Source organism: Phyllobates terribilis, unplaced genomic scaffold (genome assembly GCF_046119375.1).
Source record: "Phyllobates terribilis strain yellow unplaced genomic scaffold, ASM4611937v1 Scaffold_4__5_contigs__length_816908805, whole genome shotgun sequence".
Taxonomy (NCBI): Eukaryota; Metazoa; Chordata; class Amphibia; order Anura; family Dendrobatidae; genus Phyllobates; species Phyllobates terribilis.
In genome coordinates this window covers 234,550,531-234,694,709 of record NW_027362764.1, presented here as the reverse complement: position 1 = coordinate 234,694,709, position 144,179 = coordinate 234,550,531, and the positions used below count along the sequence as shown (strand labels likewise).

The 144,179-nt window shown below is 42.8% G+C and overlaps 3 protein-coding genes across 8 annotated transcripts; 1 reads left to right on the top strand and 2 right to left on the bottom strand.

The window, feature by feature from the left end:
• Positions 1–3,423: 3,423 nt before the first annotated feature.
• TMEM42 (transmembrane protein 42) lies at positions 3,424–14,404 on the bottom strand. 2 transcript variants are annotated; one of them, XM_073678154.1, is made up of 3 exons: positions 14,213–14,404; positions 8,295–8,488; positions 3,424–4,172 (listed from the first exon to the last, which is right to left on the bottom strand). In XM_073678154.1, the coding sequence occupies exons 1-3, from the start codon at positions 14,354–14,356 to the stop codon at positions 4,025–4,027; spliced, it is 486 nt and encodes a 161-aa protein (XP_073534255.1). In that variant the 5' UTR covers positions 14,357–14,404; the 3' UTR covers positions 3,424–4,024. The 2 variants fall into 2 exon arrangements, with proteins under 2 accessions (XP_073534255.1, XP_073534257.1); XM_073678156.1 differs by having other exon boundaries at positions 8,342–8,488.
• Positions 14,405–37,516: 23,112 nt separating this feature from the next.
• Positions 37,517–129,356, bottom strand: KIF15 (kinesin family member 15). Of its 2 annotated transcripts, none has more exons than XM_073678149.1 (35): positions 129,204–129,356; positions 125,832–125,865; positions 113,049–113,235; positions 110,327–110,403; positions 107,755–107,792; positions 106,685–106,782; positions 106,260–106,439; positions 103,495–103,704; positions 101,505–101,630; positions 101,205–101,327; positions 84,094–84,217; positions 70,595–70,683; positions 68,526–68,735; positions 67,487–67,664; positions 66,526–66,664; positions 65,608–65,749; positions 64,412–64,612; positions 63,555–63,662; positions 61,110–61,215; positions 60,709–60,874; positions 58,973–59,123; positions 57,979–58,064; positions 57,818–57,896; positions 57,634–57,720; positions 51,774–51,878; positions 51,463–51,585; positions 51,174–51,320; positions 46,583–46,672; positions 46,156–46,293; positions 43,600–43,709; positions 42,773–42,843; positions 41,646–41,685; positions 40,662–40,827; positions 39,395–39,526; positions 37,517–38,990 (listed from the first exon to the last, which is right to left on the bottom strand). In XM_073678149.1, the coding sequence occupies exons 1-35, from the start codon at positions 129,220–129,222 to the stop codon at positions 38,928–38,930; spliced, it is 4,143 nt and encodes a 1,380-aa protein (XP_073534250.1). In that variant the 5' UTR covers positions 129,223–129,356; the 3' UTR covers positions 37,517–38,927. The 2 variants fall into 2 exon arrangements, with proteins under 2 accessions (XP_073534250.1, XP_073534249.1); XM_073678148.1 differs by having other exon boundaries at positions 41,646–41,683; positions 42,768–42,843; positions 129,204–129,351.
• Positions 129,357–129,364: 8 nt separating this feature from the next.
• On the top strand, positions 129,365–143,408 carry KIAA1143 (KIAA1143 ortholog). 4 transcript variants are annotated; one of them, XM_073678151.1, is made up of 4 exons: positions 129,365–129,496; positions 130,820–130,944; positions 135,610–135,751; positions 141,457–142,194. In XM_073678151.1, the coding sequence occupies exons 2-4, from the start codon at positions 130,837–130,839 to the stop codon at positions 141,660–141,662; spliced, it is 456 nt and encodes a 151-aa protein (XP_073534252.1). In that variant the 5' UTR covers positions 129,365–129,496; positions 130,820–130,836; the 3' UTR covers positions 141,663–142,194. The 4 variants fall into 4 exon arrangements, with proteins under 4 accessions (XP_073534252.1, XP_073534251.1, XP_073534254.1 ...); XM_073678150.1 differs by having other exon boundaries at positions 129,376–129,521; positions 141,457–142,186; XM_073678153.1 differs by having other exon boundaries at positions 129,395–129,521; positions 130,835–130,944; positions 141,457–143,408.
• Positions 143,409–144,179: the final 771 nt, after the last annotated feature.

Below are 144,179 nucleotides of genomic sequence, written 5' to 3'. Positions count from 1 at the left end.
TACCACAGCATCTTGCAGCGGCATGCTATTCCATCCGGTTTGCGTTTAGTTGGACCATCATTTATTTTTCAACAGGACAATAACCCCAAACACACCTCCAGGCTGTGTAAGGGCTATTTGACCAAGAAGGAGAGTGATGGGGTGCTACGCCAGATGACCTGACCTCCACAGTCATCAGACCTGAACCCAATCGAGATGGTTTGGGGTGAGCTGGACTGCAGAGTGAAGGCAAAAGGGCCAACAAGTGCTAAGCATCTCTGGGAACTCCTTCAAGATTGTTGGAAGACCATTTCCGGTGACAACCTCTTGAAGCTCATCAAGAGAATGCCAAGAGTGTGCAAAGCAGTCATCAAAGCAAAAGGTGGCGACTTTGAAGAACCTAGAATATAAGACATATTTTCAGTTGTTTCACACTTTTTTGCTAAGTACATAATTCCACATGTGTTAATTCATCGTTTTCATGCCTTCAGTGTGAATGTACAATTTTCGTAGTCATGAAAATACAGAAAAATCATTAAATGAGAAGGTGTGTCCAAACTTTTGGTCTGTACTGTATATAGATTCAAATTTGACATTACAGACGCCAACTCTTGGATGGAAAAGAGATCTGGATCTTCACCCTCAACACTACAATTTGATATGGTTAAAAGAAAGTCAAATGTCCATCAAGTTTAACTGAGGAACTTGAGTATTTAAAGAGATTTTCCAACGAACAAAGTAAATTTTAATTAATAGATCTTGAAACAATAATAATTTTCACAATTGGATGTGTTACTAAAAAAATATTCCTGTGCTGAGATAATCTTATAAATGTGTCCCTGCTGTGTACTGTGTAATGGCTGTCTGGCCGTGCAGGAACATGGTCTGATCATACCACAGCTCCTGGTCAGGGGGGTGGGTGGGGGAAAGAGTATACAGACATTACAGCATGGGATCGCAAATTATTCTTTTTGTGAGGTAAAACATTTCTCTGCCTGTTTTTAAGCAATGTTTTACCTCAAATAAAGAATAATCTGCGATCCTGTGCTGTAATGTCTATATACTCTTGCTTCCTCCTCTGCCCAGGAGCTGTGGTATGATCAGACCATATTCCTGTACGGTCAGACACAGCCATTACACAGTACACAGCAGGGGCGCATTTATAAATCTCAGCACAGGAACATTTTATTATTCAAAGATCTTGAAATAATTGAAATGTTGATTAAAATTAACTTTGTTCATGGAAAACCCCTTTAAGGGAGAATTCATCAACTAATCTGTTCTAAAAGGACAGATTATTCCCTACTGATCTCAAGTGTTGATCACCCGAATTAACATTCTTGACAAGAATTTTATACTTTTTTTGTTCTTGTTATAAAGCATCTAAGCTATATTTCAAACCTTCAACATTTCCCACTATGAACAGCTCTTCAGGTAAGCTGTTCGAGAAATTAAGAGTTAAGAAGGCCCGTCTCCTCTGACTGTTTCACCTTTTTTTTTTTTACTCTAGACAAAGGGAGTGGCCGACCCTTGCTTACATTGGCATCACCCCTGATGAAGCATATTGTGTGAAACACGCGTCGATACGGCTGGGCACTAGGAATCCCCCTTTACCTTGGTTGGTACCATGCTGTTACATTGTTTAAATTAAATTGTATTTTGGGTGCTTTTATCTTCAGTGTGTGATCCTAGTCACTTTATATATGTTGGATTACTATCTTCATTTATGCTTATTGATTATAGTTGGCACCACTATATTTATACCTTATTATTATCACTGGTATTCACCTTTGACCACTGCACCTTCTTTATCTATATACACTTCATTTATTTACTCATCATTACTTCATGAATGACCATCTGCATTATGCTATTATTTGGGTCCTCCAACTGTCCTGCCCATTTTTTCTTTTGTCTGGTTCTTAACCTTGTATGGATTCTTTGTACTGCACTTTTTATATGTATTTATATATTTCCTCAATAAAGCTGTTTACTTTTGCATTTATATATGAATTTTTACATTTGTTGCCAAAAACTATAGCAGAGAATCCCATTGTTTTTTTGAAAATATGCTTAGTAATAATATATATGTCTAGTATACTTAACCCCTTACTTACCGGGGACGTATTAGTACGCATATTTGCGTACCCCCCGTTCAGTGAGGGCTGCTGCGCTGAGCCCTCACTGAACGGAGCACATGTCAGCTGATTCTTACAGCTGACATGTGCCCGCAACAGCCGCGGGTGGAATCGCGATCCACCCGCGGCTGTTAACCAGTTAAATGCTGCTGTCAATCTCCGACAGCAGCATTTAACGCGCGCTTCCGGGTAGCGCGTCATAAGCCCCGCCCACCGGCGACCCCGTCACGTGATCGTGGGTCGCCGATGGGCGTGCATGACAACCCAGGGTCTGCAGCAGACGCCTGTGGTTGTCATGATCTTGTCGCTATGAGCGCCACCTAGTGGTCGGCGCTCATAGCACAGGACCATTTCTGCTGCATGCAGGGGACCTGCTCGTCCCCTGTATGTAGCAGAGGCGATCGGATGGTTGCTGCTTCTAGTCTCCTATGGAGACTATAGAAGCATGCAAAAAGTAAAAAAAAAAAGTTTAAAAATATTAAAAAAAATAAAAAAATATAAAAGTTTAAATCACCCCCCTTTCGCCCCATTCAAAATAAAATATATATAAAAAAAAACCCCACATACACATATTTGGTATCGCCGCGTTCAGAATCGCCCGATCTATCAATATAAAAAAAGAATTATTCCGATCGGTAAACGGCGTAGCGAGAAAAAAATTCTAAACGCCAGAATTATGTTTTTTGGTCGCCGCAAAATTGCAATAAAATGCAATAACGGGCGATCAAAACATCGGATCTACCCCAAATGTTATCAATAAAAACGTCAGCCTGGCACGCAAAAAATAAGCCATCAACCAGCCCCAGATCTCGAAAAATGGAGACGCTACGGGTCTTAGAAAATGGCGCTATTTTTTTATTTTTTTTTTTTTACCAAATTTTGGAATTTTTTTTCACCACTTAAATATAAAAGAACCTATACATGTTTGGTGTCTATGAACTCGTAATGACCTGTAGAATAAGAAGGGCAGGTCAGTTTTAGCATTCAGTGAACATGGTAAAAAAAATAAATAAAAAACAACTGTGGTATTGCACTTTTTTTGCAATTTTACCGCACTTGGAATTTTTTTCCCGTTTTCCCGTACAGGATATGATAAAACTAGTAATGGCGTTGAAAGGTACAACTCGTCCCGCAAAAAATAAGCCCTCACATGGCCATATTGACCAAAAAATAAAAACGCTATGGCTCTGGGAACAAGGGGAGCAAAAACGAAAATGCAAAAACGAAAAATGCTCCGGGGCTTAAGGGGTTAATGTGTGTAAAATTATTAGGTAAGATCTTTGTAGAAACAGAAAAAAAAAAAAAATGGTAAAAAATTAACTTTACTTCCATAAAAGAAACATACCAGATACAGAAACAGGTCACATACAGAAAATATAGTAATTGCTGGAAGAAGTTATGGTCCAGTTTTGCCTCTACTCCTATAAAATTAAGTCTGTCCATTTGATTTCTGACAAAGGTAAACCTCTCTACTGAACGGAAGGGGAATAATAAACAGCAGGAGAAGAGAGGATGTGTGATTAAATGGCTCTAACCAAATTTATAATAATGATAAAAAATACAGTGCAGACCATGAATAAAAATGTAGTAGCAGTCTATAGCTTAAATCACTGCAATAATTTCAGGGACATCAATGTCCATTTAAAGCCAACTGTGAAATACAGCACATATTTTAGTGTTTTTTAGCAGAGATTCTTTCGCAGTAGGCCGGTTTCACACATCTGTGAAATACGGGCCATGCTCGTATAGACATATATGAGGCAGTTAGTTCAGATATAGAGACTTATTGGTCAAGTGGGGTCTCCTGATCAGAGCGCAGTTCACGTTTCACAGATGGCCTTAGAGCAATGTATGGAAAATAACGGTTTTGGTAGTCCATGGTAATAGATAACACTAGTTTCAGATGTCTATTGTAAGTTAGCTCTCCTTTTTTGTTGTATCTTCTGTCTGTGAAGAAGACGTGTGAAGTAAAACCAATCCACAGAGTGTAATAGAAATTCCGACCCACCACAGCATGGCACGCGATTCTCCAAACAGAACTTTGCCAAGGACAGCCTGTTGAAAAGATTATATAGATATTTATCAATAATTCACAAGACAATAAAAATCCCAAACGTCGATGACCTTTCTAATAAACAGATTATTACAATGAATTGTCTAAGGACTTCTATACCTTCTTGGTATCAGGAACTGATCATAAAGGGAGGGAAAAAATATACAAAAAGATCTGTTGTTTTTTTAACCCCCTCCACATGCTTATTATTTCTGAATAATTATATTGGCAGTACTGTTCCTGTGCAGTAGTTATGTCCATATACCGTATATACTCGGGTATAAGTCGAGTTTTTAGCACACCTTTTGTTCTGAAAAATCCCCCCTCGGCTTAAACTTGGGTATATACCCGAGTATATAGCAATTGAGTTGGTGGATAGTGGGGGGGGTGTGTGCGGCGGCGGAAGAGCGGGCACACGCGGTAGCCGCTGCTGCTGCAGCTACCTCGTGTGCCCGCTGCTAAAGGGAAATTTAGTAGCGGGCACGGTGGGGCGCTGAGCCGCGGCTCCTGACAGTGCCCGCTACTAAAGAGAATGCATACCGTGACTCCATGCGCTGCTCAGATGCCGACGGGACACCGCAGAGCTGGAGCAGAGGGGAGGAAGGAAGGTGAATATTAGTGTTTATTTTTTTTGTGTGTGCAGTTATTGGGGCCATGCACCCCAGGACTGAAGGGTGTGAGGGGGCCATGCACCCCAGGACTGAAGGGTGTGAGGGATGAGGGGGCCATGCATACCAGGATGGAGAAATTTACCAGTATCTGCTGCATTTCCCACACTAGGCTTATACTCGAGTCAATAAGTTTTCCCAGTCTTTTGTGGTAAAATTAGGTACCTCGGCTTATACTCGAGTATATACGGTAGCTTAAATGATGGCTTCGCCATTTGAAGCCATGCTAGAATTGGGTTCCTGGACTTCACTAAGCTGTACTTGCCTCAGATTCATCTGCCCACTGCAAGACTGAGTGAAGGAGATTCATTATATGAGATACCAATCTTTATGCATGATAGGATTGAAAATCTGGATTTCAATACATGGAGCGGGTGAAATAAGTATTGAACACGTCACCGATTTTCTAAGTAAATATATTTCTAAAGGTGCTATTGACATGAAATTCTCACCAGATGTCAGTGACAACTCATCCAATCAACACAGGCAAAGAAATCAAACAATAGATGTCCATAAATTAAGTTATGTGTAATAATGATAAATCACACAGGGAAAGAAATATATTTACGTAGAAAATTGGTGATGCATTCAATACTTATTTCACCTGCAGTATGATTCTTTGTTGCTCAATAAGATAAGCACTGCCTAAAAGTCCCTGGTAGCCAGTGAATGTTTGTGTGTTGATGGAGGGGATACGCCTTTGGCTAACAGTTATACTTCCTGTATCTTTCAGTTTATACAGAGGCGTATCTAGAAGGGGGGGCAGCCAGGGCATGTGCCCCGGGCGCAGCCAGCATGGGGGCGCAGTCGGGCTGCCTACTATGGCGGTCCGATGTGTCACCCCCGGCGGTTGCGTTCTGCTGACCCCCGGACTGAGAGTCGGCAGTTCTCCGAGCAGGGTGTCGCGAGCACAATTGAAGCTCTAACGATCAGAGCGTCGCCAGCAGCATGATCAGGTCATGTGATCACGCTGCTGACGTCACTCACCGGCGCTACAGCTGCATAGGCGCACATTGGTGGAAAGTGCTCTGTGCTTCATAGCTGAAGACACCGAAGATGGAATGGAGGTGAAGATTCATTGTGGGTGATGATTTACTATAGGAGGGGTGATTTATGGTATGGCTGGGGGGGTGATTTATGGTATGGCTGGGGGTGATTTACTATGGAGGGGAAGGGTGGAGATTTACACTATGGCTGGGCGGTGATTTACTATGGGGGGAGATTTATGGTATGGCTGGGGGTGATGATTTACTATGGGGGTGATTTATGGTATGGCTGGAAGGAGATTTACTATGGGGGGGTGATTTATGGTATGGCTGGAAGGAGATTTACTATGGGGGGGTGATTTATGGTATGGCTAGGGGGTGATTTATGGTATGGCTAGGGGGTGATTTATGCTATGGGGAGTGATTAATGGTATGGCTAGGGGGTGATTTATGCTATGGGGAGTGATTAATGGTATGGCTAGGGGGTGGTTTATTATGGGGGGGGGTGATTTATGGAATGGCTGGAGGGAGATTTATTATATTGCTCGGGTGAGATTTATTGTATGGATGGGGGAGATTTATTATATTGCTCGGGTGAGATTTATTGTATGGATGGGGGAGATTTATTATATTGCTCGGGTGAGATTTATTGTATGGCTGGGGGAGATTTATTATATTGCTCGGGTGAGATTTATTGTATGGCTGGGGAAGATTTATTATATTGCTGGGGAAAATTTATTATATTGCTGGGGAAGATTTATTATATTGCTGGGGAAGATTTATTATATTGCTGGGGAAGATTTATTATATTGCTGGGGAAGATTTATTATATTGCTGGGGAAGATTTATTATATTGCTGGGGAAGATTTATTATATTGCTGGGGGGGGGGATTTAGTGTGGGGGAGATTTTTTGTGTGGGTGATTGGTGCAGACACAGAATGGGGATAATGGGTGCGTACGGACACAGTATGGGGAGCGAGGGTGATGTGATGTGTGCAGACACAGTATGGAGAATTGGGGGTGTGTGAGGGTAAGTATACGAGGAGACAGTATGGTTAGCAGGAATGTGAGAGAGAAGACAGAATGAGGAGGAGGGGAGGGGGAAATAATGGGGTGGGAGAAAAGTGCGAGTGGGCACAGAATAGAGACTGAATAGTGTTGGGGGTGTAGCATGGGGGGACAGTGTAAGGGCACAGCCAGGCAGGGACAGTAGGCCAAGGAGGGGTGAGTGTGAAGGGCATATACTATAAGAGGGACAGTGTGGGGGTCATATTTTTGTACAGGGAATATAGTGAGGGGCAATTATTTATTCAGGGGCTCAGCGTAGGGCAGATATTTTTATTCAGGAGCATTATAATGACACGGCTATCTTTAAGGGTATCGTGTGGGGATGTGCTGCAGAGACGAGGTGTGTATGAGAAAAGTCATCATGACGTCTGGACAAGAAGAAGAAGAAAGAACGACTCCAGAGACATTGTCATCTATCAGGTACCTGGATGTAAATGTTATTTGTGATACTAATTCTCATATTTTTATTTATGTTAGTGGTTGTTTAAGTTTGTGATGAGTCTGCAGTCATTCTATGTGGCCGCAGGCTTCTGCATTCTCACAGTGCTCACTGCATGCTGTCAGCGATTTGCATACATGCGTTCACATGCTTACTAGAAATGCGTGGCCTGACTCAGTGACAATGAATTGAGCGAGGCCAGACACGTCTAGTCAGAATGTGGCCAGAAGTATACAAATCACATACTTTTGCAAGGCAGAATCCTAAAAGTGTGCAGTGCATGCGCTGTGAGAATTCAGATGGCTGTGGTCACAGAGTGACTGCAGACTTTCATCTCAAACCTGGACAAGCCCTTTAATTATAAAATGAAGCCCTGTAGCAAATCCTAACAGCGTGTTATATCCTCACTGTCAGGATTCAGCTCTGCTTGCAGGTTCCATCAGTTATCACATGGATACCTCACTCACATGCGATTTTCATACTTACAGTCACGTAACAACGAGCTTCTCTTTCTGCTTCTCTCAGTTTTTCACTGAACATTGAGAATTAGGCAGAGCAGCTCGTCGGCACGTGACTAAGTGTGCAAATCGCATATGTGCTGGGGGGAATGGAGGTGGAGGGGGGCAAACTGAACTCTTGCCCTGGGTGCCAGAAAAGCCTAGATACACCTCTGCTTTATAACATTTTTAAGGTATTAAAATGTGACTATTCAAATGACATGTCAGGTTAGGTTGTGGCCACACATCATTATGATCACAAATGTTACCCAGACACTTGAGACTAATGATAGTGAATGGGATTGCACAAAAATCCAGCAGAACTAGATTTGCACTGAATGTCAAGCAGCGGCACCTTGCGAGTTGCAATGTGACCATATTTCCTAACATTATTTGCAATCTAGTAGCACAACACTGCGATCTTAGGTTGCACAACGACAAGTTCCTATGTAGCCCTAGCCTTACCGTTTAACGTGAGCAGTATCTACATTTGTGAGTACAGAAATACCCACCGAAGACACAAAATTTGAGGCGGTGGTTGTCACAGTGGCAGCAGCTGAGGATGAAGAATATCTTAAAGCTTTGGCAAAGAAGGTCCACATGGCAGCATTAAACGCAAACACCAGTCCGGCACAGCCCAGGCGGAGGATGAAGTGGACCTAAAACCACCACAGACATAGAAAAAAGTTAATTCTGTGTTTCATGTCGCCACAAAGTATACAACATGGTGAAAATGTGATTCATAAGGAAAATTAAAATTAGATTTCATGTGCCATCACCCTTCCTACGCAATACTGCCTGCGGTAGCCATGTGCCTTTGCCCGCTAAAAGAAAACGCGAGGTTACTAGTAGGAGCCAAAGACAGTAGTGTGGTGGAAATGTACGGATCCAGAAGTTGAGAATGTGTATTTTTTTATTTTAGGACCACCATTGGCTCTCTTGAAATAAAAAAATATAGCGGACAAACCCTCAAAGCAGTTACTAACATATAAAAAGCATCAGTATGACATGTTCAGAAGCTGCGGAAACTAAGGAAGGCTGAGAGAGGTGACCGAGGCACTCGGTATGTGAGGAAAGAGTTGTCTACAGACTCATGTACCAGATGTTGCATTAATAACCTGTGCAACCTACTTTACAAGTCACATGGATATTACTATACATGAGACTTCTGTCATGCTAGGTATGGGAAGGACCCAGCGTACGACGGCGGGAAAAGGGGTGGGGGGGGGGGGAGCCCAGCAACTAGGGAAAGGGAAAGTGGAGACCCCTAGTCAAATCGAACAACATCCTGACTCCCCTATCGTCCGTAAATAGGTTCCGTACCTATCGCCGAGCAGGATACAATAGCCCTGGCAGTCCCTAGAACTAGGCCCTAGGAAGGGAGGGGGTGGTGAGTACTAGTCAGCCCCACTGCAACTAAAGACAAACAAGGGAAACAGACAAGGGGATAAACTTAGCTTTGAGAAGACACCAGAAACATCACGACTACAATCCACAAAGGAACTCCAAGAAGAATCTAGCCGACTGCTAGAGCTCCAGACTTGAACAGAGGAATTTACTCTATCACCAGTGACTCTCTGGAGAAACTGAGGGTATTTAAAGATCTAGCAAGGGTGTGTTAATTAGCAGCAGAAGGTGGAGATCATCGCTGGGTCCTGGAAAGGGACAGATGATGAAAGGATCAAGAAGGTGTCTGCAAGGCCAAGCGCAGTGACTTTCTACTGCCTGCCGGATCCAGAATGACTGTCTGTCAAATCTGATACACCTATGACAACTTCTCCTGCTCCTGTTGTACTGTGGCTAATAATTGGCCACAGAGGGTTCATAAATTTAAGCAGCACAGGACCACTGAGGCCAATAAGTGGCTGCAATGGTCATGTGATGGTGATGTCACACTTCTAGGCCCTCCAAGAACAAAAATGTGCAGGATAGTAAGTATGGTCCTACATGGACCCTCATAGAAACTGCTGTATAAAACACTGCTGTGAGGGAAATACAGATCTTGGCCAAACACAGTGATTCAGGGGATCAGGCAGCAGGGGGATATCCACAACAGCCCAAATTATGTGTGACATGGTGTAAGGGCATATGCCAGGTTAGAATCATAGTCAACTATACCAGTTTGCAGTCTTCATCTGCAGCCACTTCCTTTTCTGGGGGAATGGGGAGCGGGGGGGGGGGGGGGGGCACCAGCTGGCATAAGCAGTCCTCAGCATCAATTGTAGAAGATGATACAGATAAATGTTCATATTTAAATGGAGCCAGTAATAAGGAGATTGCATTGCACTGCATTCTCATACAAGGCCATATGGGTCTTTTGCTCATTGTTTTCTGCCCTGTGTGACTAATGAGTTCAACTCCCAGACCTCTACATATAGTTATTCCATGTATTCTCTAAATAAATTGGGGGAAACCCTTAAAGAGGTTGGGTTGTCCACTCCTTAATTTATTCTTAAATTGTGCCCCAAGAGTATAAAAAAACAAAACAAACAACAAAAAAAAACAGTGTACTTATGCACTGATCCCCTCAGCTCCTACATCCTGCTGCTCAGGTCTCCTGCCGGGGGGGGGGGGGGGGATATCACAATACCACACAAGCAATGTTCACATATGCACCAGAATATTAGTTTTCCAGTTTCAGTATATAGAAAGGAAAATAACAAAAGTGACAGATCCATCAGATGACAGATATGACATACCAATCCTCATGACTATAAGGGGTCTGTGGGGTTTCCATTAGGATGTCAGTCATTTTGACCTGCTGTTCTTTTTATGTCCTGCCAAAATGAGGGAATCTGCAGAAAAGGATCCTAATGGAACATGCAATGCAGATGTGAGCGGAGTCCTACAAGAGATATCTTACGAATATCATTTTTTATTTGGGGGATGTCTTCAGATTGCAAATTGAGTCTGTTTAAAAGAAAATCAAGCTTATTCAAGTACGTGCGTGCGCGCGCTTCCATGGTATTTCCGGTCAGAGCTCCGCACACTGTTTAATAAATTGGATGGGTCCGCTGTAAAAACAACAAAAGTGTCACAATATTTATACAGTGCCTACAAGTAGTATTCAACCCCCTGCAGATTTAGCTGGTTGACACATGCGGAATTAACTTGGCATTGTGACATTTGTACTGTAGATCAGCCTGGAAGTGGGAAATGCACTGCAGCAAATTTTTTTTTTTTTTTTTTAAAAACGTTAAAAGTTAATTCAGAGTGTCATTTATTATTCAACCCCTCAAACCACAAGAATTCTGTTTGGTCCCCCTAAAGTATTAAGAAGTAGTTCAGGCACCAAGAATAATGAGCTTCACATGTGTGGATTAAAGATTTCTTTTGCCAGCCTTTTCTGACTATTTAAGACCCTCCCCAAACTTGTGAACAGCACTCAGACATGGTCAACATGGGAAAGACAAAGGAGCATTCCAAGGCCATCAGAGATAAGATCGTGGAGGGTCACAAGGCTGGCAAGGGGTACAAAACCCTTTCCAAGGAGTTGGGCCTACCTGTCTCCACTGTTGGGAGCATCATCCGTAAGTGGAAGGCTTATGGAACTACTGTTAGCCTTCCACGGTCAGGACAGCCTTTGAAAGTGTCCTCCCGTGCCGAGGCCAGGCTTGTCCGAAGAGTCAAGGCTAACCCAAGGACAACAAGGAAGGAGCTCCGGGAAGATTTCATGGCAGTGGGGACATTGGTTTCAGTCAATACCATAAGTAACGTACTCCACCGCAATGGTCTCCGTTCCAGACGAGCCCGTAAGGTACCTTTACTTTCAAAGCGTCATGTCAAGGCTCGTCTACAGTTTGCTCATGATCACTTGGAGGACTCTGAGACAGACTGGTTCAAGGTTCTATGGTCTGATGAGACCAAGATCGAGATCTTTGGTACCAACCACACACGTGACGTTTGGAGACTGGATGGCACTGCATACGACCTCAAGAATACCATCCCTACAGTCAAGTATGGTGGTGGCAGCATCATGCTGTGGGGCTGTTTCTCTGCCAAGGGGCCTGGCCATCTGGTCCGCATCCATGGGAAGATGGATAGCACGGACTACCTGGAGATTTTGGCCAAGAACCTCCGCTCCTCCATCAAGGATCTTAAGATGGGTCGTAATTTCATCTTCCAACAAGACAACGACCCAAAGCACACAGCCAAGAAAACCAAGGCCTGGTTCAATAGGGAAAAAGTCAAGGTGTTGGAGTGGCCTAGTCAGTCTCCTGACCTTAACCCAATTGAAAACTTGTGGAAGGAGCTCAAGAATAAAGTCCACATGAGACACCCAAAGAACCTAGATAACTTGGAGAAGATCTGCATGGAGGAGTGGGCCAAGATAACTCCACAGACCTGTGCCGGCCTGATCAGGTCTTATAAAAGACGATTATTAGCTGTAATTGCAAACAAGGGTTATTCCACAAAATATTAAACATAGGGGTTGTATAATAATTGACCCACACTTTTATGTTTAAAATTTAATAAAATTCAACTAAGCAACATAACTTTTTGGTTTGTAAGATTTATGCTTCTGTTCATAAAACCTACTCTCGTTTGCAGTTTGAAGGCTCTAACTTATTTGCATCTTATCAAACCAGCTAAATCTGCAGGGGGTTGAATACTACTTGTAGGCACTGTAGAGACATTTCAAGAATATTTATCTTGGAAAACTGGTGTAGACTGCTTGATGAATCGCTGTTTATTTCTTGCGCCTGTCTAAAAAGATGGAACCTTTCAGAAAAATAAATAAATAAATTTGAGCCCAGTCTGCGTGATAGTATTCCATAGCTCCATTCAGGATTCTGCTTCTCAGAGATTCAGACAAAGACACGGATACAATGCAGAAATGCAATGTGAACAGGATCAAACAGTGACGAGAGCAGATTTTGCCCCAATAACCCCTGGCACGCCAACCTGTGCTGTCTGGTGAGCTCAAAGGAGGGTTATAGCCAGCAATATGGTACTGTGCCATATCATAAAAATAGAGGGTTGAGGGCAAATGGCGGCACAGTCATCCGGGCACACCCAGGCGACGCCCCATGGTGGCACAGTCATCCGGGCACACCCAGGCGACGCCCTATTGTGGCACAGTCATCCGGGCACACCCAGGCGACGCCCCATGGTGGCACAGTCATCCGGGCACACCCAGGCGACGCCCCATGGTGGCACAGTCATCTGGGCACACCCAGGCGACGCCCCATGGTGGCACAGTCATCTGGGCACACCCAGGCGACGCCCCATGGCGGCACAGTCATCTGGGCACACCCAGGCGACGCCCCATGGCGGCACAGTCATCCGGGCACACCCAGGCAACGCCCTATTGTGGCACAGTCATCCGGGCACACCGAGGCCCTATTGTGGCACAGTCATCCGGGCACACCCAGGCGACGCCCTATGGCAGCACAGTCATCCGGGCACACCCAGGCAACGCCCTATTGTGGCACAGTCATCCGGGCACACCCAGGCAACGCCCTATTGTGGCACAGTCATCCGGGCACACCCAGGCAACGCCCCATGGTGGCACAGTCATCTGGGCACACCCAGGCGACGCCCCATGGCAGCACAGTCATCCGGGCACACCCAGGCGACGCCCCATGGCGGCACAGTCATCCGGGCACACCCAGGCAACGCCCTATTGTGGCACAGTCATCCGGGCACACCGAGGCCCTATTGTGGCACAGTCATCCGGGCACACCCAGGCGACGCCCTATGGCAGCACAGTCATCCGGGCACACCCAGGCAACGCCCTATTGTGGCACAGTCATCCGGGCACACCCAGGCAACGCCCTATTGTGGCACAGTCATCCGGGCACACCCAGGCAACGCCCCATGGCGGCACAGTCATCCGGGCACACCCAGGCGACGCCCCATGGCGGCACAGTCATCCGGGCACACCCAGGCGACGCCCCATGGCGGCACAGTCATCCGGGCACACCCAGGCGACGCCCTATGGCAGCACAGTCATCCGGGCACACCCAGGCGACGCCCCATGGCGGCACAGTCATCCGGGCACACCCAGGCGATGCCCTATGGCGGCACAGTCATCCGGGCACACCCAGGCGACGCCCTATGGCGGCACAGTCATCCGGGCACACCTAGGGGAGCCCGGATTATATAAAGTCTGTTGTCCCAGAGCTCTGGAAGAAAATAAACAGGATTTCATGAAATAGATAATTTTGGGGCAATATTATTATAAACTACATTTCAATAACTTTATTTATGAGAACAAGACTACGGCGCTTAGAGGATGGTCAGTATTAACTCTTTACAACCGGTCACACATATAACTACTTAGACTGAGTGTATCAGCACTTCATACACAGGAATAGATGTAGATTTGCTGGCAGTACACGAATTCTCCACGCAGAACACGCCAGCAGGCGGCCACTCACCCACTCGCAGATTTCTGCCCGCTCCCCTGCTGCAACTTCACACACGTTCTTCATATAATCCGCACCCAGGGCAAATTTAGCGGAGGAGGCTGACAGCGCCCCCAAGAGCCCGGCCGCCGCGCAGCAGCCCCAGGTGGACAACATTGAATAGCTCGGAACTTACTTCCTGTTTTACCATGTGACCGAGTGAGGTCGCATGACGTAGGCACTGGAGACGGGTCGGCCATGTTATGTAAGGGCAGGCCGCCCACAGTCTGTCAGATTTCTTGTGTAATAGGCAGAAAATCTCTACTTTGGTTTGGTCATAAATGTATAATATTATAAATTGATTTAATAGGGCTTAGTTTTAATAAAACCTGCCAACAAGTTAAAACAAACTCAGGTCATAATCATGTTGATGGATTTTTTTATATATATAATGCAGTGTGACAGAGCAATTTGCAGTACTGATTTCAGTCATTGTCCCATAGTTGTCCCTAGAATCTACAGTGCACTCATAAGATTATGTGCGTGCAGGTTTCTGAGGCGTATGTTGGAGCAGGCGCGGTGCATGAAAAATGCCTAAAAGTGGCCGACTCTTAGTATTCATTTTTTTTTATAAAGCACTTTGCTGTTCATATTGTCATACAGGAAAATTAAAATCCATAAAGACATCTCCAGAGAGGGGATATATCACCCTCACTTTGAACATATGGGATTAATTATAGCCAGGGAAGAGAAAAGCTAATTATAACTGGGGAAGTGGGAGATGACACTTCAACCTCCACTGAAGTAGGGACCTCTTGTAATGAACAGGTAATGACAACAGGAGATTTGTTCTGAGAGTCAGACACTAAGGGCTCATACTAATCTGTGTATAAATTAGACGAGTTTAATCCGATAAAAAAAAAATGGATTGCACTCTGACTAATGTTATTCATTGATTTAGTGCTCATCTGCGATTTTTTTCTCAGCTGGAATCTGGATGAGAAAATAAAACAGCAGCATGCAGCAAGTGGGCACGTATATCGGACGAGACTCACCAATGTAAGTCAATGGGTGCGAGAAAAAAAAAGGACGGCATATGGGCCATCTGTATGCCGCACAATTTTTACGGATATATTAGCATTCTAAACAGAACGCTGGAAATGGTAATGTTAATGAATGTAGAATAATAGCTGCAGAGAAAAATAACGCATTGCATACGTATGTCATATGGATGCTATGTGAGAAAAATTGCATTGTAGTAGCATGACATGACACTCGCATATTGGGGTTTTGCATCAATTCGATATTTATGAGAGATATATTTCCAGCGTCGAATAGGACGAAAATAATGCATTCACTCACATCACCGTAAGGCTAATCTAACCCCTCCAACTTAAAGGGGTTGTCCACTACTTTATATGATTCCCCAATGTACTCCCCCAAGGCCCATAAGTGTTTCTCTAAATACCTCGTGGTGCCTATTCTGCCTGTGAGCGGTGCTATGACTGGCCTCTCACAGGCATCACTTGACCCCCGGCTGCAGCCGGCTCTGACATCCGCTGACGTCACAAATCCAGGCTGCAGCCGAGGGTCCCTCTTCCGCTTTCCACCAGTGGCTGCTGGGTTGTGGGTGGGGTTACCCTGCGCATCACACCCTCTCCTCATTCACTGGGAAAACACGCAGTGGATGCTGGGTGTGATGCATGGGGTAACCCCGCCCACAGCCCAGAGTCCACTGCTGGGAGCGCGTCACTGATGTCACTCCTCACTTGACGTAACATCAGTGATGGGTCACGTAATGCCTCTGAGCGGCCAGCAATAGCGCCGTTCAGAGGCAGAAAAGGTATCGCAAGGTATTTATTTACAAAAACAATTCTGGGCCCCGGGGGGATACATTGGGGGGTTCATATAAAGTAGTGGACAAAGTAGTGGACAACTTCTTTAATATTGGTCCGATGGATGATGCTATCCTTGCCATGTTTCATCTCTATACAAAGGTAAAATTGCAATAGGAAATATGATGACAATAACTGCCACCTGGGACCTCCAGGAGTCAAGGTATCCTGAAAGTTAGGGATCTCATAACAGTGTTAGGCTGTGTGCCCACTATGCGTTTTTTAAGCGTTTCCGCAGTGGCAATTCCGCTGCAGAAACGCTTAAAAAACGCTTGGTAGAAAGTCTGCCATGTTTCCCAATGATAATCCGCATGTGTTTTTCACATGCTGCGAAATTTCCGCTGCAGATTATCATTGAGGAAAAATCCGCAGCACTACCAATTATTTTGCGTAAATGCGGAGTTTTCGTCGCCATTGACTTGCATTGGAACGCATGGAATCCGCATCACTACATCTGCAGATGCGGATTCCATGCGTTTCAATGTGCGGATGGTACCCGGGTTTGGAGAAGAGAAGAGAAGACTCTCCTCTGGACCCGGGTACCATAGAACCAGTAAAAAAAAGAATAAAATAAAAAATAAACATTATACTTACCTTCTGATGGCACCCGGTGTCCTTGGTGATGCATCTCGGCTTGCCGGCAGCTCGCGATGGTCTGAAAAGGACCCGCCATGACGTCATTTAGTCATGCAACGGGTCACGCGACCGCTGACGTCGGCAGGTCCTTTAGTCTACCGCGAGCTGCCGGCAAGCCAGGTCGCATCGGATAAAGACTCCGGGGGCCATCAGAAGGTAAGTATATATTTATTTTTTATTTTTTACCATTCTTTTGGTTACACTATATAAATCCATGCCGGTTGCATGGATTTATATAGTGTGACCAAGTTGTCAAGCACTTTCCAAGTGATGCTAAAATCGCTTGGAAAGCGCTTGTCAACCCGCATGCGGAAATGCATGTGAAGAACGCTTCACATCCGCTTGTCCCTGGCAGGAAAAAAGCATGTACAATCCGCATGCGTTTTTTCTGCCAGGGAGATGCAGAAAGGCTCAGGAAAAATCCGGAGCATTTCTGCATCGTGGGCACATATCCTAAAAGACGTAGCACATCCCATGACATCACATGAGCTCACCGAGCTAATGTGAATTTGGGTTTGGTCATTTGTCAGTCCTAGAAGGTACAGTTTGCTATGGGTTCTGTCCGTTTTCCAAAGTAGTACCTCCCTCCGCTAAGCTCTGATCCATTTCCGTGACATCAGGTTTAGTCATTTTCTTTTGTTATTAATGTTATTTTATGTAATTGTTTATACTGTATTTTTTTATTCCCATTTTGTATAATCTTTGTGTATTTTTTTATAAACACTGCCTACCTTTCTGGATTAAATATATAAAATTTAATATCTCTGTTCCTCTTGCTCTGTAAACCGCACCCCTGGAGCCATACACTACCTGTAACGGGTGTCCAATCGGCCTGTATAAATGATTGGTGTTGGTGGCAGCTGTAGTTCTTTTTGTTATTGTGGAGTTGGTAGTGACCGTACCGGGTTGTGTATATATATATATATATACAGTGCCTACAAGTAGTATTCAACCCCCTGCAGATTTAGCTGGTTGACACATGCGGAATTAACTTGGCATTGTGACATTTGTACTGTAGATCAGCCTGGAAGTGGGAAATGCACTGCAGCAAATTTTTTTTTTTTTTTTTTTTAAAAACGTTAAAAGTTAATTCAGAGTGTCATTTATTATTCAACCCCTCAAACCACAAGAATTCTGTTTGGTCCCCCTAAAGTATTAAGAAGTAGTTCAGGCACCAAGAATAATGAGCTTCACATGTGTGGATTAAAGATCTCTTTTGCCAGCCTTTTCTGACTATTTAAGACCCTCCCCAAACTTGTGAACAGCACTCAGACATGGTCAACATGGGAAAGACAAAGGAGCATTCCAAGGCCATCAGAGACAAGATCGTGGAGGGTCACAAGGCTGGCAAGGGGTACAAAACCCTTTCCAAGGAGTTGGGCCTACCTGTCTCCACTGTTGGGAGCATCATCCGTAAGTGGAAGGCTTATGGAACTACTGTTAGCCTTCCACGGCCAGGACAGCCTTTGAAAGTGTCCTCCCGTGCCGAGGCCAGGCTTGTCCGAAGAGTCAAGGCTAACCCAAGGACAACAAGGAAGGAGCTCCGGGAAGATCTCATGGCAGTGGGGACATTGGTTTCAGTCAATACCATAAGTAACGTACTCCACCGCAATGGTCTCCGTTCCAGACGAGCCCGTAAGGTACCTTTACTTTCAAAGCGTCATGTCAAGGCTCGTCTACAGTTTGCTCATGATCACTTGGAGGACTCTGAGACAGACTGGTTCAAGGTTCTATGGTCTGATGAGACCAAGATCGAGATCTTTGGTGCCAACCACACACGTGACGTTTGGAGACTGGATGGCACTGCATACGACCCCAAGAATACCATCCCTACAGTCAAGCATGGTGGTGGCAGCATCATGCTGTGGGGCTGTTTCTCTGCCAAGGGGCCTAGCCATCTGGTCCGTATCCATGGGAAGATGGATAGCACGGCCTACCTGGAGATTTTGGCCAAGAACCTGCGCTCCTCCATCAAGGATCTTAAGATGGGTCGTAATTTCATCTTCCAACAAGACAACGACCCAAAGCACACAGCCAAGAAAACCAAGGCCTGGTTCAAGAGGGAAAAAGTCAAGGTGTTGGAGTGGCCTAGTCAGTCTCCTGACCTTAACCCAATTGAAAACTTGTGGAAGGAGCTCAAGAATAAAGTCCACATGAGACACCCAAAGAACCTAGATAACTTGGAGAAGATCTGCATGGAGGAGTGGGCCAAGATAACTCCACAGACCTGTGCCGGCCTGATCAGGTCTTATAAAAGACGATTATTAGCTGTAATTGCAAACAAGGGTTATTCCACAAAATATTAAACATAGGGGTTGAATAATAATTGACCCACACTTTTATGTTTAAAATTTAATAAAATTCAACTGAGCAACATAACTTTTTGGTTTGTAAGATTTATGCTTCTGTTCATAAAACCTACTCTCGTTTGCAGTTTGAAGGCTCTAACTTATTTGCATCTTATCAAACCAGCTAAATCTGCAGGGGGTTGAATACTACTTGTAGGCACTGTACACATATATATATATGTACAATATATTCCATATATACCATATGCTAACTGTGAGTTCCCCAATAACCTGCCTAGTAGTTTAAGCAGCCACGTCCATCATTCATCAGTCAATTGTCTAATTGTCCTGATGATTGGAGACAGCGGAGTTGCGTTCCTCTAAGAAACTGGTGACAGTGGTGGGATCTGTTCGAACCCCCCAGCTGTTATTTTGGACACATATGTCCAGTGTTTTAAGCGTTTTATTTTTCTTTTCAGGTTTTGAAAATCTCCTGGTGGGAAAAAAAAGTAAGTGTATGTCCCATTTTTGAAGCAGATCCTGATAGAATTTAAATTATGCACCGTTCAATCCAAAGGCTGCTAAAATCACTTCACAGAAAAATTTCCAAAACGCTTCAGGAAGTGAAATATTCTTTCAAAAACTCCCAGAAGAAGGAGCGTTTCCTGAAGTAGTTTCCATTAGAAGCGAACAAAAAAAAAATTAATGTGCACATACCCGAAGGACACATCCTTTTATGTGGATTTTGCCCCAAAAAGTTCCATAAAAAAATTAACATAATGCACAGCAATGTAAAAAACAACATTGCTGTGCACGTTTAATCTCTTGTTACGATGCACTTACAATGGGCATGCATGCATCAGAACTTGAGTACAGAGCCGTTGTAGAAGGTGGTCTGGTTTGATGCCTTTCATCTTCCTTTACATCATGTGGATAACTGGGTTCTTGGGCATAGCTGGGGTAGAGATGGCACTATGATGCTGTATGGTAAACGTGCAAACCAGTAATGCCTGGACGATACTCTGGGCAATGTTCGGCTGGAAACCTTTGGTCTAGACATCTATCTGAATGATACTTTGACACGAAAAAGTGGACCCCACAGTTTGTTATCCACTTTCTTATGAGGAAGGAGATACCCCACATATAGTCAAAGTTCTGTTTGGACAAACTACAGGGCTCGGAACGGGAAGAGCAATACTTGAATTTTGGAACACAAATTTGGCTGAAAAGGAAAGTGAGTGCTACTTGAGACTTCTTGTAGAAGACGAAGCTGTTATAGGTATCAATCTAAAATTAGGTTGATTGCTACCTTTTATACCATATACGGTTGAAGCACCTGGTCTGACAAGTCAATACCTCCCATAAATTTATTATAATCTGTGATACAGACCAGTTTTTCCTTGTCCCTGGTGGCGCCCCTGTCTCTGACCGTCATAGTGGTGTCTGCATGTAGACGTTTTTCCTGTCATTCCATTTCACTTCTAGAAGTTGGTCACTTGCCAATGATAATGACGCCCCCTTCTCCAAACCTCTGGACATCAACTGCGATGGAAAACTTGCTAATTTTTTTCTGACTGTCCCACAGGCCCCTGTATTTGCAATGTGGAGGGATTTCTATAGGGGGATACTGGTGTATAAGTTGTTGGTGTTCCCGTGGTATCTTTGGTGTAGAAATGGTGTTGTAGCACCCTGAGGATTCGGCTGCTACAGGAGTATTGCACCTCAACCCAGAGGTGTGATATTCCACTCCCGGGTAAGGATGGAGTGTGGATCTGAGCTCGGTAGGCTGCATGCACTACACACATCCCATTTCCGAGGAACAGGCCGACGGTACTCCCACTTAGAAATGTGCAGGTACGACCGAGTCTGTTCCTGGCTGGAGTGGGAGGGGGGTGGAACATCCCAAGTAGTGTAGGGGCAGATAGGGGGAGCAGCCTGGGTAAAGATAGGAGCTCATTGGGTGCTGGTCACCTGAGCTCACACATAGAGGGTGTATATAAGGTGGGCACCAACTAAGATCAGGGTCAGATGCAGAGGATCAGATGCAGAGAGTCAGTCAGATGCAGAGAACAAGTCAGTTGGAGACAGCAAGACAGCTGCAGAGGAGCAGACAGCAAGCAGAGAGGAAGTCAGCCTGCAGCAAGGGAGAAGAGAGACCCTGAGTGAGAGAGGAGCAGAGAAGGAGTACCCAGAGGGGAGAACAGAGAGGACCCAAGAACCCAAATTAAAGCACCGGGTGAGGAGTCGGCACAGGGTACCGGAACCCAAGCTGGTGGGGGCAGAAAACACACCCTAGCCAGAGACCGGAGGCCGTGGGCAGCATCTGCCACGGCCACCCATCACATCCACCCCGAAGGCACACCACATGAAGGGTCAGGGAACCTAAGGCCAAGGGTGTCCCAACAGAAGGCCCGAGGGAGCTGGACCTAGGTGGATCACTGGTGGGGACGGCCAGAGAACGGGACAGAAGGAGAGCTCAGGGCCACGCTCCGGACTTGTTTGGGGGTTGGCTGGATCCAGGACCTGGTGGACGCAGCACGGCTCGGGTGGTCACTCGGAGCTGGAGTGACCAGTACAACATCTGCAGTAAGTAAACACCCTTAACTGCACTACCCGACTCTGTCTTCATTGCCGTCTGCACTGCACCACCACAACCCCCATCCTCTGCGCCTGTCCCCTCTGAGGCTATACCCCTCCCGTTGGGGGTTATCCCACCAAGCTGCGCACCCACCATCAGCCTCAGCGGACCCTGCAGCGGCGGCCACAGTGACCGCATCACAACGGGTGGCGTAGTCGACACAAAAGAACTCTTAATAACATCTGTAGGACTGCCACATAACACAGAGCTTGACGCCCTGGGCACGGGCCGGGTCACAGCCGCTCGGAGACTACAAACCCCCCCCATCTGATCCGGTGCCGGGTATTCCCCTCAAAAAGGAATATGTCCCAGGGGGCGCGTCAACTTTGGCGTAGTCGGCAGGATTACGTGCCCGCAACACCCGGGTACTGCGTGCCTGAAGAAAAGTGCAAGTTTACCTCAGAAAGAAGTCTCCCGCCGGTTCCGGAGGGTCCACGCCATCGGACTCCATCACCAGTCGTTTCCCGCCGATTGTCCGCCATTTCCAACTTGTTCCCGCCATCTGCAGAGTTTCCCGCCACTGGGCGACGCTTCCCGCCAAAACCGCAGATTTCCCGCCTTGGAAGAGCAGCGGACGCCATTATGGGCGTGCCAAAGGAGGGCAAGAGGCCACCTCCCATCGTGGGCCGGGACAGAAAATGGCGCCAAAAGTGGAAACCGCCCCCACCAACAGAGACTGTGATGCTGGAGGTGTCTGTCAGCGTGAAAGAACTACCCCTGGAGCTGACAGTCACCGAGTTGCCCCGAGACCGCCCTCGAAGTGGGAGGAGACGAAAGAAAAGAACGAAGATGGGTGCCGCCTGGAGCAGTCTGGAGCGAGCGCACCCGGAGACAAGAAGTCTGGAGAGGGGTAGCAGAAAAGCTCACCCGGAGATGTCCAGAGAGCAGAGCAGCACCGGCCCGCTGGCCAGGAGCCTGCTGGAAGAAGAGCAGAGCAGCACCGACCCGTTGGTCAGGAGCCTGCTGGACACCACGACCCCACTAGGCCTAGTGGAGGTCCTTGCACAGCTCCCCCGAGACCGGGAGTGTGCGCAGACTGCCCTGGAGGGCCTCGCACGGAGGATGGCCCGGGTACAGCGCGAGATATTGGCGGAATGGAGCCGGGAGATGGCCCAGCAAGCTGAAACCAAGACGCAAGCTGAAACCAAGACCCGGAGCACGCCAGCCGAGATGAGGAAGGAGACCGCCTCTGAGGATGGCGCGGGAGGACCCAAGGCCGGAGACGGCGCCGAGAAGGGAGCCGAACGCATGGAGGCAGGTAAAGGGGACGCCTATACCCCAAGCCGTGACACCGCTTACCTGCCCCAGCTCCCCGTCGCAGAGCCCGAAAGTCCCCCTGCTGTGCCCGAAAACGCCATGTCACCGACGCAGACTAGGCCCCAACCGGAAGCCGCCGCCGCGACCCCTGTGACGTCACGCGCCTCGACCCGGGGCGTGACAAAGCAGGAAATACCACCAGCCTGGTCGCAAGGCCTAGTACCCCCGGGCGCCGAATCACCAACAGCGCCCCCTACCTCCGCGGAGCCTCCGGCCTGGCCGCAAGGCCAGGTAGCCCAGGGCGCCGCCGTCCTAACGGTGCCCTTCACCTTCCAGGTGCCCCAGGCCTGGCCGCAAGGCCTGGGCAACCCGGGCGCCACCACCACCGCGCCCGCACCCGTAAAACCAAGGGTGCCGCGTCTGGGAGAGGACTTGTTTGCCCAGCACACGTGGCCGGACGGGCAGCCTTTCATCTGGCCCCAGAAGTATTACGAACTGGAGCACCAGAGGAGGGTTGGGGCCATGTGTGCACCCCTGATTCCGGCTCCGAAGCCCGTAATAAGGATCTCGCCCCCGCTAGCGGAAGCACAGTTTGAGTGGGACCCCACCGGAGAAGATCTAATGGGGTTCACTCAGGAAACTAGGGCAGCTGCAGCAGAGCGTGCGGAGTGCTGCCGCCAACAGCTCGAGGAGTTTGCGAGGGAGCGGAGAGAGAGGCGGGTCCGGGAACAACAGGCCCAAATAAGGAGCGCCGAGCAAAAGAGCCGGACCAGGAGGGACCCCCGTGCAGCGCACAGTCCCCGTACCACCGGGACTGTAATCAAGTTCAACCAGCAGCATGGGTGGGGCTTCATTCGAGACAACAACACCCCCGGCGACGTCTTTGTCACGCGCAGAGACGTGGAGTCCCATCTGCCGGAGGGGCACAGAGGTCGTGACCTCTACATCGGAGATGAGGTCACCTTTACCCGGCACAAGTGTGCCAAAGGACCTTACGCCCTCCACGTACACCGCCTGACGGAGGAGGAGTTGCGGTGCGAGGAGGAGGAGCAAGAGGACCCGAACGGGTCTGAAGTAACAACCAGCTATAAGCAAAGAGCAGGAGGAAGACGCCGTTGAGTGCGGCAGAGCAAGTGATGTAAATAGTTACCCGACCGGGTACCAAAGAAACTGTTGATACATATATATATAGTCCCTGTTGGGACCAGCAAGAGTGAACTGTTTACCCGTTAACCCCTTAATCCCACAGGCTGAGGACTGTGAGCAGCCATTCCCTTCCCTCTACCTGGCCGAGGACTGAGAGCGGCCACTACCCCTGTAAATAGTTGCGCGTCCTAAAGCGCCCCCTACCGGTTTTATAGGAAAACCAGTTTTTCTAAGAGACTGTCGCACTTTTCCCGGACACACGTTGCACAGTGTCCGGAGGAGGAACCTGAAACAAGAGACGACGAGAAAGTTTTATCTGCTAAGATATGTTATTTATATATGTTTTATATGAAAAAAAAAAAAAAATTGTATGTTTGGTGTTTTTGTCTTTACAGCCCGAGGACGTGCTGTGATTTACCAGGGGGGAATGTAGCACCCTGAGGATTCGGCTGCTACAGGAGTATTGCACCTCAACCCAGAGGTGTGATATTCCACTCCCGGGTAAGGATGGAGTGTGGATCTGAGCTCGGTAGGCTGCATGCACTACACACATCCCATTTCCGAGGAACAGGCCGACGGTACTCCCACTTAGAAATGTGCAGGTACGACCGAGTCTGTTCCTGGCTGGAGTGGGAGGGGGGTGGAACATCCCAAGTAGTGTAGGGGCAGATAGGGGGAGCAGCCTGGGTAAAGATAGGAGCTCATTGGGTGCTGGTCACCTGAGCTCACACATAGAGGGTGTATATAAGGTGGGCACCAACTAAGATCAGGGTCAGATGCAGAGGATCAGATGCAGAGAGTCAGTCAGATGCAGAGAACAAGTCAGTTGGAGACAGCAAGACAGCTGCAGAGGAGCAGACAGCAAGCAGAGAGGAAGTCAGCCTGCAGCAAGGGAGAAGAGAGACCCTGAGTGAGAGAGGAGCAGAGAAGGAGTACCCAGAGGGGAGAACAGAGAGGACCCAAGAACCCAAATTAAAGCACCGGGTGAGGAGTCGGCACAGGGTACCGGAACCCAAGCTGGTGGGGGCAGAAAACACACCCTAGCCAGAGACCGGAGGCCGTGGGCAGCATCTGCCACGGCCACCCATCACATCCACCCCGAAGGCACACCACATGAAGGGTCAGGGAACCTAAGGCCAAGGGTGTCCCAACAGAAGGCCCGAGGGAGCTGGACCTAGGTGGATCACTGGTGGGGACGGCCAGAGAACGGGACAGAAGGAGAGCTCAGGGCCACGCTCCGGACTTGTTTGGGGGTTGGCTGGATCCAGGACCTGGTGGACGCAGCACGGCTCGGGTGGTCACTCGGAGCTGGAGTGACCAGTACAACATCTGCAGTAAGTAAACACCCTTAACTGCACTACCCGACTCTGTCTTCATTGCCGTCTGCACTGCACCACCACAACCCCCATCCTCTGCGCCTGTCCCCTCTGAGGCTATACCCCTCCCGTTGGGGGTTATCCCACCAAGCTGCGCACCCACCATCAGCCTCAGCGGACCCTGCAGCGGCGGCCACAGTGACCGCATCACAACGGGTGGCGTAGTCGACACAAAAGAACTCTTAATAACATCTGTAGGACTGCCACATAACACAGAGCTTGACGCCCTGGGCACGGGCCGGGTCACAGCCGCTCGGAGACTACAAACCCCCCCCCCATCTGATCCGGTGCCGGGTATTCCCCTCAAAAAGGAATATGTCCCAGGGGGCGCGTCAGTGTCATTAGCTCCCAATTTTATCCCGGATGCCAATTGTGTGGAGGCAGTTTGGTGCATTTATTTGGTGGTCCCTGGGAACATTTGTGGAGATCCATGAAGGGGAATGAAAGGCAGTATTTTTTGGGGAAATGTATTATCGGAATACCACAGCGTAGAGGGGCACTGTGCTATTTGGGCTTGTTGCCAACATTTCAGCTGTGACGACTGATTCCGCTACCATCGGGCTGTGGGATCCCGTGGAGAGAGAGGGATCGTCACTGTCTGAAAACTGTTCTGTTTCAGAAGCAGATTCTGTATCAGTCCCAGAACTGCCAGAGTAAAAGTTCTGCGAGCCATCATTATATTTTATCCCTGCCTAACAAAAAAAAAAGCCTAAATCTAATCTAACACTAGTAACCCTAAACCTTTTTTTTATTTTATTATTATTTTTTAAGAACTTTTGATAAAATCCTAACCCCAACAGCAAAGAATGAAAGAAATATAAATCATTAAAAAAATAAAATTAATCTGACTAGGGCAATGGCAAGGGGGTGGTGGAGGTGGGGGGAATGATCAAGAGGTTGATCAGGAGCTTGGGGAAGGATTTATTGGAATTGATCTAGAAATTGGATTTTTGTTTATTCACTGATAGGACAGCACTTGAGCATAGTGTATTTCTCTTCTCTCCCAGAACAATTACAAGGGGGTGCACAGCGAGGCACGGTCCAAGTGCTGCCATATTTACCAAATATTGGTGTTTTGAACAAATGTTGCCAGGTAGCAGATCTTGGTGGATGCACGGCGCATATTCCCGACATTTTGCTTCGTGATGAGGAAAAGAAGGGCCGGGTGATGGCGTCACCGGTACGGAGGTACCGAGGTGGGGCTCGGGGGGCACCATTTCTCTATCCTCTGACATTACATGATGTCAGGGGAGAGAGAAATGATTTTTAATTCTGATTGCACTTTTATTTTTACATGATCGGGGACTGTAAAAACCAGTTCCGATAGTGTTCTCCAGGGTCTCAGATGCCCCCGGTAGCTGAAACCCTGGAGATTTTCTGGGGAGTCGCTAGACACTTATTCCAGATTGCCATTTTAAAACGGCGCCTAAGGGAATAAGTCGCCTAGGCGGCTGCAGTTTTTATGCGTATTGGCAGTTGTTAAGGGGTTAAAGGATCAGCTGCCTATGCCAAAATACCACAGGACACCTTCAGTAATTCTATTTTGTGGCATCTACAACACACTGGGTGGAAGCCATTTTGGGGTCACGACAGGGATCTAAAATATTGGGCCAGTGGTTTTAATGGTATAACTAATCGGCTTCATTCAGTTTTATTCAAGTGACAGTTCAGTATATTTTTTATTTTTGCAACAATATAACCAGTGACAGCGCATTAAAGTCCCATTCTGTTTTTTTTGTTTTGTTTTTTTATTTCACCACCAGTTGGGTGTCAGTAATGCATGTTCTGTGTATGTATAGTATAATACTTACCGATCACTGCCTTCTGCTGTTTCCAGAACCGCTCTGGCCCCTCTCCCCCATCTTGTGACCACAGCTCTGATGGGATGGAAATCACTGACAACTGTTACATTAAGAGACAGAGTCCATGTACAGTACAGACCAAAAGTTTGGACACACCTTCTCATTTAAAGATTTTTCTGCATTTTCATGACTATGAAAATTGTACATTCACACTGAAGGCATCAAAACTATGAATTAACACATGTGGAATTATATACTTAACAAAAAAGTGTGAAACAACTGAAAATATGTCTTATATTCTAGGTTCTTCAAAGTAGCCACCTTTTGCTCTGATGACTGCTTTGCACACTCTTGGCATTCTCTTGATGAGCTTCAAGAGGTAGTCACCGGAAATGGTTTTCACTTCACAGGTGTGCCTTGTCAGGTTTAATAAGTGGGATTTCTTGCCTTATAAATGGGGTTGGGACCATCAGTTGTGTTGTGCAGAAGTCAGGTGGATACACAGCTGATATTCCACTGAATAGACTGTTAGAATTTGTATTATGGCAAGAAAAAAGCAGCTAAGTAAAGAAAAACGAGTGGCCATCATTACTTTAAGAAATGAAGGTCAGTCAGTGCGAAAAATTGGAAAAACTTTGAAAGTGTCCCCAAGTGCAGTTGCAAAAACCATCAAGCGCTACAAAGAAACTGGCTCACATGAGGACCGCCCCAGGAAAGGAAGACCAAGAGTCACTTCTGCTTCTGAGGATAAGTTTATCCGAGTCACCAGCCTCAGAAATCGCAGGTTAACAGCAGCTCAGATTAGAGACCAGGTCAATGCCACACAGAGTTCTAGCAGCAGACACATCTCTACAACAATTGTTAAGAGGAGACTTTGTGCAGCAGTCCTTCATGGTAAAATAGCTGCTAGGAAATCACTGCTAAGGACAGGCAACAAGCAGAAGAGACTTGTTTGGGCTAAAGAACACAAGGAATGGACATTAGACCAGTGGAAATCTGTGCTTTGGTCTGATGAGTCCAAATATGAGATCTTTGGTCCCAACCACCGTGTCTTTGTGCGACGCAGAAAAGGTGAACGGATGGACTCTACATGCCTGGTTCCGACCGTGAAGCATGGAGGAGGAGGTGTGATGGTGTGGGGGTGCTTTGCTGGTGACACTGTTGGGAGTTCATTCAAAATTGAAGGCATACTGAACCAGCATGGCTACCACAGCATCTTGCAGCAGCATGCTATTCCATCCGGTTTGCGTTTAGTTGGACCATAATTTATTTTTCAACAGGACAATGACCTCAAACACACCTCCAGGCTGTGTAAGGGCTATTTGACCAAGAAGGAAAGTGATGGGGTGCTACGCCAGATGACCTGGCCTCCACAGTCACCAGACCTGAACCCAATCGAGAAAAAGGGCCAACAAGTGCTAAGCATCTCTGGGAACTCCTTCAAGATTGTTGGAAGACCATTTCCGGTGACTACCTCTTGAAGCTCATCAAGAGAATGCCAAGAGTGTGCAAAGCAGTCATCAAAGCTAAAGGTGGCTACTTTGAAGAACCTAGAATATAAGACATATTTTCAGTTGTTTCACACTTTTTTGTAAAGTATATAATTCCACATGTGTTAATTCATAGTTTTGATGCCTTCAGTGTGAATGTACAATTTTCATAGTCATGAAAATGCAGAAAAATCTTGAAATGAGAAAGTGTGTCCAAACTTTTGGTCTGTACTGTATGAGAGACTCGTTCTAAATCTCATAAATCTGCATTAAGAAATGACTTCCGGTCCGCACAGCAAACACTGGAGTGAGCTGGCAGGTCATACCTGCATTCAAGCAATGCAGAAGAGGACAGGAGCAGCGTTGAAAATGGCAGAAGATGGCGACCGGTAAGTATTTTACTACCCACAGAGAACATGCATTACTGATATCTAATTAATGGTGCAATAAAAAAACACTACAGGCGTGGCACTCCTTCTTTTCTGAGCCTTGCACTGTGCCTGAAAAGTAGCTTCCAACCATATATTATTTATTTTTATAGCCCCATTTATTCCATGGTGCTTTACATGTGAAAAAGGGGTATACATACAAAAACAATTACAATAATCTTGAACAAAACATGACGGCGACTGGTGCAGGAGGAGCGAGGACCCTGTCCGCGAGGGCTCACAATCTACAAGGGATAGATGAGGATACAGAAGGTAAGGGTAGAGCTGGTCGTGCAGCGGTATGGCGGAGCGAGGGTTATTGCAGGTTGTACGCTTGTCGGAAGAGGTAGGTCTTCAGGTTCCTTTTGAAAGTTTCCACAGTAGGCGAGAGTCTGATATATTGGGGTAGAGAGTTCCAGAGTAGGGGGGCTGCACGGGAGAAATCTTGTATGCGATTGTGGGAAGAGGAGACAAGAGGGGAGTAGAGAAGGAGATCTTGTGAGGATCGGAGGTTGTGTGCAGGTAAGTACTGGCAGACTAGGTCACAGATGTATGGAGGAGACAGGTTGTGGATGGCTTTGTTAGGGTTTTGAACTGGAGTCTCTGGGCAATGGGGAGCAAGTGAAGAGATTGACAAGAGAGGAGAGGCTGGTGAATAGCGTGGGGACAGGTGGATTAGTCGGGCAACAGAGTTTAGGTTAGATTGGGGGGGTGCGAGCGTGTTGGAAGGGAGGCCACAGAGCAGGAGGTTGCAATAGTCGAGGCGGGAGATGAGGGCGTGCACTAGTGTTTTTGCAGATTCGTGGTTGAGTAATGTGTGGATCTGGGAGATATTTTTGAGTTGGAGTCAGCAGGAAGTGGAAAGGGCTTGGATATGTGGTTTGAAGGAGAGATATGGGATATTGGCGCACTCACGAGAAATTGCTTAACGATGACTGTCTTTTTTCTTCTTTTAGCCTCTCTGGAAATTAAAAAAGTTTGTGGAAAAAATGTAATATTTCATTTTCATGACTCAATGTTATAAAATTTCGCTAAACACCTGTTGGATTAAAATGCTCACCATACGCCCAGATGAAGTCCCTGAGAGGTGTACTTTCCAAAATGGGGTCACACTTGTGGGAGGTTTCTGCTGTTTTGGCAGCTCTCTAAATGCAACATGGCATCCACAATCTGTTCCAGTCAAATTTACACTCCAAAAATCAACAAACATTCCTTCTCTTCTGAACACATGTCATGTGCCCAAACAAGTTTTCTACCACACATGGGGTATTCATGTACTCAGGAGAGATTGCACAACAAACTTTGGTGTCCACTTTCTTTTTACCCTTGTGAAAATGAAAAAATTGGGGCTAAAGTGAAATTTTAGTAAAAAAAATATATATATTTTTCTATTTCTTTCAATTTGCATTAATTCCTGTGACGCACCTAAAGGGTTAATCTTCCTGAATGTAGTTTTGAATACGTGGAGGGGTGCAATCTTTAAAATGGGGTCTTGTTTGTGTGTTTTATGGTCCCTACAAATATTGGTTTTGAAAATTTCACTGAAAAAATAAAATTGCGGCTAAACTTTTAACCCTTCTCACATCCTAACAGGAAAAAAATAGAATTAGACTTACCTGTAATTTGGTTTCTAACAACCCACCACGACAGCACACCGGAGGACGTAACCCCACCCTAATAGGGACAGGAAACTTGAGGAGGTTAAATAGCCCCTCCCACATTCTCCCTCCAGTGTTATTATAAAGGACAGCAAGAGTATGAAGCTTTAAATTATATTTTATTCTCACTGATATGATAATGTAAAAATAATAAGCAAAAGGGAGGGAATTACCTGTGCGGTCTTGTTAGAAACCGAATTACCGGCAAGTCTAATTCTATTTTCTCTAATAACCCCCCCCACGACAGCAAACCAAAGGTATACCAAAGATATATCTAGGGAGGGACAATAGCCTGAAGGACCTTCCTTCCAAAGGCTAAATCTTTAAAGGACATTAGGTCCAATTGGTAGTGTTTGGAGACAGTATGGACTGAGGACCAGATGGCGGCTCTGCAAATCTGCTTGATGGTGGCGCTGGCTTTCTCAGCCCAGGAGACAGAAACTGATCTTGTAGAGTGAGCTTTGAGCTTCTCTGGAGGTGAAAGATCTTGGATTAGGTAAGCTTCAATTATTGCTTTTTTAATCCAGTTTGCGATTGTGGATTTGCCCGCCTTCCTTCCCTTATTTTGACCTTCAGAGTGGACAAATAGATTCTTACCTCTTCTCCCTTTCTATGTTTCCTGAATATAATGCAGGACTATCCTTCTGACATCCAGAGTGTGGAACTCTTTTTCTCTCTTATTCGCCAGATTATCGCAGAAGGATGGGAGAATTATATCCTGGAACCTATGGAAGTCTGATACTACTTTCGGCAGGAAAGTCGGGTCTATGCGAAAGATGAGACGGCCTTCCAGGATTTTCAGATAAGGTTCATTGACTGAGAGGGCTTGAAGTTCGTCCACCCTTCTGGCAGTGGTTATAGCTACCAGGAAGGCAGTCTTCCAGGCAAGTCTGTCTGGTCTTAAGGTAGATAAGGGTTCAAAGGGTGGAAGAGTTAATCCTTTAAGAAAGATGTTAAGGTCCCAAGGGGGGACTAAATTCATCACCCTAGGGTGGATGTGGGTGGCTGCCGTCATGAATCTCTTCACCCATTTATGATCAGCCAAGCTCTGGTCGAAGTAGGACCTTAATGCTGCTACCTGTACTTTCAGGGTACTAGGTTTAAGGCCCTTGTCTAGACCTTCCTGTAAGAAATCTAGTATCTGAGCTATATTTGCCTTATGAGGGTCTAGATGAGCAGATGCGCACCATGAAATAAATGTCTTCCATATCTTGTGATGTATGGAGTTTGTCACTGGCTTTCTGCTCTTCTGGAGGGTCCTGATGACTCTGTCAGAAAGACCCCTGGCTTTTAGTATCGAGAACTCAGTAGCCAAGCTGCTAGATGTAGTCTTCCTGGGTCCGGATGAAAGACTGGCCCCTGAAGGAGAAGATCCCTGATGAGAGAAAGGATTAGGGGACCGTCTATGCTTAGGTTGGTCAAAATGCTGAACCAGCTTCTCTTGGGCCAAAGGGGAGCTACAAAGATCACTCTGGTACCCTCGGCTCTTATTTTCTGCAGGGTTCTCGGCAGGATTGGTAGAGGTGGGAAGGCATATGCCAACTTGAAATTCCACCGGTGGGCGAATGCGTCTACCCCTATGCAGGGATTGCTTGAATCCAGGGAGAAAAACTGTGGTACCTTTGCATTTTGATGTCCTGCAAAGAGCTCTACCAACGGACGGCCCCATCTCTCGATTAAGAACCGGGAGACTTCTGAATTTAGGCTCCATTCTCCAGGATGAATCTTTGTCCTGCTGAGAAAATAGGCCTGGATGTTGATCGAGCCCTTGATATGAAGAGCCGAGAGGGACAAGAGGTGTTCTTTGGCCCAGGAAAATATTCTTTTTAAGATTAATTTTAAGTCCTCGTTTCTTGTACTCCCCTGGTTACGAAGGTGGGCTACCATGGTCATGTTGTCTGAGAGAATCTTTATATGGAAATTTTGTATAAGAAATTCTGCCGCTTTGAGGACTTCTTCTACGGCCTTCAACTCTCTGAAGTTGGATGATTGTTGACCTATTTCTCTGGACCAGACACCTTGGAACAGCTCCTGGGAGACCATTGCTCCCCATCCTTTCCCGCTGGCATCGACCTTTATTGTAATCAATGGGTCCTGGATCCATGGAACTCCTCTGCTGATTTTTTTTGTGTTGAGCCACCACAATAGGGAGGACTTGACTTGTGGCGAAATAGGAATTCTTCTGTCTAGGGACTGAGGAGATCCGTCCCAATTTGCCAGAATGTGAGTCTGAAGTATTCTGGTGTGTGCTTGAGCCCAAGCCACCATTTGAATGCATGACATCATGAATCCGAGAATTGACATGGCATTCCTTAGCGATACTATTTTCTTGCTTCGTAGCATGCTCACCTTTGACTTCACCATGATTTGTTTCTGTTTGGACAAAAAGGATGGTTGGCTGTGCGAGTCCAACAGCACCTCCAGGAATGTCTTTGTCCTGGAGGGAATCCTATCCGATTTTTTGAGGTTTATCAACCAGGGCTGTGGAGTCGGTAAGCCAAACCTCCTACTCTGACTCCTCAATTTCCATGCCACCAACTCAGACTCCAACTCCACGACTCACTCATACATGGCTCATTGTTTATGTGATAAATTTACTGTAGCACAGATTAATCTCAGCTAAAAGTCTAGACCCTTAGATGAGGAATAGGACAGACATTTATAGGACATTTCATAACTTTCCCAAGTTCTTATGAAAAAATATTCCCCACAAATTGCATTGAACTACTGTACCCAATTTATTATATATTTTAGGAGTCGGTCCATTTTATACTGACTCCACGACTCAGACTCCACAGCCCTGTTAGCAACCCGCCCAGGGATGAGAGAATTTGGGTGTTCAAGCGTACGTGTTCCTGGAGTAGTGGAACTGAGGAGGCAATTAGCAGAAGGTCGTCGAGGTAAGGTATTATGCAAATATCTTGATTCCTGATATATGCCATGATTTCTGCCATGATTTTTGTAAAGATCCGTGGGGCCAACGATATTCCAAATGGAAGAACGTTGAACTGATAGTGTATTATTTGTTCTCCTTGGGCCATCGCGAATCTTAGGAACTTCCGATAAGTTGGATGAATCGGAACATGGTAGTAAGCGTCTGGGAGGTCAATCGTAGCCATGACATGGTCTTGTCCTATCAGAGGAACTGTTGATTTGATCGACTCCATCTTCAACCTTCTGTAAGGTATATGTAGATTCAGGGGTTTCAGATTGATTATAGTCCGATGGGCACCCCGTTTCTTTTTTTTATCATGAAGAGTCTGGAGGAGTCTCCTCTGCCTTTCTCTTCTGATGGAACTAGAGAGATCACCTCTGAAGATAGGTCTATTAGACCGGATATCAAGGAGGCTTGTAACCCTGGAGAGGAGAGTCGTGTTGTCTTCACTCCTTGTGGGGAATAGGAGGAGAGTTCTATTTTCACCCCTGACTCTACCGACCTTAGAATCCATGGGTTCGAGCAGATCTTTCGCCACTGAGGAAGAAAGCTCGAAATACGGCCCCCGACTTTTTTGCCGTCATGGTTTGTTTTGACGCTGGCTCTGGGAGAGAAAAAGATTTCTGCCCCGTTCTCCTTTTGGGTAACTCCACCCACCTGGCTTACCTTTCCCCTTGTATTGGGGAGTTTGATCCTGGGAAGGTCGAAAGGGCCTCTTCTTCGGGCCTCCTGGCTTGGGAAGGGATTTCTTTTTATCCGATGCTTTCTCGAGTAGGTCGTCTAGGGCCGGTCCAAACATATACTGTACTTCCCTTTAAAGGAAATGAAGCATAGTTTCATCTTTGGCGTGACGTCTCCACTCCAGGATTTCAAACACAGGGCGCGTCTTACTGAATTAGATAGCCCTGATGATTTTGCTGCCCCTCCTTACAGACTCTGCGGAGGCATCCGCCAGGAGACCTGTGACTTTCTGGAGGAGTGGTAATGATGCCAGGAAATCCTCTCTGGGGGTACCCGAGGCCACGTGTTCTTACAGCTGACTTAGCCACCGAGACATCGATCGGGCAACACATGTGGAGACAGCGTTCATGTTCAATATAGTTGCTGAGGTTTCCCATGATTTCCTCAACAGCCCTTCCATCTTGCGTTCCAATGGGTCTGTTAGTTAGGAGGAATCTTCAAATGGCAACGTGGTTTTCTTTGCCACCCGTGCAATCTGGATGTCGACCTTCGAGATCTCTGACCAGCATTCAATTGTTTCGTAATCCACCAGAAATCTATCTTTTAGATCCGCAGGGGTATTCAGCCTTTTCTCCGGGGAATCCCATTCCTCTAACACTAGATCTCGAATATTTTTGTGGATAGGAAAGACTAGCTTCTTCCTAGAGCGCAGGCCTCCAAACATCTCCTCTTGTACTTTGTGGGGAACCTTATCTTCCTTAACCTCCATTGTCTTCCTTACTGACATTGGAAGAAATATTATTTCTCAGCAGATAGTATGGAAGAACTTCTTATGTGTCTTGTCAGTACCTGTACTCAGCTCGCCTTCTTCTGGAGGCTCTTATGGAATAGAAGTGTAGTCCAGGGGATGCTCATCTTCTTCCTCTACCAGGCTGAGTTTCCTTTTCTTCGCAGCTGGGGGAAGTGGGTGCCGCTTGGCTAGGTGATGGTGTAGGCTGGGAAAATGAGGCTAAGGAGGACTTGATCTCCTGGCATACTATCCCTTTTATTTCTTCCATCAAGGAAGGCTGGTCGTTCCTGATGATTTTCTCAGTACATGGTTTCTTATGGGAGGAAGATAATCTTTTGGTACAAATCTGACATCTACGGGATGTTTTGGATTGGTCTTCAGACGCAGGTTCCTTGTCCCCCTAAAATAGAGAAGGATAGGGCTATAATATCTACTACTTACGTTCTGAGGATGGACAACCAGTGCCATACTTACAGGGACCGCAGATGCAGAGCGGGAAGATTCTAATCACTCCATAGTAGACATAATCTGTCCTACCTTAGGTGTGTTCCTCATCCAGGGCTCCTTTATGGGTGACCAGATGTAGCGCCCTCCCTCCAATTGGAGGGGCTCCTCTGCCTTGGTGTCCTGGTGTAGGATTTCCCTTATTCACCGGTGGTCATCTGCCGCCATTTTCTCCGTAGTCCTTAATGCGTTCCAGCGTGGAATGCAACTCTGCGGGAAGTGACGTCATCATCCACCGCTCGGCGTCACTTCCAGCGCCGAAAATATGCGAGCTCCAAACACGCGGGATTCCGCAGAGCAGTGCTACAGAGCTGCATGGAGAGAGGGGAGGAGGATAGCAGACCTTGCCCGGAGGCGCGGACTGCAGGGGGGGGGGGGGGGGGAGCGGTCCCCGAGTCCAAAGGAGACGGGAGCAGCGCTTCAGGGGTGAGGTAGGTCTACTCGGTCCCCCACTGCCCAGCTTGTCATTTTCTATTCCCCCCGGTGTCTGTGCCGGCCAGCACACCAGGGATGAACCTCTTCATCCCTGATAGGGACAGGAAAAACACTGGAGGGAGGATGTGGGAGGGGTTATTTAACCTCTTCAAGTTTCCTGTCCCTATTAGGGTGGGGTTACATCCTTCGGTGTGCTGCCGTGGGGGGTTGTTAGAGAAAATACAATTTCAAGAATGATGTAGATATGAAATGTGATCAATGTTATTTTGTTTAACCATTTAGAGTGATGTAACTATCTGGATTAATGGCATAAAAATTCAATATTCAAAAATGTACAAGTTTTCTAAATTTGATAAAGTTTTGATATTTTCATAAACACAAGTTATATCCTAAATTTATTACTACCATGAAGTACAGTTTGTCATGAAAAAAAGAATCTCAGAATCAGTGGGATCCGTTGAAGTGTTCCACAGTTATTACCTCTGACACTGGTCAGAAATGAAAAATTTGGCCTAGTCAGGAAGGTGAAAACAGGCTTCAGTGGGGAGGGGTTAAGACTCTATGCCGAGCAATATGTCATCATTGTTCAAGTGAAGGGCTCCATCAGAATACAGTTTTCGGGGATTTCGACAGAGCCATTAACTTGAATTGAGCCGATGGAGTCACTATGAATGCTGTCTGGCCTCCCTACTGGCAATTTTGGTCTTTTTCAGAAATTCACAAAAATGATGTTAACCACGTCTATGTGTATTTCTGAAAAATACAAGTACTGCAGGTGGGAGTCCAGACAGTGTCCACAGCGACTCCATCTGCTCAATTCAAGTGAACAGCTCCATCAAGGCTCTGTAAGAATTCCTGTCGGAGTACACATTTTTTGGGATTCTAATGGAAACCCTGATGTAGAGCACTGTATAAGTGTGAACCTAGCCTTAGACCTGCCTGTTTCTCTCACTTTGTAAAAAAATACAGTCATCACCTCCTAACAATGTGATCATGTGAGGCAGTTTGCACTTTTAAGATTGCAATTCAGTTACAGGATATTCAATGTTTGCGCCAACCCATGTTCTGCAAAGTTTTAGAACACTTTTTTTTTCTCTTGAATGCCATCATCTAAGAGAATCCACACTGTCATCTACTAGGACACATCTGAAGCCTGTGCCGTTCATGACTTCCGTATATTCTATGGTGCATTCTCAGGAGCCCATGATACAACAAACATTTGCTGGCATGGCGTGTGCACATTTCCAAAAATGTTTTACTGAAAAATGCAGTGTGAATTGAGCAAATATACCTAAGATTTGCCATTCATTACAGAAAGATGATGCAAACCATGTTGGTGATGCAAACTTACATGTTGGAATCAATTCCGACAAAGAACAAAGTTTAAGAGTCCAATTTTATTTGTCATACAGGATTATAATTTTATCATGAGAAAATCCCATTGATTTATTATTTAAATGATGATAATTATATCTTAAACCCAAAATGTAATTAATTGTCCCGACCCCCTCAAAAATGTGATCTCTCAAAAAAACAAACAAAAAAAAAAAATGTATAAACATTTATATTCTACAGAGAAGACGACACACAATACATATTTACATTTCTACATTGTATCAGATAGAGCTGCCATGTTTAATCTTGGGGTGGGGGAGGAGATGTAGGTTAATATTTCATTTACATGTAGAGTAATACTAATCTGCTATTCAAAATAATAAGTATTTTCAAACTTTCCATAATGGAACAAAGACACCTTTAAAGAACATATTTTATACCTCTTAATAACTGAAGAGTCTTTAGTCCTTATGTTGCAGTGTAACACATGCATGATGTTGCAGGTTTCTACTAATTAGAAGAGGTGCCAGGGATACTGCAGATTGTGGGAGGTTTGCACAGCTTTGGTCTGCGAGCCATGAACTAACAGCGTGGCCGCTGGCCCATTGTCCTATGAATCCTTTTTTTTCGCTCAACTCTAGTAGGAGATTTACTTAAAGAGGTTCTCAAAGTTTTCTTCACAGGCTTGCTCTATCTAAAAATAAGAAAATGTGTCTTAAATAGGGATTGGCGGACTGGTGAAAGTTTGGGTTCTGGAACCTGACCCGAACTTTTGAGAAAGTTCGGGTACCAGAACAGTACCCAAACTTCCACCAGAACCCGAACCGCATTGAAAATAATGGCGACCCGAACTTGTAAGAGAAGAAAAAAAAAATCTCTCTCTCCTTATACCAAACTTCAGGAGGAAGTCCAGGTTCAGCGTTCAGACACAAACAGTGATTGTCTGGTATGAACATTTCCTTTTGGGTTCGCCCATCTCTAGTCTTAAACGCAGTCGCTTCAGCGCTGCTTCGAGTCTTTGTTGATGTGATAACTACAACATGTAACAGCTGCAGTCAATCACTGAGCTCAGCATTCTTGTGCCATCTGCACTGGCATGACTCCAGAGTCCATTGAGTGGCTACAGATGTCACATGCTGTGTCCACAATGACTGAGGTCAGTGGCATCACTGGAGGAGCAAAGGGGTAGGTAAGGGTCATTGTCTTATTTTTAGAGCGACATGACTGTGGAGTAAGAAAATGAAACCTGGAAAAACAATTGAAATGTTCCATTAAGCTTAGAATGTTTGAGTTTGTACAATCCAATTCTAAATGACGTTACACAATTATAAAAACATTGATATAATTTTCATCTGGTCGAAAGCAGAGCAGGACCATTTAATGCTGAACTACAGGACCGGCCTGGTGATTGTAGAGGAAGATGTGCTCCTGTTCACCTTCTAAAATATCTCCTTTCAAGAATTGTCTGTACTGTGTTCTTTGAATTTAAGATTTTCTGTTTGTAGACGGTTTACTTCCTAAAAAAAAGAAAAATAATAAACATGTAAATAAAATTATTATTCTGTTTCATTTTTCACCAATTTTGTGATGGCTGATCTATGCATCATGGTCCGTACTCCTGCCATGCTTCACATGTGTGAAATCGGCCTAAAGCTCGTGACAGTTTCCTTTAATCAGGGTCACTAAACTAATTACTTTTCTGGGGAGGGCAGTATAACACAAGTTTTGCTGCATCATTTATATAAAAAGTCCATGGTGATTCTTTTCTCAGCAATGGAATAGCCAATTGCAGCCAGGAAGAAACTTGTCTATTACTACCCTATCCTGCAATGTAACTAGTTTAGTAACCCTAAATCTCCTGACTAGAACCTCATGGTTTGAGATTTTTGCCATTTTAGTTGTGGACTTCAATACTTCATACCTCCACAAGTTTGTTGTTCTCCTTCTTAAGCTTCACAAGATACTGGATTTTCTGTTGTGGATTCTGGTGTCCAAGGAGTTTCCCATTTTCTTCTACTAGGGATGCAATCTGCTTCCTCAATAATTCTGACTCCTGCTCAAAAGCAATTTTCAGAAATGTATAAAATAGAACATATTTTTAGAATACACAAAAAAATGCAGAATTTCATAAGTATGCAGAGATACATTTCTAGTAAAAAGACTATATCTACAATATATATACAAAATATAACAATATTATCAAAAAGTATCCTAATGTGGTGAAATAGATACCCCCCCCCCCCCCAAAAAGACCCCAATTTGAATTGGCCTGCACACTTAACAAAAGGCAGCAGGAAATGTGAATAATGATCCAAGAGTAGGGAAAATAAGTATTTGATACACTGCCAATTTTGCACGTTTTCCCAGCTACAAAGAATGGAGAGGTCTGTAATTTTTATCGTAGATACACTTCAACTGAGTATTAACACAGTATTAACTTATTTATTTTAATCTGTTTGTGGCTCTTCTTACTCAAGAAAGTAGTGGACGGCCGCATACAGATGACACTAAATATGAAAAGATGCCCATAACTGTCCCCAATTACTGTGGAAAGGATGCAAAATTTCTAGTAAAAATCAGATCCTAGCTTCCAGGTTGCAGGATCCCGGCATACTGAGTGTGATCCTACAACCAAGCACAGCCACACTCATTGTCAAAGTGCAAGATCTCACACTTTAAACTAAAACATCGCTGTTGCATAATTTACAAAGCAGTTACCAATCCATAACATAATTACAGCCATCAGTGATTGGTAGCTACTTTGAAAATAATGCAACAGCACTGTTTTAGTTATAGTTAAAAACAAAAGATCACCCAATTACACGCAAGATCTCGAGCTTTTGACAGTGGGGGCTGCTGTGCAGGGTTGTGGGATCCCATTCAGCATGCCAGAATCTCATCCACCGGATGTTCGGACACGACTTTTCCTAGCATGTAGGATTCTCCACATTGTAAATAGGCACTGTTATAGGCGTTTTTCGTTTTAAAAAATGACATTTAATAAAATTTTATGTCGACGGCTAACCACTGTCTTCTTAAATAAAAAGGGCAGCCGCAGACAGATCAGGCCTCTCAAGTTTTTTCTCCTTGTGAATACATTTTGTATCGTTTTCTGTGACTACCTGTTCTCATAAATGCCTGGAACTTCTACTATATATGTAACACTACAAATTATTCTTGTCAATTACCTGTAACTTCTTCTCAGTCTCCTCATTTTTTGCTTCTAATAGTGAACGGATTTCTTCTTTCTCCTGGAAGGCTTTCAGCTCTAAAGCTCGTGTCCGCTCTATCTCCTTGTTCATCTCGGTCATGGACTGCTCTTTTCTTCTCAACATAGTCCTTACCTCTTCTAACCTACAAACAGCAGAAGCAGAAATATATACTTGTTCAGAAGGGCTATGAAACCAAACAGCTGCCAGTATAACATGCAACATTATGCTTCGGATAAATAACTTACATTTTTTATTTTCATGTCATAGAAGGAGTTAACCTGACTTCGACCATCGGATCTTAAAAAATGTGGTTACTAAATTCTGTTACACATCCACACTTTTTACTTGAGAGTTAAATTGTTAAAAAAAAAACAAAAAAAAAAAACAGATCTATTCTTCACATGCGTCTTTTTCCTATTTACACCTATTACCTACACACAAAGCTCCACTCACATCAGTAAACCTCCATCAAGGGATTTGTACAACGCTACTTTTTATTTATTTATTATATAGCACCATTAATTCCACAGCGCCTTACAGACAACATCTGTTCCTATTGAGGCTCACAATCTAAATTCCCTATCAGTATGTTGTTGGAGTGTGCGAGGAAACCCACAGAGCCATGGGGAGAACATACAAACTCCTTGCAGATGTTGTCCTTGGTGGGATTTGAACCCCGCGCTGCAAAGCAACAGTGCTAATTACCGAGCCACCGTGCTGCTCCTAACAGGGAGTATAGTGCAGCTTGCAATGCTATTACTGCCGTAAAATAATGTCAGAATGCCCTATACACTCATCATCAAGTAGGTGAGTTGATGATTTCTTTTCCTGTGTGGATTGGATGGGTTGTTACTGTCATCTGGTGAGAATTTCATGTCAATAGTACCTTTAGAAATATATACAGCATATATATTCTACCCCCCCCCCCCCCCAAAGAATAAGGACGATCATCTAACTCACTCATTCTGCACCTTCAGAAGTTGCTCAACAGTTTTGCCCTATTGAAAGTAAATGATTAGATTACAAAAAATGTGAAAACACAAAGAGAACGCAATCATTTATATCAAATGAACACACAGGCAGATGTAAGGATGATCTGAAAAATTAACTTGTGACTCTCATTCACTTCAATGGGAATTAATATAAACAGTATAGTGCAGCTGGTCTGGTTGTTTCCCAAGTCCAGACCACTTGTACCCAGTGCATAGACACACATATACCCGTCTCAGTTAAAAACATGAGAGGGGAATAACCTTTTAAACAGGGCTTGTCACTTGTAATGAATGTGTAATTGTTTTATCTGGTATAGCATGCGGCTGTTCATTTCCTGTACCTTCTTGTACCTGCGATATGGCTCCCTCTTTCCTATATTTAAGTCTAGACATGTTAGCTAATTGGTTGTGGTCGTCCACTCTTCTCTTCGGAAGTCTTCATGAAAAGGACAGCGCCATGACTTACATACAGGGAAGAAGGGAACGGAGAGGTTCAGGAACAAAAAAATGTACGATTTATGAGAACAGCCGCATTTAGACCAGGTAAAAATAACACATTTATGGCAAAAGACCGTACTTTTTTCTTGCCTCTCTGCAGCCATAACGTCTCGCTTCTTTAATATAACACAGTGTATGAGGCTTTGTTTCATGTAAGAGAATTGTACTAGTTTTAGCATTTTTTGGGAGTTCATATAAATGACAGTGTAATTTATTTCCTTTTTTGCAACATAAATTTTGATAAAATATTTTGAGAATTGTTTTCTTTCGCAATACTGCACAAGTTTCACACCAAATAACCTGACGACTCCTTGAGATTATGATGGTCAAGTGGATACCCAATGTGTGCAGTTTTTTTCTTTAATAAGTAACCTCTAAAATGTGTTTTATATTAAATGACATTTTATTAAAAATGTTTTTAGACTTTGTTTCAGACTAGAGACCTGCACCACAAGCCATAAGTAAGGAGCAGGTGGTCAGTAACCGGGTAATGTCTTGAAAAGTAGATTAGAAAATTGCATAACTTTTTTTTTCTTTTTTTCAAATAAATGATTGAGCTAATATACACGAATAGTAAAGACATACTAAATACCTTCTCCATTCGTTCAGAAACTTCCTTTTCAATCTCTTTCTTAAGGTCTATCATGTCAGATTTTTTATCTTCATTACTAGGGATCAGGGAGGGAAAAAAAGACGTTTTAGGATTTTATCATTAATTAATAATGGACATTAAAGGAACTCTGTCAGCACAGAATGACTGTTCAAACCAAGTACAGGCGCTCGGTGCTTCACTTCAGGGCCAATCATTTATATACACCGTCCCACTTGCTTGCTTTCCATCTATCTCCGCCCTTTTCGGATCTATGAAGCAGGAGCGGTCAATCAAATAAGGGGGAGAATGTAGATAGAGGGACAACAAGCAGGTGGTACGGGGTATATAAATGATTGATCATGCCACGTTGAACCGAGCGTCTGTACTTGGTTTGAACAGTCATTCCTTGCTGACAGAGTCACTTTAAAGGGAGAAAATATTTTCTGTATGTATGCATATTTTCTGTAGAGAAAAATGAATAATTAAACTTTCCCACCCTACACTGTAATGTGAGCAAGTCATTCTCATAAACCACTGTAATACTATGGCACTGTGATGGTGCGGGCTTTGGTCCAGCTGTCACTTGCTAGTGCTTGCTGAGCTATATAGCTTACATTGTGCTGTAATGAATGGGACAGAAGAAAATAAGTAAAAAAATATGAAGAAAAAATAAGTTTAATTTTTAATCGTGTAAAATTAGTAAAACCTAAAAAAAACCCCCAGAAAATAAAAATAGTATCACAATTTGAACAAAATACACAACTCCAGCACACAGAAAATTAACATGTCAATCCAGTATTCCAGCCACAAACATAGGTAAAGAAGTACTTACACAATAGTGTCTCGTCTCTTGCTATTCTCCAGTTGAAGCTGTAAATCCTTGCATTGTCCCTGCAGATTCTGGATTTCAAGACGCAAATTTTCTGTTTCGCACAATTGAGTCTGTAAGAGGAATAAGAAGATACAGACGGTAACACTACAGTTAAAGGAGTTGTTCACCTTATTCATATGTCAGTGATTTGTTTCATAGTTGCAGCAATTGACCCATTTTTTTTTTCAGCAGTGTACTGTTTTGATTTTCTGTTTGTCATTTGTTTTTCGAATTCGCAACAGAAAAGAAAAAAAAATATAGCTAAATTGCATGAAAGCTTCTAGCAACCATCCAGTGAAAAAAGTACAGCATACAATTGCCATCCATTTTTCACTGACCAATGCACTTGCAGAACAGCCGAACGTTTAGATCAGCAAAAATAAAACTAACATGTGAATAGCCCACAATATAAAATAGCCCACAATATAAAAGTGTCAATGTGCTGTCCGTGGGAAAACCCTGAATCCTTATTACTAGTGATGAGCGCAAATGTTCGTTACTCCAGTTTTGACTAGGGTACTCGGGTATGCACCGAGTATTGCGACATGTTCGAGTCCCCGGGGCCGCATGTTTCGCAGGTGATAGCCACAAACATGTAGGGACCGCCTGACAAACATGGGCAATTTCGCAATACCCACATGTTTTGTGGCTGCGAAACATGCGGCCTCGGAGACTCGAACATGTCACTCAAGCCCCCGCGATATTCTGTGCATACCCGAGCACCCTCGGCAAACTCATGTAACGAGCACTTATTACCACTACTTATTACTACTACTTATTACCTTAACAGGTGTGTTGGGAACATGATTTTGTGGAACTTATCTAGGTTTCCCATACACAGAGGCCTTGATTCATCAAAGATTTTACTCCAGGATTCTGGCATTAAAAGCTTTGAGAAGAAAAAAAAAAAAAAAAAAAAAACACACGCAAAATTTTTGTGCAACTCAGCTGTACAAAAATCTTGCCGCTTTTGGCTTTTTCAGTTTTGCCCAGCTCCACCAAAATGAGCGGAACTGTGGAGGAGTCACACCACAGCTGGTCTAATCCATGACTAGCTATGGCCTATTTTTATGCCAGAAATCTTACTAAAGTCCCAGACTTGAGTAAGAATAGTGACAAGGTGCAACTAACCTGTCAGACCCCTCCTGATTCATTAAGAGGCATGTGCCTCTTAATGGATCATGATCGTCTGACTTCAGCATGCCACTTAATCAAGGCTGTCTTGAACATCGCCAATCTTGATGAATTGGGGCCAGCGAGTTTCAATTGGAGTAGACTGATGGACATGTTTGGCCACTTGCTCCTTTATAAATCATACTGTGGACAGGAGAAGCTGATCAGTCTGTAAGGAAGATTATACTAATAAGGGAAGGAGGAGAACCCATCATACTTATCAGGGCTGTGGAGTCGGAGTTGGTGTCCGTTTTGGTTTAGTTGGAGTCGGTATAAAATGGACCAACTCAGATTCCTAAAATATATAAAAAGATTTAGATTTGAGAGTCCTCAGTAGTTGATACCTTTTAATGGCCAACTGAAAAGATGGTAACAAGTTGCAAGCTGTCGAGACTACTCAGGTCTCTTCATCAGGCTAGTAAAACACAAAATCTGAAGAGTCACATATTTATACACAATAGGACAGTTCTGGCTGTAAATATTTTTGAAGTTCATAGATAAGGCGTGTGAAAGTTTCATTGTCCTGTGACTGAGGGTCTGGTCTAGGGCTGTGATGACCCCGCAGTTTTGAGGACCACATTCCTTGAAAGAAAAAAGAATAAATCTACCTGTGGCTAAGCATTTTTGTTTCCCTGATCACAGACATTAAATTATTGATATTAAAAAGTAATTTCAAATCTCAGAGTCAGAAAAGTTTGGGAATACAAACTCATGGTAACCTTTGACACCTTCAGAGCAGGAATGAATGTGTCGCATGGATTTATGTCGTTCTACATCAACTAAGGAATGTGGTCCTCAGAACTGCGGGGTCATCACAACCCTGGACCAGACTTCAGCCACAGGACAATAAAACTTTCACACTCCTCATCTATGAACTGCTAAAATATTTACAGCCAGAACTGTTTAACTCTCTCCCATAGTAATAGCTCTGCTTTACATCACCTGCCTCATCTATTGCATTATTTCTGTGTCCTATTGAGTAAAAATATGCGACTCTTCAAATTTTGTGTTATACTATGCCTGATGAAGAGGCCTGAGCAGTCTCGAAAGCTTGCAACTTGTTACCATCTTTTCAGTTAGCCATTAAAAGGTATCAACCTCTGAGGACTCTCAAATCTAAATATTTTTCTATCTACTGGCTAACACGGTACAAAAATATATATTTTCCCTATATTAAAATATATAATAAATTGGGTACAGGCTGTGGAGTCGGGAGTCAGGGAAATTGAGGAGTTGGAGGTTTGGCTTACAGACTCCACAGCCCTGGTCTTATAAGTTAAAAAGTTAAAAGGGGTTGTCATGTTCAGGATATGATCTTGTGCTTCTTACATATAAGTGACGTACCTTAAGTCTGATGATTTCTTCATTCCTGGTCATTCGCTCCTCGTTTAGTTCGGTTACAAGTTCTTCTAATATTGAATTTTTATTTGAAAGATGTGTCAGCTCAGATTCAAATGGAGTTCCCAAAGGAGTTTTTGGGGTCTACAGAGAAAAAAAAGACATGTTAGGGAGATTTATCAATGTGTCTTAAGTATAAAAGAATAAAACAATGAAAAATGTTAAGAGGGTCCTTAAAATGGTCAATTCAAGAATGTCCCAAGAGATGATATAATGTAAAAGGGGCGATCAACTGTAAATATATGAATTCTATAATAAGCAGAAGGGTAAAATCATCAGAAGTACGTGATTTATTAAAACGTTTAATTTGTGTATCAATCCTTTAATATCCAATAATTAAAAAACACAAATCTTTGTAATGTCTAAAAACTACCTTAGGAAGCATGGCAGGAGGGCTCTTGTAGCTGTTGGGGGGCTTCATTTCATCATCCACAGTCTTTACCATTTCATTATCTTGCTTTAACTTAAAATAGCAAAATATTAAGAAACAAATGATAATCATTTCTTAGGGCGTTTTCTCATCCTCGCCAATATTTTCATTTTAACCCTGTATTTTGTTAGTTGAGAATAGGAAACCACCATCCATGTAACCGATCGCTACAGCTGTAGACACTTATTCATCCCACCATTGCAAATTAGATTTATTAGCAAAATTTACAAACTTTCTGCTGTTTGTGATAAAGCAGTGGAACAAGAAGAATGTAAGCAGCCCAATACAAGTACCGGTAATCTAACAATTGGATTCAGCATAAGATGTCACTTTTAATTCCTCTCTGAACGGGCCTTTTTCTGTGCGGATTTTTTTGACTCCCACTCTTGCAAAAGCTGTAACTAGCTTTGCTGCAAATCTTACTCTAGTCCCTGCTGGAGTAAGATTTGTGGTGTAGCGAATAGCGCCGCTAGTCATGAATTTGACGAGCGGCGGTCGCCATGCGCCGCAACTGCCTCAGCTTTGCCCTCTTTGGCAAAGCTGGCTGAAAATAGCAAAACACCAAAAGTCGCTAAATTTTAGAGTAGCTTCGAGTTGCGCCAAAACTTTTCAAAGGTTTTTACACCAGAATTCTGGTGTAAAAGCTTTGATATATCGGCCCCACTGTATTCTGTTTTTATAATGTAAAGTGACCTGGCAATACCAAACTTGTAAAGATTTTTTATTTATTGGGGTTGTCCACACCTTAGGAAATTTTCAGCCACTCACTGCTGCATGTTAAGTCCTAACAGTGTCTAATGTACACACCTCTAGGATTAATGGCTACTGCAATCTCGGAATGATTCCACCCCCTTCATGTCAAGCACCCTTTTGGGTGTAATGACCGCCTCCAAATGTGGTGCATAGCCAAAGACAAGCCTTTTGCAGCATTCCTGAAGACTCTTTGCTCATTCCTGGTCTGTAATGGCCTTCACTTCTTCCCTGAAATTGCGTGCTGAAAAGGCCTTCTACAAATCCCATCAAAGGTTTTCTATGGTTCAAGTCAAGTGACTGATAGCCATTCCAGAATCTTCAAGGACTTGTAAGGGGAATTTAAAGGATTTTGATTGCAACTAAAGTTGCAAACTTAATGTAAGGAACTTAATCACATAGCCACTTAAAAATATTAAGTCCACAGTAAGGGTTTTGATCACTTTTCCATTAATTCGGATTTGTTTGCAGTTATAAGCAAAGCCAGCAAAAATGAAGTTTTTTTTTGATCACAGAAAAAAAATCATTGCTGTCATACATTGAAAGGATATGGACATCTTCAGAAGGCATTTTTTTTTCCTTTACGTATTTTTGGTTAAATTTTTTATTTTATTTTTTGCAATTAGTATTAATTAAAAACCTAGCACGATTTACCTTCTACAGCATCTGTGTTACACTTTCTATTGCTGGCTGCAGATTAAGAAGCCGAGATTATAACATTTATTTCTCTATTCTCCCACTCCTTGTAGGACTACATTGACACATTTGTTTTTTTCATCTATGTGTGGTCCACTTTTAAAACAGAGTTAAAGAGGTTTTATTGATGGTCTATCGTCTGAATAGGCCATCAATATCTGTTTGGAGGGGGTGCAACACCGGGGACCGTGGTCGATTAGCTATTATCAGAAACAGCTGGAAATTCTAGAATGATGCCGAAATACAGCAGCTCCGTCATTTCTATAGTGACCGTGTACTGCACAACCACACCCATACATATAGAAATAACCATTCTAGAAATCAGAGAGCTGCTATGTGTCGGCAGCATTCAAGAACTTCCAGAAGCTGGTAACCCACAATATTTGATTGGTGGGGGTGAGCCAATCAAATACTGATGACCCATCCTAAGGAAACACCATCAATAAAAAGTAGTGGCCAAACGCTTTAAAATGGAACCATTCATACAATTTTTTTTTTTTTTTTTAACAGACCAGTGTGTCCGTTAAACTCAGTGCATGCCATACAATCTCAGTTTTAGTGGCTCAGAGTCGGCCATTTAAGTCAACAGGAGTTTGTTTTTAACTGATCCACTGCCAAGTGTCAATGGAAAAAAAATTGGTCAGACCGTTTTCCTCCGTCAGTTGTAAAAAAAAAACAAACAGATATTAAGGCAAAATAGATCATTCATGGGAGAAGAGTGGAGTATTTATGATGGCTATGAAAAGTAAAACAGATGTGAATGTAGCCTTAGAGATGTCAGCAGTAAGGGGGGGGGGGGGGATCTACACGCCAAATCTGAGTGGGTAAAAAAGGGAGGAAAGCATCCAAGATATCAGGAAAGGGCAGATCTCACAGGCTATAGGTAGCAGGATAAGAACACACAAAGGAGTTTGCAGAGAGAATAGTTAGAAATCACTTAGGCATTGTACAGTACAAGTGTAAAAATAGAATAAAGCCTATATAGCAGACTGTAGGGGAATTCACATACTCCTCAGCATCAGAGTGGTCAGCCCAATGGAAAAGGTACACTCTGTAGTGCTACACTAGCATGTAAACATCAAATTTGAATTGCATTACTGCCTTAGATAATAGTAAAAAATGAAGATACTTAGCACATAATTTGGCCAATTCATTCAAGCCCAGCAGCCAACGACAAGGAGACATCAGCTTCCTGGGGACCTATCCTAATGTGATAGGTCTCTAGCAAACGGAGATCACTTTGTCGTTGGCTGCTGACCATGCATAAATTGGCCAAATGTGCTAAGTATCTTAATTTTTTCCTATTATCTAGAGCAGTAATACAATTCAAATTTCATATATTTCATGTTTACATCCTATAGCACTACAGAGTGCAACTCTATTTGTTAGTTATATATGGAGATGGCTACTCTTCGTTTGCACCTGTACACACCAGTTTTTGGTTTGGAGATGCTGGTGAGTTTTGTTACCAACGGAAAAGGTATCCCTTATGAATGGCGCTATGCTGATACATGATGGTTATTATAAGCAGTGTCCTAGAGATACAAAGACCTCAAATTCAGCATATATGATTGGGAAGAATTTATCCACATGAGAAAAGTCTTAAAGAGATCTTCTGTCAGCAGGATTTCATGCTCCCAGCTATTTATATACACATGTAGCTATAGCAAAGACAAGTCCAGCAATACCTTTAGCTAACCAGTCCCTTCCTCCATTACTAAGAAATGTATTTGAATCAATATACAAATGAAGCTAAGCGATATCAGCATGTGGAAGCTCTTCTTCAGCCTGTCAGCTCGGCTTTATTTCTTGCCCAGTGCTGCCTTCTCCAGCTTGCCTCATCGCTCCTTTGCTTGACTCCACATAGCAAAAGAGTCAAGCAGAAGGCAGCGTTGGGCGGGGAAGAGTCAGAGAATGGAGAAGTGCGTATACATGTCGAAAGCACTTCAGCCTCATTTTCATATCAATTCAAATGTCGATTTCTTGGTAACAGGAACGGATTGTCTAGTTAAATGTATTGCTAAACTTGTATCTTCAAGAGCTACATGTGCATATGAATAATTTGGGGGGTGTGGGAGGGTGAAATCCTGCCGACAGCTTCCCTACAACTACTCCTGAACTTCCCATAGACTTGAAACATCGGGGCAGTCCACACTTATTCCTGCAATGATGTTCTAAAACGTCAATGCAGTGTAAGCAGCTAACATTAGATGGTGTAGCAATTGGGAAGAGAAGTTGGCCACCACACAGCAAGACTTTGCAGAGAAAAGATAAGCATGGTTTATTACCATATTTACCTTCTTAATCTCTGTTTACACAGCGCTGAATCAGTGCTTGTGTATACAGGTTAGGAAGTACTGACAGTGCTTCCTCCTCTGGACCCAATGAACATGTGATCACTGGGTGTAGGGAAGGAACAGGAGCTGATGGTCCTAAGAAACCTAGAAATCTCTGCTAGGCACCCCCTTCTCTATAAAGACCTTATTCAAGGCACAGTGTATAAAATAAATTAATAAAAAGAAAAAAAAAATATTTAAAAAACATACACTGACAGTCTTAATTGCTGCTTCTAGTCCCACCTCCATTGAAAAAAAATATGTTTGTTATATATAATGGATTTTATATGGAAAGTGGAACGCAATTTAAAATGTATTTTAGCAGTTCCTTGTAATTGTAAAAAATAAATAAAAAAAATGCGAAAAACAATTTTCTTTTCATCTTTACATTTCACCCGATATAATAAAAAAGGAACATTAAAATTACATAAAAATTAAGCCCTATGGGTTGCAAAAAAAGAGGCAAAATTTATTTGAATATCTGAACAAGAAAAAAATTATAGAGATGTTAAAAGGACACGTACGATAAAACCCAAAAATGTGCATGGTCAGGAAAGGGGGACAATAACTCGGTCATAAACTCGATAAACAAAGAGCAAGTTGTAAACAAATCAAGGGGTCTGAAATGAATGAAGGAATGACGTTAGCAGGCTTAAATTTATCTGGAGGTAACCAGGTGCTTAAAAAACCTTGTGTCCATAATTTTTGAAAAGCTCATAGCCACATTATTCTACCTGCATTCAACTATTTACCTGGTTAATTAATTCTGTAATTATCTGTTCCTTTTTGAGCAATTCTTCATTTTGGTCTTTAAGCAAAGCCTCTTGCTTGTTAAAGTCCTCGGTTAACTTGCCAAGCTGTTCAGTTGCATGAATCAATTCATCGCATATAAGCTCCCTCTGTTGTTTAGAAGAAAGCCATGAATTTATCATTACACACATAATTCTAATACAAAGCTCCTCAGCTCAGTGTGCATGCAAAGAGCATCAGAAGCAAGTGGATCGTTTTACAATGGAAGATCTATAAACACAGATGACTTACCTCAATGCTATCAGCAGACTTCTTCCTTTCCAAATTTTCCTTCAGCTCCTCAATTTCTTTTTCTAGCTTCTCTAAAACAGCTTTGCTTTCTTCTTTAGCAGATAATGCAGAACTGTATTTGCTCTAAACAACACATTTCTTAGTTATTTACACAGATCAAAAAGGGTAAGGCTCAAAAAAGACAATAGTTTTTCTTGGACTGAATTACCCCCTTTTCCAGCAATGTGGCAAAAGCCACAACCATCAGCAGGACAGATCCTACTAAACCCAACCAAAAACAGTGTGGTTATAAAGAAAAACGGAGCACATACATTTAGGTCTTCCAGCTCTTGTGTAAGAACATCTATTGACTCCTGATTGTGCATTATTGTTGTTCTCAGTCCATGAATTTGGTTCATAAGATCCGTCATTATTTCCTTGTAGCAAAATAGAAAAATAGTTTTTTTTAGATCCGCTTATGTATGAGACATCAAATCACATGATATACAAAATAATCCAGGACATTATTGTGAGTGTGTACAATGTTGAAATGGCCTAGTAGAGCTGATAATATTGACCCATATGTGACACAAACCCATAACTTACTATACATTGACATTGCAAATGGATTCTTACATCAGAATTTTGTCTAAGCAAGAGTCAGGCTCATGAATGCATGTATATATATTATACATACATACATACATACATACATACACAACCCATCCAATCCCCACAGGCGAATAAAGCCATAGATGTCCATAAATTAAGGTGTAATGAGAAATGACAAAAGAGTATTCAATGCAGAAAAGATTCCAGCACTCCAAAATCAAAGAAAATCTTGAATATTATTTAGTACAATCCAGAAACTCCAAAGCTGAGCATATAATTATGATGTTTCGGTCAATCAGACCTTTCTCAAATATGAGCTACGCATAAAACAAAAGGAGGAAAAATAGGCATGAATAGATACATATCAGGTGAAACATGTATAAAATCACACGTAGTAAAATACAAGATGAAAACAAAGCCACATCGAACAAAGTTATAGATTAGGCAGTCAAAGTCCCAAGATTGTGGTGCAGATTTTAACAAAAAGATGGTGAATCGGTATATACAGGCAAAAACATATATTTATAGGAGCATCATACCTTATACCCTGTTTATAAGAGTGTTACAAGAGAAAAAAAAATATAGTGGCAGATTCTTTTCTGCATATATTACGGAGTTGGACCCTGAGACGGATTCTGGAGTGCCGTACTTCTCTGTACTCTCTATATTATATATATATATATATACACACACATATATATATACATACATATATACATACATATATATACATACATACATATATATATACATATATACATACATACATATATATATACATATACATACATACATATATATATACATATACATACATACATATATATATACATATACATACATATATATATATATACATATATATATACATATACATACATATATATATATATACATATACATACATATATATATACATATACATACATACATATATATACATACATACATATATATATATATATACATACATATATATATATACATACATATACATACACATACATACATACATACATACATACATATATATATATATATATATATATATATTACATACACACAGTAAAGACCAAAAGTTTGGACACGCCTCATTTAAAGATTTTTCTGTATTTTCATCACTATGAAAATTGTACATTCACACTGAAGGCATCAAAACTATGAATTAACACATGTGAAATTATTTACTTAACAAAAACGTGTGAAACAACTGAAAATGTGTCTTATATTCTAGGTTCTTAAAAGTAGCTACCTTTTGCTTTGATGACTGCTTTGCACACTCTTGGCATTCTCTTTATGAGCTTCAAGAGGTAGTCACCGGAAATGGTCTTCCAACAATCTTGAAGGAGTTCCCAGAGATGCTTAGCACTTGTTGGCCCTTTTGCCTTCACTCTGCGGTCCAGCTCACCCCAAACCATCTCGATTGGGTTCAGGTCTGGTGACTGTGGAGGCCAGGTCATCTGGCGTAGCACCCCATCACTCTCCTTCTGGATCAAATAGCCCTTACACAGCCTGGAGGTGTGTTTGGGGTCATTGTCCTGTTGAAAAATAAATGATGGTCCAACCAAACACAAACCGGATGGAATAGCATGACGCTGCAAGATGCTGTGGTAGCCATGCTGGTTCAGTATGCCTTCAATTTTGAATAAATGACCCAACAGTGTCATCAGCAAAGCACCCCCACACCATCACACCTCCTCCTCCATGCTTCACGGTGGGAACCAGGCATGTAGAGTCCATCCGTTCACCTTTTCTGCGTCGCAAAAAGACAAGGTGGTTGGAACCAAAGATCTCAAATTTGGACTCCTTAGACCAAAGCACAGATTTCCACTGGTCTAATGTCCATTCCTTGTGTTCTTTAGCCCAAACAAGTCTCTTCTGCTTGTTGCCTGTCCTTAGCAGTGGTTTCCTAGCAGCTATTTTACCATGAAGGCCTGCTGCACAAAGTCTCTTCTTAACAGTTGTTGAAGAGATGTGTCTGCTGCTAGAACTCTGTGTGGCATTGACCTGGTCTCTAATCTGAGCTGCTGTTAACCTGCGATTTCTGAGGCTGGTGACTCGGATAAACTTATCCTCAGAAGCAGAGGTGACTCTTGGTCTTCCTTTCCTGGGGCGGTCCTCATGTCAGCCAGTTTCTTTGTAGCGCTTGATGGTTTTTGCAACTGCACTTGGGGACACTTTCAAAGTTTGCCCAATTTTTCGGACTGACTGACCTTCATTTCTTAAAGTAATGATGGCCACTCGATTTTCTTTACTTAGTTGCTTTTTTCTTGCTATAATACAAATTCTAACAGTCTATTCAGTAGGACTATCAGCTGTGTATCCACCTGAATTCTGCACAACACAACTGATGGTCCCAACCCCATTTATAAGGCAAGAAATCCCACTTATTAAACCTGACAGGGCACACCAGTGAAGTGAAAACCATTTCCGGTGACTACCACTTGAAGCTCATCAAGAGAATGGCAAGAGTGTGCAAAGCAGTCATCAAAGCAAAAGGTGGCTACTTTGAAGAACCTAGAATATAAGACATATTTTCAGTTGTTTCACACTTTTTTGTTAAGTATATAATTCCACATGTGTTAATTCATAGTTTTGATGCCTTCAGTGTGAATGTACAATTTTCAAAGTCATGAAAATACAGAAAAAATCTTTAAATGAGAAGGTGTGTCCAAATTTTTGGTCTGTACTATATATATATATATATATATATATACACACACACACACACTTTTTTTTCAATTTTCTATTGTTTTTAAGAGCAATAACTTTAATTTTACATCCACAGAGCTTTGCTAATTTGTATTGACATTTTGAAGTACAAAAGTAAATCTCTTTTTAATGTATTTTTTGGGAGGTGCTGAAATTCTGGCATTTTGATTTTTTTCCTTTTCGGTGTTTAATTTACAGATTCAATCATTTTATAGATCGACAAATTGGACTTTTTGGGAGACAAAGTTACCAAATATGTTTATTTTTAATGGGAAAAAGGGGTGGTGAAGATTCCAATTTTTACATTTTTTTACTTTTAAATATATATAGAATTTTTTTTAAATTCATACTATAATCTATTTAGTTCCTTTAGGGAACTTGAACCTGTGATATTCATGCCATTGTCCCATCCCCTGATGATGTCGTACATGCCATGAAACATGCTGGGGGGGGGGGGGGGGGTGCTATAAATTGTATGTCTTATTCTACCAGTTAGACATGACACGCCAGGGTGCCATGAATTGTAAATATAGGTAGTTATCCTTACAAATAATTCACAATAGGCAGATTAAGGACATGATTTTTATTACCCTGTATCCATTTTTAATATAGTAATAGAAGCTAAGTTTTATGGCTTGTTAGAGAGGGATTTAATTATGAGGTTCATCTTCCTGCTCAAATATGAACCTGTGATAGTTCAATTGTTTATACTATAATACCACAGTATAAGGGAAACTTCGGTTCTTTTATGTAGCTCAGCCTATTGCTGAGCTTTATTGGAGGACGGAGATGGCAGTGATGGTACCTTCAGCATGACCTCGGCTGCCATGGTAACCCATCGGTTCCCTGTGATTGTGTTGTGGGGAGCTAATGAAAGCCCCAGCACGGATGTTATTTAAATGCCGCGGTCATAGATTAAACTACAGTAATTGGTTTACTTTGCCAGACAGTATTAATGAGCAATGATAAATGCTGATTGTTCTTTTGTTCTGTGATGTAACCTTGCTATGTTGTATAATTTTCAATGAAACAAGTTTAGGAAAAAAACAAAACAATACTGTGATCAGAGATTACTCAATGGTTACAGGGACATGCCGACTAAGTAACGCAGCTAGCATTTGCCTGGTATGACACAGGCTCAACTCCTCAGATTGTTTCACACATTCCTTATCTACTCAAGACAAAAATGTACATCACAGGTGGTTAAGGAGTTACAGAGCACCTGGCATCTCCTGGGGTCACATTGTGACTGATGCCAAAAATCCACACTTGCTGGGTTATTGGTTGCATGCCGATTTTTCTCATCACAGGGTGCAATGTAAACTGAGTGCCAGTGAATTGCACCCTTCTGCAGTTTGCTCTTTAGAGGTACACTTTATGATCTGTGACTAAATCCATCATGTACCCCTACTCTATACATTTATGGCAACCAGACTCTCAAATAATTTGCCCTTAACCCCTCAGTGACCAATAGATGTCTTTTAACTGACCTGAGATATAAGAGACTAGCGTTCCCCGACAGGTGACAATCCAGTAGCTGTCACCTGCACACTACAGCTGACAACTTGCTGCATCAGCCACGATGTTGGCACCGACCATGGACGTTAAACAATAGTGACTACAGAATCTAAATAGTTAACAGAGTGAGGGGGCTCCCTCTTTAACCTCATGGGCACCCTGATTTCTTGATTGTGTTGTCCTGATGTTTGCCTTGGCAGTTCAAGGCCAAATAACGGCCTTAGAGTCTGCTGGCTCTAGCGGCCTGTACAGAAGGTGGTAAAAATAAACTTTTTCATTCTTTTCAAGCCACTTTCCATTATTTCTTGAAAAGAACCAGAATGGTTAATTAACTACCTGAAAGCAGTTTTAAATACGTTGAGGAGTACAGTTTTTAAAATGGTATCACTTTTGGGTGGTTTCCAACATATAAGACCCCCAAACTGACTTCAAAACTGAACTGGTCCCTATAAAAATACGTTTTATAAATTTCCTTGCAAAAATGAAAAATTACTGCTACATTTTCAAACCTTCTAAAATGCTAACAAAATAAAAGAACATTTTACAAATGGTGCTGATGTAAAGCAGACATGAGGGAAATGGTATTTATTAATGTTTTTGTGTGGTGTGACTATTGGGATTAAAGGGATAGTCATTCAAAGTTTGAAAATTGCAATTTTTAAAACATTTGTGTCAAATTTCTGATATTTTTATAAATAATCGCAAAACATATTAACCTAAATTTACCATTATTATAAAGCATCATGTGTGACACCAAAAAACAATCTCAAAATCAATGGGATATGATGAAGCATTCCAGAGTTATTACTACATAAAGTGACACTGGTCAGATTTAAAAAAATTGGCCTGGACATTAAGGGGTTAAACTCAAAGCCGACTTGCAAAGCAATGATAGTGGAGATGGGTAAAAGCAGCTTACCAGGAGACAAGACATGCTCAACCATTTACGGAAGGCGTGAACAAAGCCTAAGGGGCAGTTTACAGACTGACCAATGGCAAAATATCAGTCAGCAAGTCATTGATTGCCTGTTTACACAAGCAGAACAAAGTAAATGAAGCATACTGAGCGACCTATATTAGATTGCTCAGTTCACATATGCTGCTGCCATTGCTCTCAGCAGCACAAGTCCTGTTTACACAGGACAATGAACCGATGAGAGCGATGATCTTTTGTGCTGCTTTAAAGATCACCATCTGATCAATGAGCGGTTTGCTCGTTTATTAGGTTATCAGCAGTCTGTTTACACGGCAAGGTAATCGTGAAAAGTTGCTAGTTATCTTGCAGTGCAAATGCCCTTTAAATGTTTTCATAGTAAAACTATATTTCTGGTGGAGTTTGGCATAAGATACCTTATCTGAAGAACATTTTTTCTCAAGTTCATGGATGGTTTCTTTGGAAGAGGATAACTCAAGTTCTAAAGTCTGGAGATTGACAACCTGAAATGAGTAATATATTGTATTTGAACAGTTTAAATTAAAAGTTTTTCCACAAGAAATGTACTAAATGTTCAGAGTTGTCTGATTCATACATTACCTGCAGTTCACACTTTGTCAGAAGCTCAGAACACTGTTTCTTCAGATTCACATTCTCCTCCAGAACCTTCACCAGCTCCCTACAAATAGTCATCTAACGTTAGATTTCTGTAGATCCAGATACATTACATTCTACTACACTATTTTTACTGTGTCACTTACTTTGACTTGTTCTCCTTATCCTCCTCCAGCTGACATTTCAGGGTTTGTCTGTGCTCCTTTTCAGTTTCTAAATGCTCCAGAAGATTCTGTTAAATAAAAAATGATATTCCATAAGGAGTTTCATGCTGTGTAAAAAGTGCTTACAATGAACCACATTCTGCGCCATGTTCTATTATATAGGCCATACTACTATATTGTTATGTCAGCAGTGTTTGGTCTCTGATACTCGGCCCCAAATTCTGTCAACTTTAACACAGACAAAACCCAAGAAAAAAAACAAAATGAGCATATATCCTGTAGTAAGTAAATAGTAATAGAATATGTAAAGAACATAGGGTACTTAAAACTATTTTGATCAAAAAAGCATAAAAGTAATCCCACCACGACAAGGTGTACTCAATCGGGATGGTTCTATCCTGTGTCTAGCATAAAAACCTTAGTTTGGGTCAGCCGACCTCAAGGTAGATAAGGGCAAAGCAGGACAGGGGCCCGACTGTTAAGACACCTTCCCATGGGATTATAAAGGAATTGCGACAGTGTACTCATTGCACACCAACATCTTTCAGTAATTTGCAATCATAAGGTGACTGCAGAATTTTGTCTCAAGCCCAGAAAGCCCCTTTAAAACTTTCTGCTCTTCAAACAAATGCAGAACAATATTCTCAGGAAAGGGTGAGTGTTATCTGAAGGGGCAAGATCTTTGGCTTGTTTGGTCTTCATCGCAGACAGGTTAGCTGGGTAAGGTTTTCTGTAACTTCATGTGGTCCCCCTACTGGGGTAATGCATGTAAAGGAACCATAAACCAATAAATCAGCCTTTAGAATTTGTGCAGAAAGGGTTATAGCCTGATAGGATTGTGAGAAGCACTGGAGAAGAATTTCAGCTTTTGGATCACGTATAGCAGAGTTCTTCATATATTCTCTCAGAGTTAACTGCAGTATATGCCAGGATATAAAAAAAATGCAACCTCGGGATATAAAAGAAATGATCTTACGCTAAGTTCAGCTTTCAGCGTTTTATTCTCTCGTTTCCAATCAGAAAGCTCCCGTTTCAGTTGGTCAGTCTCAAATTTCATCACTTCCTCTAAGTTGTCATATGCATCTTGGAGGGATCGCTTCTCCTCCAATAAAGTCTCATGTTCCAGCCTAGAGTTTTTGGAAAAATAATCTTCATTAATATCAAATGCATGAGGCTATTTGTTGCAATTAGGCAGCAAAAATTTGTATAAAGTAAATGTCTGCAGACTGAATGGCTACCCCTTAGATACCAGCCCGATGCCCCTCACCCAGCCAAACCAGAACTCACACTTTGCACTGATGAGGGGCAGTACCCCGAAACACAGTGTCTGCAAATTGAGTTCCTGGTTCTGGCTTATATCCTAAGTCATGTGATAAGGCTTGTTAAAGTGTTACTATTGACTTTTAGGATTGCTACTTCCTGTAGGTGGCACTAGAGTTCTGGTCCTCTTCCTCTCTGAAGAGACAATTTGCATAAATGGCTATAGTTATCTTTTGAGTAAGCTTCACTTTATAGCCCCAAAAATACAATCACTGATCTGCATCCAAGCAGGACGGTCACAAATTTGGGGAGCTGTCCCACGAAGTCAGGGTTATGTCCTAACTTCAGTTCTATCTGTGACCTGAGGGTACAAATACAGGGGACTATAATGGTGGAGCAGGGAGGTACCTCCATGCAACGTTCAGTCTACGTCCTGCCAGGTCCTTTGGGTTACATGACATTCTCCGGTCATGAGACTAGGCAGCTGAGAAGAGGAACAGGACAAAGGTAAGCTGTGGGTGTGTGCGTTGGCGAAGCAGAACTGTGGGCACGACGGGCCTTTGTGTGTGTTGATGTAGCAGAGCTGTGTGTGGCAGGCATTGTACTGTGTGTGTGTGTATGTGTATGTATGTATGTATGTATGTATGTATGTATGTATGTATGTATGTATGTATGTATGTATGTGTGTGTGTGTGTGTGTGTGTGTGTGTGTGTGTGTGTGTGTGGGGGGGGGGGGGGGGGAGGGGGGGTGTACTGTAGGAACATTCTACTGGGGGGGGGGGGGGATTATTATGCTGTGTGGAGAATGTATTATGAGGACATTACAGAGTTTGTAGTGGTCACTGCAGGGGCCTTACACTGTATGTGAGGGAATTATACTGTGTGTAAGGGGCACCATGGGCCCATGAAAGAGGTTGGTAGTGTGTAGGAAAACTAATGGTCTTCACTAGGAGCAATGTTTCTGTGTGGTTTGGCTTAGAGTAAAAAAAAATTGCGGCAGTGCACAATATGTTCACACGCGTTGTGTTTTGCTGTGTATTTTGCAGCAGATTGTCATACAAATTTTCAGCTGCGACTTGCAGTACCAGCAAAGTCTATGAGAAACCAGAATTCTCTGTTCACACGTTGCTTTTTGTTTGCTGAGTATTTTCAGTCTTGCTTGTGTATTTGGAAAATAGAGCTTGTCACTTCTTTCAGCGTTTCTGCAGCAGAAAAAGCACCTGTGTTTTTCACCCATTAGGAAGTAATGGGTGGTCAAAAATACGCAGCAAATATGTGCGTTTTTTCTGCCAGAGAAAAGTTAGCAGCAGATTTGCAGCAGAAAAAAACGTGCGTGAACATAGCCTTATAGTTCAAAGTTGGGCGGTATGACTGTTCAATGATACATGTTAAAAAGACTAGGAGAAAGCCCTATAATACTTTATGTGCCACTTCGATTCACCAGGCATATACCTGACATTATCCAGTTGCAGCTGGACATTGATGTGTCGGTCAGACAGCTGGCTCATCTCTTTCTCTTGCTTTTCCTTGAACAGACTGTACTCCATCTTCACAGCACGAAGCTCACGGTCTGCAGACTGAAGAACCACTCGCAGGTCATGGACCTCGCTCTTTAATACTAAAAAAGTATTGAAATCAGTAAATTAAGAATAAGTTACAACAGTAAATGTCATAAGGTCTCAAGAGCTTGCACAGTGATGTGAAAGAAATCATTTGTGTTTCATACTCAGTTACCTGGGAAACATTACAAAGTTAAATTATAACAATCTATGCCATGATGACTAAAAACTAAACGTGGCTGTAGTACAAAGAAGGGGATAGCCAAAGATCTACCCAAAACCTACACAACTTACCATCCTCATTGCTCTTAAAGTCTTGTCGCTGTTTTTCAAAACCATTAATTTGTTCAAGAAGCTCCTGTTGCTTTGAGCTCCAGGTGGCTTTTTCTGAAGTGAAGAGCTGTTAGGACATAAATATGGCACAAATAAACAAAAAAAATAAATTAAAAGGCGTTCTCTGGCACTGCTCACCTTTGTATCCGGAGGTGAGTGGTGCCGATGATGTCAGGTCTACACGTACCTGCTGGGATGCATGCACAACCAGTATATGTTGTGCACATGTCCTATTTATTAGAAAAAGGAGCCTATGCAGTGTACCCATCACTGCCCTTTTCATTTAAGCAAACACTAGCTACACTTTTATATTGATGGCCTATGTTTAGGAAAGGTCATCAATATCAGATCGGTGAGGGTGCAACACCCGACACCCCACCAATTGGATTTTCCCGATGCCAGCTGGATGAGATCAGTTGGGGCGCTGCACAGCTCAGTCAACTGTATAGTGGCTGCATTCTAAAGATGGACTATCAATATAAATGTTGTAGACAACCCCTTTAACATTTGTCTAAATGTAACTGTCTGGAGCCCAATACTGCTGGACCAGAGCAATGTTTCAACTTTCACTACTTGTGACATACTTGGTGCCTCTTCTGTTTATTGGACCTCTGCAACGGCATGAATGCTTTGTGTTCCACCGTAATGACATCGTAGGGCCTACTAATCCGGAAGGGACGACGCAGGTGATTTACAATGCTGTATTACACCAGTATGTGTCTACTGGGCCAAGGTCCAGCAAAACTTACTTCTTTACTACTTTTTGAACCATTTGGGAGCTTTTTACTTATTTTTTTTCAACATAGTTTTTTTTTTTTTTTTTTTAAATATGAACTAAAATATACTCTAGTGTATCAAGAGAATTCATAGAAACTATTTTAAATAGGAAATCAAGCCACAAAACCAATGCATCAAAAACAATGATAACTCTGCAAATAGCATTTATTAAGAAATCCTAACTTTTTTTTTTTTACACACCATTCTTATGTAGAACAGAATGCATCCATGGCTACAAATTATAAACTAGCAGTTATGTCCGATCCTTTAGTCATGTGTTACTTTACCTCCTCAGTTTTCTCTTCTTCAAGAAGAGTATATCCAGCCTATGAACAGCAGCGCTTCACAGGACTCACATCCAAAGATGATATTTTATAATTTTTTATTTGATAAGTTAAAAATAGACTCAAGTTAAAATAGAGTCTATTTTAACTTATCAAATAAAAAAAAAAATATCATCTTTGGATGCGAGTCCTGTGAAGCGCTGCCGTTCATAGGCTGGATATACTCTTCTTGATTTACTCATCCTGTGTGAGACTATGTCTGGCTCTTTCACTTGGATCCACCCGAGGCAAGCTGCAAGCCCTGTCCATTGAAAAGTTTTTTGAGGATACACAATCTAAAGCAATGTTAGTCTTCTATCAGGTGAGTGCATGAAATTGTGCACCCATCAAAGACTATAATATTGTGTTTACGCACTTAGGGCGCCGCAATTTGTCGGTTCTTCTCTCCCAAACAGGGTTTCCTCTTCTTGTGAGCGTACAGCAAGTTCAACCCCTTCGTTCCTGGGAGATTTTTCGCTTTTGCGGTTTAAATTTATAGTCACTTTCTTTCAAGAGCTGTAGTATGTTTTATTTTTCCATCGACAGCTGTAGAAGGCCTTTGTGTGACTAGTTGTAGTTTTAAATGACACTATTAATTTTACTATAAAATGTACCGATACAAATTCCAAGTGGGATAAAATGGTGAACGACCTGGTATGACTATGACTCTTCATGTCAGTACCATTATGACAATACCAAACTTGAAAAAAAAAAGTTGCAATCAGCGGTGACATTTTTTTTGTAAAGTTGTAAAAAAAAAAAAAAAATAAGTGTTATTTTTCAGTCGATTAAGCTGTGTGGGGGGGCTCTTTTTTTTGCATGCGGAGCTGAAGGTTTTATTGATACCAGTTTGGGGAACATAAACAAAGTGGTCAAAAAGTTGTAATTTCTTTTTTCAAGAAGGGAGGTGTAGGGAGTGAAACACCAATGGAGGAAAAAGGAGTGGGGGATAAATCAAATTTTCACGCTTTAAATTGTTTACAATTTTTTTAAACAATTTAATTTCTACTTTGCTTAGGAAATTTGAATCTGCAATCTTTTGATTGCTTATTCTATATACAATAGTATTTCAGTATGCAGTGTAAATCATGGTCTCCTATGAAGTCCTGTCTGCAGCGGAGCTTCACAGAAGCCCCAAGATGGCATCCATCTGGACCTGCAGCAGGACCCCAGTTGCCATGGTAACCCATCGGTACCCCCTGCAATTGGTATACTGCAGGAAATAATAATTCACCTTAGTGCCAGTATAAATGTTTCATGTATGACATACCACACAATCAGTGGCATCAGTTTGCATTCTCCCTACCTCTTCCATCTGTGCTGAATGATGCTCTATCTTATGTAGCTGTTGCTGAAGCTTCAAGTTTTTACTCTCTTCTTCATCCAGCTTGGCTTGTAAAGTTGTAACTTGCTCCTGGAAAATAAAGTCCAATAATAATCAAGTCCAGAAAAAAAGGGGCTGTAATTTAGGACAGCATATTGGCAATGCTACTGCATTGTGCTTGTAGAGTAAATCCAAGACAAAATAGCAGAACCAGCTCAGGGGTCTGCTAATCATGAGCCCGTCAGCCCTACCTATGTGATAACAGAGCACCCTCCTATTTACGTTCTGCATGAAGGGCAGTACCATGAATGAGCCCGAATTCTCAACTTTTGCCAGGAGTTTACATTTTTAATATAGATTCTGTATTCCTGAGACTTGTCGCATGCCATGTAAAATTCTGCTACTGCCCCTCACAGTGAACGATTTTTCTTTGTATCTGAAAAAGTTAAAAATTCTGCATCGATTAACGTCTTAATATATGGTAATTTTTATGCTCTGTTTTACCAGATACACAGCTACAAAATCCATGCATAGACATATCTAAAATGATAAGTGCCGGCCAGCTGGTTATCCATGGAAAGTAACAGTATGCAGTGAGCTCCCATGCGCCTTCTAGGGGTGGCTCTAATCATGGTGGGTCTGTGAAGGGGTTTTGGAGCTAAAAGAACCCCAATACTTCAATTTCTATAAACAATTAAGATTTTTTTCTGTTTTATATATAGTGGGAAATCATAGTTTTCTAATATAAACACACACTGCTATACCACTCCATACTCCAGCTGGCGGTCTCCGCAAGGAGAAACCGTAACCCCCAAGAGCGAGCTCATTTTTCAGCATACCTGCACCATTCTTAGCTCCTCAGCAATAGCTTCATAGGCTTGCTCACTCATCTCTGGAGGGATGGGCTCATCAACAATATTGTCCAGATCATCTTCCCGTGACTTTGGTGTATCCATAAAGTCAGGCTGCAAGCAATCTGGGCTGGAACGTGGCACAAGCCGAGACCTCAAGTTGTAGGCTCTTGTGGGAGTCGTCATGTTCTAATAGCGGATAAAAAAATATGGAAGACCATAAAAGTGAAAATGGAGCATTATGTGCACAGGAAATGTCTAAACCTGGGGATAATGGCGAAAGCCAAGTGGGTGCCTTGGCATGTAGCCATATATGTGCTATATAACAACTGTATGTAACTTAGTAGGACCACCCATCATGTGAATATCATGCGTATCCAGTGATATAGAACACTACAAACGCAGTTTTTTCAGAGGAAAAAAGCCTGGGTTACAAAATGAGAGCTGCTCTTTGAAGTAGTTTTCTGAATCGGGTAACAGGGTGGCTACTAAGGTGTTGCCTCCAAGCAGCTCTGTGCAGATTGCTGTGTAATGTGGTGACCACCTCGCTAGAGGGAGCTGTAACTCATTTTGCCGTAGGCTGGGGTCAGGTGAGCATATGAAAAATCAACCAATTTTCATCTGTATTATCATCCATGTGCCATTTGAGTGTCCGTATATTACATCCGTGTGACATCTGTATTTATACATAATTTAAAATGTACATTATCAAATACAATACTGAAGGGTAATAATGGCAAAGTACAGTAAAAATCAGATGCAATATAGGTGATCTGTATGGCATCTGATTTTTTATTGTGCACCCATAGACTTGAATGGGCGAGTTACATCAATATACGGAAGAGAACCGTGCATGCTGCAATTTCTTTTTTACATGGACACCCTTGTCCATGTCAAAAAAATACTCATCTGAGCATAGGTGTGTTGGTGCAACCTGTGTTGGTGCAACCTGTGCAGCCGCACAGGGACCCAAGAGATAAAGGGACCCATTTCCACCGCAGCTCCTGTCACAGGCGCATAGAAGGGATCCATGGACAGAGGCCCTCTTCAGTCTCTGCATCCACCACTTTCTGGACAGCCTTATTTAATTACATTTGTCAGTGCGCTGTCCAATTTTTAGTCAGACAACACATGCCCGTCTGAACAAGCCCTTAAGCAGCAAGTTTCAATTCTTTTCCATTTACCTTTATTGTCTCTACATGCATTTTGTTCAGCTGTGATACTTCATTCCTCTTATGAGCCTTTATGGCGTCCAAAATATTTTCAAGATGGTTGTTGGTTTTGTATAGAGACTGAAGCTCTGATTCTTGCTCCACTTGCTTCTTCCTAGATAGAAACACAATTACATGGTTAGGTTGGAGTAACCATTTGGACAAACTCTGTATTGTCTGTGGGATTTAGATATCATTTGCAATGGTAGAAAAAGAAATGTATAAGAGTCAGACAGCTCAAGCACATTTCCATATAAAAAAAGCTTCTCCACAATGGCATTAGGAAGCAGGCTCCTTTACTCATTGAGGCCAATTCATCACCCAGTTTTTCAATGGAATTGGGGAGTTGTGCCAAAATCTTGCAACTTTTGGCATTTTAACTTCAGTTTAGACAACTTTTTAAAAAGTGAAAAAAAGCACGGAGGGGGCATGGCCAAGCACGCCCGTCAAATTCATCATAACTTATAACACAAAAATGGCGTAAATTATAACAGACATGTATTCCAGACCTTGGCAGGAGTACAATATTTTTGGTGGCTCACGTCAGGAAAAAAATGGAACAAATTTATTAGGAAACACACGTCTGTTAATTAATTTGGCGCATCTTAATCAATGGCACTGTTCATCAAGACTGGAGTATAACACACCAGTCTGGATGAATCGGGGCCATTCTTTATAAGTGACAGAAAGTGTCCTGGTTGTACAGAGCACAGCACTGACTCTGGACAGTCTCTTTCCTGCATGTCTGCACAGGGAGGTGTAAGCACCAGATATTGATCACTTCTGAAAGAACAGAGCTGCATAGAAACGTTTTTTGCTTTATCATCAGTGCATAAAACCTTGTATATAAAGCAAAACGCGCTGACTTGTCCTCTAAACGTTATAACTCACTTGGTCAGCTCTTTGAACTCTTCATATTCTTGTTTTGCGGAGGCCAGCTCACTTTGAAGTTGCAACAGTTTCTCCTTCAACTTTTCAGTGGAAGCCAAGTTATTATCTGCGGCTATTGGTGCCGAGTGCAGGGGTCGAACTGGTGAGGAAAAGAAGCAATATTCATGTTGGTTATCTCTCATCGTATGCAGAATAGTCTTATACTAGAACATCTGACACCAGCATTTGGTGGGCAGCCATCACTACAGTAGTCTTACTACTTGCCAAAGAGAAGTGGAAAACATACTAGTGATAAAATACAGAACTAGTGACATAATAGATTTGTTAAAATCAGGGAACTAAAATGGAAAAGCAATTTAGCCATGGAAATGTGAAACTATTCAAATATATAGCTTAAGGATTTTCTTTTCTTACGGAAAGCAGCAACAACAATTCTCAGAAAAGTCATGCACCAAAAACCATCAGTGCAACGTGTCTGCGACTTGCTGTCACGACACTAATTTAGAGCTGTAATTTTGCTGTAAAAAAGGAGTCAAATCACATACAGTAGACGTTGCATATGAATTGCACTGAAACCTATGGCATGTGAGTTGCTTGTAACTTGCAACCACAGAGAGAAAATCAACACATTTTGGAAACATTGGTGACTATTGCAGGAAGACGCAATGTGGCACCATGGGAGACTACTAGATGCGATGTTGTAATGTGACACAGATTGTCATGTAGCCAAACCTGAAATGACACCTAGAATCTCATTAGTTGCTATGGGCACCTCTTATTCCTAAATTGGTCCTACCATGTTACCACCGGCTAAGTTTATGCATGCTGAATATATAAAAAATATATATATATATATATATATACAATGGAGTGATAGAAAGTAACATGCATAGAAACAAAACAGCCAACATATACTGTATATTTAATAAATTCCGCCACACCAATAGTTTTATTTTCCTACCTCCATTGTTCTTAATTGCTGAAGTTGCCTCCAGGAAAGCCCTCTCCAGATCTGCAATCATCTGATTATGAATTTCTTGAGCCCGTTTTACAGACTGAAGAGAGCGCAGGCTTTTATTCTCCTCTCTAAGGCTGTGGTTCTCTAGAGCATACTTTGCTACGCGGGGGTGGTGCTCAATCTGGTGATTGGTACAAAAAAAGGACAAATAATTTTTTAAAAAAACTAAAAACAAACACATACAGTACATCTTGAAAAAAAAATCCTAGGAACTGATAGGAAGAATCACAGCAAAACTATAGAGATTTACAGATACACTAGGTTAGTAAGGCTGTGTACACATGTTGAGTACGTGCAGCAGATATTTTTGCTGCAAAAACCAGAGTGCTGGCAGGAAAAAAGCTGTGTAAAAGGTGCGTTTTTGCATGCATTTTTAACCCATTCATTTGAAAGGGTGAAAAATGCTGAAAGAATGGACATGCTGTAGATTTGAAAAAAAATCGCTTTGAAAGTTCAAATCTACAAGGAAAAAGTAAGCTGGAGGTGAATGAGATTTAAAGCACTACTTCAGCAATTTTTTTTTTATTGCAATGCTGGAGTGGTGCTTTAAATGTAAGTCTCCTGACCCCTGAGATAGTCACCTTCCAGCGGTTTCATCCATTTTTGCCGCAGCTCCCGTTGGTCTCTGACTTGCATTGCTCTCTTGTGACGCAGTATCTGACTTCCAGACAGTCAGCAGCTGCATTCACAAGATGGCGCAGGTGAACCGAAAAAGCTGTGAAGAGGACAGAGGGTGAGTATATGACCGGAGGCAGGGGGCTTGCATTTAAAGCGCCACTCCAGTGCTGAAAAAAAAAAACCCGCTGGAGTGGTGCTTTAAGAAATCTAATTATCTGTGTTGGCACTGTAAAATGCTGTATTTTTCCAAGGCAAGAATGCAATGTGTGACGAAATAAATAAATTAAAAAAGGGTTGCACATTAGTTTCTGATTTCTTCAGCAATACCAGCAAAATTGTAGAAGAAAAGCTTAACAAGTTGTACCTGCTCCTTTAACACAAGCAGCTCTTCTTTCATTTTCGCCATCAGTCCCTCTTGTTCATTATTTGAAAATGAATTTCGGCCCTCTTTATGGGTTTTCTCAAGTCGAGCAATGTGATCTTCTCTGAATTTTACAATCATTTTGTTGGACTGGATGAACTTCTCTTTTTTGTTACAGAGATCTTCAAGCTGAGCCACTTTTTGTAACAGCGCCTATGAAGCGTTTATTAAATTGACAATGTGAAATAGATGAGGTTTCTTTCCTTCGAAAAATTCCTAACCTTCCTGACGATATACATTTAGCTTGTCGGAGAAAGCAAATTTAATCCTGAAATAAAGTTAATTCAATTCTATTTCTGTAATATATTTTATTTAGAAAGGTTCCTTGAACGGACACCCTCTTTTACAAGCAATTGCTATAACACCACTCCGTTATCACATTTGTATTACTTTTAGCATAAAATCAGAAAGCGAAAAGGAGGCGACTCATTCGGATGAATTGTACACGTTTTCTTCTTAAATGCACCGGTATTTCACAGAAATTGTACTTTAAAAACCCTGCAGGAAACCAAATTAGTCCGGCCCAGCCCCCGGCTGACTTGTCCCAGCACTGCAAGAATCGATTGACAGGTCTCTCACTATGGGTAATTGACTAGTCCCATGGTGCTGGGAGAACCTGGACTAGTTAGTCTCTGGCTGGTACCTGGCTGGATCTTCTAATAGCATTTTCTCTAAACACTGATGCGTTTCAGGAAAATATATATGTGGCTGCAATAGTGCAGCCAGGATCTGATTCATGCTGCCCGCGGTTTGGGCAGCAAGAATCAGGTGACAGTTTTTTTTTAAATGATATGGTCACCTTCGGGGGCAATTTTTTTTGTTTCACTTATATACATGTGTTTTCAGCTAAACATTTTTAGAAGAGAAGTTTAAATTAAAAGACCCTCTGTGCTGATTTATTACCACATCATGTTGCAGCTGATTCTTCATTTGGTCAGTGGTCATATCAGCACGGAGAAGAGGAGAAGAAAGAACAGTCACTAACTCTCCAACAGAATGACCTCACTGACTGGCTCTTACTCACAGGGAACTTGTCATGAACTAAAACCACTAATTACTTGCAAATAGGGTTAATATATAGGTGAATACCGTTAAAATGCTGCCCTGTTGCTTTAATGAAAGCATGGCTACTGAGGGGAAATGATCTTGTAGAGTCCTGGGAGCTTCCGGCTTTCAGTCACCAGGGCGTGCACAGAGAGATTACACTTTCAAATCTGTGAGCAGCAGATGTGATCACTCCCCAATATTTGACAGCTCGCTCTGCAGCATGCATGTGCAGCCAGCAGCTCCTGGGAGGATACAACTCATTTCCTCCTGGTGGTCAGGCTTTCAATAAGGCAGCATTTTAATGCTATTTACTTACAGATTCATCCTATATCTGCAGGTAAATAAAATTTTTGCTCAAAACAGGTTCCCTTTAACACTCTGCAGTTAAAAAAAAAAAAAAGACAACTACCCACCCCCCAAAGAAATGCTCAGAAGGTAAGCCCATTTTCTAGAATTGTCCATATTCTGGATGTAACACGAAGACTGCCTGTTTTATGGAACCCAACCTCTAGGATTATAGAGGCCTACCTGAATGAGGCTTATGGTTATATTCAACACTAGCGTAAGGACTTCCATTTTTTTTTACTAGATCCATTGTGGATGTGTATATAATCCCAATGGGTGTTATATAGTTTTAATGGAGGTTTTCTATTTTTTTTTACTTGAAATAATATTTTTTTGCACTAAGTGTGAACATTAGGAAACCTTAGAAAACCATTGACATCCATTGGGATCACTTGCATACCCATATCCGAAACCGGAAAACCCCTTTAAGCCAAAACATTTTGTGACTCCTTTCATTTATACTTTATTACTGATATATATTGTGTTTAAATCGCTTGTTCTCATTGATATTTCATGGTTTCATTTCTGGTAGACAGGACAGCTACTTTCACTGAACCTGTGACTCTTCCTTCCCACTTCTGAACAATCCTATGAGCATACAGGTAAATTGCTGATCTCACCTTCTTTTCAGTGTCAGACTTCTCCAGGAGCATCATTGCTTCTAAAAAGTTGTTCATATAGTCTGCAGAGTTTTCATCCATGGAAGGTGCTAGGTATAAGAAGGAAAATAGTTCATACAAAGCTTTATATTATTCCCATGTGCACACGGCTATACTGGCATAAACACAAAATTTCTCTCATTTGTAAATCTCAGGTAAAGTTAACCTTGCCAATCCTTCAAAACAAAACCATTGTTAGCAAATCTGAAACAAGAATGTCTACTTTAAAAAAAAAAAAAAAAAGGACCTGTCAATAGCTCAAAAACAAAAACGTTAAATACCTTGTAATCATCCCGGAGCTCCCTGATTTTACCACTTCTTTCGGCTTTGCTCTGTGCCGCGCTATTGAAGAGATATTCACATTTGTTGCTTTTGGAGTGCAGTATGTGAAATCTCTGCTTATAGTGTAACGGGACGTTTCATCAGTCTTCTCTGGGCGTGTGCAATTTCATCCCTCCCTGACATATTCTGTCAATCAAGTCCTCTTTAAGAAAAATTGTATCCAATACCAAAACGGTCACTTCTATCTGAATGTGGAACATGTGATGGCACAAATAAACTAATGATGCCACTACACTCAAATTTCAGTTGAAGTGATTTGTTAGTAAAGTGCAAGTATTTCCATAGTACATAATATTTTCTCTAGTTTTGTGTAAAATACAATAGCCGTACATTTTTTATTTTAAAGGATTAGACTTTTATGAATTGCCAATTACCAAGTTTGCTTATTTAATTCTTTTAACATTTCTTTATTTTCAGATTGGTAAAAGGGGGTGATTTATATTCATGTTTTTATTTTTATAGCCCCTCCCCCAAGGACTTGAACCTGCGATCTTTTGTACAATATACTGCAATAATTTAATTCAATGGGAGCACATGAATATCACATGCTTCTATTAGAGAGAGGTGGCATCTTCCCTTTTTGGTGCAGAATCAGCTTCTCAACATGTTCCATGCACCCATAGATGGGAAAAAGGTGAAGAACACATACCGATAGACGCGGAAAGCAAAGACCATATTTGTAAAAAAGGATAGCATGGGGCGTAAGACCACCTTGTCTTGATGGAGAACATAGCAATGAGCCCTGCAGGAAATGGCAAGATCTTAAACAACCAGACATGCTACCTTCCACATAATAAACTTTGAGATTAAACACAGACAGAACAAAAGCTTAGGTTCCAAGGTTCCCACTGAATGCCTGTAAAGAAAAGCACAATGAGCCACCCCCATCCCCCGGGAAGAAGATCTTAACTTGGTTTATGAAAAGCAAGCATATATTAAAAGAGGATGGAATGGGCAGAGACCTGTCCCTTTAAGGAGATAAGGCCTACATCCAGACTAAACTGAAGAAAGAATCCTAGAAAGAGAGAAAACCATGGGATGGAAATCCTTCTGTCCACATATGCGAAAGTAGGACATCCAACTATAGTGGTCAACCTTTGCAGATAGAGACTTGCGAGCCTTCAGTATGGTCTGGTTAACCAAGTTAGAAAGACCCTTGGATCTCAGAACCTTTCAAAAGCCACGCCGTTAAACGCAGCTGAGGTAAAGTGGGTTGGAACACAGGACCTTGCGAAAGAAGGTCATGTCGAAAAAGCTATGAAGCAGGATGGGCTGCATCATTTTTGAAAAAATTTTTTTTTGTTAGGGAGCTATAAGGGTTAAAAGTTGATCAGCAATTTCTCATTTTTCCAACACAATTTACAAAACCATTTTTATTTTAGGGACCACATCACATTTGAAGAGGCTTTGGGGGACCTACACTACCATTCAAAAGTTTGGGGTCATTTAGAAATTTCATTATTTTTGAAAGAAAAGCACATTTTTTTCAATGAAGCTAACATTAAATGAATCAGAAATACACTCTATACATTGTTAATGTGGTAAATGACTATTCTAGCTGCAAACCAGGGCTGTGGAGTCGGTAAGCCAAACCTGCGACTCCGACTCCTCAATTTCCCTAACACCGACTCGGACTCCACGACTCCCACATATGTTGCTTATATTTAAGTGAAAAATTTATTGTAGTACAATGTGAACATCAGACATTTAATCATTTTTATGATACAATAATCAAGATATTTAGATAGAATATAATGATGGATAGATAGATAGAGGGATGGATGGATAGATAGATAGAGGGATGGATGGATAGATAGATAGAGGGATGGATGGATAGATAGATAGAGGGATGGATGGATAGATAGATAGAGGGATGGATGGATAGATAGATAGAGGGATGGATGGATAGATAGATAGAGGGATGGATGGATAGATAGATAGAGGGATGGATGGATAGATAGATAGAGGGATGGATGGATAGATAGATAGAGGGATGGATGGATAGATAGATAGAGGGATGGATGGATAGATAGACAGAGGGATGGATGGATAGATAGATAGAGGGATGGATGGATAGATAGATAGAGGGATGGATGGATAGATACATAGAGGGATGGATGGATAGATACATAGAGGGATGGATGGATAGATACATAGAGGGATGGATGGATAGAGGGATGGATGGATAGATAGATAGAGGGATGGATGGATAGATAGATAGAGGGATGGATGGATACATAGATAGAGGGATGGATGGATACATAGATAGAGGGATGGATGGATACATAGATAGAGGGATGGATGGATACATAGATAGAGGGATGGATGGATACATAGATAGAGGGATGGATGGATAGATAGATAGAGGGATGGATGGATAGATAGATAGAGGGATGGATGGATAGATAGATAGAGGGATGGATGGATAGATAGATAGAGGGATGGATGGATAGATAGATAGAGGGATGGATGGATAGATAGATAGAGGGATGGATGGATAGATAGATAGAGGGATGGATGGATAGATAGATAGAGGGATGGATGGATAGATAGATAGAGGGATGGATGGATAGATAGATAGAGGGATGGATGGATAGATAGATAGAGGGATGGATGGATAGATAGATAGAGGGATGGATGGATAGATAGATAGAGGGATGGATGGATAGATAGATAGAGGGATGGATAGATAGATAGAGGGATGGATAGATAGATAGAGGGATGGATAGATAGAGAGGATGGATAGATAGAGGGATGGATAGATAGATAGAGGGATGGATGGATGGATAGATAGAGGGATGGATGGATAGATAGATAGAGGAATGGATAGATAGATAGAGGGATGGATAGATAGATAGAGGGATGGATAGATAGATAGAGGGATGGATAGATAGATAGAGGGATGGATAGATAGATAGAGGGATGGATAGATAGATAGAGGGATAGATAGATAGATGGATAGATAGAGGATGGATAGATAGATAGAGGGATGGATAGATAGATAGAGGGATGGATGGATAGATAGAGGGATGGATAGATAGATAGAGGGATGGATGGATGCATAGAGGGATGGATGGATGGATAGAGTGTGATAGACAGATGACAGCTACAGATAGCAAATAGTACGTTGCACATATCGCACATATAGTTCACACACATTGTACAGAGAGCACATAATAATCATCTACAATATTAGCATTAGTTACCTTCCTGTGACAGACATGAGTAATAGTACTTTCAATTTCTCCAGCTCGGGGCCCAGGAATCAGATCCTGTGCAGGGCAGGCACCCCTCCCCCTCCTCTCTCTGGTGAAGACGGCAGAAGACAGGACAGAGGAGGGGAGATTGCACCCTGCAGTCTGGAGCCAGTGCAGGACGGGAGCACTGCAGCATACAAGTGAGTTTTGATAGGTGCGTGCCCCTGCTTCTAGGGGGGGCAGCTGCCCCCCCTGCCTCTCGCTGGCTACGGCCATGATTTACACACAGCGTTTTTGCGGATCCGTTTTTTTGCAGTAAAATGCAGTGTCTCTGGGCATCCCAGCAAAGGCAATGGGTTTCAAGATATGACATTCAGACACATCGTTTTGTGAGGATCTGTTTTTGGGCTCAAAAATGGATCCTCACAAAGAATGAGCATGTCAGTTCGTTCGGCGTTTTTCTAATCTGCTTTTGCTATTGAAAACATTATCTATGAGCTCAAAAACCTTTCAGGTGATGCAGTTTTTTAAAAAGCTGATCTGCATTTGCAGCTGAAAAACGTATCCTCAAAAAACGCAGCAAAAACGCTGTGTGTGAATGTAGCCTTAGATCAGGAATAGAACAGCCATTTAGAAGACATTTCATAACTTTCCCAAATTCCTATGAAAAAATATTCCCCACAAACTGCATTGATCTACTGCACCCAATTTATTATATATTTTAGGAGTCAGAGTCGGTCTATTTTATACCGACTCCACCAAAATGAGCACCGACTCCGACTCCACAGCTCTGCTGCAAACGTCTTGTTTTTATTGCAATATCTACATAGGTGTATAGAGGCCCATTTCCAACAACCACCACTCCAGTGTTTTAATGGTACATTGTGTTTGCTAACTGTGTAAGAAGGTTAATGGATGTTTAGAAAACCCTTGCACAAGTATGTTAGCCCAGCTGAAACCGGTTTGGCTGATTTGAGAAGCTATAAAATTGACCTTCCTTTGAGCTAGTTGAGAATCTGGAGCATTACATTTGTTTGTTCTATGAAACTCTCAAAATGGCCAGAAAAAGAGAACTTTCATGTGAAACTCGACAGTCTATTCTTGTTCTTAGAAATGAAGGCTATTCCATGCGAGAAGTTGCCAAGAAACTGAAGATTTCTCTAGTTTGAGAAATCGACGCCTCACAGCTCCTCAACTGGCAGCTTCATTAAATAGTACACGCAAAACACCAGTGTCAACGTCTACAGTGAAGAGGCGACTCCGGGATGCTGGACTTCAGGGCAAAGTGGCAAAGAAAAAGCCATATCTGAGACTGGCTAATAAAAGGAAAAGATTATTATGGGCAAAAGAACACAGACATTGGACAGAGGAAGATTGGAAAAAAGTTTTATGGACAGACGAATCAAAGTTTGAGGTGTTTGGATCACACAGAAGAACATTTGTGAGACGCAGAACAACTGAAAAGATGCTGGAAGAGTGCCTGACGCCATCTGTCAAGCATGGTGGAGGTAATGTGATGGTCTGGGGTTGCTTTGGTGCAGGTAAAGTGGGAGATTTGTACAAGGTAAATGGGATTTTGAATAAGGAAAGCTATCACTCCATTTTGCAAAGCCATGCCATACCCTGTGGACAGCGCTTGATTGGAGCCAATTTCATCCTACAACAGGACAATGACCCTAAGCACATCTCTAAATTATGCAGGAACTATTTAGGGAAGAAGCAGGCAGCTGGTATTCTATCTGTAATGGAGTGGCCAGCGCAGTCACCAGATCTCAACCCCGTTGAGCTGTTGTGGGAGCAGCTTGACCGTATGGTACGTAAAAAGTGCCAATTAAGCCAATCTAACTTGTGGCAGGGGTTTCAGGAAGCATGGGGTGAAATTTCTCAAGATTACCTCAGCAAATGAACAGCTAAAATGCCAAAGGTCTACAATGCTGTAATTGCTGCAAAGGGAGCATTCTTTGACGAAAACAAAGTTTGAAGGAGAAAGGAGTACGCAGGTACCCCCATATGTGGTTAAAAACTACATTTGGAGGCACAGTGCAAAGCTCAGAATGGAAGAAGTGCCATGTGGGAGTTCAGGTATTGCTGGAATAGTTTGGGGGTGCCATGTCACATTGGCAGAGCCCCTGATGTGCAAGAACAACAGAAACCCCTCATTAGTAACCTCATTTTACAAACTACACTACATTCATCTAGGGGTGCAGTGAGCATGTTGACACCACATGTGCCTCACAGAAATTTATACCATGGGGCGATGAAGAAAAAATAATTAACCACTAGTTTTACCACCAAAATGTTGTTTTAGCCCCAAGTGTTTAATTTTTATAAGGGATAATAGGAAAAACTGGATCGCTCAGTTTGTTGTGCAATTTCTCCTGAGTGTGCCAGTATGCAACATATAATCGGGAACTAATTTTCAGGCACATTGCAAAGCTCAGAAGGGAAGGAGCGCTATCTAATAGGGCAGATTTTACTGTTATGGTTTACGGGTGCCTTGACCCACTGGGAGAGCACCTGAGATGCTAGAACAGCAGAACTAACCCAATAAGTGACCCAATTTTACAAACTACACCTCTCAATGAATTCATCTAGGAGTGCAGTGATCATATGGACACCACATGTTTGTCACATTATACCATTGGGCAGAGAAGAAAAAATAATTAAATTTTTACCCAAAAAATGGCTTTAGCACCAGATTTTACATTTTCACAAGGGGAAATGGGTAAAAATGGCACCAACATTTGTCCACAATTTCCGCTGAATGTAGAAATACCCCATATGTGGCTGTACAGTACTGCTTAACCACACGGTGAGACTTGGGAGGGAACAAGCGCTACTTGTCTCCTGGAGCACAGATTTTCCTAGAATAGTTTGCGGCTCCATATACAGAGCCCGTAAGTGCTAGAAGTGCAGAGCTAACCCCTCAAGTGACGACATTTTGGATATTATACCCCTTTGGGAACTTCTGTACAGGTGTAGTGATGATTTGACTCCATGGGTGTTTTCTGGAAACAAGCAGCAGTGGATGTTGCTGAGTGAAAATTGTAAATCTGCTATTGTAGTGCCCAGTGCGTTCTTCTGGAGACATGCACCCGTAGATTAGACGGGCTCTCATCGCTACAGAATTGCCAAACATGTAGACGCTAAATGTCGTTTAGGAACACTGTGGGGCGATTTGGGAGTGCAGAATTTATTAAATTTCTTTTGGGGGGGGGGGGGGGGAGAAGGAGCCATAGTGCTTTTCCTTTGTGCTAGCAGTAACGTGGAAACCCCCTATATTTCCGTTAACAGATGACGGACCTGAGTGGGAACATCTGGGACCACATTTATCCGCCACTTTACGCTGAGTACTTACATCTGGTTTTCCATCTAAATCCCCGAATGACGGAATGCAGATGACACGCTCGATGGGTCCATTCACAATAATAAGGCAGCAAAGTTACTCTGAACTTCGTCTGGCCTCTGTTCAGCGTTCATTTTTTCAGAATTGCACAATACTGTGGCGGACAGAGCTTTTATGCACACCGCCGATCATAGGCCAGACTGCATCCACAGTGTCTCCCTCTGCCTCATTATAGGTAATCTTCCGCTCAGTGTTCCGTATGAATCACGTATTTCAGAGATTTACACGGAAACATGTAAGCGCTCATCGTAGAGCGAAGGATAAATGTGATAATGCAATCTTTGGGAGGCAGAATGAACAAATCAACACCAGGTGAATAATTGGCTTTATCTATATTTTATGCCGTTTCTCGTGCGGTATAAGTGATTAGACGACTATTCTTCGGGTTGATGCGATTAGAGCAATACCAGATTTATATCAAGTTTTTATTTTTGGCAGCTGTCACACACTAAAAGCTGCTTTTTTTGTGCAAAAACTAGCTTTTGCATTGCCATATTTTGAGAGTTACAATTTTTCCATATTTCTGAAGACACAGTCATGTGAGAGCTTGTGTTTTGCGTGATGAGTTGACATTTTTATTTGTACCATTTTCCGTCACAATGCTTTTTGATTGCTTTCTATTCTGATTTTTGGGAGGCAGAATGAACAAAAAACAGCAGTTTAGGAATTGTTTTTTTGTTTATGCCATTTCGCATGTCGTAAAATTGATAAGGCAGCTTAAGGCTATGTGTCCACGATGCAGAAATGCTCCAGATTTTTCCTGAGCGTTACTGCATCTCCCTGGCAGAAAAAATGCATGCGGATTGTAGATGCGTTTTTCCTGCCAGGGACAAAAGAAAAGTGAAGCGTTTTTATATGAATTTCCGCATGCGGGTCGTCAATAGCTTTCCAAGCGATTTTAGCATCACTTGGAAAGTGCTTGACAACAACAATCTGATTCAGATGTCATGCGGTCCAATGCAAGTCAATGGCGGCGAAAACACAGCGATTCCGCAAAATAATTGGTAGTGCTGCGGATTTTTCCGCAATGATAATCCGCAGCAGAAATTTCCGCAGCATGTGCAAAGCACCTGTGGATTATCATTGGGGAACATTGCAGACCTTCTACCAATTGCCGCTGCGGAAACGCTTAAAAAACACATAGTAGGCACACAGCCTTATTCTTTGGGTACGATTACAGCGATATCACGATTACGGTATATAATTTTTTTTATGTTTTAGCGATTTTACACAAAAACTTTATCTTATCTATAAAATAAATTAGTTTTGCATCGCTTTATTCTGAGAGCTATACCATTTTATTTTTCCACTGATGTAGCTATATTGCGGCTTGTTTTTTCTGGGACAAGATGAAGTTTTGAGCGATGATATTTTTATTTACATTTGTCTTTTTGATCACGTGTTATTCCACTTTTTTTTCGGCGGTATGATGAAAAAGCATAGTTTTTTGCCTAGTTTTTTTTTTTTTTTTTTTACGGTGTTCACTGAAGGGGTTAACTAGTGTGACAGTTTTATAGGTCAGGTGGTTCCAGAAGCGGCGATACCAAACGTTTACTTTTTTTTAATTTTTTTTATTTACTTACAGAAAAATACTTATTTATGGGTACAATATTTTGAATAATATAATGCAAATGTTTACATATACAGGTACATCTCACAAAATTAGAATATCATCAAAAAGTTAATTTCAGTTGTTCAATCCAAAAAGTGAAACTCATATTATATATAGTGATTATAAACAGAGTGATCTATTTCAAGTGTATATTTCTGTTAATGTTGAGGATTATGGCTTACAGCCAATCAAAACACAAAAGTCATTATCTCAGTAAACTAAAATAATTAACAAAAAGAACCTGTAAAGTCTTCCTAAGCGTTTAAAAAGGTCCCTTAGTCTGTTTCAGTAGGCTCCACAATCATGGGGAAGATTGCTGACTTGACAGATGTCCAGAAGGCAGTCATTGACACACTCCACAAGGTCCCAGAGTTCCAATTTTCATTTGGAAATCAAGGTCCCAGAATCTGGAGGAAGAGTGGACAGGCATACAATCCAAGCTGCTTGAGGTCTAGTGTGAAGTTTCCACAATCAGTGATGGTTTGGGGAGCCATGTCATCTGCTGGTCTAGGTCCACTGTGTTTTCTCAAGACCAAAGTCAGCGCACCCGTCTACCATGAAATTTTAGAGCACTTTATGCTTTCCTCTGCCGACAAGCTTTTTGGAGATGGAAATTTCATTCTCCAGCAGGACTTGTCACCTGTCCACACTGCCAAAAGTGGCAATAGTTGGTTTAAAAACAACAGTACCACTGTGCTTGATCAGCCAGCAAACTCCCCATAGAGAATCTATGGGGTATTGTCAAGAGGATGCTGAGAGACACCAGACCCAACAATGCAGACGAGGAGAAGGCTGCCATCAAAGCAACCTGGGCTTCCATAACACCTCAGCAGTGCCACAGGCTGATCGCCTCCATGCCACGCCGCATTGATGCAAAAGGAGCCCTGACCAAGTATTGAATTCATTTACTGAACATACATTTCAGTATGCCAACATTTCTGATTTTAAACACATTTTTCAAGCTGTTATAAAGTCTTCTAATTTACTGAGATAATGACTTTTGTGTTTCCATTGGCTGTAAGCCATAATCATCAACATTATCAGAAATAAACACAATGACAGTGACTCCCCGACGCCTGCACAATAGAACCCTGCGGCGCAGTGCACAGAGTGACGGGGCTTGGATGAAGCAAAGCGCGCTCTATGTGAGCGGCGCTTTGCGCATGTCCAGGTAGTCAGGGAGCACAGTCCACGTCACAGGGCTCTGACGTAGAGGGGGGGGGGATATGGTAATTAAGCATATAGGTGGAGATTTCGGGGAATAATAAACAGCCTGTGGAAAACAGAGTAGATGAAACCACTTTTCGCTGCAATCAGCCCTCTACTATGGGCCATACAGGTAAGTATAGATTTACTTTTCTATAAGCTGTAAACCCATATTAAAGGTCTGATATCTCCCAGGGGGTGACAGATTCCCTTTAACAGGAACAGTGGAGGTCAACATAAGGTCTGGAAGACCAATCAAAATTTCAGTGAGAGCTACTCGTAGGATTGCTTGAGAGGCAAATCAGAACCCCCGCTTCACTGCCATAGACCCTCAGAAGGATTTAGCAGTCGCTGGAGTTGTGGTACATTGTTCTACTGTTCAGAGACACTTGCACAAATATGGCCTTCATGGAAGAGTCATCAGAAGAAAACCTCTCCTGAGTCCTCACCATAAAATTTAGCGTCAGAGGTATGCAAAAGAACATGTAAATAAGCCTGATGCATTTTGGTAACAAGTCCTGTGGTCTGATGAGGTTAAAATCGAACTGTTTGGCCACAATGATCAAAAGGTATGTGTGGAGAAAAAAGGGCACACAATTTCAGGAAAAGAACATCTCACCAACCAATAAGCATGGTGGTGGATCAATCTTGCTTTGGGGTTGTGTTGCAGCCAATAGCACGGGGAACATTTCACAAGTAAAGGAAAGAATGGATTCAATGAAATTTTAACAAATTCTTGATGCAAACATAACACCATCTGCAAAAAAGCTGAAGTTGAAAAGAGGATGGCTTCTACAAATGGGTAAGGATCCTACACACAAACGTCAAAATCCACAATAGACTACATCAAAAGGCACAAGCTGAACGATTTACAATGGCCCTCACCGTCCCCTGATCTGAACATCATTAAAACTCTGGCTAGACCTCAAAATAACAGTGCATGCAAGACCCAGGAATCTCACAGAACTGAAAGAATTTTCCAAGGAAGAATGGATGAAAATCCCTCAAACAAAAATTGAAAGACTCTTGGCTGTGTACAAAAGTGTTTACAAGCTGTGATACCTTTAAAAGCAGGTGCTACTAGGTAGAAACCATGCAGGGTGCCCAAACTTTTGCATTGGCCCATTTTCATTTTTGTAATTTTTAGAATTTAAAAGACTGAACACTGTACTTCACCACATAGGAGACACCAAGACTGCTGTCTATACATCATATAAAAGACACAAGACTGCTGTATACATCACATAGGAGACAATGGGACTGGTGCGTGTACATCAGAAAGGATACACTGGGGCTGGAGCATAATACATCACAGGAGACACTGCAAGTACTGTATTTATCAGTGGATCCGGAGAGCAGAGTGCACTAACTCCGCCCACAAAGAGCACCGGCCAGTGTCCGGATGTAATCCTTCATTGCATGTGCCACAAAGTTCACTTGTGAATGCTGAGTGCACATGCTCTCAGTGTAAAGGGGAATTAAAAGGCCTGAAAAAGGGGACCGCCAGCCCAAGTGCTTCGGTCCCCGGGAATCTGCAGGTTACCCAACCCTGTCCTAGAGGAACACATGTCTGGAGATTTTCTTGCCATTAAGTACAGATGGACTGGTCCTTAATTTGGAGAGTGTCCCTTAATCCTGTTACAAAGATACTACATGGCTGAGGCCAGTTTATTATCCTGCTTGAAATAAGAGTCAGGTGTCCTTCAGAAATTTGAATTAGGTAGAGAGATAAGTGGTTATATCCGCTGTGCTTTTGTCCCAGTAGTATTCCAGGGAGACCAAAAAGGATCTGTGGTAAGAGAACCTACTCTTGTGAGAGTCTTTGGTGAGGAAGGAGGGGTAGGTTGTTAATCTCTATGACAAAGGGACCAGATTTTGCAGGAGAACACAGACTGGCAAACTGGGCTGGAAAGAGCTCAATGAGATTAACAGTAGATTGGGTTGGGCTGGCCATGTTACCTATGACCTGGGTCAAAGATCTAACCCATTAGGGTAGCTTGGTTCTTGAAGGGTCCTTGAGCGGGTTAAGGCACTGTGCATAGAGGGAATTTGGCTGACCACATGGCAAATGTTTGTTGCAGCACAAACAAACCAAATAGGTTATCAGTACAACAGGACACTTCCTGAGGTAAGGGGGTCAAAGACATGTTAGCTGGAAGAAAACTAAAATAGGCCCAGAAACATTCCTGTTCTACAGGAAAGTTTTCCAGAGGCAGAAAACCATGGAACTGAGTCCCCAAATGATGCAGGTCGCAGAAAGGCGGTTGGAGGTTTCTGAGGTTCGGGATGACCAAGAGGGTGAATGCAAGCAGAGGAGTTCCCAGAAGAAGTGAGGCCAAGGCTAAAAGCCAGGAGAATAATCCAAGAAAATAAGGAAGCCTTTCACCAACAGCGAGAAAAGCACAGATTGACAGCAGAAAACCATCACACAAACCCCCCTGTATAAAGAGGAGGTCTTGAGAGAGGGACCAGGGCACTCAGCAGGTGGAACGAGGTTGCTGCCAAGCTGTCAGTGAAGTAGTGACCTCATTTGGTTGTGCTGCACACCAACATGGCACCTGCAGCTTGAATGAGGATCTGCAGAAGGAACGAGTGGATCTAAGGAGGGCCTCTCAACAGCAGGAAAATTGCACCTAAGCTGGTGCAAAAGTTTCGTAAGATTGTTATGGCTGCCATAAATAAGCAGTCAAAAATGAAGTTCAAGCTGCCGGTACAAAACACACCAATGAGAGAGCTCAATGGGGGATAAAAAGGAAGGGCAACGCCCCCCAAATTTGAGAGCCCTTGTGGGAAAAAGATGAAATAGGGAAGGACGGGGTGGGGAATGGACATCCGCAGGATCACTCCTTCAGTGACCTCTCACAATTGCGGCGACACCAGCACACTGTGGCAGCAACCAAGGGGGATAGACAATTGGAGATGCGGCGTACCCTGCTATGGAGTGCACGGTTTAACCACCCTAAGGTGAAAGAAAAAGGTGAGGGTATGCTCACACGGGACTAAATTGCTGTTGAAAATTTTCACCAAATTGTGCATTTTCTGAAGATTTTGTTGCAGAATTTCTGTGGATTTATTCGCAGATTTTATCCTATACATTGCAAAGAGTGAAACCTGCAGTTTTTTTTTTTTTAAACAAAAATAAACAAACACTTTCTTGATTGAAAATCTGCACACCAAGTCAAACAGCGCTGCAGATTTTTTCAGGTGTATGTGAATGACATTTTGTAATATCTCATCTATATTACTACTGATTTAATATGCTGCGCACTTTCTGCGAAGAAGTCCACAGTGGTAAATCTGGAGCATATTCGTTACGTGCGAATATAGCCCGACAGTGTGATCTCCAGTCCACCAATGTGATCTTCGGCAGGTTAGAACTTTTGAGCTAATTTCCACTATTAGCTAGATATGGTATGTTGCAGTAGGTAAAAAAAAAAAACACTCAATGTGCTTATAGTCAGATAAAGTTTCAAGCTACTCAATAAGTTTGAAAAATTAGTAAGAAAACTATAATAAAAAAAAGATGACTTAATTAAAAAGTCAAATAAAAATGTCAGTTCCTGAGAATCTGACATTTACCACTCTGACAAATTATTTATGTAGTGACAGCTAGAAGCCATCATTACCATGCCAAACACAATGTGAAGGTGCAGGAGTTAAGAAGGTAGTAGGAAATGCTTTTGATTTCTCATCTCACCCCTGGCAATTGAAATATCCTGTGGCATCTGTCCGGAAAGGAGCTGAGAAAGCTGTTCCTTCAGCTTCTTCACCTCTGCTTGCAGCTGACTCACATTCCCTTGGGTGTCTTCATTAACTACAGCCTGGAGGTGATAAATGACAAGAAGTTACAATTAACCGTAGAGAAGAACTGGACACACATTCAGCGGAAGGTTGTACAGCCATGCAAGCTAAAACTAAACAAATTTTGGGATATTTGAACTCGGCATGCCCTGGATGCAATGGTTTTACTATTTGGGCCACTTCAGTTTGTCACATGTATCAACATTTCATAACTTACAAAGATTCAGAGAAAGCTGTAAGGGGAAATATATTTATTTTGGCGACAGATTTTCAGGTGTGACATTTTTTAAAGCCTTCATTTTCTTGTTTCAATCTGATGCGGATTTGTAGCCTTTTTAGCCATTCAGCTATGAATTTATGAATGACCAGGCATTATCTGTTGGCATTTAGTCTGCAAGGTCTGTTGCTCAGCAGCAGCCTAAACTTATATGAATCTTACAAAAAAAGCTTAAATGGGTACTCAGGGGAGAGGAAACATTTTTGTACTGTCCATGCTATCAAACTACACTGCTCAAAAACATAAAGGGAACACAAACAGAATATAACTCCAAGTAAATCAAACTTCAGTGAAATCAAACTGTCTACTTAGGAAGCAACACCTGATTGACAATCAATTTCACATGCTGTTGTGCAAATGGAATAGACAATAGATGGAAATTATTGGCAATTATCAAGACACACTCAATAAAGGAGTGGTTCTGCAGGTGGGGACCACAGACCACATCTCAGTACCAATGCTTTCTGGCTGATGTTTTGGTCACTTTTGAATGTTGGTTGTGCTTTCACACTCGTGGTAGCATGAGACGGACTCTACAACCCACAGAAGTTGCTCAGGTAGTGCAGCTCATCCAGGATGGTACATCAATGCGAGCTGTGGCAAGAAGGTTTGCTGTGTCTGTCAGCGTAGTGTCCAGAGGCGCTACCAGGAGACAGGCCAGTACACCAGGAGATGTGGAGGGGGCCGTAGGAGGGCAATAACCCAGCAGCAGGACCGCTACCTCCACCTTTGTGCAAGGAGTAACAGGAGGAGAACTGCCGGAGCCCTGCAAAATGACCTCCAGCAGGCCACAAATGTGCATGTGTCTGCACAAACGGTTAGAAACCAACTCCATGAGGGTGGTATGGGGGCCCAACGTCCACAGATGGAGGTTGTGCTCACAGCCCAGCACCGTGCAGGATGCTTGGCATTTGCCACAGAACACCAGGATTGGCAAAGTCGCCACTGGCGCCCTGTACTCTTCACAGATGAAAGCAGGTTCACACTGAGCACATGTGACAGACGTGACAGAGTCTGGAGACGCCATGGAGAGCAATCTGCTGCCTGCAACATCCATCAGCATGAAAAGTTTGGCAGTGGGTCAGTAATGGTGTGGGGTGGCATTTCTTTGGAGGGCCGCACAGCCCTGCATGTGCTCGCCAGAGGTAGCCTGACTGCCATTAGGTACCAAAATGAGATCCTCAGACCCCTTGTGAGACCATATGCTGGTGCGGTTGGCCCTGGGTTCCTCCTAATGCAGGACAATGCCAGACCTCAATGTGGCTGGAGTATGTCAGCAGTTCCTGCAAGATGAAGGCATTGAAGCTAAGGACTGGCCCTCCCGTTCCCCAGACCTGAATCCGATTGAGCACATCTGGGACATCATGTCTCGCTCCATCCACCAACGTCACGTTGCACCACAGACTGTCCAGAAGTCGGCGGATGCTTTAGTCCAGGTCTGGGAGGAGATCCCACAGGAGACCATCTGCAAACTCATCAGGAGCATGCCCAGGCGTTGTAGGGAGGTCATACAGGCACGTGGAGGCCACACACAATACTGAGCCTCATTTTTACTTGTTTTAAGGACATTACATCAAAGTTAGATCAGCCTGTAGTGTGTTTTTCCACTTTAATTTTGGGGGCGATTCCAAATCCAGGCCTCCATTGGTTAATAAATTTGATTTCCATTGATGATTTTTGTGTGATTTTGTTGTCAGGACATTCAACTTTGTACAGAACAAAGTATTCAATGAGAATATTTCATTCATTCATTCAGATCTAAGATGTGTTATTTGAGTGTTCCCTTTATTTTTTTGAGCAGTGTATAAAGAGGAGATGCCCAGTGAACCTTAATTATCTTTATAACACCTGTAATTCCATGTGACAGCAACTGCTCCCCCCTCCAGTCTGGGAAGGTATGTCACACACCACTGTTTAGCTCCCTGCTGTGAATGACAGTCAGCATGAGATACAGCTATTATCAGGAGATTGGCTGATAGTAACAGCATGGAGCTGCACACTGCTATAACATCCTAGACCAGAGCAGTGAGGAGCAGCTCCTGTCACGCCAGCCCCTTGATAATGTCTCTCTGTCTGCAGTCCAAGGTGAGGGGGTATGGCCTGCTCCCTGATAGTAGCTGTTCAGTGAAAGACATTATCAGGGGGCTGTCTGCTGCTATTAGAAGCTGGGGGAAGGGACGCCACATCCCCCCTCACCTCAGAATGCAGATAGGAAGACATTATCAAAGGGCTGGTGTGACCGGAGCTGCTTTCCACTGCTTACCCCTCCCATCTGGGACATAACAGCATGGAGCTGCACACTGCTGTAATCAGCCAGTCTCCTAATAATAGTGGTCAGATTCTTTGCAGAGACCAGGGGACGTGGCCACGCTCCCTCTTTTCAGGGTGGCTGTTATTCACAGGGGGGAGCTGAACACTGCTGTGTGATTTATTGTCCCAGATGGGAGGGGGAGCAGCTCCTGTCACATTGAATTACAAGTGTTGTAAAGATAAGATAAGTGCAGCTCATCTTTATAGTTTGAGAGCAGCTACAGTACACATTTTTTTACCTCCCTGGAATACCCCTTTAAAATCTAATGTCTAAACAACAGGAGACTCCAGAGAAATTCACAAAATTATTATACAGGCGTCATCAATAAGCTTTTCAAGTGATAAAACACCTTCATATTTTAACCATGTCATTTTCCCGTTTAACCCCTTCCCCCTCCCCAAGCCTGTTTTCACCTTCCTGACCAAGCCAAATTTTACAATTCTGACCAGTGTCACTTTATGCAGTAATAACTCTGGAACGCTTCAATGTATACTACTTGTTCTGAGATTATTTTTTCGTGACATATTGTACTTCTTGTAAGTGGTAAATATTGGTCGATATAATTTGCGTTTATTTTATTAAATATAGAAAAAAACAAAAAACAGAAAATGTTCACAATTTTCAAACTTTGCATTTTTATGTCCTTAAACAATATACAGTAGTTATACCACATGAAATAGTTAATAAATAGCATTTTTCACACATGGTGACTTGTACCCAAGTTGAAGTGTCTATATTTCTTTTTTAGGAGGCACTATTAAATCTTAACTATTAGTATTATTAAAAGTTGTGTTTTAAATATTCTCACATATGCTATTTCTGACCCACTTTTGGCTGCGTGCACAAGATGCGTTTTTCATGCATTTCCGCAGCGGAAACACATCAAAAACGCATGGTAATCCGCACCCCATGGTCCCCAATGGAATTCCGCAATGTCAATGCACATGCTGTGGATTTTTCCGCAGCGTTTCTGCAGCGCTCATAAATCCGCAGCATGTTCATTCATTTTGCGGAAGCGCCGCCATTGACTTGCATTGAGACGCATATAATCCGTGTCTGTACATTTGTACAAGCGGATAATATACGTTTCAATGTGCGTATGGTACCCAGTTCTGGAGGAGAGAAGACTCTCATCCAGACCTGGATACCATTGTACCTGTAAAAAAAAAAAGAATAAAATAAAAAATAAAGTTTATATTCACCTGTCCGGCGGCCCCTGCAGCGCTTCTCCTTCCAGGACCTGAGATGACGTCGCGGTCATGTGACCGCAGGCTGTCTCGCGAGATGCCGGCAAGCCAGGAAGGAACCAGGAAGGAGCGCGACAGCACACGTGGCGGGGGATCGGGGGTAAGTATAGCTTTATTTTTTTATTTTTACGGTCACACTGTATAAATCCATGCTGTTTGCATGGATTTATATAGTGTGACCTAGTTGTCAAGCACTTTCCAAGTGATGCCATCGCCTGGAAAGTGCTTGTCAGTCCGCATGCGGAAACACATGCACTAACGCATGTGGATACGCATGTGAATCCGCATGTATTCTGCAGGAAAAACGCATGCACAATCTGCATGCGTTTTTTCTGCCAGGGAGATGCAGAAATGCTGCAGGAATTTTCTGTTTCATTTCTGCATCGTGGGCACATAGCCTTTTGCTATATTTTGAAGTTATAAGGGTTCAAAGTTGATCAGAAATTTAAAATTTTTCAAAACCAATTTTTTTAGGGACCACATCACCTTTGAAGTGACTTTTAGGGGTCTCTGACAGAAAATACCGAAATGTGACACCATTCTAAATACTGCACCCCTCCAAGTCCTCAAAACCACATTCAATAAGTTTATTAACTCTTCAGGTGCTTCACAGGAATTAAAGCACTGTGGAAGGAAAAAAATAAAATTTTGATTTTTCTCACAAAAATATTGCTTTAGCCCCTAAGACTATGTTCCCACGATGAACATTTAGTGTGTTTTTGACGTTGCGTGTATTTGCAGTGTGAAACATGGAGCATCTTACAGTTCTAGTAAAGTGGATGGGATTCATAGAAATCTCATGCCCAGTGCTTCTTTTTAAAGCAGCGTAAACTGACCTGCGGTACGTGTTTTTTAAATCCGCAGCATGTCAACATCTCCTGCGGGTACGCAGTTTTATGTGCGGCTTTTCCCCATAGACTTACATCAGTTGCGAAAAATCCACAGGTAAAAAGTGCACATGCGTTTTTAGTGCATTTCCGCAGCGGAAACGCATCACAAATGCATGTAATCTGCACGTAAGTATATCAATAAAGTTTTGTCAAAGCAAAAAACCAAGAAGTATCAAAAATAAAGCAGCTTTACTTAAAAGTATGACACACCAAACAAAAAACGCAGTGCCAAAAATGCGATAAAAACGCAAGTAACGTAATTGATATAATAGAAATCCTGCAACATCAAATAAGTGAGAACGTATTCAAATCTGCTACTTTCACAAGGGTAACAGGTAAAAATAGACTCTGCAATTTGTCATGACTACACTGATCACTACATGTGGTAGAAAACTACTGTTTGAGCGCACGGCAGGGATTTTTGGAGCGAAAAATTGGCATGTCACGTTTGCAGAGCCCCTGATGTGCCTAAACAGTGGAACCCCTCACCCCCTATAAGTGACCCCACCACTCAAGAAACTTATCTAGGGATTTGGTGAGCAACTTGAATCTACAGGTGCATCACAGAATTTCACAACATTGAGTGGGGAAGAAAAAAAAATAGAATTTTCCCATAAAAATGTTGCTTTTTCATTTTGACAAGGATAACAGGAGAAAATGGACAGCAGAATTTGTTGTGCAATTTCTCCTGAGTACGCCGATACCCCATATGTGAGGGAAAACTACTGTTTGAGGGCTTGGCAGGGCTCGGAAGGGTAGGTGCGCCATTTGAATCATGGAGAGCCATTTTGGCTGGAATAGATTACAAACACCAAGTCACATTTGAAGAGCCACTGAATGCCAAAACAGCAGAAACCCACACAAGTTAACTCATTTTGGAAACTAAATCCTTTGAGGAATTCATCTAGCGGGGTGTAGTGAGCACTTTTAACCCTCAGGCAATTGGCAGAATTGTATTGGTCTGAGTAAATGAAAAGATAAAACATTTTTGCACTAAAATGTTCATTTGGTCGCAATATTTAAACTTTCAAGAGGGATAATAGGAGAACATGAATGGGACAATTTGTTACGCAATTTCTCCTGAGTCCACCAATACCCCATAATTGATCGAAAACTACTTTTGGAAACACAGTGCAAAGCTCAGAAGGGAAGCAGCCCATATTGAAGTGCAGATTTTGCTGGAATGGTTTGACTGTGCCATGTCACACTAGCAGAGCCCCTCTCAAGCCAGAAAAGCAGTATTCCCATAAGTGACTCCACTTTACAAATAACACCCTTCAATGAATTCATCGAGGAGTGCAGTTAGCATATCAACAGTTGACACCACATGTGCCTCACAGAAATTTATACTATGGGGTGGTGAAGAAAAAATACTTAAATTTTTACCACTAAAATTTTGTTTTAGCCCCATGTTCTTAATTTTTATAAGGGCTAATAAAAAAAAAAAGGACCTCACAGTTTGTTGTGCAATTTCTCCTGAGTGCGCCAATATTCTACATGTAATCGGGAACTACTTTTCAGGCAGAGTGCAAAGCTCAGATGGGCAGGAGCGCCATATTGTAGTGCAGATTTTGCTGTTATGGTTTGTGGATGCCATTACCCACTGGGAGAGCCCCTGAGGTGTCAGAACAGCAGAACCCCAACATGAGACCCCATTTTACAAACTACACTTCTCAATGAATTCATCTAAGGGTGCAGTGATCATATTAACAAGATGGGCGTGTCACAAAATGTTATACCATTGGGCACCAGTGAAGAAAATAATTACATTTTTACCACATCAATTTTGTTTGAGCCCCAGATTTTACATTTTCACAAGGGGAAATGAGTAAAAATGGCACCAAAATTTGTCCCACAATTTCTGCTTAACGTGGCAATATCCCATATGTGGCTGTATAGTATGGTTTAGCCACATAGCGAGACTCGGGAGGGAAGGAACGCTATATAACTCGTGAAGAACAATTTTTCATAGAACAGTTTGTGGACTCCATTTGCAGAGCCCCCAAGTGCTAGAAGAGCAGAATCCCCCCTCAAGTGACCAGATTTTAGAAATTATACCCCTCTTGGAATCTGTCGATAGGTGAAGTAACAATTTTGACTTCATGGGTGTTTTCCAGAAACAAGAGGCAATGGATGTTGCCGAGTGAAAATGGCAATTTGCCATTGTAGTGCCCGTACATTATGCCCAGTTTATGCTTCTGGAGACACGCACTTCGTAAATTAGGGGGGCTCTCATCGCTACAGAGATGTCAAACATGTGGACACTAACTGTGGTTTAGGCACACTGTGGCGAATTTGGATTTTGGAGTGCAGATTTTCCTGGTTTTGTTTTTTTTTTTTGGGAAGAGGAAGGGGGGGGGAGCCATTTCTCTTTTTCATAGCTTTTGTACTACCAGTAAAGTAGAAGCTCCCCATACTTGGTTAACAGATAACGGACCTGAGCGAGGACTTTTTTTGTGGATTGAATTGAAGGTTTTATTGGGAACATTTTACATAATATTTGGGATCACATTTATCCGGCGCTCTACGCTGAACACTGACATCTGCACCTGTGTTACCTCCTTCTAATAAGGGGCTCTCCTGCATCCTGTTGTGCATTTTCCTTAAAGAAGTTGGCCACAACTTTTTATTATGCCCCCAATGTCCCCCCCCCGGGGCCCATAAGTGTCTTTGTAATTACCTTCTGTTGCTGTTTCTGCCTGTTAGCGGCGCTATTGGTGGCCGCTCACAGGCATCACGTGACCTGCCACTAATGTCACGTCAAGTGAGGCGTGACATCAGTGACGCGCTCCCCGCAGTGGATGCTGGGCTGTGGGCAGGGTTACGCCACGCGTCACACCCAGCATCCACCTCGCGCTTTCCGATGAATGAGAGGGAAAGACCGCGGTGGATGCCAGGTGTGACGTGCGGGGTAACTCCGCCCACAACCCAGCATCCACCGGTGGAACGCAGAAGACAGAGACCCCCGGCTGCATCTGGAATCATGATGTGACATCAGCGGATGTCAAATCCGGCTGCAGCCGGGAGTCACGTGATGCCTGTGAGCGGCCACCGATAGCGCCGCTCACAGGCAGTAACTGCAAGAGAAGGTAATTACAAAGACACTTATGGGCCCTGGGGGGATACATTGTGGGGGGAATAATAAGTAGTGGACAACCCATTTAAGACATTGGCTGGTAAATACCATTGCCTTTTTGCTATGTTTCTAAAGAAATTATTTTGGGAATTTTTAAAGTTACTTTTATTGTTTTGGCTATGCTGTTTATTTTACTGTAGTGTAGCGACTCAAAAGACAGTGAGGACCCTTGACGTGGGTTGCGAGCTTGCGTATTTTGGCCAAAATATTAACAATATATAATACCTCCTATTATATATTTGTGTAGTCATGCCCATCAATGGTGACCTTGTAAATTAGGGGCTTGCACCTTTATGATGCACTGACAGGGTGACGGGCAGCCTGTCTAATAGAATAGTAGGGGCGTGTAATAGGCTGTTGGCTAGGCACTGTGCTACATGTATGTGACGTGCGCCCTATTGCAAGCTTCATCTGTGTGCTAGGCAATTACCCCCTCCATGGATTGAGAGGTTGAGAGTGATTATAGTAAAAGGAGGTGAAGCAGCTCCCCAGCCAGTAGTATAAATCTGTCCCGTTAGATACTCACTCGCACGGACACCGTCCTGTGACCAGTAATCGACATAGAAGAAAAAGTTTTCCAGAGGAGTGGTATCCAATTTCCAAAATTTATTATGCAGAAAATAAAATCTTCAATCCAAAACTTATATTAACTGCTGCACGAATAATGTCATTTATCTAGTGGGATGTATGACCGGCAAGATCCAGTACGTGGGTTGCACTACAGGTGAATTAAAGAGGAGAATTTGCAGACATATATCTGATAGTAGTAACCGCTCAGCTTTGAATATCTCAGCGGTTTCTAGACATTTTCAGACCAAGCATAGGTGTAACACTAAGGCACTAAAATTCCAAGGTATTGAAAAAATATCTACCCCTTTTAGAAGTGGAGATGTTAGGTGCCGTTTGTTAAAGAAAGAGTCTTATTGGATTTATAACCTTGGAACGAGGGTCCCCCATGGTCTGAATATTAGACAGGATGTAATTTTACAGTATTGACTGGTTTATTATATTATTTTGTTACTCTATTGTATTATTTTCTGTATATTTGTTTTTCATTCATTATTAGTGATGAGCGAGCTTTAAAATGCTCGGGTGCTCGAAGCTCGGGTCGAGCACATTGGAATACTCGGGTGCTCGACCCGAGCAACGAGCCCAATGTAAGTCTATGGGAAACTCGAGCATTTTTCTGGTGGTCCCCCCCGGCCGTCTGCAGAAGGTCAAAAATTGCCCAAATCGATGGGAACGGTGCTCAATTAAACGTCAGGCAGGCAGAATATATAGGCAGACAGGAAGGCAGGGTATATAGGAGGGTGCATGAAAAACATAGCAGGGCACTTGGAACACACTAGTGCCCTCCGATTTTCATGCACCCGTCTCTTTAAAAAAGCAGGCCGGCAATTCATCAGCGGCATACACCAGTACCCGACAATTTAGAACAGAAAGAATAGAGCATCACACATAGATTAGATAGATCGAAACATGTCAGTCATATATATAATAAGTACAGTGACAGTGTTGGTTACTGTACTTATTATTTAGTGTTAAAATAAAGGATTTATTAAAAAAAATAATAGTGTTTTTGTCTCTTTAAAAAAGCCGGTTGGCAATTCATCAGCAGCATACACCGGTACCAGACAATTTAGAACAGAAAGAATAGAGCATCACACAGATTAGATAGATATTATATATGTGACTGACATGTTTCTAAGTACAGTGATAGTGTTGATTACTGCACTTGTCATTTAGTGTTAAAATAAAGGATTTAGTAAAAAAAAAATTGGCGTAGGGTTCCACGTAATTTTAGTCTCTAGTGGAGGTTAAGCAGACGGCTGGGGCAGATGTTTGAAGCCTGGGAAGGGGGTAATACCCACGAATCTTCCCAGGCTACTAATATCAGCCCCCAGCTGAATACCTAGCCTTTACTAGCTATTAAAATGGGGGACCCCCCCAAAAAAATGGCGTGGAGTCCCCCCTATTTTAATAGCTAGCAAAGGCTAGGCAGACAGCTGGGGGGGGTGATATTAATAGCCCAGGAAGGGTGCCATGAATACTTGCCCCCTCCCAGGCTAGAAACACCAGCCGTCAGCCGCACCAGAAATGGCGCATCCATAGGATGCGCCAATTCTGGCACTTAGCCTCGCTCTTCCCACTGCCCTGTAGCGGTGGCAGTGGGGTAATAGGGCTGGGGTTGATGACGGCTAACATCAAGCCCAGGTTAGTAATGGAGAGGCGTCTATAAGACACCCCCATTACTAACCCCATAGTCAAAGTTAAAAAAACCCACAAACACCCAGAATAAAGTCCTTTAATTGAAATAAACACACAATTCTTTAATGTTCTAAATTAAACCATGCTTACCATCACGCCCATTCCAGCTGAAGCCAACAATCTCCTGCAATAAAAGTAAAATAATAAACCAACCTCATCCTTACCTTTCCATGGTTCCCAGGACGGCTCGAGCTCTGCTACATTCACATGACAGGCTGGATCGCAGCCGAAAGCTGCCATCCAGCTTGCCATGCCGCAGACACTGAGAAGCGCAGGCATGCTTGCGCTCCTCAGTGTCTGGCTGTGACGGCATCCAGATGAGCCGAGTTCATGTCCAATGAACTCAGATCACCTCATGCACGTCACTGATAGCGTGGGAAAATTCTCCTGCGCTTGCGGTGAGCGTGAGAGAATTCTCCTGCTCACCGCAAGCGCAGGAGAATTTTCCCTATGGATGCGCCATTTCTGGGGCGGCTGACGGCTGGTGTTTCTAGCCTGGGAGGGGGCCAATATTCATGGCACCCTTCCTGGGCTATTAATATCAGCCCCCAGCTGTCTGCCTAGCCATTGCTAGCTATTAAAATAGGGGGGACCCCACATCATTTTTTTGGGGGGTCCCCCATTTTAATAGCTGGTAAAGGCTAGGTATTCAGCTGGGGGCTATTAGTAGCCTGGGAAGCTCCGTGGGTATTACCCCCTTCCCAGGCTTCAAACATCTGCCCCAGCCGTCTGCTTAACCTCCGCTAGAGACTAAAATTACGGGGAACCCCATGCTAATTTTTTTTTTTTTAATAAATCCTTTATTTTAACACTAAATGACAAGTACAGTAACCAACACTGTCACTGTACTTATTACATATGTGACTGACATGTTTCTATCTATCTAATCTGTGTGATGCTCTATTCTTTCTGTTCTAAATTGTCGGGTACCGGTGTATGCCGCTGATGAATTGCCGGCTTTTCATGTTTCACGGTGAGCACTGTTCCCATCGATTTGGGCAATCACTGTAATGCCACAACCGCCATGGCTGTGACATTACAGTGAGTGGCAGACAATCCCTGCATGATTGGTGCTCTAAATAGCGCCAGACATGCAGGACGGGGACCCGAGCTCCCGCCCAAGCATCTCGAAAGTACTCGGCGAGCTCCGAGCATCTCAAGTACTGAGATGCTCGGGCGAGTACCGAGCAGTGGCGAGCATGCTCGCTCATCACTATTCATTATATATAAAAAGAAAATAAATTTCTTTCTCTTTTTTATTACTTTGTATGTCACTGATTCTGCTTTTTATTCAGCTGTTGGGTCAATGAGGGCATGTGTATATAATTATCTCCCTCCCTATTTGTCAGCTATTGCCATGACTAAGACCATCTGTCGAAACATGTTGGCTTAAGCACTGTGTAACTCCCTGCTTGGATTGAAGATTTTATTTTCTGCATAATAAATTTTGGAAATTGGATACCACTCCGCTGGAAAACTTTTTCTTCTGTGTTGAGAGTAATTGTTCAAAAGTATTCTGCACCAGTGTTACCTCCATCTAATAAGGGGGTCTGCTGAATCCTGTTTGTGCATTTTCATTGAGACCTTGGCTGGTAACTACTATTGCCTTTTTGCTAGGTTTCTAATTACATCAGGGTTTCCATCTACATCTCTGAATGATGTGATTCAGATGAAATCCCCAATGGATCCATTCACTATAATGAGGCAGCAGAGTTACAGTGTGATTACAGTGATACCAGATTTATATTGCTTTTTTATGTTTGGCTACTGTCACACACAAAGTTTTTTTTTTTTTTATAAAAAAAGTTTTTGCACCGCCATAATTTGAGAGCTATAATTTATCTGCCAACAGAGTCATGTGAGGGCATGTTTTTGCAGGATGAGTTGACATTTTTATTGGTACCATTTTCAGGTACATCATTTTTTTGATCACTTTCTATTAGGATTTTTGGGAGGCAGAATGAACAGAAACCAACAATTCATGAATTGTTTTTATGCTCTCAGTGTGGAAAAGTGATACGGCAGCTTTACTCTTCAGGTCAGTATGATTACAGCGGTACCACATTTATATCTTTTTTTTTTTATGTTTTGCCGCTTTTGCACAATAAAATCCTTTTTATAGGAAAAAAGAATTGTTTTTGCTTCACTATATTCTGAGAGCTATAACTTATTTTTCCACTGACGGAGCAATATGGTGGTTTCGTTTTTGCAGGACAAAATGACATTTTCAGCGATATTTTTTTATTTACATATGACTTTTTGATAGTGTTTCATTCCATTTTTTGATCGTATGAGGAAAAAGCATATTTTTTTTCCAAGGCCCTTAGATCAGGAATAGGACAGACATTTATAGGACATTTCATAACTTTCCCAAATTCTTATGAAAAAATATTCCCCACAAACTGCATTGAACCTACTGTACACAATTTATTATATATTTTAGGAGTCGGAGTCAGCACATTTTATACCGACCCTGACTCCACCAAAATGGGCTCCGACTCAGACTCCAACTCCACAGCCCTGGTCTTTATTGGTATAATATTTTATCATTTTTACTTGACTTTTTTAAAGGATTATTTTCTTTTACTTTTTTTTTTTTTTTTTTTTTTACTTACTATAGTCCCTCTATTGAACTTTAGGTTTTATTACCTTGATCACTGGTGTAATGCATTGACAGAACAACGCCTTTTTGATCATTCTCCTGGCTGATCTAACAGCCACCATAGCTGACAGACCATGAGGTCATTACTTGAACTCTTGATGTCATTGGAACCATCTGGCCCTGCGTGATTACGTTGCGGTGGTGCTGATTGGGTGGGAGAGGGAGCCTCCTCCCTATCCTAAATGCTGTGATTGCTATTAATCGCCCCATTTACGGGGTTAAATAGCCTGGAGAGGTGCGGGTTATCACTTAAGTGGTGCTACCAGCAGCGATTAAGCTGGCAGCTTATGTACATCATGACGTAAGTTTACGTCAGTTTGCAGGAACCCCTTCCCGGTCATAAACTTACAGAATATGTTATGAAAGGGGTTAAAGAGCTGAAGAATTTTTCTCTGTTCTGTTTATTTTTCGTACTCATTACATTCCCCTTCTAATTATCATTTCTATCATACACTGTGCCCTTCATGAGGTCATAAAAGATTTTTGGGGGAATGGGGGTTATTTCAGCTCTTCCTACACAGTATACACAGTGATTGGGAAGGCAGAGACAGTAATAAACCATTTTTGCCTTCTCTATGGGAAGTCAGGCTGTGTCTGGTAAACTGTCTACCGCTCCTGCACAATCTTGTGCAGGTGCTCCACTATGCAGAGAGGTTTTATAAGGTCACTCCTCAGACATTTATCATTTATGGGTGGTCTGGAAATAGTTTTTACATTTTACTTATGCAGATTTTCTAGTATATTATGTAAGGGAATTTATACAGTCTAAGACCAATGAACCTAATATTAATATAGATCTTACAAAATTTTGTGCATCTCTGGCTGTCCATGCACTAGAATGTCCAATTTAGGTACATTTCTGATGAAATTTATGGTAAATTTATCAGACCACGATAGCCCTATCACCCACCCACCTGCACATGAATGACATTTTGAGTTCAGAATCTGTGCCAACGCTGGGCACTTTCAGTGCCTTCTTACATGTGGGAACAGCCAAGGAAGCGATCATGTAATAATTCACATGACTGCTGCCATTTTGCAAAATGATGAAAACATTGTGCAAAAAAATTCTTCCATGCTTAAAATGTCACTCAACCAGGGGACTGGAGTACATTTGCACAAAATTTGCAAGTGAAGAACATCTGGAATGCAGAAACCCTGGCAAGCAAATGAAAAAAACAAACAAAAAAACAAAACACAAAATAACAACAGACACACAGGCTAAAGTTAACTTTAGCTTGTGGCTCAATATGATCAGTGAGATACCAAATTTAAATGGTTTACTTTGTTTTATTACCTTATCTTGTACAATACTCAGCAAAATGTTTAGCTTATGGCTAAGTACGACTATGGTGATAGAAAACAAGTGGCTTTTTTTTTTTCCATTGGACTAAGCTACAAAAAGGTTTATTTTTTAGCGGAACCAGCTGTAGTTTTCATTGGCATTCTTTTTGGGTAAACAGACTGATTGCTTTCATACCCTTTTCTTGTAGGAGGGATGAACAAAAAACAGCAATTTTTGTGTTTTGAGATTTAACATTTATTGGTACCATTTTGGGATACACTTTTGATATTTTATTTCATTTATGGGAGGATGAACAAAAATGGAAATTCTGGAGTGGAGCGTCATTTTTGTGCAGTTTATGGAGAGGGATAAATAACAGTAATTTCATTGTACACCTGAAACGCGTCTGTTTTGGGGCGTTTTTTTAACTAAATTAAAGACTATATCTATCTACACACAAAACCTTTTTGAGGGAGAAAATAAAATTACTAAAAAAACTAATGTTGTGGTTTACTAAAAAAACTAATGTTGTGGTTGTACAAGTATGAACACCCTCTTATAATTGGGGAGGTGGCTTTGTTCAGAATTAGCCAATCAGATTTAAACTCATGCTAGATAGTAGTGAGTACACAGTTGCCATCATTTACAGTGGCTTAATTTGGTACAACAGTGACATTCCACAGAACGTGACATCCCTCAAAAATTGATGAAAAGAGGCCTACAGCAACATTATTGCTTGTGCACTGCATGAGACAACAATCTGTCATATTCTTCATATGTCTGGGCTATGGGGCACAGTCGCAAGACAGGAGAGTTTTCTTACAAAAAAACATTCAAGCTCAGCTAGGTTTTACTAAAACCAACATCAAGTCTTCCAAAAGCATGTGTGAAAACATGTTCTGGTCTGAGGAGGCCAAGGTAAAACTTTTTGGCCATAATTGCAAAAGGTTTTTTTTTTTCATTTCTTCCACAAAGCCAATACTGTACCTCACTAAAAGAACACCATACCCACAGTGAAGTATTATGCTTTGGGACTATTTTTTGGCAGTTGGAATTGGGGCTTTAGTCAAGCTGCAGGGAATTTTGAACCGTTCCAAATATCAGTCAAATTTTGTTAAAAAGCTGAAGATGAATTCCACTGTTCAGTAGGGCTGTCGAGTCGGAGCCGGTATAAAATGGACCAACTCCGACAATATAGAATAAATTGTGTACAGTAGTTCAATGCAGTTTGTGGGGAATATTTTTTCATAAGAATTTGGGAAAGTTATGAAATGTCCTATAAATGTCTGTCCTATTCCTGATCTAAGGGTCTAGACTTTTAGCTGAGATGAATCTGTGCTACAGTAAATTTATCACTTAAACATGAGCCATGTATAAGGGAGTCGGTGGTTTGGATTACTGACTCCACAGCCCTGCTTTTCATCACAACAAGGACCATAAGAAAAGCTGTAAATTAACAAAAGAATGGCTTTGCCAGAAGATCAAAGTTTTGGAATGGCTCAGCCAGAGCCCAGACCTGAAATCCATTTGAAAGAATTCTGAAGGGAGCTGCACACAGGAGATGAGCTCACAATCTGACAGATTTGGAGTTCTACTGCTAGGAAGAGTGGACCTAAAGATTGTTAATTCTAGATGTGTCGTACTGGTAGACTATTACCCAAAAAGTCCGAGGGCTGTCAAACTGAAAGGGTACTTCAACAAAGTTTTTAACAGGGATGTGTATACTGTTTATATCCACTGTACTTAAATAATCTCAGTCTGTCTGCCATGATCAATTAGGCTTTAATGTGTGGCAGACCCAAAAGTCATTGGTAAAATTCTGCTTGTGATGGCAACCACAGGTTCCCTGCGATTGCTTTGCAGGGGGCCAATTGAGTGACAGGGGAGAGATCTCTCCCTGTCAAACTCCTTACATGCTGTGGTCACTAATGACCATGACACGTAAAGGTGTTTTTAGACAAAGGGAACCCCGGGATTATTTGTTCACTGTAAAAGGAAAAATAAAAGCAATCTAAACCACTACAATAAGTGACGATGCCAAGCATAAAAATAGTCAATACATCTGGTGTGTTGCACAACTAGCTAAGTACTTGTGTTTGTCTACTTTGGATTTTACTATGAATATATATTAAAAGTTACATTTTATAAAAATATTACTCCAATTGGATTTGACAGTGAACAAATTTTAAGAATTATTGGGGATACCTAAAACCAAGATATAACCGTGAATGACAGAATCCCGGGATTACTATCCTGGGGTGAAGATGCACTGCCTCGTTTTTTCCTGATGGAAACTGGTCAGCTTAAAGGGGTTGTCCGGTCAAAAATGATAAGTCTGCAGTCACTCTGCGTGACTGCAGACTTATGAATCTACCAGCGCAGGCACTGTGCACTGCAGGGATTTACCGGTATGAGACCCGGTAACAGGAGGGTATATACCGGGGGTTATACATACCTCCGGCCAGTGGGCGGTTACGTCACAAGACCGGGCGTAGCCTCGCTCTATACAAGTGTATGGAGCAAGGCGGCGCTTAATGGCCAGGGATATGTATAATGTATACATGGCCTCCGGTCTCATACCGGCGAATCCCCGCAGCGCAGAGTGCCTGCACTAGGGGGATTCATAAGTCTGCAGTCACTCTGCGTGACTGCAGACTTATTACTTTTGACCGGACAACCCCTTTAATTAAGACGATAAAAGACAGTGCATTGGATAGAAGCAGTTATACAAGGCATAATGACACTGAAATGCATATAACATGCAGATGTATGAATTTGACCTTGGCTTCAAAAGCTAAAAATATTAAAGTGAAAAACATAACCCAATCCATTTGCAAACGTTTATTGTAACATCTTTGAGCACGTCTAAATTGTATTTACTTATTAATAACAGTAAATTAGTGTAAAATGCATCCGTTGAGTCACAATTACCTTGTTCTTAATCAGCTTTGCCCTCTGTGCGAACTGAAGAGTTGATAAGGTTTCTCCAAAGCTCTTGGAGCCAGGGTGAACATTTGCAATAATAAAAGTTTTCGCATTGCCTCCAAGTGAGTCCTGTTAATTAAAATAAAAAGTAGATTAAAATATCTGCATAAATCATTTCCAAATTTAAATAATATTGTTCAATATATTCCTTAGGTTTAAAAACAATTTACGCTGTTGCCATCAAGCACTAGAACCTGCAAGCTAAAAATTTTAGTTGATAACATGCACTGAACTGAGACTACGTACCCGCAGCAAGAAAGTAAGCTTGGAGTCTCTGTAGCAGATATGCCTTTGTCTTCCATTAGCTACATCCACCAAAGCAGTTATCACTTGTCCCAGGCAGCTCAGTGATCGGTTTATGCTCCCAGCTTCCTATACAAAACAAGGATAGAAGTAGAACATTTATCCTTCACATCAGCCCAATAGCATTACCGTAACAGCATAGAAACTAGCGTCATATTTTGAACCACACATATGAATAATTAGAGCGCATCTCCACTTTAGTTCTCTTGCAGTCAGACCTCATGGTGTAACACTCCTGCACGATGGGCTGTACAGTTGCTGCAGCAATCGTACCACACCTGGACTGTACCGTGCACGGGTACAATTAACTAGAATACTCTTCTGGGGTGGCACATGTGCATATCCATTGTAATGCCCAGTGTGCAGGACATCACACTGCGTCAGAAGGTAATACCACAGGCAAAAATAAAATATGATTTAATTATTAAAAATAGGCTATTTCAGGTATTGCTTTATCTGTGCTTGCTGCAGAGCTGTGGAGTCGGTGTCCATTTTCGTAGAGATGGAATAAAATGGACCCACTCAGACTCCTAAAATATATAATAAATTGGATACAGTAGTTTAATGCAGTTTGTGGGGAATATTTTTCATAAGAATTTGGGGAAAAGTCCTATAAATGTCTGTCCTATTCCTGATGTAAGGGTCTAGACTTTTAGCAGAGATGAATCCGTTCTGCAGATTATGTACATAAGTAGTGAAGCTCCTTCTCTACAGATAAGGGAAAAAAAAAAAAAAACACAGGGAAAGAATGCCTGCACTCATCTCAGAACTACTGGAGTGAACAGGAAAGCAGGATTAAGGCAAGTACTTCTTAAAGCATATACTGTGCATAAATCAATAGTCCAGTATATGTTGTCTCTGTATGCTTGATGTTTTAGTTTGTTTTTCCTCTTAGCTCATAAAATATATTTTATGTTCTATCTAAATGGCTTGATTATTGTATCATAATAATGATTAAAAGCCTGATGTTACCATTTTACTACAGTAAATATATCACTTAAAACATGAGCCATGTATGAGGGAGTCTGAGTCATGGAAGTTGAGGAGTCGGAGGTTTGGTTTACTGACTCCACAGCCCTGGCTTGCTGTTAAATGGGTAATCGTGCCCTGCCCTGTTAATTTCTGCATTGGGCGGTTAGTGGAGTCGGTGACATTAAGTCTACAGAAATCTGCTGGATTGCATGGGCAAGGTACAGAGCAGCTTTCTTATTTATTAAAATAGGCCAGGTGATCGATACCACCACTCGCGTACGCAAACTATCTGTAGACATGACATCATTAGCGTCACTCACCCTCCCAATGTAGAAGTGAGAGGGACCGGGTCATCCCTTCAATTTTTTTTTTTTTTTTTACACTGCAAGAAAAATTAACAAAAACATCCACAAAACACCACCCATCGCATGCTGTTCACATGATCGCACATTTGACGGTGTGACGTTGAAAATTGCAGAGGGTAGTGACACGCAGATTAGCCCTAGATTTCTGCTGCGTATTATGTGGCAAATGTCAGACATTTCTGGCATAAAAATCTTCCACATTAAGTTACCCAAAAGGGAATTTAAATCAAAGTGCAATATTACATCAATCCATCCAGTTTCAACACTTTTTCTTTGGAAAATATGACAATTAATGTCAAGCGGATTCAGTTCTGACAAATAGGAGAACATTGCAAGAAGGCTTTCCAATCTGATGCAAATTCCGTATCTCTTGACCACAGAAGTTAATGTGACAACGTGTATAATGGATCAGGAAGACCCCCCCCCCCTTCCATTAAATACTATGGTAAGAGGATGGACTGACACTACCTCAGAGATGGGAAAACAGCGAGTCCACAATGCTCATTACTGCAGCCACTTGCCCAAAACTATTTATTTTTTTTATTGATTAAGCTGTTCTAGTAAAAAAAATAAAATAAATAATAATGGATGCCAACCTTAAGTCGGACTCCTTCGGTATGGGTGTCTTTTTGCCTCTCCGATCCTGCAAGATCTACAAGATTGAGTTGTGAAGATCTAATGTTAACAATCTCGTTAATTTTTTCCATTGATTCAATGGTGACTGTGAATACAGCATGTGATCGTGAGGACTCCCGGTTCATTGAAGTTGAAGCCACGCGTCTGTTTCGCCACCCAGTAGCAAGTACCTAACAAAAAAATAAATAAATCACCCTTTGTAAAATATTACCTTGCGTGACGCGAACAGCAGATCATAGCTTCTGTTATAATATGCACTGTTTTATCAAAGAATGACAATTATAAAGCTTTACATGTACTAGTATTGGTCAGGCACCAATGTCTGCTTTACAGTTTAGATTTTTAACACAGTGACCAATGGCAGGAAAGGGGCTGAACTACGCTGCAGGGATCCTGCCGCAATTATCTCTTCACTGGCTCCCCATTGCCCAGAGACTCCAGTTCAAAACCCTAACCATGGCATACAAAGCCATTCACAACTTGTCTCCTCCATAGATCTCTGACCTAGTCTCCCGGTACATACCCGCACGCAACCTCCGATCCTCACAAGATCTCCTCCTCTACTCCCCTCTTATCTCTTCTTCCCACAATTGCATACAAGATTTCTCCCATGCAACCCCCTACTCTGGAACGCTCTACCCCAACATATCAGACGCTCTCCTACCGTGGAAACCTTCAAAAGGAACCTGAAGACCTACATCTTCCGACAAGCGTACAACCTGCAGTAACCCTCGCCCCACCATACAATACATGCTGCACGACCAGCCCTACACTCACCTACTGTATCCTCACCCATGCCTTATAGGCTGTGAGCCCTCGTGGGCAGGGTCCTCGCTTCTCCTGTACCAGTCGCCAACAAGTTTTGTTCAAGATTATTGTAAATGTTTTTGCTATGTATACCCCTTTTTCACATGTAAAGCGCCATGGAATAAATGGCGCTATAATAATAAATAATAATAATTATCTGCATCAGAGGCTGCAGCCAAAAAAGTCAATGGGGAGAAAAAAAAAAAAGTGTATCCAGTTCTGTGCGTAAAACTGTAAGGTTGCACAGTAATGCTTTTAAAATGAAAGTATTAAACCGGTTATTTTTATTAATTAAAATAAAAAATAAGTAAAAAAGGAGAAATTTAAAATCACCCCTTTCCTAGACAGCATCAATTCTTCTAGTTTTTTCAGTTTATGAAGTAACTCGCAGAGGGGCTGTTCCACGCATCTTGGAGCACTAACCACAGATCTTCTGTGGATGTCGCTTGTACAAATCCTTCTGTCTCTTCATGTAATCTCAGGCAGACTGGATGATCTTGAGATCAGGGCTCTGTGGGGGCCATATCATCACTTCCAGGACTCCTTGCTCTTCTTTACACTGAAGATAGTTCTTAATGATACTGGCTGCATGTTTCGGGTGGTTGTCCTGCGGCAGAACACATTTGGAGCCAATCAGATACCTCCCTTATGGTATTACATGATGGAGAAGTATCCTCCTTAATTTCTCAGCATTTGGGGCCACCATTAATCCTGAACAAATCCCCAACTCCACATGCTGAAATGAAGCCCCAAACTTGCAAGTAACCTCCGTCATGCTCTCTGCTGCCTGCAGACACTCATTATTGTACCCGTCTCCATCCCTTGAGTGAACAAGTAGTCTTCTGTTACAGCCAAATTTCACATTTTGCCTCATTAGTCTAGAGTACCTGCTGCCATTTTCTGCACCCCAGTTTTTTTGTTTTCATGCATAGTTGTTACATAGCCTTGTTTACATGTCAAAAGTATGTTTTTTGGTTGCAATATCTCCATGAAGACCAGTTATGGACAGACTTCTCTGTATAGTATGTGGATGTAGCTGGGTCCCACAGGTTGCTGCCAGTTTTCAGCTGATGGCATTGCTGGACATCTCATTTAGAACGGAAGTATGATGTGTGTTTCATCAGCAGCACCAAGTTTCCTTGGCAGAAAACTGAGTCTACAGGTCTCAACTTTGCATATTTCATGGTGTCCTCAATGCTGAGAAATACAGGCAGATACTTGTCCATCATACAAGACCATCAGGAAGGCTTCAGAGTGGCTCCAAATGTATTCTGCAGTAATACAACGAGCCCAAACAGACAGCCCATATGTCATTAAGAATTATCTTCAGAGTAAAGAAGAACAAGGAGTCCTGGAAATGATGACAGAGCACTCAGAGCCCTGATCTCAACACCATCAAGTCTGTGTGGAATGGTTAGTTCTCCAAGATGTTTGGAATAACCTCCCTGCCGAGTCATGTCAAAAACTGTGTGTAAGTGTATGCAGAAAAAATGATGAAGACAAAAAGGTGGCAACAACACATATTGATTTGACTATTTTTAGATTTTTTGGTCACTCACTTTGCATTTGGTTAATTGATAAAAATAAACTAAACTACTTACACTTCTTACATTGCAGTATTTTTCCAACATCACCCTAAAAGTTTTGAAAAGTACTATATAAAACAAATTATTTGCAAGTTATTGTGCAAAAGTAGTAAAAAAGACTATATAAATATATCATTGCCATAACCATGGTTCAAACTGGAAATCTATAGCTGAAGCATAAGGGTATGTTCACACAGAGTTTAAAGTGGATTTTGGATTATTTTCAAAATCCACATCTATTACTGAAATAGTAATTCAACAACCTAACTGGTGGCTAAATGTTTTGCTTTAATCTGTATAGTGGGGGTTTGGGATTTCTTGAATATACATACCTGATACGCCTCGGCTGCAGAAGTCACCACCTGTTCCACGGCTCCCACAACAAAGACCCCCTTCTTAATATGCTCCCTGAGACAGAGGCCAGCTGATGCAGAGTCCAGCAAATCAAAGATCTGCTCATTGTAGATTTCAATAAATGAGCATTTACACAAAAAGCTTTTCCCATCACCGGACTGAAAAAAATATAATGACACCATCATTATTATTGTTTCACAGCATTTCTCACGAGTCAAAGGCAAACACATATCACATTGCTATACAGTCATTATAAAAGATACAGCGACGATACCATGACACAAACATCCACTGATTAAAATAATGTCACAATACCCCACTTATAACTGTGTATTATTACCATAGGGAGCTTATGTCATATCAGGACTTTACCTAGATTAAAACGGATAAAAAGTATACATGCCTTTTCTATTTCCCGATTTATTAGAAAAAACAAATATTCAAAACTCCGAGGAATCACCCCTCTGAGGTTATGAGTAAAGTTGTCAGAGTCAGATGGTCCTAAAAGAGAGAAACTTATATATTTATACAATAAAGGTAAATGTAACTTCAAGTAGCAAAGTCTTCACTGTGGAGGTGGGCATGACTGCAGAAATGCAGGTCTGAGTTTAACATACTGGTATGAAATTCTCATTGTTACTGTTGTTTCTTTAGACCTAGTCTTATACAGTGACTGTCCTTCAGAAATTGATAGAAAAACCTGGACAATTGAAGGAAAATATATAAGTCTCGTACCTTACTAAATATATTTTTGAATGGTCCTGCAAATATACACATTGGTGCAAGTCTCTGGAGGCCACTCCCTGTGATCAAGGAAAAGCTGACATTGCGACCTTCCTGATCACTGAAAGAACTGCTCTCCTCCTACCGACACTGATCTATCTGATCGGTGCAGGGCAGGAGATAAAGCTACCGGGACCTCCACCACTCTAAAGCTGCATGGATGCTGCAGATCCCGACTAGCTTAAAGACCGGTCAGTTTATGTGATTAATCACATATAATGTATAAAGTGTGTGTGGATGTAGCTGAGTGTGTTGCAGCAGAGCTGTGTGTTGATGTAAAGAAGCGGAATGTGTGTGTACTGTGAATGCAGCAGTGTTGTGTATATGTGTGCATTGCAGAGTGCATATCATGTGTGTGCTGTGAAGCTATATCTGTATAATGCACATGCTGCAGAGAAACACATACAATAGATCTATTCCCTCCCTATTCTAACCTACTGCACTAAAATTAATGCCATTGCCCCCTCAAATTCTTTGCATCGCCAGGGAAGTTTTAATTTGTAGGAAAAATGTTTTTCCTATTTTTCATGTTTTCTAAACCTGAGGTACGTCTTAAAATTATGGTTCATCGTATAGTCCAAAAATTATGGTAATTACCATTTCCATAAAACCTCACGAGCTATAAAGAGTAACAGTTTATTTTTGGGATAAAGGAAAAAAAAAAAAAAAAAAAAAACAGCCTGATCTTACCAAGCATTGTAAATGTTTTCCCAGATCCAGTCTGACCACTAAAAGAGAAAAAGAGCAATAACAAAGATGAATTTGTGCCACCTGACAGGAAAAGATCACCCATCTTTAAAATTAGTCCAAGTCATTGATCCTTTATACCGTCATGGCCAAAAGTTTTAAGATGGACACAAATTTTGCTTTTCACAAAGTTTTCGGCTTCAGTGTTTTTAGATCTTTTAGTCAAATGTTTCTGTGGATACTGAAGTACACTTCTTAGCATTTCATAAGTTTTTACACTTTAATTGATAAATATGACGGGCCCCCAGGGCCGTGGGGTACTCGGCAGCCGGGCCTCTGGGTGCCGGTTGGCGGGAAATATCACGGTGGCTGGCCCGGTCCGTGACCCAGGGCAGTCAGTAAAAAGGGGAAGATTATTATATGGGATTGGAAAGTTCGTGATGTCACCTGTGGTGTCTCATGAGGTTCACCAGCGCTGCAACAGTCCTCTGAGGCAGATGTTAGGGCAGCTTGCGATGGGACGGCTCTCCACAGGTGGAGCAGGCCTCAGGGCAGTGTAAGTGAATGGTGGTTGCCCTGGGCGTTGTATTGCAAGGAGGGAACAATGGCGCCGATGAAAGAACGGACGGAGGCAGTATGGTGCAGTCATCTGAGATTTTACTCACAATTCTTCAGATAGTCCACAGGCGCACTGTACTGGTACAGGCCTCCCACGTCGCGCTGCGTTCACCGGGTAGGAGTTCAATCCTTCCTCAGGCAACTTTGGAATACATGACAGAACCCCACTTTCTCGTGTTCCTATTTTGACCGACTTCACACTGGTCTTTCTCCCTCCTGCTCTGCGCTGCCCACTCTCAGTCCTGTTCGGGTACTTTGAAGTCCCTCCTGTCCGTCGGCGTTACACAGACTTGCTTGGCCCTCAGGGGACTAGAATGCGGCTACAATCCCTCTGTCTTCTGGCAGATGCAGGGCGTACGGGTGCCTTCCTGCACTCGCCGTACCCCCTGGGATCCCTTCTCAAAACGGAGCCTACTCCCTGCTTCCCTCCGGGGCCTCCAGACTTGGCCCTACTTGCGGAGCAGATCTCCTAATGAGACTCTGCTCCCGGACTGTTCTTCTGAACTGTCCCGAGCTGTTCTTCTGAACTGCTCCCTAACTCTGAACCTGCCACCCTAAGATGGCTTCCCTATTTATACTCCTACCAAAGTGCTCCCTCTAACTACTTCCCCCTTCCTTTGGGTTCCCCCCAGTCCAGCCAGGGTCAGGGCTCAGCAGAAACATACATTGCATCTTGCCCTTCCTGCCGGCCTGGAGTAGTGTAGTGTTGGATGCAGGTGTTTGGGGTTCTGTACAGCACTCCCTCCTTACCTGAGTGAAGGGAGACACCACACCTCTGGGTGAGGTGCAGTACCTCTGTGGCGACTGAACCCTCAGGGGCGCCACAAATACATCAAGTTTATGTAAAGTTTCAATATTTACAGTGTTGACTGTTATTTTTCAAGATTTATGCCCCTTGCCCTGACTTGCTGGATATCAGCTTCTGGGCCAAATCCTGACTGATGACCCATTCCGATAAATGGTTTATTTAGGGGTTATCTTACAAGCAGCAATGTCCTTGCCTGTAAAGTCCTTTTTATGCAAAGCATTGATGACTTCACGTTTCTTGGCAGTAACCATGTTTAACAGCAGAAGAAAATTATTTCAAACACCAGCCCCCTTTTTAAAACAATCGCTGATAAAACAGTCAGCATGACAGAGTAAGATAAGCTGCCTTGTCCTTATTAACACTTCCTCCTGAGGTAACAAGATCACAAATGATGGAAGAAGGCTATTTTGCAGCAACGCTGAAATTCTGTGGCAGTGAATTTTTTTGTGATTAAGTTAATTTTCATGGCAAGGAAGTACTACTAAGTTTTTCATCTGATCACTTCATGCAAGCTGCGAGTATAAAAGCTAACAGAAAATTTGTCAGTGTCAAAATTTTGGTCACAACTGTATATAACCGTGTGCACAGAGAATGTACTGCAGCACACAAAGTGCCTATGTGCTATGGAGCCAAGGCTAAGTGACATAATGATAAGCGAACCTCGAGAAAGCCAGTGCAGACACCGCTGGAAGGGCGCCAGCACTGGAGGAGAGTATAGTGGTTATTAGTGGACAACCCCTTTAAATAGAATCTGTTGTGAAAATGGACATAAACTACTATGATTTGTGCAAAAGAAACATGGATCCCAACTATGTACAATGTATAACCGTTCACGCTCTGCATGGCAGCATGCACAGCACAGTCGTCATTTGCAGGGGAGTGAAAGTCCGTTCAGAGAGAAACTTGCACTCATCTTTTTTTACAGGATATTAATAATAACCAATTATTTGGGGCAGATTTACAGAAATTGTAGACAATGTAAACCTAGACTAGACTGTCTTCTAGTGTACCAAGTTTATAACAGTTCTTTCGACGCATTCATTTCTGAAATCTCTCCCATTTCTTGCTTGCACGCTTAGAGGTTAAAAGCGCTCTAAGCAAAACTAGTCAGGAAAGGTAATGTTGTATGTTAGCAAGACGTTTACTTACTAAGCAAAGATGGTACCATTGTAGCCATTCATACAAGACTCCACTATGTTCTTTGCCACACTTGAGAAAACAGATTCCTGAAAAATGACAATATAGAATAAACACCACAGACCTGCAGACTCACTAAAAAGATGGCGAGAGAAAATGTACTAAGCGTGCTCAGCCACCAAGAATGCTTCGTACACCCGTGCCTGACATATGACGTACAGTACAGACCAAAAGTTTGGACACACCTTCTCATTTAAAGATTTTTCTACATTTTCATGACTATGAAAATTGTACATTCACACTGAAGGCATCAAAACTATGAATTAACACATGTGGAATTATATACTTAACAAAAAAGTGTGAAACAACTGAAAATATGTCTTATATTCTAGGTTCTTCAAAGTAGCCACCTTTTGCTTTGATGACTGCTTTGAACACTCTTGGCATTCTCTTGATGAGCTTCAAGAGGTAGCCACCGGAAATGGTCTTCCAACAATCTTGAAGGAGTTCCCAGAGAGGCTTAGCACTCGTTGGCCATTTTGCCTTCACTCAGCGGTCCAGCTCACCCCAAACCATCTCGATTGGGTTCAGGTCTGGTGACTGTGGAGGCCAGGTCATCTGGCGTAGCACCCCATTACTCTCCTTCTTGGTCAAATAGCCCTTACACAGCCTGGAGGTGTGTTTGGGGTCATTGTCCTGAAAAATAAATGATGGTCCAACTAAACACAAACCGGATGGAATAGCATGCCGCTGCAAGATGCTGTGGTAGCCATGCTGGTTCACTATGCCTTCAATTTTGAATAAATCCCCAACAGTGTCACCAGCAAAGCACCCCCACACCATCACACCTCCTCCTCCATGCTCCACGGTGGGAACCAGGCATGTAGAGTCCATCCGTTCACATTTTCTGCGTCGCACAAAGACACGGTGGTTGGAACCAAAGATCTCAAATTTGGACTCCTTAGACCAAAGCACAGATTTCCACTGGTCTAATGTCCATTCCTTGTGTTCTTTAGCCCAAACAAGTCTCTTCTGCTTGTTGCCTGTCCTTAGCAGTGGTTTCCCAGCAGCTATTTTACCATGAAGGCCTGCTGCACAAAGTCTCCTCTTAACAGTTGTTGAAGAGATGTGTCTGCTGCTAGAACTCAGTGTGGCACTGACCTGGTCTCTAATCTGAGCTGCTGTTAACCTGCGATTTCTGAGGCTGGTGACTCGGATAAACTTATCCTCAGAAGCAGAGGTGACTCTTGGTCTTCCTTTCCTGGGGCGGTCCTCATGTGAGCCAGTTTCTTTGTAGCGCTTGATGGTTTTTCCAACTGCACTTGGGGACACTTTCAAAGTTTTCCCAATTTTTCGCACTGACTGACCTTCATTTCTTAAAGTAATGATGGCCACTCGTTTTTCTTTACTTAGCTGCTTTTTCTTGCCATAATACAAATTCTAACAGTCTATTCAGTAGGACTATCAGCTGTGTATCCACCAGACTTCGGCACAACACAACTGATGGTCCCAACCCCATTTATAAGGCAAGAAATCCCACTTATTAAACCTGACAGGTTTCACCTGTGAAGTGAAAACCATTTCCAGTGACTACCTTTTGAAGCTCATCAAGAGAATGCCAAGAGTGTGCAAAGCAGTCATCAAAGCGAAAGGTGGCTACTTTGAAGAACCTAGAATATAAGACATATTTTCAGTTGTTTCACACTTTTTTGTTAAGTATATAATTCCACATGTGTTAATTCATAGTTTTGATGCCTTCAGTGTGAATGTACAATTTTCATAGTCATGAAAATACAGAAAAATCTTTAAATGAGAAGGTGTGTCCAAACTTTTGGTCTGTACTGTATGTGTATGTAAAATGCGAGTTACAGTGTAACTACAGGTCAATAAAGCTGCTCAGATGAGTGCTGCGGCCTTTCATATCTTAACGGCTTTGCTCATTCATGTCTTTTTTGAGAGGGTGGGACTTTGTTTTCTCATTTCCCCTATAATATATATATTACATACACAAACACACACACACATTTCCTTTACGCCATTAAACATGGTGCAGGTGTTAAATGTATATTAATAGTTGGTAAACATTTACAATGTGGATTTTACTGTACAAATATTTGGAGGCGCTAAGTTCACATCCAGCGTCATGGCTGTCCCATCACTTGTTAGAGCAAGAATAGCAATGTACTGAGATCTGTTTTTGCAGACGAAGCTTTAGAAAAGGGGTTTTTCGGTTTTGGAAAATCCCACTATCCAGGCTGCAGGTTGGTTTTTAAATCAACAGAAAAAACTGGACCCTCCCCGGGTCCTGCACTCAAGCGCTGCTCCCAGTGTTCCTTATTGTCTGCAGCCCATCAGTGAGCTCAGCGGCTTTGAGCAGCTCGTGTCTTCTACTCGTGCAGAGCTGCTAAGCTCATTGATAGGCTGCAGCACTGCAGCCAATAAGATACACCGAGAGCAGAGGTGGAAACTCAGCACTGGACCCAGGGAGGGTGAGTACTGATTTTTTTTTTTTAAACAAACTGCAGCAAGGGACAGGAGTTTTCAGAAAACCCTTTTAGTAGGAACCCATTAAAGTCAATAAGGCTCGTTGATACAAAGTTGTGTAGTCAATTATAAATGGCAACCACAAAGAAGATGTGAACAGAACCAAAGATTGCTATACAGGACCCTCAACACAGAAGTGTTCAGAAACCACTAAATGTATTACCATATTACCACCAGACCCTGCACTTACCTGAGTTGCATCCATATTTGCCACATGATCAAAGGTAAAAATTTTCGGCTCAGGTTTAGAGTGTAGTCGGATTGTTTTCGGGGTCAACACAGAGAGACATAGCCCTTGATCCCCATCACCTCCAACCAGACTTCCTTCTATAGGAGGACGAATCCTCACAAAAACCTTTATGGCATCACCTTCAGGGCTGTAAAGTTAAAAAGAAAAATTGTGAACCTGAAATAGTTCTGTCGCATCACTAAGGAAAAAAAAACAGTGGCAGGAGTGGCACGGGATCTCACATATGATCAAGGTGCGTGTGCGTGTGTATAGGGAAGAGACCTGTCAGTCCTTGGCAGTGGGTGGAGAGAAGTCTTTCCAAATACTCTCCCGTGCGCGTTTTAATGTATGTTTTTAGTGATGAGTGAGCGTGCTCGGATAAGGCGTTATCCGAGCATGCTCATGTGCTAACCGAGTGTTTTTCGCATGCTCGTAAAATATGTTTGCGTAGCCGCGGCTGCAAGTCTCGCGGCTGTTAGACAGCCGCAACACATGCAGGGATTGCCTAACAGCCGCGAGATATGCAGCCGTGGCTACGCAAACATATTTAATGAGCACACCGAAGATACTTGGTTAGGACCCGGGCGTGCTTGGATAAAGCCTTATCCGAGCACGTTCGCTCAACATTAATGTTTTTTCTTTGAAACATCGCAGCGTTTCAGAGTCAAACATCATACAGCCACTGCTCAATACATGCTGCCTGGTTCCCTTAAAGCAAATGTAATGGAATAGCAGACTCCGCGGTATTGGGATAGGTGCCCAACTTCAACATTTCTTTTGAGGCTGAACTATAGACTTATAGCTACATGTCAAGCAGTTTGATCTATAGGGGTCCAAATCACCATGTGTCTTTAACAGCTCGCGACTGTTAACCAGTTAAATCACACTGTAAATCACTGACAGAGGGATTTAACACGCGCTGGCCGGAAGGACGTCATTCATCCCGCCAATAGGAGCCCCTGTCATGTGATCGTGGGGCGCCGATGGGTTGTCATGACAGCCGGAGGTCAGCTGAAAACCCCCGTGCCTATCATTACTGTGCTGAAACACTGCTATGTGTAGCACAGACAATCGCAGTTTCAAGTCTCCTAAGGGAACTATTAAATTAATAAAAAGTTGATAAAAATATGATTTTTTTATTTTTTTAAAAGCACAAGTGTTCAAATGACCCCCCTTTTGCCATATTGAAAATAAAAAACAAAAAAAAGGAATAATATTTGGTATCGCGGCAGAAAAGTCCGATCTCTCGAAATATAAAGTAAATTAATCCGACTGGTAAATGGTGTAACAAGAGAAAAATCAAGGCGATCAAAACATCGTATCCATCCCAAAATGGTATCAATAACAGCATGAGCTCAGGGCTCTAAAAATAAGCCATCACACAGCCACAGATGCCAAAAAAATGTAAACGTTACGTGTCTTGGAAAATGGGGACAATAAGCAAAAACACCAAGGTTACTTACCGGTAGCCGGTTTTTCCTGAGCCCATGACAGCACACCTTGAGAGAGAGGATCCGCCCCACCAAGGACAGGAAACCGTCTGAAATAAAAGGGCGGTACCTCTCCCTCGCTTCAGTTGTTTACAGAGCATTGAGAGGACCTCCCTAAACAGGTTAGGCACATAACCAACACCACAATATACAAATACACACCACCCCACACAGTGCACACCAGGGTGTGAGAAAACATAGAAAAAATAAGGGGGGGAAACTACGGGTGCTGTCATGGGCTCAGGAAAAACCGGCTACCGGTAAGTAACCTTGGTGTTTTCCCCTCCCCCATGACAGCACACCTTGAGAGAATTTTGGAGAATTTATGAGCACACTAGGGAGGGACCACCGCCTGAAGTACCCTTCTCCCAAAGGTGAGATCAAAAGAGGATAGATCCAACCGATAGTGCTTAAAGAAGGTGGATGGTGTAGACCAAGTAGCAGCCCTACATATCTGCTCGATCGAGACGTCTGCTCTCTCTGCAACGGCTCTGGTGGAATGAGCCCTCACATTGTCCGGGGCTGGAACCCCTGTGGACGTATAGGCTAAGCAAATGGCCTCCCTGAGCCACCTAGAGATGGTACCCTTGGACACCCCATGACCTTTCCTACACCCTTGAAAGGCCAGGAACAGAGAACAGTCTTTCCTCCACAGACTAGTCATGTGAATGTACTGTAGCAGGGACCTCCTGACTTCCCCTGGGTTCTTGGGATTGCTGCAGAACGAGGGTAGCACAATCTCCTGACTACGGTGAAATCTAGATACCACCTTGGGAAGGTATGCTGGATCTGGCCGCAAGGTGACCCTATCCTCAAAGATTTGTGTGTAAGGAGGATTAACTGAGAGGGCCTGCAGATCCCCCACCCTACGGGCTGATGTTAAGGCCACTAGAAGGATGGTCTTAAGGGTGAGAATTTTTGGAGAAACCTTGTGTAGGGGTTCGAATGGTTCACTAGTAAGAGCGTTCAAGACTAAATTCAGGTCCCAAGGAGGAACACCCATGGACCTAACCGGTCCAGCTCTGGCACAGGACTTGATAAACCTCGAGATCCACCTATTCCCAGCCAGATTACAATTGTAGAGTGCTCCCAAAGCTGAAACTTGAACCTTAAGGGTCCCTGTAGCTAGACCCAGGTCCCGCCCCTTTTGCAGAAATTCCAGGATCCCTCTGATCGGAGGTTTGCTCGATAGCGGAATATCTATAACCTCTAGGAATTTACCCCAAACCCTGCTATAAATCTTAGTTGTAATCGGTTTTCTGCTCCCCAATAAAGTAGAAACTAAGCCTGGTGAAAACCCCTTGCTACTCAATAGCGACCTCTCAAATTCCATGCCGAAAGATGGAATCCCCTGGCCTGGGCATGGAATACTGGTCCCTGCATGAGAAGGTCCGGCCTCTCTGGTAGAATCCAGGGATCTGACACCGACATTAGCCGAAGCAGAGAGAACCAAGGCCTCTTGGGCCAAAAAGGGGCTATCAAAATCACCCTGGCGCCTTCCTCCCGGATCTTCCTCACCACTACTGGAATCATCACTAATGGCGGAAAGGCATAGGCCTTCCTGAACCCCCAAGGAATCTGGAGGGCATCTATGGCATGGGGATTTTCTGCCGGATTTAGGGAGCAAAATCTCTGCACCTTTCTGTTTGCCCTTGTGGCGAACAGGTCTATGTCTGGCTGCCCCCATAACTGGACAATCTGATGGAAGACCTCCGGGTTCAACCCCCACTCCCCCTGTCTTAGGGTATGGCGGCTTAGAAAATCTGCCTTCACGTTTTCTATCCCCTTTATGTGAAGGGCGCTGAGGGATAGGAGGTTTCGCTCTGCTAGACCAAGGATCCTGTCTGCCACCACCATCAGAGGGCGTGACCTTGTCCCTCCTTGGTGATTCACATAGGCTACTGCGGTCCGGTTGTCGGACCTGACCTGGACATGGTGATTTTGGATGTGAGGGAGGAAGCCCCTGAGGGATCTTTCTACTGCCCAAAGCTCCTTTAAGTTTGAGGATGATCCCCTCTCGTGGTAAGCCCAGTGACCCTGTATTGAGAGTTCTGCCAGATGACCCCCCCATCCGGAACTGCTTGCGTTGGTTGTAACTACCCGATCTATCGATCTGGACCATTGAACGCCTGTGGTCAGATTTCCCCTGACTGTCCACCACGAAAGAGAATCTACTACTTCTGGGGAGAGAGAGAGCCTGCCTTCTAAACGCCCGTTGCAGGACCTCTGTGCTGACAGGACCTCCCACTGAAGCCGCCTCATATGCCCCTGGGCCCACATTACTGCTGGGAGACAGGCCGTCATAGAACCCAGGAGGGACATTGCCTCTCTCAGAGACATCTCTGGAGCTTGAATGGCCTTCGAGACTAATGCAATTAACCTGCAGATTTTGTCCTCTGGGAGGAAGCAGGTTTGACGACGAGTCTAGGATTAGACCCAGAAAGGTCTGAGTCCTGGAGGGGGTTAGTCTTGATTTTTGGAAATTTACTAACCACCCCAGCTGATGCAACACTTCCGTGACCACTAGGAGCTGACTGGAGCAGTGGGCTTCTGTTTTCCCTATTATCAAGAAGTCGTCTAAATATGGCACGATCACTACATTCTTGATCCGTAGGAAGGCTGTCACTTCTGCTATTAGTTTTGTAAATATTCTCGGGGCAATGGAGAGGCCAAAGGGTAGGGCAGCAAACTGAAAATGCCTCAGCTTCCCCTGAATAAACAGGGCTACTCTCAGATACTTCTGATACTCCGGATGGATTGGGACGTGATAATATGCGTCCTTCAAGTCTATTACAGCCATAAAGCAGTTGCGATGTAAGAGCTTCACTGCCGTGCCTACTGACTCCATTTTGAAAGTCTGGTTTTCTACTACTTGGTTCAGACTCCTGAGGTTGATGATGGTCCTTAAGGACCCGTTTGGTTTTTTTATCATGAATAGTGGGGAATAGAACCCCCTCCCTCTCTGTGTTGCTGGTACTTCGAGAAGGACCTGCTTTCCTACTAACTCTAACACTTCTGTTTCCAGGGCTAATTGTTCTTCCTGGACCTTTCGTAGGGGGGTAACCACAAAGGTCTGCCAGGGGGTCTGGCTGAACTGGATCTTCAGGCCCCCACTGATAATTTTCAGAATCCATGGGTTTGTTGTTATCACGTCCCAAGCTGGAAAAAAGTGGGAAAGCCTTCCACCCACTTCCAGCCTGGCGTCATTGGGAGGATCTCTTCGAACTCGAGGATGGTCTTCCAAACATGTAGCCCGATTCTTTTTTGGACTTGGCTTCCCATTTCTTTTTGTCTCCCGGAGGACGACCCCGGTTAAATTTTCTCCTCCGAAAACTAAATCTTCTTGGTTCCCCCGAAAATCCCGGGAACCCTTTGGTTTTATCGCCTGCTTTTTCTAACAGGTCCTCTAACTTTTGGCCAAACAGGAGTCTACCGTCACACGGGAGGGAGCACAGTTTCTGTTTCGAAGGTAGGTCGCCTGGGCAACCCTTGAGCCACAAGGCCCGCCTGGCTGCGTTGGATAGTCCCGCTGCCCTAGCTGACAGTCTGACCGAGTCAGCTGAAGAGTCGGCCAGGAAGGCCGATGCTGTTTGAATTAAAGGTAGCTCTGCAAGTATTGCCTGTCTGGAGACCTTTTTATCTTTAAGCTGGTCTTCCAGCTGTTGAAACCACACCATCAAGGACCTCGCCACACAGGTGCTAGCCACCGCTGGTTTTAGGCCACCTGCTGCCGCCTCCCACGTGTGGCGCAGGAAGGAGTCAGCTCTTTTATCCAGGGCATCTTTTAGGACGCCAGAGTCCTCCAAGGGCAGGGAAGATCTCTTTGATGACCTTGCCACAGTCCCGTCCACCTTGGGGATCTTATCCCAAGGTTCCGCATCCTTCTCTTCGAAGGGGTACCTTCTTTTGGAGAAGGAGGGTAAAGCCCCTGATCTCTCAGGTCTCCTCCACTCCCGGTCAATGAGGCCCTGAATCTTACTGTTCACCGGAAATGAGCGTCTCTTCCGCTCTCCCAAGCCCGCAAACATGATGTCCTCCCGGGATTTAGATGCTCTCTCTTCCTCCAGACCCATGGTTGATCTTACTGCCCTAACCAGTCTGTCTGTATTCTCAATGGGGAAGCAGGGTCTACCGCCCCCCGATGAGGAAGAGGACGATGAATCCCACTGCTCCTCGGACTGGGAGGAATCAGAGACGGAGGAAACCTCTCTACGGGGCCTTTTCTTCCCTCTAAGGAACCCCTTCAGGGACCCCTGAACTTCTGCATGTACTATGGACTTTAAATTTGCAGCAAAATCCTGGGAATTCTCAGCTATGGTTTTGGTCACACAGCCCTGGCAAAGTGGTTTCTGCCACTCTACTGAGAGAGAAGCTTGGCAAAGGGCACACATCCTATGCTTTTGCTTGGCACTACTCTTCTTAGGCTCCTAAAAAAAGGAAGCACATAAGAGACTTCCCGTTACTAATCAGTGACATTCACGAAGCTCACTCACCCTCGGAGGTCACAAACGGGTACCGGATTCGGAGGCTGACGCGGAACTGATGATTCCATTCTGGATGGTCCCGAGGCGCTCGAAGCCTTACTCCTGCGGCTGCCACTACGATTACTCGAGCGGCTGTCTGTATACGATGCATCCCTCTGCTTCTGTTGCTGAGGTGGGGGGGTAAGCTGCTGCTCCTGGCTATCTGGATCAGCCATGTCTCAGAAGCGCACCACGCTTCCAGGAAAGCTCCCCCCCCTTAAATATAGGGCCATCCAGCCTCCTCCGGTCTGTGGGTCCTCCCCCTTCGCCAGGCCGGAGCTCCGTTGAAAAAAACCGGCCTGGGACGCTCCGATGGGCGCCGCCATCTTGGATCGGCGCCGCCTCCTGACGTCACCCAGCGCGCCGCTCCCAGCGTGCCCTGCGCCGTGACGTCAGGCGCGTCACACCCGGAAGCGTTCCATACTGCAGGGGGAGGACGGCGCCGCGGTCTCCGGGAGGACAGAGCCTGCCTCACCGCGTGCGCCCCGCTCGGCGCAGAGACCCCAGGGGAAGCTGCGGACGGCGCTTCTGGGATACTGAACCCGGTGCACAGGCCAGTGCCCGCTCTTCCACACCGGGACAGCCCCAGGTAAGTCTTCTTTCTTCCAGACAGGTTCCCCATCAAGGACAGGAAACCAACTGAAGCGAGGGAGAGGTACCGCCCTTTTATTTCAGACGGTTTCCTGTCCTTGGTGGGGCGGATCCTCTCTCTCAAGGTGTGCTGTCATGGGGGAGGGGAAAATAACATTTTCATGCAAATTTGCAAATTATTTGTTACCACTTAAATAAAAAACAAAAACAAAACTATACATGTTTGGTATCTGCGTACTTGTACTGACCTGGATAATCATATTGCCAGGTCAATTTTACCATAAAGTGAACATAGTAAATAAAAAAAACAAAAAACAATTGTGGAACTTCACTGCACTTGGAATTTTTTTCCTGTTTTCCATTACACGATATGGTAAAATCAATGGTGTCAATCAAAAGTACAACTCGTCCCACAAAAAACAAGCCCTCATGGAGCTATATTAACAGAAAAATAAAAAAAGCTATGGCTCTCGGAAGAAGGGGAGGAAAGAAAACGAAAAAAAAAAAAAAAACCAGAAAAAGCCTGGGGGTGAAGGGGTTAAGCGATAGGTAGATTTCTCAGGACCTGGACCCCACAGAAAAAATGTCTAACTTGTAGCTACAACATGTCAAAAGTTTTAGTTTTTTTTTTTTTAAGTTTATTGACTATTAAACCCTTCCCGTAGCAGCCAGTGGACATTTTATATCCCCTACTTCCAATAGCCATAACAAGGCCCTTCTAGATGAATTGTACTTTTGAATGACAGAATTCACCATCCAATGTAGTGGAAAACAGAAAATGGTGAAAAAACAACGCAATTCTGACATAGTCTTTTGAGTTTCATTTTTATGGCATTCAATGTGTAGTAAAAAAAACAAAAAACAAACTTGGATACGTGATTGTTAACGTTAGCATGATTATGGCTACACCAAACTTGTAAAGTTTTTTCTTTTTTGTATATTACAATTTGAGAGTCCTCAGTGGTTGATATCTTGTAATGGCTAACTGAAAATATGGTAAAAATAGCAAGCTTTCAAGACTACTCAGGTCTCTTCATCAGGCTCAGTATAAGGGCTCACTCACTCGAGCGTATAAATCGGACAAGTGCAATGCGAGAAAACATCACATTGCAGTCCGACCAATGTTAGTAAATGAGTCAGTGCTCATCTGCAACTTTTTTCTCAGATCGAGGGGGGAATAAAAAAAAAAAAAAAAAAAAAAAAAAATCGCAAGGCATTCGGACCATGCATGTGCTGTCCGTTTTTTACACATCCATCTCAAGGGAAACCCGACATTTCATCAGCCAAGTACAGTAAATTCACAGCCCGAACCATAAGAATAGAATAGATAGGATAGCAATAGGTCAGTGAGATATATAATTAGTGCAGTGCGTGTGTAATTTACTATAAATGTATTTAGCTAATAAATATAAATGAAAAAAATGGCATGGGTCTCCCTTATGTTTAATAACCAGCTGAGACAGACAGCGGTGAGCTGGTGTTATTATTCTGGGAAGGGGCCACTATCCATGGATCTTCCCAGCCTATTAATATCAGCTCACAGCGGTCTGTGTAGCCTTCAGGGCTGTGGAGTTGGTAAGCCAAACCTTCCCTGACTCCACAGCCCGACCTCACTACTGAGCAAATACATAAAGTGCAGCACAGATTCATCTCAACTAAAAGCCGACATCCTTACATCAGGAACAGTACAGACATTTATGGGACATTTCAGAACTTTCCTAAATTTTTCTGAATTTTTTTTTACAGCACATCCTGCATTGTACTGTACCCAATTTATTATATATCTTCAGAGTCGGTCCATTTTATACCAACTCCAACTCCACAGCCCTGGTAGCCTTTACTGGTTATTAAAAAGGGGGGACCTACAGTTAGGTCCATATATATTTGGACAGAGACAACATTTTTCTAATTTTGGTTCTAGACATTACCACAATGAATTTTAAACAAAACAATTCAGATGCAGTTGAAGTTGAGACTTTCAGCTTTCATTTGAGGGTATCCACATTAAAACTGGATGAAGGGTTTAGGAGTTTCAGCTCCTTAACATGTGCCACCCTGTTTTTAAAAGGGACCAAAAGTAATTGGACAGATTAAATAATTTTAAATAAAATGTTCATTTCTAGTACTTGGTTGAAAACCCTTTGTTGGCAATGACTGCCTGAAGTCTTGAACTCATGAACATCACCAGACGCTGTGTTTCCTCCTTTTTGATGCTCTGCCAGGCCTTCACTGCGGTGGTTTTCAGTTGCTGTTTGTTTGTGGGCCTTTCAGTCTGAAGTTTAGTCTTTAACAAGTGAAATGCATGCTCAATTGGGTTGAGATCAGGTGACTGACTTGGCCATTCAAGAATATTCCACTTCTTTGCTTTAATAAACTCCTGGGTTGCTTTGGTTTTATGTTTTGGGTCATTGTCCATCTGTAGTATCAAACGACGACCAATCAGTTTGGCTGCATTTGGCTGGATCTGAGCACACAGTATGGCTCTGAATACATCAGAATTCATTCGGCTGCTTCTGTCCTGTGTCACATCATCAATAAACACTAGTGACCCAGTGCCACTGGCAGCCATGCATGCCCAAGCCATCACACTGCCTCCGCCGTGTTTTACAGATGATGTGGTATGCTTTGGATCATGAGCTGTACCACGCCTTCGCCATACTTTTCTCTTTCCATCATTCTGGTAGAGGTTGATCTTGGTTTCATCTGTCCAAAGAATGTTGTTCCAGAACTGTGCTAGCTTTTTTAGATGTTTTTTAGCAAAGTTCAGTCTAGCCTTTTTATTCTTGATGCTTATTAGTGGCTTGCACCGTGCAGTGAACCCTCTGTATTTACTTTCATGCAGTCTTCTCTTTATGGTAGATTTGGATATTGATACGCCTACCTCCTGGAGAGTGTTGTTCACTTGGTTGGCTGTTGTGAAGGGGTTTCTCTTCACCATGGAGATTATTCTGCGATCATCCACCACTGTTGTCTTCCGTGGGCGCCCAGGTCTCTTTGCATTGATGAGTTCACCAGTGCTTTCTTTCTTTCTCAGGATGTACTAAACTGTAGATTTTGCCACTCCTAATATTGCAGCAATTTCTCGGATGGGTTTTTTCTGTTTTTGCAGCTTAAGGATGGCTTGTTTCACCCGCATGGAGAGCTCCTTTGACCGCATGTTTATGTGGCACCCCAGGGGTCTGGTTTCCACAGTAACAGCTATGTTATGTCTGAGAGCAGGTGGGAGGTCTCTTGGTCAGGGATCCTATGCATGCCACACCTCCTGCCCAGTCCTGGGAGGGGAAGGACTTCCCCTATATAAACCTAGGGCTGAGGCAGGGTTAGTGAGTAGAGAAGAAGTAGAGACAGAGAAGAGAAGCAGATATAGGAAAAGAACATCAGGAGCTCTGTGGGAGCAGTGCTATAAGGAGTCAGGGGCTGGCAGCTGCAGAGCTCGCCCTGACTGAGAAGCTATCACCGGACCCGGAGTCCGAGGCTGTGGGGACTAATCTTTACCCAGCAGCAGAAACCGCCCGGCAGGGGATTTCAGGTCCTCTGGCCAAGAAACCCGAAGGCACGGTCACACGCGTGGGACCAGCACCGCCGTCGTGGAGCGGACGCCACTAGAAGGCCCCGAGTCACCGGCCATACGGGGGTGCACCACACGGTACACTCAGGGACGTGGGCTACTTATACCCGCCTCTAGCAAGGTAGCCAGAAGAGAACAGTCAGTTTGGGAGGCCTACAACTCCGCCTGGCCAGGGGAGATCCCATCTGCTCAAGGACTGACCAGGCCCCGATCGCTAGCCAGTACTCCGGGAGGGTCTATCTTTATCACCAGTAAAGACCCTGAACTACACCGCATCGTCTCTGAGTGATTCCTGATACCCCCATCATCCACGTCGGCTGCCCTGAGGCCATACCCCTCCCGTTGGGGGTGATACTACCACGCTGCACAATCCTACCACCGGCCTCAGCGGTCTGCCCTGCAGCGGCAGCTCCTTCGCTGCATTCAACGGGTGGCGTAGTCGTCCAACATCTACCGCTAATACAACGCCACTTAGTCTGACTCCCTGGGCACGGACCGGGTCACCGCCACGAGACTACAACCCTCAACAGATCCGGCTCCGGGTAAGCTCCTGCATGCGCAACGCTGTGCGACACAGGCCCAGGGGTGCGTCATTTACTTCACACCAAAACCTTCCAAATGCAAGCACCACACCTCAAATCAACTGCAGGACTTTTATCTGCTTAATTGAGAATGACATAGCGAAGGGATTGCCCACACCTGTCCATGAAATAGCCTTGGAGTCAATTGTCCAATTACTTTTGGTCCCTTTAAAAACAGGGTGGCACATGTTAAGGAGCTGAAACTCCTAAACCCTTCATCCAATTTTAATGTGGATACCCTCAAATGAAAGCTGAAAGTCTGAACTACAACTGCATCTGGATTGCTTTGTTTAAAATTCATTGTGGTAATGTCTAGAACCAAAATTAGAAAAATGTTGTCTCTGTCCAAATATATATGGACCTAACTGTATTTATCTATTCTATCTATATCTTGTATATAAGATTGTTTTATTAGTTTGTAAAGTAGCTTTAAATGACAGAGAATTACTGTATGTAAAAGCTGATGTTAAAAACGCATTGCATATGCTTGACACTCGTCCTACTTTTCTGGATCAACATCGGACAGATTTTTTTAGACGCTCGTATGACTCCAGCGTAACACAAACAAAAATCTTTAAAGTCCCACATTTATACACTATAGGGCAGAATAGTGCAGTAAATAAGACAGGTGACGTGTAGCAGGCCTATCAATATGGGAAAGGAAAATCGTTCTGCTTTATGTCACTTGTCTTATTTACTGCACTATTCTATGTCCTGTTATGTATTAGTATGCGACTCTTCAGCTTGTGTGTTAGGGCTCATACTCATCTGCGTGAAAAACAGACGAATGCAATCAAGACAAAAAAAAAAAAAAAAAAATTGTATTGCACGCTGACAAATGTTAATCTATGATTCCCTGCTCATCTGCATATATCGGACAAGAATCGCCAATGCAAGTCAATGGGTGCGAGAAAAAAATGGACTGCAGACGCAGGGCTGTGGAGTCGTTAAGCCAAACCTCCGACTCGTCAATTTCCATGACTCCGACTCCAACTCCCTCATACATGGCTCATGTTTAAGTGATAAATTTACTGAAGCACAGATTCATCTCAGCTAAAAGTCTAGACCCTTAGATCAGGAATAGGACATTTCATAACTTTCCCAAATTCTTATGAAAAAATATTCCCCACAAACTGCATTGAATTACTGTACCCAATTTATTATATATTTTAGGAGTTGGAGTCGGTTCATTTTATACTGACTCCAACTCCACCAAAATGGACACTGACTGACTCCATAGCCCTGGGCATACGGACCATCCGTATGGCATCCGATTTTTACGGATACATTACCATTCTGTGGTATAGAACACTGTAAATGACTGTAGAATATTTGCAGAGAAAAAAAAAACAAAAACAACGTATTGCATACGGATGTCATATGAATGCTAGGTGTGAAAATCACATAGTCCTCTCATGACACTCGTCCGTTTTTTCGGTCCAGAAATTGGACCGTTTTTTTTCTCTCACATATGGGTATGAGCCCTTATACTGAGCCTAATGAAGAGACCTGAGTAGTCTTGAAATATGCTATTTGTTACCTTTTAATGGCTAACTGAAAAGATTGTATCAACCACTGAGGACTCTCACATTTTAATATTTTTCTATCTACTGGCTAACATGGTACAAAGATATATTTTTATTTTTTATGGGAGTGTGGTTGGTCTATGAGAACCAGCTACACAAGTAGGCATTGCACCATTTAAAAGCATCTGTCAGTGGCACTTAAATGGTTATACAGCAGCGATCACAGCTAGCTCTGGTCACTACTGTGTTATAGGCAGACTCCCATTGCGTAACACAGCCGGCATCTGCGGAGTATGGTATGGGCTCAACTCCAGAGCCGCTCCATACATGGGAACCAGACATATGATATACAGTACTATTATGTGCTACATCAAAGGGTTAACAGGAAAAATAAAATACAAATGACCATCTATATTTTACAATAATTATATTAACAATTCTTAGTTAGAAGAATAACATACATACCTTGATAAACATGTGGTAAGATCAAGCGGGTCACCTAAAAACAAATGAAAAAAAAAAAAAAGCTTAGAAAAACAAAGTTTTGAATCTTTGTTTCTACAGAAATTCTACTCAGAACACCATAGATAAAAATATAACGCAAAAAAAAGTTAGAAGGGGGTTACTGGCACTGCTCACTTCCGCATTGGGAGGCGAGTGGCGCTGATGATATCACGTCTACACATAAGTGCCAGCATGTGGGCATGATTAACAGGAATATGTGACGTCATCAGTGCCTGACTGCTGTGTCCCCCAATTGTCTGCTGTGCCCGGTGTGTGATTGACAGGACGTCATCACTTCTGGGGCCAATATGGATCACTGAACTGGAGGGTGCTCAGAGGGGTATGTAACATAACAATTCCTTTCTTGTGACATACTGTATTTTTCGGACTATAAGACGCACTTTTTTCCTACAAAATTTTGAAGGAAAATGGGGGGTGCGTCTTATAGTCCAATAGATATATATATATATATATATACACAGTAGCTGTGAGTGGTGGTGGGAGCGGTAGCGGAGCGGGGCACAGGAGGCAGTAGCCCACTGCTGTATCCTACACTGTGCCCAGTGCTAAAGAAAATGAATATCCATTGCTCCCCACGCCCATGGGCGTGGGAAGCAGTGAATGTTCATTTTCCTTAATAGCGCGCACACTGTACCTGCAGCGCGGCTCCTGGTACGCATGGCACCCTTCATCCCTCATATCCTGGTACGCATGGCACCCTTCATCCCTCATATCCTGGTACGCATGGCACCCTTCATCCCTCATATCCTGGTAAGCATGGCACCCTTCATCCCTCATATCCTGGTACGCATGGCACCCTTCATCCCTCATATCCTGGTACGCATGGCACCCTTCATCCATCATATCCTGGTACGCATGGCACCCTTCATCCATCATATCCTGGTACGCATGGGACCCTTCATCCATCATATCCTGGTACGCATGGGACCCTTCATCCATCATATCCTGGTACGCATGGGACCCTTCATCCATCATATCCTGGTACGCATGGGACCCTTCATCCATCATATCCTGGTACGCATGGGACCCTTCATCCATCATATCCTGGTACGCATGGGACCCTTCATCCATCATATCCTGGTACGCATGGGACCCTTCATCCATCATATCCTGGTACGCATGGCACCCTTCATCCCTCATCCTGGTATGCATGGCACCCTTCATCCCTCATCCTGGTATGCATGGCACCCTTCATCCCTCATCCTGGTATGCAGAAATAACTGACAGAGGCAGTGAGGTGCAGTCATCCGAGTTTACTAACAGTTGTTTAGGTTCCTCAGGTAGCACTATACAGCTGACAGTCTCCCACATCGCGCTGCGTTTACCAGGCAGGGGTTCAGCACTCCCTCAAGTATCTCAAGAGCACTTAACGGGACTCCTCTCTGTATGTTCCTTTCTAAGCCGACTTCCCATGCTGGGTCTCTCCCTCCTGTCCTGGGCCCCGCCACACAAAGTCCCGATCGGGTACCTTGAGATCCCTCTGGGCAACTTGAAGTTCCCGGACCTGGCTTGGTGCCCTTTTCGGCGGCTTAGGTGCGGATGTGGCAACTGCACCTTGAAAGTGCAGAAGCCTCCGGTTTTCCAGCTGAGACGTAAAGTAACTCGGCTAGTCCAGGGACCTTCTTGCGGCCTGATCCCTTCTGTTACTGGAGCCTTTTCTCCTCCGCTCCCCTCTCACTCTTGGGCCTCTCTTACTATGCCCCACTCTGGAGCAGAGCTTCCGAAGAGACTCTGCTCCTCTCCTCTTCTCTCTCACTTAATCCACCCCTACACATGATGGCGCATATATATATATATATATATATATATATATATATATATATATATATACATACATACACACACAGTATATATATATATTCATTTAAGTGCTCCCCTGTCCTGTGTCCTCCACCCACACCCACTACTTGGTTCCCCCTGACTCCAGCCAGGGACAGGGCAGCAGAAGAAGTGCATAATGCCCTTCCAGCTGGCCTGGAGTAGTGTAGTGTTGAGTGCAGGTGTTGGGGTCCCGGGCAGTACTCCATCCTTCCCTGAGAGGAGATGCCACAACTCTGGGTGAGGAGCAGTACCTCTGTGGCGACAGAACCCTCAGGGGCGCCACACATGCCGGCATCTCTACACCTCGATGAACACTGCGTCCTATGACTGCCATAAAACCGCTACATTTGATTTCCCGGTCCTCCAGCTAGACAGAGCCAAATGTGACTACAGGCTCCTCTTTGCCGAGTCTTAACCTCCCTGGGTCTAGTACCATCTCTCCAATGCTACCCCTGTCTTTGTTGAACAGCTGCAGTAGGGACGTCAATTCAACAGCGCTGCAAACAATCATTGAGCTGAGCTGATGTTGACAGCAAAGCTGCTAAACTCAGTGATCGACTGCAGCCCAGTCAACGTGATGTCTCTGCTGCAGCGAATCCAGAGACAAGGGGGCAGAGGTATTTCAGCCATGCTACAGAACCTAAAAATGGCTGGTACCTTTTGGTTCTCAAAGCATTACTGATGCACTTTCCTAAACCACCTGGAGATGCTTGAAGCGATGACAATGGTAAAAAGTCATCGGAATAAAGTCTGTAATGTGGTGCTGAGAGAAACAAGATCAGCAGCGGGATTGAATCAATTACATTATGTCGATAATAATCTGCCACCATGTTTATCACTATGACAACTAATCTGATGACAAGTGGGTGGTGACATCACTGCGGAAAACAGGAAGATCTATAGAAAAACACATCAATAGTGATCAGAGCCCCACTGATACCAGCATCTTATTTTTTAGGAAAACCTTTTGAGATTAACACCTAAAATTGCATTAAAAGAGTGATCTGCTGTATCCAGCGTGTGTGATCTATGATGGAAATCTGACCCCAGAACTTTGGTGTGTACAAGGCTCTGTTCACACCTGAGCTGGGGACTCAAACACACTGTGCTATTTGTGCCAGTCACTATGACACAACCAGGTGACACCATTATAGTCAATGGGGCCTAATGTGCAGCACTGGTATCCGGGGTACAATGTGTCCAATTCTGCTGCTGTTTTATTTCTGTTTCTATAACGGAACAACAATAAGGAAATATAAGCGCAGATGTGAACAGAGCCTAAGACGGTAGTCTTCTCATAAAGGTGGCGGCGCGATAAGTATGTGTTATATGTATGGACAGGAGAGCAATATATAGTGATTGAATGGATACAAGGATGTATACATGTTATATGTCCAGACAGTGGAGGTAGGTGTGTGTATATGTATATATACTGTGTATATATATATATATATATTGCGTCACATCGCTACCCGACACTGCCGTGCATACCCTTGGTCCCCGGCGCCATGCTCTTCGTCCTCTGGCGTTCCTCTCTGTGATATACGCACTCACTCTTTTCCTTCTTCCAAAAAGCAAAATGGCGGAGACTTCAAATTTGGCGCTTCTGAGAGACATTGAGTAGCTGTCACTAAGTCACACCTACTTGCGGAAACGGACCCAGTGTGTGAGGCTCCGGCGGCCATCTTTGTGTAGTCCGATATTCCTTTGCTGTAGTTGGATTGTCCCTCTCCGGCCGCCGTCTGCTGGATATCGTTTGTTTTGCAGCACGCAGTGAATTGTAGGTAGGCGAGCTGTATTTCCGGACAGGTATGTGTCGGTGTGGGCTCTGCTGCCTGACTCACATGGTTTAACCCATTACTGCCCCTGATCCCCCTTGTCATCATTGTCCCTGCGGCTTCTCATTATTTCACAGCTGCGCAGGTCAGTGGTGATGTCTGGTGACTGACACATCTGACATTCCCAGCAGGGAACTGCAGTGTTTGTAAATGACAAGTGGTGAGGCTGTCTGTCTGCGGCAAGATTGTCTGCAGCGGTCGGTGACTGTGGTGATATTGTTGGTAGTTCTAACAATTTTGCCCACGTTGTTCAAAAAATGTGATAAATCCCCAACAGTGCGGCTGGGAGACAAAGCCCCCATTCTTCTGACGCCTACTTCGTGTGCTAAGGGGACACAGGATGGGCACAAAATTCTCCCCCACTGTCAAACGATTGAAAATGTTCCTTCTCCTTGTTGCGGTGCAGTACGTGCCCGCCTGGTGCTACTTTTGTGGAGCGCAGCCGTCTGGAAGAGTATGTCATCTGCTGCTCTGTGATATATCAGTTGCTGCCTTTGACAAACTCATCTCCACTGCTGCGCTCTGCATGAGCAGTGACCAAGATGACAGAGGATGAGCAGCTAATTAATGAAGACAGTATGGAATCATGTGCTCGTGACTCTCTTCCTTTATAGCTAACAGCTGCTTTTACATTTTTACACCTTTTCTAGCACTAACACTGATTAGGATTCTGACTAGATTTAGGGTAATAATTTGTTACATACAAGTAAAGTAAGAAAAAACAAAAAATGTAACTTTATCTTTAAAACATAGTTTCTCGTTTAAGCAAAAAGCCTAAATCAAACATTTTTACACTTTTTCTAACTAGGGTTAAGTGTTCGGGATCAGGTTAGACTACTTCAGGCTGGTGTGAGGGTAATAAAATGTTACATTCTAAAAATGTAGTAAAAGCAAAAAGCTATATAGCAACGTATAACTTTTTAAGCTGCAAAGAGCAGCAACAAACTAGGAGATTAGAACGCAAACTCTAATTGCTTCAGTATTTTGCTGAATTTACAATACACAAGCTCGCAGGATAAGAGGTTGACTAGAGGACGGGTGGAAGGCACTCGGGGAGTGCTAGTGGTTCACAGGTTTGGGGACACCTACTGCTTTGCCTTGCCCTGGACGCTGGGAGCCTACCGCTATGATAAAGTTGAAAAATTTGAGGCTTGATAACAATTGAAGCCCAGAAAGACTACATTGTCCATACAGTATGTCCTACTAGTAATTTACTTTGGGGATTACTACACTCACACTTCCCATTGTATCTTTATCACAATTTCCTAGTTTGATGCCTTTCAGCCATGAGTAAGAGGAATCAAGTGTCCTATGTGAAGCCCTCAGAACCGTCTTTCCTGAAAAAGTTCAAAAAGGATGTTGGCTACAAAGAAGGGCCAACTGTAGACACCAAGGTAAGTGTTTTCTAGGTTCACCTTAAATTATTCTTGCTTTTGTAGAAACCTAGTACATTGACTTTGAAAAGAATAATAAGCTCTTGATTGCTGGGGGTCAGACCACTTAATGGGAACACTAGAGATAGCGGAAATCTGTGCTCGGTTGTCTCTGGTGCTTCCATTAAAGAGGTTTCCACTACTTGTACATTGATGGCCTATTCTTAGGATAGGTCATCAATGTCTGATCGGCCAGGGTCCGAGACCCGACACCTCAGCTGTTATGGGTGTACTCACTTGTAGATCTGGCCATCTTCTGATAGTGGCTGCTGCAGGGTGCTACACATTCGCCTCCTATTGATTTGAATAGGAGGCGGATGTGCAGTACCAAACCTACGCCACTACGAGAAGGCGACCAGCTCTGCAAGTGAGCACTTACGGCCACCGCCACAGATAACAGCTGATTGGCGGAGGTGCCGGGTGTTGGACACCGGCCGATCAGACATTGATGACCTACCCTAGTGATTGTCCACTACTTTTACATTGATGACCTATCTCTCTTTAAGGCCACGGCCCCACTATCAGTATTCGGTCAGTATTTTTTCTCAGGAGTGGGAGCCAAAACCAGGTGAGGAACAATCAGAGAAAAGGTATAATAGAAACAAGTCACCTATTCTGCATTTATCACCCACTCCTTGTTTTGGCTCCCACTCCTGAGAAAAAATATTGACCAAATACTGATAGTGGGGCTGTGACCTAAGAATGAATTTAGTGAAGTTCCGCTTGCTCGACCTCTGCTCCATTGAGGGCCCCACATTTGTTTTTTAGACCCTTTTACTAACCCGCTTGTCAAAGGGCTTGGTCTAGCAAAAAGGTCTTGGCTAGAAAGGAGGAGTGACCTAAAATACATAGTGTACCAAAATTGTGACACAAGTTACTGGCTCAAAACAAACCAACCAATAGGTGGTATATTAATAAATAAATAGACAAAGGTGTCTCGAGAGGCACTAAATATATCAAACATTATTAGCCAGTGGAATATAATTGGCTCATTTTTCAGACTGACTAGTCTAATTTTACGCAGTCTAAAAGTTTTAGTAAATTTCACCAATGTGCATTTGTATCACCCCTTACACGTTCTCTTAGGCTATACTAAAGAAAACTATATGATCATAGCATATACCTCTAATGACTAAGTATTATATTTTTTGTTTTACTCACATATATAGTGCCATTAAATCCAGAATATCTGTCCCCATTGGGGCTCACAATTTATATTTCCTATCTGTATGTCTTTTGGTGTGTGGGACGGAACTGGAGTACCCGGAGGAAACCCACACAAATATGAGGAAAACATACAAACTCCTTGCAGATGTCCTTGGTGGGATTTGAATCTAGGTCCCCAGAGCTACAAGGCTCTCAAGTGCTAACCACTTAGCCTATGTGGCTTTGCAGCGCTGGGATCCTGGGTTTAAATCCCACTAACATCTGCAAGGAGTTTGTACAGTGGTGTGAAAAAGTGTTTGCCCCCTTCCTGATTTCATATTCTTTTGCACGTTTGTTACACTTAAATGTTTCAGATCACAAAACAAATTTTAAATATTACAGAAAGATAACACAAGTAAACAAAACATGCAGTTTTTAAATGAAGGTCTTTATTATTAAGGGAAAAAGAAATCCAAACCTACAGGGCCCTGTGTGAAAAAAGTGATTGCCCCCTAAACCTAATAACTGGTTGGGCCAGCCTTAGCAGCAACAACTGCAATCAAGCATTTGCGATAACTGGCAATGAGTCTTTTACAATGCTCTGGAGGAATTTTGGCCCACTCACCTTTGCAAAATTGTTGTAATTCTGCCACATTGAAGGGTTTCCGAGCATGAACCGCCTTTTTAAGGTCATGCCAAAGCATCTCAATCGGATTAAGGTCAGGACTTTGACTAGGCCACTGCAAAGTCTTAATTTTGTTTTTCTTTAGCCATTCAGAGGTGGACTTGCTGGTGTGTTTTGGATCGTTGTTCTGCTGCATAACCCAAGTGCACTTCAGCTTGAGGTCACGAACAGATGGCCGGACATTCTCCTTCAGGATTTTTTGGTAAAAAGTAGAATTCATGATTCCATTTACCACAGTAAGTTTTCCAGGTCCTGAAGCAGACAAACAGCCTAGACCATCACACTAACACCACTGTATTTTACTGTTGGTATGATGTTCCTTTTCTGAAATGCTGTGTTACTTCTGCGCCAGATGTAATAGGACATACACCTTCCAAAAAGTTCAACTTTTGTCTCATCAGTCCACAGAGTATTCTCCCAAAAGTCTTGGCGATCATCAAGATGTTTTCTGGCAAAACTGAGACAACCCTTTATCTTTTTGCTCAGCAGTGGTTTTAGTCTTGGAACTCTGTCATGCATGTCATTTTTGCCCAGTCTCTTTCTTATGGTGGAGTCATGAACACTGACCTTAGCTGAGGCAAGTGAGGCCTTCAGTTCTTAAGATGTTGTTGTGAGATCTTTTGTGACCTCTTGGATGAGACATCGCTGCGCTCTTGGCGAAATTTTGGTCGGCTGGCCACTCCTGGGAAGGTTCACTAGTGTTCCATGTTTTCACCGTTTGCGGATAATGGCTCTCGCTGTGGTTCACTGGAGTCCCAAAGCTTTAGAAATGGCTTTTTAACCTTTTCCAGACTGATAGATCTCAATTACTTTGTTTCTCATTTGTTCCTGAATTTCTTTGTATCGCAGGATGATGTCTAGCTTTTGAGGATCTTTTAGTCTACTTTACTTTGTCAGGCAGGTCCTATTTAAGTGATTTCTTGATTACTGCCACACCTGTTCTCAATCAGCCCTGTGTGTGGCTAGGGAAATTGAACTCCGCTTCCCAAAGATGTGATAAGTCACGGTTAATTTATGTTTTAAAGGGGGGGGCATTCACTTTTTCACACAGGGCCCTGTAGGTTTGGATTTCTTTTTCCCTTAATAATAAAGACCTTCATTTAAAAACTGCATTTTGTGTTTACTTGTATTATCTTTGTCTAATATTTAAATTTGTTTTGTGATCTGAAACAATTAAGTGTGACAAATATGCAAAACAATAAGAAATCAGTAGAGGGGGCAAACACTTTTTCACATCACTCTGTGTTCTCCCCATGTTTTCGGGGGTTTCCTCTGGGTGCTCAGGTTTCCTACCACACTCCAAAAGACATACTGATAGGGAAGTTAGATTATGAGGCCCAATGGGGACAGCGATGCTGATGTCTGTAAAGCGCTGTGGAATTAATGGCGCTATATAAGTGACTAAAATAACAAAGTAAAATCTTGAAACATGAAGATTCAATACAGATTTCCAGCTGATGGAGCTGCTTGTTTTTAGTGTCATTATACCGTATTTTTCTAAGACGCACCGGACCATAAGACGCACCTAGGTTTTAGAGGAGGAAAATAATAAAAAAAAAAAAATGTAAGCAAAAAATGTGGTCATGATGCACTTTTAAGGGGGAGGGGGGTCTTCTGCTGACACTGGTATAGGGGTAATGTCCCCCAATTCTGACAATATCCCCCATCCTGGTATATATGCCCCCCCCCCTTACTTTTAATACGTGGTCCCCATCCTGGTATGCCTGGCACCCCTCCATCCTGGTATGCATGGCACCCCTCATCCCCAATCCTGGTATGCATGGCACCCCTCATCCCCAATCCTGGTATGCATGGCACCCCTCATCCCCAATCCTGGTATGCATGGCGCCCCTCATCCCCAATCCTGGTATGCATGGCACCCCTCATCCCCATCAAGATGCACATACAAAAAAAAATAAACACTCCTACTCACCTCTCTTCTCTCCTCCAGCGCTGCGTCCTGTCTGCCTGCACTGATCTCTCCATGTAAGCCGCGCATGACGTTACTACCATGCGCGGCTCACATGGAGAGATCAGCTGCCAGAAGTCACTGCTCCCCACACCGGGACTGTGTGCGCGGGGAGCAGTGACTTCACTCTCCTTCATAGCCGGCACACAGCGGAGCCTGCGGCTCCTGCTGCTGCCGGCTATTGCGTGTGCCTGCTCATTAAAGGGCATGAATATTCACCCCTCTCCACTCCCATAGGCGTGGAGAGAGGTTGAATATTCATGCCCTTTAACAGCGGGCACACGCGATTCCGGCAGCAGCAGGAGCCGCGCTTCGCTCCGCTGTGTGCCGCTATTAAGGAGCATGAATATTCAGTGCTCCCCACGCCCAATGCGTGTGGGGAGCAGTGAATATTCATTTTCTTTACCAGCGGGGATAGTGTAGGCTGCAGCGGGTAGCTGCTGCCTCACGTGCCCCTCTCCTCCACACCCCGTGTGTGTGTGTGTGTGTGTGTGTGTGTGTGTGTGTGTGTGTGTGTGTGTGTGTGTATAAGACGCACCCCCCATTTTCCTCCAAAATTTTGGAGGAAAAAAGTGCGTCTTATGGTACGAAAAATACGGTAGTTGTAAAATTATTCAATTTGCGAACAATAATTCTAGACAGCAAAAGCATTCACCCCGAAAATAAAAATAAAGCTAATGTTATTTACACATAAAAATATACCGTATACAGGCAAAAATTGTTTCTGTTCATTTCTTGGCAGTTGTGGCAAAGGTGACAGAAGGAGGAAATTAAAATACTCAGTATACTCATATGTTGTTAATCCCCCCCCCCCCCCATCCTACAGCGACAGGATCTCCCCGTAATAGCGAATGATAGTGATGGCAGTGATAAGGAGGATGAACTACCGCAGGTTGTGGTGCTGAAGAAGGGCGACCTGTCAGCCGAGGAGGTTATGAACATCAAGCAACAAATCAAAGGTTCAAAAGGTTTGTAAATGAAGCCTTAGAAACAGTTTTCTGAAGAATTTAATGTGTCGAAAAATATTGACATTTCAATAAATACATTTTTTGGGACAAATAAGAATCTGTTCTCTTGTCCACTGTTTAAAAAAGGAAAAAAATAAATCTATTACAAATGCGGATTCAGAATGGAAACAAAAGAACGGATCCTTTGTAAAAAAAAAAAAAAAAAAAAAAATATAAATATATATATATATATATATATATAATCTATATCAGTTTTTGATCTGTTTGTAAGGGATCTATTTTTACTAGAAGTGTCTCTAAATAACTAGTGTTCTTGGCATATACACACTAATATACACATCTGTTAACGGATGACCATTTGTTAGGATCAATTTCCCATAAACTGTAATGTGAATAAATTGGATATCGTTGCCTATCCGTTTTTCTGGCCGGACAGAAATGTTGTGCAGGCTACATGTATTATTCAGGCAAAATGAGGGATAGCAGCTTTAAACGAGGCAGATAGAAAACATTTTATGACACTTCCTTTCCCATTCAAATTCTGTAGTTTAATGTTTTACTTCTGTTTTCATGATTCCAAACTTGATCAAATTATGGAAATAAGTACTGGGCATGTAACCAGAACTTTTTTTATTTTGGCTAAATGATGATTTTTTTTTGTTTTACCCTGATTACACAATAAATGTTTGTCTGTATGTTTGTGGGATAGTAAATAGGGATCATGCACAGCTCAATGCCTTATGTACATAACTTATATTGGGGACACATGAGCTTCCCAATAATACAAGTAGGACAGCAACATTTGTTCCAATGCAGATTTATTAGTATTCCCGTGTAATACAATAGCAACTTTTCAGACTTGAAAGCTCTTTATCAATCCAAAAATTCAGAAAACAGGGACCTGTTTTTTTTTTTTTTTTTAATAAATCAAAGTCTACACACTGTAGTTCCACGTTTTTGTCATGTGAAAAAAAAATCATACCAAGAAGAATCCTTTCAGAACTTTTTCCATCTTTAATGTCACCTATAATCTGTACAATTTCATTAATAAACAAACTGAAATATTTTCAGGTCAAAAAAGAAAAAAACAACTATAATGTGGTTGCATAAATCTGCACACTCTTAAACTAATACTTTATTGAAATACCCTTTGAATTTATGACGCTATACAGTATTTTTGGCTAAAAGTCTATCAGCATGGCATATCTAGAATTGGCAATCGTTGCCCACTCTTCCATGCAATAACGCTCCGAATCTGTCAGATTCTGAGGGCATCTCCAGTGTACAGTGCCCTCTTCAGGTCAACACACAGATTTTCAGATTTAATTCAGGTCCAGGTTCTGGCTGGGCCATTCCAAAACTTTGATCTCCTTCTGTCAAAGTTATTCTTTTGTTGATTTTCAGGTATGCTTTAGGGTCATTGTCGTGCTGAAAGGTGAAATTTCTCTTCATCTACAGCTTTTTAACAGAAGCCTGAAGAATTTGTTTAACAATTGACGGATATTTGAAACTGTTCATAATTCTCTCCACATTGACAAAAGCCCCAGTTCCAGCTGCCGAAAAACTGCCCCAAAGCGTAATGCTGTCTCCACCATGTTTCAATGTGGGTATGGTGTTCTTTTGGTGATGTGCATTATTGCACCAAAAAGTTCAACCTCATCAGATTATAGGTGACATTGAAGGTAGAAAAATTTTATAAATGATACCTCTTGGTATGATTTTTTTTTTTTCCAGAACAAAATCCTGACAGTATAGCGAGGATGTGTAGACTTTTTATCCACTGTTAGATGTCATGTGTACAGGACAGCGGAACCTGCTTGGACTTTCAACACATCTAGCTACCACGTATAACGAGTATGCTACCACCGTTACCGAAATTTTCACATGTCTTAATGCAGCCATTTGGTTCTTTTGCAAGGCATTCTTTTCTCGTCAAAAAGGTGCGGCTTATCAGGGAGATTATTGATGTGATGTGGCAGGCAAAATTATTTTATTGTTTTAATTTTAAAGATATTGTGAAATAAAGTTTTTGGCTTTGTGTATAAGTTCTTAAAAAAAATAAGCTGGATATCCTACTTCCTTTTTTTTTTTTTTTTTTTTTGCAAGTTCCTACCAGAGTTTTGTAGCAGTATCTGACCTTATGTATAAAGAACAGTAACACAGTACTAAGGAGTATTTCCATCTCCAAGATCCTCTCCCAATATGTAGCAAGTACACATTTGTTATTGCTGCGTCTGCAAAACTGTCATGCTATTTAACCCCTTCAGTGAACACAGTAAGAAAAATATATCAAAAATAAAGTGGCAAAAACTATACTTTTTAATCATACCGGCAAACAAAAAGTGGAGTAAAATATGCTCAGAAAGTTGTATGTACATGAAAAATGGTATCATTGAAAACCTCAACTTGCCCCACAAAATACAAGCTTCCATTAATGGTATATAAAAAAAAAAAAGCCCAAAAAACAATTTCTGAATTGCTTGTTTTTTGTTCATTCTGCCTCCCAAAAGTTGAAATAGAAAGCAATCAAAAAATGTTATGTACCCCAAAATGGTACCAATAAAAGCTTCAACTCATCCCACAAAAAAAAAAAAACCCTCACGTGACTGTCAGCAGAAATATGGAAAAATTCTAGATCTCAATATATGGTAATGTAAAAAATATCTATCGCTGTAATTGTACTGACTCGGGGATTAAATCTATCTCCTCACTTACATTGCATAATGAACGGTGTAAAAAAAAAATAAAAATTCTTGAACTGCTGTTGCTCTGTTCATCCGGACACAATAATGGTCTCTGGGTGCCTATAGGGTTAAAAAGGGAGCCACCACACTATGTTAACGATCTAAATGCCATAGTCACAATTGACAGCAGCATCTAAGGGGTTAAACGGCCATGGTCAGTGCTAATGCTGACTGTGGCTGAGGCTGCAGGGTGCCAGCTATAGTGTGCCGCTGACAGCTGCTGCATTTTCACCCATCGGGGATGCTATTCTCTTAAAACACAGGTCAGTAAAAAAGACATTGGTGGTCACTAAGGGCTTAAATCCATCTTGTCACTTACTTTGCATGAACGGTGTAAAACAAATATAAGCACCTCCTTGAAATGCTGTTGTTTTGTTCACTCTGCCTCCCAAAGATGGCAGTAAGGCTCAGCTCAAATTTATCCTGCTCTCTACGCTGAGCGCTTACACCGGAGTTTCCGTGTAAATCTGTGAAGTACGTGATTCAGACAAAAAATGCAATAGAACTCACTATAATGAGACCGAAGGAGTCTCTGGACTGTCTAGCATATGATTTGGCGGTATCCGTCTTTAGGCATGCACAAAAGTATGGTCGACCACAGTTTTGTACAGCAGTGAAAAGCTGGACAGAGACCAGACTGGGTCCAGAGTAACTTTGCTGCCTCATTGCAGTGATTGGATTTGTCGGGGGTTTCATCTAAAACGCCTAATCAGGTATTTTTGAGATTTAAATGGAAACTCTGTTGTAAATGCTCATCGTAGAGCACAGGATAAATGTGAACCAAGCCTTAAAAGTGATTCTAAATGTAATGTGCAACAAAATGCCACCAATAAAAGCTGCAATTCAACCGACACAAACAAGCCCCCACTCAGGTACATCATCTGTTAACAGAAATATAAGGGGTTTCCACGTTACTGATAGCATAAAGGCTCAGGAAAAGCAACATGGCCCCCCCTTCCCCAGGAGAAATCCAGCGGAATCTGGGCTCCCCCAAATCCAAATGTCCCCTTGCTTTCTGAACCCCACAATGTGTCTTATCTGCAGTTAGTCCACGTTTGGCATTACTGTAGCGAGAATAGCTGTCTTAATTTATGGGGTGCATGTCTCCTGAAGCACAAGCTGGGCAAAATATAATGGACACTGCAATGTATTGGGCACTACATTGGCATCGTTGCAATTTTCACTACGCAACATCCACTGCGTGATTGTTTCTGAAAAACATTCATGGAGTCATAGATGAATTCCCATGCGGGTGTAATTTTTAAAATGGTGACACTTGATGGGCATTTCTGCTGTTCTGACACTTTGGGCTCTGCAAATGGAGTCCTTGAGCTATTCTAGGAAAATATGCACCCAAAAAGTTGAATTGTACTCTTTCTCTCCCAAGTCCTGCCGTGTGGCCAAACAGTAATGTACAGCCACATATAATTTTTCCCTTGTGAAAATGAAAAATTTGGGGCTAAAGCAACATTTTTGTGAAAAATAACACATTTTTCATTTTTGCTTCCCTTTTTTAATTTCATTCTTGTGGAGCACCTGAAGGGTTAACCAGCTTCCTAAATGTGATTTTAAATAAATTCCGGTGTGCAGGTTTTATAATGGGGTCGCTTTTGGTTGTTTTATGACACATAGGCCTCTAAAAATTCACTTCAAATGTGAAGCAGCCCCTTATAATAAATTTTCACAACATTTCCAAATTTTTCATAACGCAAATCATATCAACCTGAATTTACCACCAACATTAAGTACAATTTGTCAAGGAAAAAAATCTCAATCACTGGAATATGTTGATAGGCAAATTGCCTCTTCAGAGATGGAATATGTTGAAGTGTTCCAGAGTTATTACCACATACAGTGACACTGGTCGGATTTAAAAAATTGGAAGAAAAAAAGATTCCAGCTTCTAAAGTGCAGCAGACAGATCTTTATTCCATAAAAACAGATTCCGCAGTCACAGGATTAGCTACGCGTTTAAAACGCTCCAATTGTGTTCTTTTTCAAAGCTTTGAATGAGCCATGTCAATGAGGAGGTGTAGTAGAGGATAATCTTTATCAGGGTGCTCTGGCGCTTTGCATTACTTCTATTCTCTGAGGATCCTTATTGAGGAGATGAGGCTGGTGCTGTGTGTGAAGCTGGTGGAATGGGAGGGGTTTAGGCAGAGTTACAGGACTGTGCTCACTGCTGGCTTGCAGTCCAATACAAGGAATGATGGGAAATGTAGTAAGAAGGGAGCAGAGGATTCTGAAGAGAATGTGATTGCTATGACAGCAAAGCTGATGTCAGGACAGAAGAAGTGAAGCAGAAAGGCATAAAACAACATGAAACTTGGCAGAAAAAGTATATGGGGAATTCTGGGGCATTATCCTTAAAGGGGTTGTCCACTACTAGGGCAACCCCTTGATCAAAATGTTTGTCCCCCATAAAATAATAAAGCTTATACTCCCCTCCCATGCTGTCATTGTTCCTGTGATGTCAGAACTCGCGGTTCCGGGACTCCCGTGTGGTTGTTGTGACACATGACCCTGGCACCCAATCAGCGCTGCCGTCACTGTCCCCACCTTCAGACAGATCGAACATGAAGAGGAAGTCCAGGCTGTGGCTGCTCTGACTTCATCTTCATGTTCAATTCGACAGGAGGCGGGGACAGTGACGCCAGCTCTGATTGGGCACCGGCGTCACGTGTCACAACAGCACTGGAGCCCCGAGGAGAGCGAGTGCTGACAACGCGGGAACGACATCAGCACGGGAAGTGAGTATAGGCTTTATTATTTTATGGGGGTCAAGTGAGGGATATGAACAGGAACATGTCCAAGTAGTGGACAACTTCTTTAAGCATTCATGGCAAAAGCAGTTACTTAATCAGGGTAGTGGACAACCCTCTTTAAAAAAAAAACAACTCTTTGACAGCTTCTTCGTTTTTAGTTATGTATTTAATGCTTTAGCCTTGCTTATTTTTATAGATGAGGAACCAGCCCCTGCAGATGGAAAGATTCTGTTTAAAAAGCCAGCAAAACGTTCCATGGGTGACAAGTCTATAGGTTTAAATACATCCTCCAGCAAGAAAAAGAATCACGAAGAAAGCAAAGAATCAACGTCTTCTAAATCCAGCCAAAAGCAAGTGCGGAATACTAGCTTACTGTCTTTTGATGAGGAGGATGAAGATTAAATCATCAATAAAAATCATTGGATTTTTAGATTTATTTTAGAACTGTTAAAAAATATTATGGCTGAACAATGATGTACTGAACTATATTTTGTGGATTTTTGTTCCTAGGTCTTTGGTTTTTTTTAATAAATGTGCTTTGTAAAAAAAAAAAGTAGGACAAAATACTTCTATTAAATTATATATTTGTAATATTAGAATAGAGAGACAAAACATCTGATGGAATAAAAAAAAAAATACGAAATAGGTATTTAACCCCTTAACAACATTTGACGTACTAATACGCGTCTGTGCCCTGGGACTTAAGAGTCAGATCCGTATTAGTACGTCATGGCGATCGCGCGTGCACACAGGCTGTGCGGGCTCGATCGCCGCCGGGTGTCAGCTGATAGTATCGGGTGTCAGCTGTGACAATGTGCAGGGAGCGGTCCTGCACCGCTCCCAGCACATTAACCCCCGCGATGCTGCGATCGAAGTCGATCGCAGCATTGAGAGGGCAAGGGGAGGTGATCGCAGATACTCACCTCCTCTTCCGGCTTCCAGCGCTGTCTGCAAAGGCTTCCCGGGTGTTGCCATGACGACCCGATGTCGTCATGACAACATCCGGGTCACCAGACAGCAGGAAGATTGTTTGGACATGCGCAGTGCATCTCCAAACAATCTTCTCCCTGTCCAGCGCTGACAGCCTGCATAGCACAGGGATGGTGCTGCATTCCTGTGCCATGCAGGCGATCAGAGAAAAAAAAGTGAAAGTCCCAGAGTGGGACAAAGTAATAAAGTATATAAACTTTCAGAAAGTGAAAAAAAAAAAAAAAATAATCCACCAAAAATAAAAATATAATGTACCCATCAATAAATATTATTATAAAAAACAATAAAAGTACACATATTTGGTATCGCCGCGTCCGGAACAACCTGACCTATAAAACTGTCCCACTAGTTAACCCCTTCAGTGAACACGGTAAAAAAAAAAAAAAAACGAAGCAAAAAACAATGCTTTATCACCATACCGCCAAACAAAAAATGGAATAACACGCGATCAAAAGGACAAATATAAATAAAAATGGTACCGCTGAAAACGTCATCTCGTCCCGCAAAAAACAAGCCGCCATACAGCTCCATCAGCCGAAAAATAAAAAAGTTATAGCTCTCAGAATAAAGCTATGCTAAAAAATATTTTTTTCTATAAAATTGCTTTTATTATGTAAAAGTGCAAAACATAGAAAAACGATATAAATGTGGTACCGCTGTAAACGTACTGACCCGAAGAATAAAGCTACCTTATCAAATTTACCACACGCGGAACAGAATAAAAAAAAAAACAATTCCTGAATTGTTGGTTTTTGTTTATTCTGCCTCCCAAAAATCGGAATAGAAAGCGATCAAAAAATGTCACGTGCCTGAAAATGGCACCAATAACAACGTCAACTCATCCCGCAAAAAACGAGCCGTCACATGACTGTCTGCCAAAATCTGGAAAAATTATAGCTCTCAAAATATGGCGATGCAAAAACTAGATTTTACAAAAAATGCGTCTTTTAGTGTGTGACAGCTGTCAGTCATAAAAACCCCATATGATTCTGGTATTGCTGTAATCACACCGACCCAAAGAATAAAGTCGTCTAATCACTTATACCGCACGAGGAACGGCGTCAAAAATAAACTCTTGGGTTAGGATTGGGTTTGGGGTTAGGGTTGTGCTAGGGTTAGGGTTGTGCTCCGGTTAGGGTTGTGCTAGGGTTAGGGCTGGGGTTGGGGTTAGGGTTGTGATGGGGTTGGGATTTTTTTCAAAAGTAAGAAAAAAAGATGACGATATGGCGACTAGTGTTGAGCGCAAGTGCTCGCTACTTGAGTTTGAATCGGGTGCTCTGGTATGCATTGACTATCGTGGGTATTTGAGTGACATGCTCGAGTCTCTGCCCCATATGCTTCGTGGCCAAAAAAACTTTACGGGGATTGCCTGCCATGCACAAGCGATCCCCGCTTGTTTTTTTTTGGGTGTCTAATTACCCTGAAACATGCGGAGCAGGGACTCGAGCATGTCACTCGAGCACACGCTGTACATGGTGCATACCTGGGTACCCGATGCAAACTCAAGTAGCGAGCACTTGCGCTCAAGACTAATGACAACTTATTCTATATGATGACCTAATGTAAACAAATTCTGTGTCGTACCTCTGGGTTCAAAATGTTCACTATACACCTTAATAAAATCTGCACTCTGCTCATGTGAGGTTGTTGCGTCATGCGAGCCCTGCGCCCAATCTGATGCATTGAACATCAGCAGGAAGTCAGGGCTGCGGCTGCTCGCTGGCTTCCTTATGATGTTCGATACGTAGGAAGGCGGGGACAGTTAAGCTGGTGCTGATTGGGCTCAGGGCTTGTGTGACCTAACAACTTCATGCGAGTCCTGGGAGAGCGAGTGCCGACACCGCTGGAACGGCGGTGGCACGGGAGGTGAGTATAAATGTTTTTTTATTTTAACGGGGGCAAACACTCAGATTGAGAAGGGGTTGTTCG

What these genes read in the sequence shown, in the direction of transcription:
- TMEM42 (XM_073678154.1), bottom strand. Translation starts at nt 14,356, where the DNA reads ATGTTGTCCACCTGGGGCTGCTGCGCGGCGGCCGGGCTCTTGGGGGCG. An exon ending in GGGCAGAAATCTGCGAGTGG is followed by an intron (nt 8,489 to 14,212) that starts GTGAGTGGCCGC and finishes TGGTGGTTTTAG; the next exon opens with GTCCACTTCATCCTCCGCCT. An exon ending in GATACTGCTCACGTTAAACG is followed by an intron (nt 4,173 to 8,294) that starts GTAAGGCTAGGG and finishes TCTTTTCAACAG; the next exon opens with GCTGTCCTTGGCAAAGTTCT.
- KIF15 (XM_073678148.1), bottom strand. An exon ending in CAAATATGGATGCAACTCAG is followed by an intron (nt 110,404 to 113,048) that starts GTAAGTGCAGGG and finishes GTCATTTTTCAG; the next exon opens with GAATCTGTTTTCTCAAGTGT. An exon ending in AGTCTGACACTGAAAAGAAG is followed by an intron (nt 68,736 to 70,594) that starts GTGAGATCAGCA and finishes AACGCTTCATAG; the next exon opens with GCGCTGTTACAAAAAGTGGC.
- KIAA1143 (XM_073678153.1), top strand. Translation starts at nt 130,837, where the DNA reads ATGAGTAAGAGGAATCAAGTGTCCTATGTGAAGCCCTCAGAACCGTCT. An exon ending in GGCCAACTGTAGACACCAAG is followed by an intron (nt 130,945 to 135,609) that starts GTAAGTGTTTTC and finishes CCCATCCTACAG; the next exon opens with CGACAGGATCTCCCCGTAAT. An exon ending in ACAAATCAAAGGTTCAAAAG is followed by an intron (nt 135,752 to 141,456) that starts GTTTGTAAATGA and finishes TTATTTTTATAG; the next exon opens with ATGAGGAACCAGCCCCTGCA.